At 39.8% G+C, this 140,406-nt stretch overlaps 1 protein-coding gene across 1 annotated transcript; it reads right to left on the bottom strand.

The window, feature by feature from the left end:
- Positions 1 to 27,714: 27,714 nt before the first annotated feature.
- On the bottom strand, positions 27,715 to 80,427 carry snx7 (sorting nexin 7). Its single transcript, XM_034706510.1, is given in 13 exon segments — positions 27,715 to 29,581; positions 58,440 to 58,592; positions 65,974 to 66,060; positions 67,573 to 67,608; positions 67,610 to 67,771; positions 69,440 to 69,495; positions 69,498 to 69,540; positions 69,542 to 69,635; positions 71,659 to 71,738; positions 71,740 to 71,775; positions 72,363 to 72,452; positions 72,454 to 72,558; positions 80,238 to 80,427. Coding segments are annotated over 13 exon segments (1,107 nt in total). The 5' UTR covers positions 80,322 to 80,427; the 3' UTR covers positions 27,715 to 29,500.
- Between the last annotated feature and the right edge of the window lie 59,979 nt (positions 80,428 to 140,406).

Raw genomic sequence — 140,406 nt, 5'->3', positions numbered from 1 at the left:
AATCATGACCCTAATCGTAACCCTAACCCTAATCGTAACCCTAACCCTAATCATAACCCTAATCCTAACCCTAACCCTAACCCTAATCATAACCCTAACCCTAACCCTAACCCCCCTAACCCTAACCCTAATCATAATCATAACCCTAAATCATAACCCTAACCCTAACCCTAATCATAACCCTAACCCTAACCCTAACCCCCCAACCCTAACCCTAATCATAATCATAACCCTAAATCATAACCCTAACCCCCCTAACCCTAACCCTAATCATAATCATAACCCTAATCATAACGCTAACCCTAATCGTAACCCTAACCCTAACCCTAATCATAACCCTAACCCTAACCCTAACCCTAATCATGACCCTTACCCTAATCATAACCCAACCCTAACCCTAACCCTAACTCTAACCTAATCGTAACCCTAACCCTAACCCTAACCCTAATCATGACCCTTACCCTAATCATAACCCTAACCCTAATCATAACCCTAACCCTAATCGTAACCCTAACCCTAATCATAACCCTAACCCTAACCCTAACCCTAACCCTAATCATAACCCTAATCCTAACCCTAACCCTAACCCTAACCCTAACCCTAATCGTAACCCTAACCCTAATCATGACCCTAATCCTAACCCTAATCCTAACCCTAACCCGAATCCTAATCATAACCCTAACCCTAATCCTAACCCTAACCCTAATCCTAACCCTAACCCTAATCCTAACCCTAACCCTAATCATAACCCTAATCCTAACACTAACCCTAACCCTAATCGTAACCCTAACCCTAATCATAACCCTAACCCTAACCCTAATCGTAACGCTAACCCTAACCCTAACCCTAATCTTAACCCTAACGCTAGCCCTAACCCTAACGCTAACCCTAAACCTAACCCTAACCCAAATCATAACCCTAACCCTAATCATAACCCTAATCATGACCCTAACCCTAACCCTAATCATAACCCTAACCCTAACCCTAACCCTCGTAACCCTAACCCTAATCATGACCCTAATCGTAACCCTAACCCTAACCCTAACCCCCCTAACACCTAACCCTAACCCTAACCCTAATCGTAACCCTAACCCTAATCATGACCCTAATCCTAACCCTAACCCTAATCATAACCCTAACGCTAGCCCTAACCCTAACCCTAACCCCCCTAACACCTAAACCTAACCCTAACCCTAATCGTAACCCTAACCCTAATCATAACCCTAATCCTAACCCTAACCCTAAACCTAACCCTAATCGTAACCCTAACCCTAACCCTAACCCCCCTAACACCTAACCCTAACCCTAACCCTAATCGTAACCCTAACCCTAATCATAACCCTAATCCTAACCCTAACCCTAACCCTAACCATACCCTACCCTAACCCCCCTAACCCTAACCCTAATCGTAACCCTAACCCTAATCATAAATCTAACCCTAACCCTAATCCTAACCCTAACCCTAACCCTAACCCTAATCCTAACCCTAACCCTAATCCTAACCCTAACCCTAACCCTACCCTAATCCTAACCCTAACCCTAACCCTAACCCTAATCATAACCCTAATCATAACCCTAACCCTAACCCTAATCATAACCCTAATCCTAACCCTAATCCTAACCCTAACCCTAACCCTAACCCTAATCCTAACCCTAATCATAACCCTAATCCTAACCCTAACCCTAACCCTAATCCTAACCCTAATCATAACCCTAATCATAACCCTAACCCTAACCCTAATCCTAACCCTAACCCTAACCCTAATCCTAATCATAACCCTAATCCTAACCCTAACCCTAACCCTAATCATAACCCTAACCCTAATCATAACCCTAACCCTAACCCTGATCGTAACCTAACCATAACCCTAACCATAACCCTAACCCTAATCATAACCCTAACCCTAATCGTAACCCTAACCCTAACCCTTATCATAATCCTAACCCGAACCCTAATCATAACCCTAACTCTAATCATAACCCTAATCATAACCCTAACCCTAAGGTAAGGGTTAGGATTAGGTTAGGGTTATGATTAGGGTTAGGTTAGGGTCAGGGTAAGGTTTATGAGTAGGGTTAGGGTCTGATTAGGGTTAGGGTTACATAAGGTTAGGGTTATGATTAGGGTTAGGGTTAGGGTTATGTTAGGGTTAGCAATAGGGTTTTAATTAGGGTTAGGATTAGGGTTTTGGTAAGTAATGCAAAAAAGGACAAAATTCTTTTCTGTCGGAGTGAGATGGACAGGAGTGAAAATTGCTCTTCCGTGTCACCCTCTAGTGAACAGGTAGGCTAGCCCATGTCTCTTCACTTCAGGGACAGTCAAGAGGGGAGAAGAAAATATTTTTATTTCATGTTTTCCTGCCAAAACGGTGTATTGAAGCTTTGAATTACAACAAAATTACAGGTATGAACAAGTGCCCTGTCATGTTCAACCCGACTTTGTACCAATTTAAGCTGAAAAATCATTGTTTTCACACAAAGTAAAAGTTTCTGGACATTGGTGTCAAACGGGTCCCTTTAAGAATGAAGAATAGTGTTCGTGCTGAGGGCATTCAACATTAACTTTCAAAGCAGTTCATAGCAGTGATTGTCACAGGATTTCCCTCAACAACATGCTTGAGATTGTTTCATGTTCATAGTCTGCTATGTGCCTTTCATGCAGCTTTGACATCAAAGGATATTGAAGCCTTTTAGTAGCTGAGCTCTGTGTTTTCCCCATACTACAGTATACTAGACTGTTTCCCTGGGAATACACACAGTCTAACGTCAGTACTGTCTTCAAAATACCAAAGGAAACACAAAGGAACTGATATTAAATATAGAACAGAAAACAGACACTGAGAGAAACTATGTTCTCTACATGAACTGATCAACATTCATGACAATCTCAAACACTAGATCTTCAGACAGTGAATACAATTCAAGTCAAGCAACACTACTAATCAGAGAATATTTTATAGAGTAACTGAAACAAGAGTGAGTGACACAGGTGGTAAGAGTGAAAACACTAAAGCCTGAAGGAGCATGTATTTAGCCACTTTTTAAATACCTAAAAATCCAACTGTTATACCAGTATATATTTTGATATCACCATCAAAAAAGTTACGCATGGTGAACTTCTCTAGTACAAGAAATGAGGTATTAAAGGTTTCTTTCTTTTGAGCAGAAAGAACTTGATGGCACACTTTTGACATGTATTGTATATTAACGTTTACACATATACTTTCAATTAAAGTATCTTGGAGCAATTTTTAAACTTAAGATTAATCATTTTTTGAAGATATGAATGTCTTACTGTGAACCAAAATATTAAAGTAAACACTTAGTATTTACAAAAAAAATCATGGCAAATATTTCTGCTACTATATTTAATGTTTCTTATGTTGTTTAAGGCCTCACCAAAAGCTTATTTAGGCCACTCTTTCACAATAACATTGGGGTTTTCAAAGTAAATGTGTTAATGGCAATTCCTTTAACTCTGCAATTTCTTTTGAGGCGTGATTAAAGTATACACAGTTTGTGATTTTGGGAGGACAAGAATAAACACCTCCTTTATTATATAGAGATTCAGTACACACAGAAGGAAATACTTAAAGCATTTCTATTTTTTAATTGTGATGATTATGGCTTCCTGTTAATGAAAACCCCAAATTCAGTAGCTCATAAGATTAGAATATTGTGGAAAAAGTTCAATATTGTAAACTAATATTGTCACACTCTAATCAGCTAATTAACTGGAAACACCCTGCAAATGTTTCCTGTGTGTTTAAATGGTCTCTTAGTCAGATTCACAAAGAGGGTAAGCCACAAAAGTTAATTGCTAAAGAAGCTGGCTGTTCACAGAGTGCTGAATCCAAGCATATTACTAAGAAAGTTGAGTGGATGGAAAAAGTGTGGTAGAAAAAGATGTACAAGTAACAGACTTGAGAGGATTGTCAAGCAAAACCCATTCAAGAATTTGGGGGGACTCCATAAGGAGTCAACTGAGGCCTAGAGTCAGCGCATCAAAAGCCACCATGCACAGATGTATCTATGAATAAATTTTGCTTCAACTGTTGCAGTCCTCATGTCAAGTCACTCCTGAATTAGAGACAACATCAGAAGCGTCTACCTTGGCTAAGGAGGAAAAGAACAGGACTATGCTCAGTGGTCCAAGTCCTCTTTTCAGTTGAAGTATTAAACTTAAGACTTACCTTTATAATCTAGCTTTTAATTTGGAGTAGTTTATTTTAGCCCTGGACTGCATTATTATTTTTATTATTATTTTAATCATTATTATTTTAATCATTGTTTAACATTTATTTATCTTATTTATAAAATTATTTATTTATTTATAAAATGTAATTATTATTTGTTTTTGTGTTCATCTGATCTTGTTAACTCTATCTTATTTTAACTTTTCTTTCCACTCTTACTTAATTTATTAATTTTACTGTGTTGATTTTTCTTATTTTAGCATTTTATTTATAATCATGCCTTTTATAATTTTACCATTGCTGTTGTTTTCTGTCTCTCTGTTATTCTGTGAATCACTTTGGGCTGCATGTTTTTATGTATGAAAGGTGCTATATAAATAAAGTTGAGTTGAGTTGATAAAGTACATTTAGTATTTCATTTTTAAATCAATGACCCAGAGTCTGGAGGAAGAGTGAGGAGGCACAGAATCCAAGTTGCTTGAAGTCCAGTGTAAAGGTTCCACAGTCAGGGATGGTTTGGGGTGCCATGTCATCTGCTGGTGTTGGTCCACTGTGTTTTCTGAAGTCCAGAGTCAACACAGCTGTTTACCAGGAAATTTTTTTGAGCACTTCATGCTTCCTGTTGCTGACTAGCGTTATGGAAATGCTGTTTTCATTTTCCAGCAGTACTTGGTACCTGCCCACACTGCCAAAAAGTACCAAAAGCTGGTTAATGACCATGTGCTTGATTGGCCAGCAAACGTGCTGGACCTGAACCCCATAGAGAGTCTGTGGGGTACTGTCAAGTGGAAGATGAGAGACACCAGATACACTAATGTAGACGAGCTGAAGGCCGCTATCAAAGTAACCTGGGCTTCCATAACACCTCAGCAATATTAACTATGATGCTTGCTATCATAACTCACAACTAGCAAGTAGCTCGTAAGGAAAATAACTCATTGAGGGATACAATGGGACACAATGATTTACTGGTCTACTGTCCCACCACTGTTTTGCATTGTAAAAATTCCTCCTCGCTGTCTAAATGTTTACTTTGTTATTTGAACCACACTTTGTTTGTCCCTGCCACATGTTTGTAAACATTTGTTTTTAAAGGTGCTATATAAATAAAGTTATTATTATTAGTAGTATTATTATTATTACTTGTTTTAGCTCGATGAAGCCAAAGCCCTTGTAAAATGTATACCCTGCCTATATTTTTCCAATTCAAGTGAGTGTCCAATAATGCAATAACTATTTATTGACATGTTTAAAGCCTTACTGATGCTTTACTTACCGCGCCAGCACAACACTGATGAACACACTTCCCTTAGCATTGATGTGTATGACAGCTGTGAGTGCATTTGTGTATGTGTGTGTGTGGCTGCTGCAAACATGTTTTTTTCTTCTAACATAAGGAGTAAACCAATACAGGGAAGCTGTGTGTGTGTGTGTGTGTGTGTGTGTGTGTGTGTGTGTGTGTGTGTGTGTGTGTGTGTGTGTGTGTGTGTGTGTGTGTGTGCGTGTGCGTGTGTGTGTCTTTTTTAGGGAGTTTAAGGGAGTCATTCACAAGTGTCACTGCTACCAATTGAACAACCTGTCCTTATAAACTGAGGGGTTGCTGAAACCTTTGATAAACTAAATCAGGTGACCTTGTGATATTTTTTTCAGTTATGATAAAACAATATTCCCACATTTCTTTTAGTGTTTGATTATGGGTACTTTTGTAATGTATGGTCTCACAGCTTCCTGAGAGCCATCAGCTGATGCATTTTGCCGACCCAGATTCACAAGTGGCAGGAAATTGTGAGAGTGAATGCAAGAGTGTTAGAAAGAAAGTTAGGGGATCTATTGTGTCGAGTGGTGACACTTTTTTTCTTCCCGCAGCCTCTCTGCTGCTTTGATAGTTGATCCTTAGGGTTCTTTAGAGTACCACTGGGCTATTTTTTCATCCTCCTCCTCATGTGCATGCAAACTGATATCTGGGGACTTCTCAGTGGAGTGACTGGCTGCTGCTTGCTGGCACTGACAGTAGGCCTGAGCTCAGTAAAGCCTCTGAAGCAGAGAAATGGAAGCCCATGCTTGGACGTGACTTGTCTCAGCTGGGGGGTGGGGGTACACATTAAATTGCTCCCAGCAGGGGTTGATGGAGGACAAAATTGGAATGCAGCCAGGACATTGTAGCAGCTGCAGCGTGGCTAGCACACTACCATAATCCTTAATTCCAAACATCCATATTTGATATTTGTGATCCTGTCTCATCCAGCGCTGTGTGTGAAATTCATTATCATCATGTATGAGGAGATCAGATGACGGGAGAGAAAGCCAGGGAGAAAGGGAAATCATGCATTCATATGGGAAGTGTGAAATGAATGACTTTAATCTGGTCCTGCTACTTATCTGTGGGTGTGAGCGTGGATTGCTGCAGATGAAATAACTTCATTTCCAATAGTAGTGAAGATTAAATGGATTTATTTACTTGGAAAAATGCTGTCATTATGAAGCAAATGACTTGGAGAGTAAACCATGACATACATAACCAGAGGGACACACTGTCCCTGTGTGCTTTCACTTATAGCAGAAGCTTTCATAGTATATCCACTGTAACCGGCCAACTGCTGAAGTAGCGGGATGTAAGAGTGTCACTATGTTTGATATTTTATATTCAAAATATTTACCGAGATAGTTTTACCAGTAAAAAGCCGTAAATTACCAAACTTTTAACAGCAGTAGAACCACGCACAGAGGTCTTCAGGAAAGGGAATAAAACTGTCATGTTCCTAAGATCAAGCCACGCCTGAACTAGAAACAACGTCAGAAGCATCTCACCTGAGCAAAGGATGAAGCATGCTTCATATAGGAGCCTCTGCTATCAATGTATAAGCATTTTGAGTGTTTATACATTATGTCCTATAAAACATACCACAATGGCACGAGAGTGGAGTAAAACAGAAGTTGCTACTGCCATGTATTTATCACATAGATATCAGCTAGCAACACTTAATAGGGTGTGCAGAGACACCATTATATAGATCCTCTCAACCTAAAGTTACCTGTACCTGTACTTGGACAGAAACTTGAAGTGGGTGTGACTTATGTCAGAGGTGTGTTCTTTGTTGTTTTCTTTCTTCTTCAACTATCATAGGAAAGGATGAGAACAGATGCAATCAGATTACAAATGAACACCAGATTAAGGTAGTGATGGAAATTCTGGCAGTATAATAAAATTGATTTACTATTGGCATATGTTCAACTATGAAACACATTTCTCCCTCGTCATACAGCAATTGAATCTTTTTCTTGCTTATTCAATTTTAGCAATTTAAGTTTTTTGATCTGCCTGCAAATGTTAGCTCCTCCTATCTTTTGCCTCTCTTCTCTTTGATTAGTGATAAAGTTTAAACCAAACTATGACACAGTTTTTAAGTAGAGTAAATTAGTGAAAACAGTTAAAACCATAGACTGTATAAATAATGGACGTAGTATCCGTGACGTCACCCATCTGTTTCTGAAGAGCTGTTTTGAGGCCAATCGTCGTCGGCAGCCATAATGTTGCTGTCGACGATTGTGACGTAAAGGGGCGGGCTTTGAGCTTCCTAGCCAACAGCTACAGTGTTCGCACCTGTCAATCAAGTCAGCTGTGCCTCTCATTGGAAGACTCGTAATCTCAAAATCTTCGAAATTACTGCGTTAGAAAAAAAAATCACTCCCCTACAGTGTGTGCCGATCGAGAAATGAGCTATCCAGACTACACTTGTCTTTTGTACCAGGCTGTAAACATGTTTATTTCTGCTGTAAAGATCATCTTCTTTGAATTGGTGTGTATGTGGTTTCCGGTACTTCCAGAGCCAGCCTCAAGAGGAAACTCGATGAACTGCAGTTTTTAGCACTTCTGTATTGGACTCATATTTTTAGACCGGAGGTTGCCGCTTGGTTAAAACCTAAAATTTCGAAGCTTAATTATGAATTTGCTTGGGCTTTAAATAGATCCACCTTTTAGACACAAGGCCAAACTATCAATGTCTCTCTTCTCCCTCAATGTGAGACAGTGATAGGTAGCTACACTGCTATTGTGCAGCCCGCTGCCTGTGTGGAGAGAGACAAAGTCCATCATATCTGACCTATAACTTAAATAATGTGGAATAAATGAAACAACCTTCTACAGGGGCTTTATTAAATGGAGGACATTAACAAATCGTGCTAAAAAGAGTTTTTTAATTTTACCCTAATGTATGTTGTGAAGGCTGTATGGTGAGTGGTTAGTGCTGTTGCTTCACAGCGTTCCTGGGTTGAATCCCCTTACTTGCCTATTCTCCCCGTACATGCATGGGTTCTCTCCAGGTACTCCAGTTTCCTCCCAAAGCCCCAAAACATTCATGTTAGGTTAATTGGTCACCCTAAATTTGTTTGTAAGTGTGTGATATTGGTTGTTTGTCTCTCCATGTTTGCCTGTAGACAGGCTGGTGATCTGTACAGGGTGAAGCCCTCCTCTGGGAAAATGAATCCACAGCCTCAGTGAATGAATCGAGGGGGGGAAGGGCAAAGGAAGATGACTGGAGCCGCAGAGCCTCAGGTGGCATTTGCTGCATCAATGAAGCACATAACATCAAATTTGACTGTCTTTTTTTTACATTTCTGAATAAAAATGAGCATTTTTGAATATGAAATATATACTTGTTCATCTCATTAACTGAGTTCCTGAATTAATATTTGGTATCGGTACATGGAATCTGATGTTGGCTGGTGCTGTGTTGGTCGTATTGTCGCACTGTAGTCATAATTTGTCACATTTCCAGCATCTGTTAAGATTTCAAGTTTTTAAAATGTGAATTATGCATTTGTTAAACTCACCATGTTTGTTTTCTGATTTGAAACATCACGTTTAATATAACTACGTTTGACAGGTGACTACAGTTTAAATTTAATTCAAATCATACAATGGTAGCCCTGTGAAGAGTCTTATAAAAATGGCTGTTCAGGTAACTGTTCGCATCAGCAGAAGAATGTCTTTGTGTGATTTGTCTCCTCCTCTCCTGCTGCCTCACCATATTTCTCAGTTAGATAAGCATACATATAGGCTGGGGCTCCTGAGAGTCACAGCTCTACATCACAGACAGGTCTATAAACATCAGCACTGAGTCTACCTTGACCCAGACCCTGATGGATGACTGTGCTCAGCCTCCTGTCAGACACTGTGGGCGCTTCAGACTCCCAGCCTGAGGTGTGTTACTGTAAAAAGAAAAGCATTTACACCATCTACAGTTCGAGAGACAAGCAAGTGAAAATGTGTTCATTTTTTAAAGCCACATGAGTGTTCAGTCAATAGGGAGTTTTACTTGTATAGAAACAACAAGGTTATTCTATCTTATCTCTTTTACAGTACACTTGATACCCGTGGAAGTACTTCCAAGTAATATCCCCCTTAGATTTCTCACAGCATTTCAGCAGTTATTTTCTGTTTGTAATTTACTCTGCTAATTCACCCACTTCCCCTAAGCCTCTCTTATGTTCTTCTTTTTTTAACCTAGTGTGCTACATCTGCAAGAATTCCTTTAACAGCCTCTAAAGACCCCAAGGCATTTTACTTTTAGGAGTGAGTAAAAAAAAAGCAACCGCATAGAGATAATAGCAATTTCTAGGTTATTAGCAACAGCAATTGCTTGTTTATTTCACAGAGGCAATATAGCTAACAACTGAACACTTATCACACAGGCAGCCTCTTAACTTACTGTAACCCAAACCACATCAGTGGTATACAGATTACCAAACTAAACAATGGTGCATTTCTTAATCTACCATTTCCAATAACAGTCCTGATTTATCGGGACAACAAATCAAGCTGAGGAGCCCTCACTGTACCTGCTGTAAATGCCCTGGAGATTCAGCTTTATTTTGACTGCCATGTTTCTATGAAACAGCTTGGGTGCCAAAAGGAAGACGAATGCTGGCACAGGATTAGAAATCTCTACAAACTCGAACCATCTGGTGTTTCTAATTTCAAAAATCCTGGCTCACAGGGAGATGCCCTGATCAGTCAAATAATTTTGTTGCTCTTTTTTCTCCCCTTGTTTTTAGTTTTGGTGCTCCACCGACCATGATGCTACAAAACAGTAACCAGCCAATTAACTATGATGTGACAAAAATGTATCCAAAAAATATTATAAACTACACAATATACCAAAAAATGATACATCTATTTTAAAACATTTGTGAAAATCACCATACAGTGTGTATTTGGACACAAATTTCTCAATCATTTCATTGAGCTTAAGCAAAGAACGCAACAGAGAAAATATATTAAGTGTCATTAAGATTTTTTTTTTCCTATTTCATATGCAGTCCAGCTACAAGATTCTAAATTTTTTTTGAAACATGAAGACTTGGCCTAAATTTTCTAAATATGAAGCATTTATACCCCAGATACCATTAATTGTTTTTATTTTATTGTCAGCTTATTAAACACCTCTTGGGACTAGAGGCACATGACAGGGGTTGATGAAAACAAATGAATGGAAGAACCCAAAATGCAGACTAAAATAAAAGTTAAATACACAAAAACATGAGTTAAACGAAAATATACGTCAATCAAAATACAGAAGAAAATCCACAGGAGAAACACTGGAGTACTCACAGGTAAGACTTACAATTGACTGACAACCAAGGAAGGAAACACAGAGACTAAATACACATTAGGTAATCTAACACAAGTGACGAGACACAGGTGAAACTAATCAGGGTGCAATCAAAAATGGAGGGAAACACAAGGGCAGGAAGTAAAACTAAACCAGACACACAAGGGGCAAGAACTACAAAATAAAACAGGAAACACAATAGACTTGACTAAGAAACACAAGTGAAAATACACAAAGGAGACATAGAACACTAATAAACAACAAGGAGGATACAAGGATAACCAACATAGAGGATAAATACAAGGAAACAAGAGATGAAACACAAGGCAAAAGACAACAAATGAACACAGGAAATAACCAAGATACCAAACAAGGAGAAACAAAAACAACTCATGACAACCACAAAATGTCGCTGCAGGGGCCGCTAATCGCAAATGTGGATTAATGGCAGTTAATGTATATTTTCAACTCCAGTCAAAGTTAGACGAAAGGTCAAATGGTCATCAAATAATGCACCTCATGGAGACCATGATCAGTCTAAATAAGGTTCATCAAAATCTGGCCAGTAGTTGGAACACATATCCCCAAGTTTAAAAAAAGGACTGTCAGATATAATGTTGGTAGAACATTTTGTCCATTTGATTCTTCTGACATCAACAAAATTAACCCAGACATAGCAGCAGCTGTGTCTGTCACACAGCAGGCTGCTCAGCAAGTGCAGGGCGCTGTTGTCTTGCCTGTCCTCCCCACTAACATAATGGAAGGTCTCTGAATCTATTACCATCATTTAGCCCCGTGGCAGCATTCACACCCGTTGTACAAATACACAATGTCCTGCAGGGGCTGGACATGGACCAAAACACATGTGAACACAGAGAAAAAATAAGGACAGCCTGTTTTTCTAATATTCTTTTATACACTTCAGATGTTAACACCTGGTAAAGTTAATATTTTTAAACATGCACAATATAGCTATATCATTACAATCACACTTGCAGAAGAACAAAACATCTCAGCGCTGTTCTTCTCAGCAGAATTCTTTCATCACATGAATTTGCATATGACTTTGTGGGGTTCCTCTTCACTGTAAGGGGTAATCATATTTATATTTCTGTCTCTTCTATCTTTACCTCCGCATCCTTCCGTCTAGCACACACCAGCAGTGCTGTGTTCTTCCCTTTCACCAGAGCCAAGGCGGCTCTCTCACATCCCTGCCACAGTGTGCATGAATGAAAGGCTGCCAGGCTGAATGGGAGTTTGATTACTTACTGCCGTGTCAGTAATCTACCTCCTGAGACACTCAGGCTCCTACCAGATTTGCAGCTTTCATCCCCTTTTCTCCCTAAGAATGAGAAGAGAGAGAATGAGGCAGAGAGGGATAGTGGGAGGATTGACAGGTATGTAGGGAATTGGGGTTTAGAAGTGTGCATTCCCATTACTATAGGCTAGGTCCCCTTCACTGTCAATTATACTGAAAGAAGCGTCTACAGGGGCTCAGGCTTAATGTAACAGGTGGAAATGACTGACAATCAACCCTGTGGGAATGCTTTTAATGAGGCAAATGTTATGTCGTTCCTGTCAGATGATGAGAGCAAGATTGTGTTGCCATACATAGAGAATGAAGTATTTTTATCAAAAGCCTCTCTTTTCAGACGACGCAGACAAGTGTTGACAATACATTCAGTGGCATTAACTGAAGACACTTACACAGCCAGCAAAGTCTTTTTAAAGCTTCTATTGTTCATTTCTGTCAGTGAATTAAATGAAAACAAGCCTTGAATAAACATGAATCGTGCACAGGGAATTTCCGAGGAATATGACTTGATTTTCGTTGTTGAGGATTGTCCCATGGTTGAGGATAAACATGCTTTATGACAGTTTAAGTGGGCTAACAACATGGGGAATTTGTCGCCTTTTATTGAAATGTTAAATCAATCTCTATAGCTTTGGTTAACCTAGTGTCAAAATAAAAAAAAAGAAAGTAAAAAATAATTCTTCAACACTTAAAAAAAAAGAAAAATCCTTGGCTTTTATTCATAGAGTGAGATGAGAAAAGATATTGTTCTTGAGTTTGTTTGCTATGTATGGTTGTGTGAGGTTGTGGTTAGCCTTGTGTGGCCTGGAGAAAAAAAACCCCAACACATTTTCTTTGATGGGAAATACTCCTAACTACACTTCCAGGGCTCACCAGTGATTCCTCTTAACAGAAAGACGAACAGGAATGCCCTAGAGTTAAAAATAGTTTTGCATATAGTCGCAAGATGTGCTCTGAAACCACAAGCAGCAGTACCTTTATAGATTGCAGGGCTGTCGCGGTAACCAGTATTGACGATAGCAGCCTTTTTAAAATGACGAAATGTTAACATTGTGCTAAAAACAAGAATACAGCAATACTGTGTTACTAATTGGCTCATAGTAAGGGGTGGTAGTAGTTATTTATGCTGGAGGACAGATGAAGAAGAAGCATCAGGAAGACTCTAGTACTACAGTGTGTGGCTTCTACCTCAGCGCAAATCATGTCGGATGTACAGATGAAAGCGAGGTTAAAAAAAAGGGATGTTTATGGACACTCCAGAGTGCAGGAAATGCAGGATAACAGTAACTGCAAAAAGGGAGACAATGAACATTGGACAGAGAAAAAAGCTAAAGTCAATTTTACCCCAATTACTTACTTTAATTCTTCCTGTCCCATCAAAGTTACTAACCATAGACCTTTCTGGAGTCCTTGAGCTCCCTCGTCTTGTAGGTTCCTCTGAATTACTGCCATAAACGGCCTGCAGCTGTGGACGCTCTAGACTCCAGCTGCTACAGACATGCCAGACTCCAGTGGCAACAACTTCTACTGTCCACCTCATCACTATCACCTCTCTCTCTCTCTCTCTCTCTCGCTCTCTCTCTCTCTCTCTCTCTCTCTCTCTCTCTCTCTCTCTCTCTCTCTCTCTCTCTCTCTCTTAATCTCCTCTATCCCTCTTTCTAACCCAATTGGTCGAGGCAGATGGCTGTCTAACATGAGTCTTGGTCTGCTTGAGGTTTCTGCCTGTTAAAAGTATGTTTGTCCTTGCCACTGTGACTAGCTAAATACTGCAAAGTGCTCTACTCATTTTGTATTAACGCTCGGGTTGGTAATCAGATTTAGATACACTTTTTGTCATACTGGTTAAAATGATCTTTATGTCCTGATGGCAATCAATACATGATGTGTTCCTAAAAAAGAGTGAAAAAAACTGCTATCTACAGCCAGAGTAAACCTGGGAAAACACCAACCAATCACCGTTTTTTGGGTCCCCAAATTTTGAACCAATCAAATCCCGCCCAGCCGTTCTGCCCTTCTCCTGCGCGTACATTTCCCCGGCGTGCACTCCTCTGAGTCCCCGTCTCCTGCCTCTACTTCCCCTGACTCTATTTACTGCCCCTCTCGCTCGTCCTCGGGCCTGTCCCCTCTGACCTGATGAGGTGCTTTGCTCAGGACTGTAGTCCGGATCAGAGTCTAAAAAGCTCTCATCAACAAGCAGAATAATTAATGACGTTCAGTAAGTCCTATAGAAAATATATATTTATTGTAGCGTCCGTCCAGACGCTGTAGTGATGACGAGCCGATTGGTGAACACGTTGAGCTTTAATAACCGGTCACTGTCGGCCGTGATCACGCCAACCATCAAAACAACAATCAATGTTTGAATGAATGAAGAACTTCTCCTCTCCTCTCTCCCACTCGCACACTCTACACCTCTCCTGATGCCTTCACTGACCGTCAACACTGTAGGAATTAAGAACATCTACACTGAACACGTTTAACAAACAGTAGAGCTGTTACAGTATTATATGTGTTATAACTTTTCTCCTGATATCATGTCACTGGTACAACTGGATAATACTAGCATAATAGTTGTGAGTACTAACAGCATCCATGTTTGTTTGTGTTTTTAACTTTCACTATGATAATGTTTTGGTGAGGACCGATTTGAATCAGTCACGATCATATGGTCGAGAATCCGCGGCGCTCGTGCATGTGAGCGGGGGGGCGTCGTTTTGGAGGAGCTCCGAGGGAGGAGGGGAGGGGTTAGACGGAGTCATGAGGAAAAGCTACATTCAAATTCATGCTGGTTTTTCGAGACTACCAACCCTAGCTTTAAGGTGAGATAAGACTGAGTCTTATCCTGTCTTGATGTTGGGTCTTTGTTAATAATTTAACATAGATTATGGTCTAGATCTTCTATGTTTGTAAAAGTGTGTTGTGATTTGGGGCTATACAAATAAACATTGATTGATGATTGATTATTAGTGTATTTTCTTTTATTTCTCTTACCCTTCTTTGGACCAATCACATCTCTAAAACAAAGACTTGAGATTGGCACATTGCTTTGAATGAACTGCTCTATCTTCATGAAAAAATGTGATCCTTTCTGAGGGATGTGTATTTTATTTTAAGTGTGGTAGGTGTACTTTGCTGCAGTTATTTAGCTTTTCTTATACATCTGAATTATAGCTGCTCAAACCGAGCTGTATGTTGTCCAAAATTATCATGTAGAGGAATGACAAATTTGCCTCTCTAGTGCTCAGATTCTCATTAGAGCCTTTTAGCCCCCATAGCGCCATGGCTGACAAGTCACTGCACAGTAATCCTGCTGCAAATTGATCTAAATGAAAGTTAGCAATAATAAACACGCAGTTTACACATGCTTATGAGTCTTTTATAAGGCTGAGATGTCAGAGAAGGGGTTCCCACAGAGCAAAGAAAGAGGAAAATAAAAAGTGAATGTAGGATTTTGTCTGAATTACACCACAGCTCAAGCCAAGAACTGAAGGTTCATTGCAAGTAACTGATGGGACAGACTCCACACAGCAAATTCCACTATCACATAAACAGTGTTCATCATGAACAGGGTCAGAGCAGGCTGATGAAATCAAAACAAGACAATAACATGGTGAAGCAGTGGTGCCTGTGCAGCACAAGGAGTGGGCTGGGGTCATTAACTTGTATTATGTCACATTGACTGTGAGTCTGCATCACTGCCAGCCTTGGGGCTCACTGCGTGGGACGCAGTGCTCACATGATGTCAGAAATAGAAAGAGCAGGCCGGGCCATGAATGTTCACTGGATGAGATATTGCAGGAAAATGTGGTGATTCATTTTTAAGAACAGATTCTGAAGTTCAGAGAAGGACAACATGGCGACGCAGGGATTATATAATGTTCCTTCCATTAATTCCATCGTCCCTGAGGGCAGCTGTATTGAGTTCAGTGCTTATGCATAATGATAATTATTAAACTAATCACATTTAGTTTGATTTATCGAAAGAGCTATTCTTCAGATTTATTACACAGTGATGGAACGAGATCAGACGATGAACATATGAACATGAAAGAGACTTACAAGATGAATTGACTCTGTTAGAGCCTCCATCTTTCTCGGTTTGTTGTATTTTGTTACTGTTGTAGAAAAAATCTGTTAAGGCATAAAATGATAGTAACAGTTATTTTGTATTTAAAAAATGTATTGAGATATTGCAGTGAATCGTGTTGGCTAGTTAAAAAGAAAGTGAATGTAATATATGTTACTAATAACTGGAAAACATATTTTTAATTGTTATGTCTAAATACAGGATGTTAAGCAAGTAATTTTTTAAATTGTGATTAATTACATCATTGTAAATTAATCAAACATTTTTGTGATTGGGTCGGGGGTATGGGGTCCTTTTTTGTATTTCTGTAAGTACAGCACTTTGTGTTTGAAAATAATAGACTATCTTTATTGTCATTGTAACTGGTAACAAATTTAAGTGCAATTTAAATTTAAGTGTCCCCCCCCCCCACACACACACACATACATCTACATTCAACAGTTATTGCACAATTCCCTTTGGGCAAGATATCAAGGTATGGATGAATTAATGTTTTAGCAGCATTCAGTACATTGATGGCTGTGGGGTAGAAACTGTTTTTCAGTCTGTTTGTCCTTTTTTTCATGCATCTGTATCTTCTGCCTGATGGCAGCAGTTCAAACAGATTGAGAAAGCTCTGAGCCACTGCCACTACATGTGCCGCCATCTTGAAAGCCATCACTCCCAAGTTTCCCATCACTCCCAAGATACAATATTATTGTATGAAAAGTGCTTTACAAATTAAGTCTGATTGATTGATGATTATAGTGTCTCACCTCACATGAAGAAAATAAGGCCACGCTGGAAAGTTTGTAATAAAGAAGCCTGGAAAACTTTGGCGAGGTGGAAGGGATAGTATTTGTACTCAGTTGAAGACTCAGTTCACATCAACAATAAATAAAAGAAAAACCTTGGTCTTGTGGAGAGAAGCAGCTAGCAGGACTTTGAAGCTGAACTTGTCATTGAAGACCCGTTTCTTTATCCATTTCTGCACAGGATGAGGAGGATTTACCTTTTGCTCTTTTATGGAGCTATGTTGCACCAAATGCAGACTTGAAGAGCAATGCACAAGTGGACGCACAAGGCACAGAGTATCATCTGCTCAGAAGAGAGGGCTGGCCCTAATAAAGACACGAAGAATGAGAAGTCAGAACCTTCAGAAAACAGAAAAAGAGCAGAAGACCACAGCTTAGATAAAGCTTTTGTACATGAAAGGAGGCATAGCTACGTAGCTTCAAACACCAGCAACCATCCAGCACTTACTGACTGGCTGCACAAACAGATTTACACAAGAAAAATATGCTCTGAGACATATCTAAATCTGTCTGCAACTAGCAGCAGTGCTGAAAGAAAGCAAAGAGGATACCTCTCTCTCCTAGAACTTATGCACACCATGGATTTTGGCACCAGGGATTCCAGCTGCCACATTTGAGCCCCTGCTTGGTGATGCCTTATCAAGAAAACACCAACAAAGGAGGATGACCACCTGATGACCAATGAATCCACTTAAGGGACAACAGCTTCTTCCAGTATGGGATGCAATACGTAATGGTACACTCCACTGGCTATGCCACCAGGAGCAAACCGAGGTTCAGTGTCTTCCAAAGGAAACTTAGTCTGGACTGCTGGGGTAGGGAAAAACAAGTCATTTGAGCTCACAAAGAGCTCAAGAAGGAATTTGTGATTCAGATCATAGTAAGTGGTGAGGTAAACAGAGCCTCATGTCATGAAAAATGACTATGAGTTAGCAACACGATGAAACAGTCTAATTTGTATAAGGAGGTTGGCACATACTTGGGATCATAAGTTGACATATTAGCATTAGCATGAGTGTCAAATCTCTGCTTTCTCTCTTTTATGAAAAAATACATTGAAACTTACAATTTAGCATGCTAACCCACATTACCAAATGCTTCTTTGAGAGTTAGAAATTAGCTGAGGGACCAAAACCAATTTGACTTTGAGTACAGGACTCCTTTACTTTTATATTGACATACTTGGTTCACTTGTCCAGACACTTGCTTAGTCTACAGAGAAGTTGACAGCTTTCACTGACCCAAATAAATTGTACTAAACTTCAACAATTTCACTTTATTTCCCAAAACAAATGTACAAGTTTTGGTTGATATCTTCCAGGTATACTGTCTGCTTCGAATGAAGTTAAAATTCCCAGCTTTTTGTTTCCTCTCTACTGAAGGTTTATTGTGCAGCGTTGTCTCAGTAAACATGCAAGAAGCATTCTGTACTGAGAGCAGTGAAACTTTAGTAGATACATGCTTCACTTGATTAAACCAGAGCCTCACATTAACCTCAGATAAGCCTTTGAACATATCTTTGCATAAAAACAAGGACTGAGGATTTTATCCCTGAGAGCATTAAGAGATATTTAATTAACAAAAAGGAATTAGGAGGATTACAGCAAGCAAATTCTGTGTCAGTGTTTATACAGGCACCTGTCTTTTGTTTAAAACAAACTTGAAACATTATTATGTCCCTATAAGTGTCATGTTTATTCATAACAAATTTAAGCAGCTACTTTTTAAAAATGTAATCTAAAAAGAAGTTTAAATGAGTCTGCATGCTCCTGAATATTCCCTCTCTCGCTCTTTAGTGCCACTAGTACTGAGTTAGCTGAGTAATGAGACACACAAACAACAACAAGCAGCTGGCACATGACACAAAACAACAGTCTTAGATAATGAACCAAAACTTACTCAAACAAGAATGCTGGTGACATTGGGGATAAAGTAGGGACACCATTGGCAGGGTTCAGTTCAGGAAGGAAACTTTAACAAAAGTAATGTTGCTTGAATTATCTCCAGTAGGTATCCCTAGTTATTCCATCGGGACTAAAAAGGCAGATCTGGCTTGTAAATTGGCCTTGGTTGAGGGTGAATTATGCTCATTGTCTGACTTTATACTGTCTATTTAGTCTACATGATTTGTAGCTTCTGAAAAGCTTAATTTCAGAACTGCCTCTTTAAGCCCTCCCCCCAAGGACCCACTTTCTTACCCTGGGCCAGCTCTGAAGACTCCTCCACTGTTGTCATTTTGTACTGACTGATGAATGAATCTGACAATGTGACAAAATGTGGTTGATAAAATGTAAGCTACTGCTATTAGCAAAAAAGTTACAAATTCTATTTAAATTACGAAAAGTGGTTTGATAGATGGGGATAAGACAACACTTTTTTTCATTTGCACATTTAAATGACTGAAAGAGAGGTGCATTGAATTATTACTGGGATATGCGTATATGGCTCTTTTAGTCATCACTTCGTCAGTGGGTGTAGGGCATGACAGAAAAGCTTGGGACCAACTGCACTAGAGTCATCTATAACAACATCTTTTGAACACTTAACATGATTATATATTAAAATGTAGTTTTGTAGACATCATTCTTTTTGATACAACATCCATACTTGTCTAAAAAGGATCATCTTTATTCATAGAAATAAGAACAGCATCTCTGGGAAGACTGAAATAAACTTAACAAAATAAAACACACTCCATATGCTTTGTTCTTATTGGCAGAAGACAGAGAAAGAAGTAGGGCATGTATGGTTAAATACATTAATAATGGGAGTGTGTGTCGTGAATTTACACACACAGCTTACCATGCCTGCAGGGCCTCAAGAGGCCCCTCACTGCTGCCATTTTGAATTGACTCAATCCCACTGAGCATGTCATATAGTACCAGCTTTCTTGGCTTTAGTTCATAGAACATTAATTCTCTGCCAGGCCATTATTGTAGCCATGAATAGCTTTTCCTTATGTAGTGAATAATGAATCCTCTCTCCACCAAAGATGATGCCGCTCCAAACATGCTGCCCAAAGACTACAAGACACGAAGCAAGGCAGAGGCGTACTAGCCGTGTTGTAAGTTAAAACAGAACCAGCATTTTAATGAAGACGATACATTATTCAGCTTTTGGTCCAATGAGGGAGTGTCCTACAGAGTGCAGTAACAACTGTTTAAACGTGTAAGCCATTAGAGAGGCCAGATGCTCTGTTATTTGGTGATTTCATTTTTTGTTATTTTGTGGGCTTAATTATGGAGATTGAACAACATGTAATGTAATGCTTGCAGTAAAAGTTGTAATGAAATGAGCTGTTGTGGAATGTTTTAATACTGCAATAATTGCAACAAATGAGTCCTCGTACTACGATTACAGCTGGAAATCTACGGGTCACCACATGCAAGTCTAGAACCTGTTTAAGTGTTCAATTAAAATGAACCACAGGAAGTCACAAGTGGGACTGGGTTACAGCCTTCACACAAGTCTAACAAAAAGCAAGACCTATCTGGAATGGTAAATGGACTTGTACTTATGGCGCATTTCCTTTTTCCCACTACTCAGAGCACTTTTACATGACTCATCACATTCACCCAAATTCATAATCCTGGTTTATACTGCTATGTTGACTCTACACTGTAGTGGCCAATGTAGACGTAAGCCCTATATACTTGTGCATCATTGCATTCACTTCTGTTTGCTTGTCCACAGGTAGCTATGGTGACTCTGAGCATGTCATGTTGATTTCGAGCTGATAAATATTTCAGTTGATTATACAGCAATTATTACAAGAAGGATAGAGAGGAGACATTGGAGATGGAATATATGGCCCATGTACGGTCAATGTGCAGCGATTCCAGATATTTTGTGAATTCAGGAAATGCGATGCTGTCCAGTGGACCAAAGCATAGTTGGAGGTGGTGCATGTCAGGCTATGTGCATATAGGCTTCTGCCTTGGAACAGATCTAAGCCGACTGTAGGCTACAGTTTCGATTCACTATTGTAGTGACTATCCAGCATTAGCTCATTTGGGGTTTAGTGTTTTGCTCAAGGACATCATGGCATGTGACAATCCTTCGCCATGGAACGCTAACTGCCATGGAATCACTGGAACTTAAAAAAAACAGCTGTATACTTAAATAAAATAGTCTTTCAATCAAGGTTTTTTTCCAACATGCTGTATCTTAAGTTTGTAGCCTGGTAATAAGTGGGATAATGTATGATTAGCAGGTGGTTATGGGAAATAGAATCCTGACAGGGTGAGACAAAATCCAGACCCAAACATTAACCCTTACGAGAACAATGAACTGAGTAGTGACTGAGAGTGGTGGAATCAGCCATCTCTCAATCAAAGACTTGGTGGTTCAGTCACAGTTTCCAAACTCCACATGTCAAAGTGTCCTTGGGCAACATGCTGAACCCCATTTGCTCCCGAGTGGCGGCACCAGAGTGATGTGAATGTGTGTGAATGGGACCAGTTTGAGCACTCTACATAACCTCTGCCATCAGTGTGTGAATGGGAGAATGTGATATGAAGTCTAAAAGTGCTTTGAGTAGTTGAGAGACTCGAAGTATGTTATGCACAAGTACGGTCCATTTTTGTGTTCCGTGGTGTCCTTGATGAGGAGAATTCTCAAACAGGAACCAAATCTGTGAAAACCTGAACCCCCATCAAGAAACATTTGTCAGTCAGGTTTTCTGGATGCAGCATCATTATCACATTATCACAAATTATATATCAGTTCTCATACATTATGAAGTAATCTAGTCCTTACACTTCAGCTGGGTTTCGCTCATTGCAGTGACTTACAGTATTATGTAATCCTACGCAGTGTAGAGCCATTAGGCAGCTTCAAAGGTGTACCATCTTGACACTGTGTTGCATCAGGTGGCAGCATGAGAAGTGAAGATACTCCTCTTATTACACACTCCTCCTTACAGAGGAATCATGTTTCATAGATAAAATGCACGTGTATAACTGTAGAATATCAGGCATTTTACCAGATGATGTAACGATTCACTGAATATCACACAACACAATGAATAAACCCCAACCCTGTACTCAGATGATTTTACTGTGGGCATATCTTGCCCCCTGCCAGTATTTCAAAATAAAAGCACTTTTAGATTGCCTACAGGAATACTGATGTCAGAGTTACACCCACGTACTGGTTTAAGGGAATATGAAAGTGTGTTAAAATGATACATGCTGATGAATAAATGTTACAGATCAGAAATAAATGAACTGTTTTATACTCATTAATTCATAAATTATCATACATTAACCTATCTTTCTCCCTCTCTTTCTCTTCCTGTTCCAGTTATCAGCCAATTATGGGCGTTAGCTCGTTCAAATACCCAACCAGATTTAGTCTCAACTCCCACGTACCAATCATTGTGCTGCTGCCAAAAACTGAAATCTGTTCTCCTCTGTTCCACTCATCCACTCTAGTCAAATCCAACTCATCTCATCACTGTCCAACTCCATCTCCTCAGCTCATCTTGAATCCCTCAATCACTATACAAAGGAGGTAGCTTATAAAGTTCCCGGCCTTGCTACCTTTTCAAATAGGCTACATTAAGACGTCACAATGAAGTCTGTTATGTACGGCTCCTCAGGATTCCCTCTCTCTCCTGTCTCTCTGGCCAAACCTCCCTCTGCTGGCTGTGCACCTGGGTGCTATTAGAGCTCAGGTAGGATGGAGGTAATAAAAGAGTGGCTGAGTGAGCTGGGCGATCTCTGACACTGAACGGCACATGCAGGAGGAAGGGTTTGGGCTGTTTTCCCTTTGTCTCTTTTTGTTGTCCCAAGCAGGTTTTTGGTTGTCTCAAACATGTCTAGTTTGTTGGAGTTTATGTTCGTTTGTTGTGTTAGTTTGGGCAGGAGATTTCTGGTGGTTTTATTTTTCCTTTCTACTTGAAATAAAGCTTGGGGATCAATTGACATTTTTGTGTGGCATCCCTTTTTTTATGTTGCCGTCGCCACTTTGAGCCTTTGTATCATTGTTGCTTGGGCGACCGTAACAGAGTCTTATAGCTTAAAGCTGGGGTTGGTAATCAGATTTAGATACACTTTTTGCCATACTGGTTAAAATGATCTTTATGTCCTGATGGCAATCAATACATAATGTGTTCCTAAAAAAGAGTGGGAAAAAAAATGCTATCTACAGCCGGAGTAAACCTGGGAAAACACCAACCAATCTCCGTTTTTTGGCTCCCCAAATTTTAAACCAATCAAATCCCGTCCAGCCGTTCTGCCCTCCTCCTGCGCGTACATTTCCCCGGCGTGCACTCCTCCGAGTCCCCGTCTCCTGCCTCTACTTCCCCTGACTCTATTTACTGCCCCTCTCGCTCGTCCTCGGGCCTGTCCCCTCTGACCTGATGAGGTGCTTTGCTCAGGACTGTAGTCCGGATCAGAGTTTAAAAAGCTCTCACCAACAAGCAGAATAATTAATGACGTTCAGTAAGTCCTACAGAAAATATATATTTATTGTAGCGTCCGTCCGGACGCTGTAGTGATGACGAGCCGATTCGTGAACACGTTGAGCTTTAATAACCGGTCACTGTCGGCCGTGATCACGCCAACCAACAAAGCAACAATCAATGTTTGAATGAATGAAGAACTTCTCCTCTTGTCTCTCCTCTCTCCCACTCGCACACTCTACACCTCTCCTGATGCCTTCACTGACCGTCAACACTGTAGGAATTAAGAGCATCTACACTGAACACGTTTAACAAACAGTAGAGCTGTTACAGTATTATATGTGTTAGAACTTTTCTCCTGATATCGTGTCACCGGTACAACTGGATAATGCTAGAATGATAGTTGTGAGTACTAACAGCAGCCATGATTGTTTGTGTTTTTAACTTTCACTATGATAATGTTTTGGTGAGGACCGGTTTTGAATCAGTCATGATCATATGGTCGAGAATCAGCGGCGCTCGTGCATGTGAGCGGGGGGGCGTCGTTTTGGAGGAGCTCCGAGGGAGGAGGGGAGGGGTTAGACGGAGTCATGAGTAAATGCTACATTCAAATTCATGCTGGTTTTCCAAGACTACCAACCCTAGCTTTAAGACTTGGTACATTTTTTCCAAATTTGTCAAATATATATTATTTGTTCATAATGAAGTCACTCCTGATTGAAATATAAATGTAAGAGTAAGATGTGTTTTGTTAGTTTCACTTAAAAAAAGTAGCTGGAATGGACGGTGGTGGTCAAAGCTACAAGGACTTTTCTTGAAAATCTTAGATGCAGGCATTCAACTTGAAGATGTCCCAGGAATAAAATAAATAGAGGCAAGGCTTTTAAATCTGAAAATGTTATAGAGTTTAAAAAAGGGGTGGGTGGGAGGGGTCTATGAGTCAAAAAGACTTACCTTTTTAGTCTTGCTTGTAAAGGTGCAGTGTGTAGAAATCAAGCGGCAACCTCCGGTCTCAAACTAAGAGGCCCATGTGGAAGTGTTATAAACTGTAATTCATCGAGAATCCGCTTGATGCTGGCTTCAGAAACACCGAAAACAACATAGACATGAATGGGTTTACAGCCTGGTTCAAAAAACGTCTTGGCTCTATATAGCTAATTTCTCTATCGGCACACACTGTATTGGGGGTGAATTTTTTTCTAACATGATGGTTTAGAAGATATTAAGATTACGAGTTTTTGCCCAAATAAGGACATGACTGACTTGACTCCCGGTCGGGAACACATAGCTGTTGGCTAGGAAGCTCAAACTCCGCCTCTTTACGTCACACTCTGCCTGGTTGAGTTCCGCATTTCCAATATGGCTGCCGCCGCCGATTGGCTTCAAAACAGCGCTCAGGAACAGATGGGTGACGTCACGGATACTACGTTCATATATAATACAGTCTATGGTAGAAATAGGACTATCAGCGACATCTAGTGGTCCGATTCTAGAATGAACCCCTCTGTTCCCAACTCTTTGCGTCACCGACGGTGGCCGTGGAGGACCATAGCTCTCCCGAAAATGGCAATTAGTTATCCAACATCCTGTTAACATCACACAAAAGACTAAACTATTAGTCTTAAACTATTAGGACATCCTTAGGTCTCAGACTGAGGCATCAGACCTCAGATGAAAAAGCATCATGTCTCTGTAAAACCTGTCATGTGTCGGTCTTCAGATGAAACGGCCGCAGTCCAAACTGCTTCTGGCGGTTCGTGATGGCAGGGGACCCGCGTCATATTTAAAAATACATACTTATTATAAGTTTATAAAAAAAGAACTACAGTTTTACATAGGTGATTATACACAGATTGTAACATAGTTCTAAATATTATATCCATTTTTCCACCAAATCTAACTTCTACAAAATGCATCTTAAACTGAGTCTTATTCTATCTGTTCATTATTCAACTTTGCTATTTATTTATTAATTTATTATGGATTATCTAAATATTTAGGTAGTTATTAATTTGATTTTATCATCTTATTCCAGTGAGTTTTATGAATTACCTCTCAGCATTTCATATTTTATTCAGTTTTACTTTGCTGTTTTTAATTTTAGTGTGGCATCTTAGTTTATTTTACTGGTTTAATCTTTTGGTGTTTTATCATCTTATAAGTTTATTTTATTTTGGTGATTTTGAATTACATTCTTGATTTTTAATCATCTTATTTCACCTTCAGTGTTTCCTAATTAAAATGTCATGATAGCATTTCCTCAGTTTGTCAGCAACTTCTTTTTTCTTTCTTTTTTTAACCTTGTATATGGATTGAGGTGTGGGATTGTGGTGGGTGGGGTGTCTTTTTTTTGTGTGTTTTTAATTCATTCTATTTTATTACTACCATTGTTATTTTTATGTACTGCTTTTTGTGTTACAATATTCCTGTATGAAAAGTGCTTTACAAATAAAGTCTGACTGCTTAAAAAGAAAAGGGTTTGGTATGTCACATTTTCCAACAACCATAGCACAAAGGCACTGATTGGTGCTTTGGGTCTTTTAATGTGATTAATTGATATGAAACATATATAGGATATCACTGGGCTACATTTCAATACACGTCAAAGAGAAGCTTTACAAGCGTTTAAACATGGAAACATGTTGTAATGTTCTAATAACGCCTCCCTCCATGAAGCGCTCAGTGAACAGATAGCACAGCACTTCTAAGCACCCTAACATCCATGCAGAGCTCTGCTGTGCGTACATGTAAAACACATGTTCTCTCCTTCCCCCTCTCCACATCTGCTGTGCCCTCGCTTTTATTCCCCTCAGCACTTGAAAAAATGTGCTTGCGGAGGGCCTAATTTTAAAGGCGCTGCTTTATTTAAAGGACCTGCTTTAATATTTAATGTGATTAAGTGTGTAGGATAACCTACTTAGTGCTAACATGTACAGATGCACAGTTGCTCTCACCATGCAGGCAGAGAGGAATAGACAATGTGTTTTTTTTTTCTTGCTCACTGCAAAGCTGTAGAAGTCTTTCAGACTGAATCAATGTTGCAGGCTGTAGTGTCACAGGCAGTCACATATTCTTAACACATCCAGTAAAACTGACTTGCTACAAGGGTTTAGCAGAAGGCCATACCAAGCATTTTAGAAATAATGAGGTCTCCAAACACCCTTTGAACATTCTGTTGCTGGTTACCTCAGCAGACGAGGTTCTGGTTTTTGGTGTTGGATGTTTTTCCATTAGGATTTTCAGAAAAATATTTTGGCCTGGTTTCATGAAACATCATGGAAGGATGACGGATAGTAGTTTGGAAATCTGCATATCATAGAAGATTACTGAGGTTTTGATGCTAATTTCATTACAGTATTATTTCATTAAGTATGGTTCTCCAAAATATGTTAGTAGAAGGATAGTAGTCTGAGAGCCATCTCTTTAGAGTAGCCTGGTTCTGTGATTTATTTGAGTCAGCAACATCCTATACTGTGAATCATGTAAATGGTAAATGGATGTGTTTATACAGAGTTTATATAGCACTTATGGCTGCTTTGTAAAGCCCATCATTTTTTGACCAATCCCATTCTCACACAAATGGCACAACACTTGGATAAGTTTTGGAGTTAAGCGTCTTGCCTAAGGTAGGGATGTTTCGTTCATTTATTAAAAATCAAAGTCTTCTTCAAAGACCTTACAGTCACTACTTAGGAAAAAGGAACTGCTGCGGGATTACTTTCGTAACCTAGCAACAGTAAACACAGGTGAGAAGCGCTCTGAAATTGAGGTCTTGGGCGCTCCAAGTGCAAAAAACAGTGACAATGGACACGGCACCTAAGTCTGACATCATTGAACCTGGAGCTTCATCAATCTGAGAAACTCCTTTGCTGCTGAAACCAGATAGCATGAACCCTGAGTTTGTGTGTACAGCAAACTTCAAGCAGAATGACTTGTTTCTGAAGCTTAAACCATTTTAAAGACAAGCAAGATTTTTCTAGTGTGACCCTGGAGCGCTGATTATTATGTGTGCTACAGAAACCGCATGTTTCGATCAATATGCTGTAAATACAGAAAACAAAACTGAAACTGTGTTGACTGTGGTGCTTTAGCCCTGAAAACTTGCAGAACTTTGTAAGATGCCATAACTCTGTAAAATACACTTTATGCTTGCAGTGGATGAACAGAGAACAAAAAGCACTTTCTTCAAGCTGATGTTTGTGAGTCACTGAGTCCAAGCCGAACCTTAAACAATTCTCTTTTCACATCAATTCTGCTTTTTGAGCCTACACAGCCTACACAGCCTACACACTGACAACAAAGCAGTTAAGTGTGAGATCCATCTTTATTGTTATGTCAAAATCTCAAAATGAGTTTATTCAGACTTTCTTTTTAAATAGTCAAAACTGATAAAAGCAACGATGAGAGAAAAGGTTACATCAGTATAAAAGATTATTAAGAATTCTGTTACAAAGACATTACAGATGTAAACTTGAAATCTCCATTGGCAAAAAAAATAACAGACAAAATTCTTAAGGCATTTAAGGTCTTTCTGCACACTGAGAGGAGATCAATAGTGTTGTGTGTTATTCATTTCATTGGATGTAGTCATCTTAGTGTGATACTGAATGCATTTCTTAGGATTCTTTTTAATGAAAGGTTCTTTTTTCTTTTTTTGGTGAACAGTCAGAGTAAATCGGTCAAGGCCAGTGATAAAATAAGAACATTCTTGACACACAAGACCTGACAAGGCTTTCAGTCACAAGTTTGCAAATTCATGATTGAATCTAGTCATTAACAGCGCTGACATGAAATGTATCTCTATGCTACCATGGCTTTATGAGGAAGTGTACTGCTGCCATCACAGCCCCAGACTGGATTCATTTGTTATATATTCCTGTTCCTATGTTGTTCTTTCCAAGTTCACTGAAACAATATGAATTCCTTTCTCCTCTCTCTTTGTTTGTTGGCTATCGTCAAGAAATATGTTGTAAAGTTGTGAAAAGAATAAAGGCAAAAAATCAAAGACGCTAGAATTTCTAGGTGTCGTCTAAGCTGGTTGTTTTTGCTTTCCCCATACTACAACACTTTAAATAGGACATGTGGGAAGCTGCTATTCCTTTATTTCCATCTGTGTTAGGCTTATATTTTGTTTCAAGACATCTTTGACTATAGCCTTTCACAAAGAAGGTCTTTGAACTTTTTTGTGGTCACAGGAAGGAAAAGGATGGCAACGAAGAAACCAACGACCATCAATTGCTTTTTTAGAACTTCCAATCAAATATCAATGGAAAAAGCCTGTAAGCGAGAGCCAAGATTATTATTCTTAACTATTATTCACCAAGTATAAGAATGACCTTTCAGTATTTCGCCATAGAGGCATTTCCCTGGACCTGTGTCAGTACCTGAGCTCCAAGGAAGCATTTGGTTGAGGTTTAAGGGGGAAAAAATAGTGGTTATGTCTGAAATGGTGTTGTTTTTGGTAAATGTTGGGATTATAGTGTCATGGTTTAAACTCAAAGAAGTCGTCTACTTTTTCTGAACACTGTGTCCATTTTTCCAAAATCCAGTCAGAACAAATAACACTAACAGATAATGTGTCCTGACTGGTTGAAAACCAAGTCACGATGACTAACCCTGAAATACATTGGCATTCCTTTCATTCACACTGGCTGCCTCACTGAATGGAAAGCCAACAGGTACCTTCAGATTTGTTGTCTTGGTTACGATACTGTAGGTCCACAGCATTTTGAAAAATGCAGCAAAAAAGACTAAATGTTATCCAAGAACCATGGAGAGAGAAAAATCACAAGGAGTCCCTGTATAATTTTTGGCAATGCACACAGCGGCATGAAAACAATGATATGTGGGCATTTGGATCACAGGGTGGGTTTTAGTGAAGCAAAGTCATCGCTGGAATGTTATTCATTACTTTGGCCAGACAAAAAGAAGAAAGAGTGAGAAATACAGCAAAAAATAGCATGTTGTTTTGCACATGATGCATATTTGCATTTATTTGAAGTCTATATTTGGCTGTGTTGAAAAGACAAAAGGGGGTGTACTTTATGTTAGGAAAGAGGAGGCATCTCCATGTTGCAATCATCTCCACCCTTCAAGCAGCATCCTCCATATCTCTCTCTTCCTTTGGCTCTGGTCTCTGAGAAAGAAGAAATGACTCCCACACAGCCAGGCACTGAAAGAGAACAGCATAATCGTCATTATTGTTACAGAGTTTTGCATTGAAGTTTGAATCCTCTGTATGTTTCAGATAGTGATTCTTGTTTGTAAAAAAGTGTCTGACAAAGTGGTTCTGATAACATGTCAATGGGATGAAACCTGCTAACCATCTCTCTACATAGCTAATTTAGCCCTCAACATATCCTTCAACTATTTCTGTTTGAAGCATTGTGGGATTTTGGAGGGGAGAAACAGCAGCCAAGTCTAAAACTCCCAATCCCACTTCATAATTCAAAGCTTCTTCTTTCTTCTTTTCTCATTTTACAAAATAAGACCATTCAAATGAAGTGCTTGTACTTTAATGACTCATTACACTGCAACATTTTACCCCACTTGGAACAGTCAAAAACACTTCAACAGTCTTTACACCCACGTTTCATTTTGGCTTTTTAACAGAATTAAAGGTCGATTTTGGTGACAAAACACTCAAAACATGTCCAGTCGGGCTTTATGTTTTGGGAGTAACACGTGCTATAAGATTGGTTAGAATCAGAGCTAGTTGTTTTGTTTGTATCAAAGCTGTGGATTGTGGATTTAATGTCACAAAGATATATGGTCAGCTATCAAGTGCCCCAGCAATCAGTCTGAAAAGATGTTTACAGAGGGGATATTGGCACAACCTTCCTCCTCTGAACCAGTCATGATATAAGATCCTCACTGCTCTGCCACAAAAAATATCATTTACTTTTGTTATACTTATATAAGGTGGTAAGAAAAGCCTTTACAAATCTCAGTTTCAATAGTCTGAATTCAAGCAGCACGCAACAGGATAATGATGGGTTCTCCTGGTACAAGTGCTGCAGCAGAAAGGGTTCTAAAGACAGAGCAAAAGTACCAGAGAGGCGTGATGTTTTCAATTTCTTCAAAAGAAGACAGCCGACAGACAAACTCAGAATATTACATTTTCATTTCAGTGTTTGAGAAGTTTGTGTTCGATTACTGCAGTTGACTTTTGTGAACAGAAAGTATTAGTTGGTGTAAAAAGCAAGCGGCAACCTTCGGTCTTAAAATATCAAGCCCATGCAGAAGTGCTAAAAACTGCAGCTCTAGAGTGTCCACTTGAGGCTGGCTGCAGAAACACCAGAAACCACATACACACCAATTAAAAAAGACGATCTTTAGAGCAATAATAAACATGTTTACAGCCTGGTTCAAAAAACGGTTTAGATCTAGCTAGTTTCTCTATCAGCACACACTGTACAGGCGGGGAATTTTTTTATGACTCTGTATTTTCGAAGATATTAAACTGATGAGTTTTGCCTGAATAAGGACATGGCTGACTTGATTGACAGGTGGGCACCCTAGAGTTATTTTCGAAAAGGCTAAAGGCCCGCCTCTTTACCTAAAACTAGCTTGGACAAAGTTTGGCTGTGTTCAGCATTTCCAATATGGCACCCGCTGACAATTGGCTTCAAAACAGCACTCAGGAACAGATGGGTGACGTCACGGATACTACATACATTTTTTATACAGTCTATGGTAAAAAGGTATTTCCTTAATTCAACCCCAAATCCAAAAAAGTATGGACGCTTTGTAAAATGTTGATAAGCACCAAACAAAACACTGAAAGAGTTGTGTAATGCTGTGTAACAAAAACACCTGTGTGAACATCTCCCAACTAATGAGGTGAATTAGGTAGCTGACTTGGTTTTAAAAAGGCATTCCAGAGAGGCTGAGTATCTCAGAAGTAAAGATGGGAAGAGATTCAACCCGTTTGTGCGAGACTGCATGAGCAAATAGTTAAACAATTTCAAAATAATGTTCCCCAGTGTGAAATTGGGAAAAGAAATGGTGATTTCATCAACTACAGTACTTAATATCATTACAAGATCCAGAGAATCATAAAACAATACTGGGTAGCTGTGATCTTTGGGCCCAACAGTCATGACTTTGTAGTGGAAGTCCCCGCATGAGCTCAAAATTACTTCCGAAAAACACTGGTTGTGAACAATTTTAAAACTGCACCATGCAAAAAGGAAACTGTATGCTAATATGATCATGAAGCGCTGACTACTTCTTTAAGCCCAAGCCTATTTCAGATGGACTGAGGTGAAGTGGAAAACCATCCTGTGGTCTGACGAATCAAAACTTGACACTCTTTTTGGAAGTGTTTGCATCACCAGTAAACTTTGATGTTGACTTTGCTCGTATTAATTCAGTTGCGTTTTTTGAGCATGTGCATGAGATCACATTTTTAGATAAAGGATGAGAAAACAGCTGGTATATTCTTACATAAATTACAGTAATCATGGTTGTTTTTTTCCTTCATGTTTTTTTCTATGCCACTGTTCCACTTTTAACACCGCAGTCCTCAAAAGCACCTTCAGATTAGAGCATTCTCTCAGAACTTTCCCAAATGTCTATCCCAGCACTTCCCTCCACTTCCTCTTTTGATCTCTCTCTTCTTTCTCTTTCTAACTCTCTTGCCATCTCATCAGTGAAGGCACATTATTGCACTGACAGAGGCACTGAGAGAGTCCCATTTTGTGTGTGAGAGTGTGTGAGTGCGTGTGTATGTGTGTTGCAAAGCCTTTCACGAAGCAAATCACACTTTTATGGCATAAAAGCAGTTATCCAGATAGCAGGAGAGGCAGGAAACCATGCAACCAGAAAGTGAAAATGACAAGCACACACTAACAGGCACCGACACCCTCAAAAGCCAATCCGTGAACTCAGGTTCCACTCTGTCAGCACACATCAATACAGCACAGGCAGTTTTTCGTAACGTAATAGCAGTTTGTTTAGAGGTGGCAATAAGTCAGAGCGTCAGCCTTTCCACTCTCAATTTAACAGCCACTTTTTCTAGACAGCACCCACAACACCTCAGGAGCACTGTGGACGAGCATGCTGGACTGTTTTGTCATAGAAATGATTTTTAGGAGGCTGAAATGTCATTGGTCAAGTTATACCTTGAAAGAGAGAAAATACTAGACTGAAAGGAGGAAGTTATTGCTACTTCAAGGTCCTGTGAGGAACTTTTTGTGGCCCTTTGGTAAATGTAACACTATGAATATCTACTGTGGAGAAATGGCTGTTTCTTCAGCAGTCTTGTCTGACGCCCACTCCCTCACAAGGCTGCGGGAGTAGGTGACACCTCTTCCCTCACAGGCATTAAAAATAGAAAAACAGAGGTTGTCAGTCTTGTTGTTAATGATCTTGTTTGCTTAGAGGCATCACTGTGAATTTTAGTCTTCATCATAACCAGTCAAAAACTCCTCACAGAAACTTTTAAACTTTTAGACACTAATGGGGGGTCGCGAGATGACTTCAGGAATATATTTTTTCTTTTTAAGTAGTCCAGAAGTGCATATATTACCCATTATTGAAAAAATATTGACAAAAATAGAAGTTTGGTTGAAATAAACCTTTTTTTCATTAGTTTTCTGACTTTCTTTGTTGCCGTATGACTCCTGAGGTTAAACAGTTAATTCACAAAAGCATGGGAAACACAGCATCGTGCATTTAGTCAAATTTTTCTGCAGACCAGCTAAATGAAGTGAAGCAACATTTAATCACTTTGGAGGACAGTTGGGGTAGCGGGTCTTTGGCACCTATATTTTGGGGTCACGAACTGAAAAGTTTGGGAACCTCTGTGCTAGTGGATATGTTGGACAGTGGGAGCTGACATTGAAGGGGGTCGCTCCGACACACCAGAGCTAACTGTTTAGCCTCTTTAAGGTGCTGTGGGCCTAGCTAAATGAAACATCAGTGAAGGGAGGTACCAACTTGATAACCCCAGTGATGTGCTGGCTCTCCCTGTCCATCTGTACCATCTATCTTGGGCTTTTGGAGGACATGGGGAACCATGTTGTTGGCTACTAAACTTATCACTAGAGGGTGTAGTGGGGTGGGTTTTTTCACTGAGTGCTCATCCATTCTTAAAGCTTGTGTTTAGTTTAGAAAATAACAAATTAAGAATATTTTCGGTGAAGATTGAGATGGCTTGCATGACTCTTCCTATTTGCGTGTTGTAACTAGCTTTTCTGATGCCACCTTAGAGACAGCAGTAACAGGCATCAAAAAATATCTGCAGAGACTGGATCAATGTTTACGCTAATGGTCTTGTTTGCCTTTTTAGCTCATAGAGAGGCACCAGAGTTAATTTCTGTCTGTTACAGAACTTAAAACTTCAGATAAGCTTGGGTTAATCCACTTGTCTTGCCTTAAAGCTAAATAGGCTAGAAAATGGTATTACAATGTTATTACAGTGTAATAAAGTGGTAAAGTGCACTACTCTGTGCCATGTCATACAAATTATTTTTAGGAGGCTGAAATGTCATTGGTCAAGTTACACCTTGAAAGAGCTAAATAATACACAGAAAGGAGACATGAGGAAGTTATTGCTACTTAAAGGTCCTGCGAGGAACTTTTTGTTTGTGCTGTTTTTTGTCGCCCTTTCTGATAGATATCAGAATTAATTTGTCGGTTACAGAACTAAAAACTTCAGATAAGCTTGGTTTAATGAACTTGTCTTCACTTAAAGCTAAATACGCTAAAACCTGTTATTCCAGTGTTATTCCAGTGTAATAAAGTGGTTAAGTGCACTACTCTACGCAATGGGGGCCAATAATCAATCACAGCTTCTAATTTAAACAACATTGATGGCACCAGGAAGGATGTTGGAAACCACAAACTTGAAAGGTTTGTATGAAAATGTATAAAAATTGTCACAATATTATATTTTAATTTCAGTGTGTCTTGTTCTGCCTCAGTCAGGTTAAATGACGAGGCCTAACACAGCCCACTTAGACTTTTTAGAGATATCAAAAAGGGTTTGAAATATCCCTCTTTTAAAGTTTTCTAAAACAAGTTCATCTACAAACATTACATTCCATCATTTGCATGTGATACTCAAAGACAAGAACATCCAGAGGTTATTTTAGATAACACTGCTCTTTTTTCTTCTTTTGCTGTGTTTGATGAATTTAAGTACCAATAGTTGTCTTTGCAGTATAATTTAAAAGAGCCTGTGGCTCCAGAGGCAGATATAACACTAAGCGTGTTTCTAACAAACGGATTCAGATGCTTCAGTGGAACACTAAATCTGTACAAGGAGCCAGGATTTCACAGGCTGTCGACTCAGCACAGCCTTTTTTAAAGAACACTACAGACAAAGCTTTAGAGACAAGGAAATTGTAGCACATTAATCTGACGACAAAAGAAAGGGCTGAGAGAAAAGAAAAGCAGATTGATTCCTCTATAGTATACACACAGAGGAAATTCATGATGCTGCTTTGAAGCTTCTGATGGGGTGGAGTCTTTTGGATATCAAAGTTCACTTTACAGACAGTCAAATAAAAAAAATACAGTTTCTGCCTTCTCATCTTGTTTCACTGCAGTAATCTTTAATCTTTCTATTACTTATTCTTATGTTGAAGGTAGTCAAACTTTTTCAGTGAAAATCTTTCATCTTTATTCTGAAGGCTCATTCCACACTCAGGGGCGTTCAGATGAATTAAGGTTGGCTGTTAACTTTAGGGCTAGCTTGTTTAGCTAATCTGCTCAATATTCAATGCAAATATCAAGCATGTTTGACCAGAGGGGATTTTCCCCCCAGAGAGAGTTGAGCTGCTTGAAAACAGCGGGATGTCAACCTTCTCACAGCAGGTGAAGGTGAGGCGCTGCCAGATAAAGTTGAACTATGTTTCCCTCGAGTAACATAAATAAATGTCTGTGAACAAACACCAGGAATACAAACCTGAGGTTAACAGAACATTACCCAAGCTGTCCCTCATGGTTTGTAGACACGCTCACTGCTGCTTCATCCTTCACCTGCGGTACGTGTGGTTGTGTGAACTCAGTTTTTCGGTGTTGTGGGGAATTACTAAAGACATCAGAGTTACACTTATTACTGGGTTTAGGTTATTCGGGCAAACTTGCTCTGGTTTTTCTTCCAATTAAATACTCTTTTGCTCTCTCTCATAATGTCTCTGTATTTGTAGATACCTTAAAGAAGTACGGCAGTACTGAAACTGGATTTTGAATAATTGGAGTTATCCTTCAAGGCAGTATCAGAAGCAAATATTTTAGTTTTAACTCATTATAGAGACCAACATTAATGCATAATGACATCAAATAAAATGGTGGTACATAAAAATGTGTAGAAAGAAACAACATAAAATAAAATACATGCATATTTCTATTAACAAAACAGACAACTTATTCAGACACACACACACAGAGACACACACACACACAAAACAAAACATTACTCAAACAAGGGCTAAAACACTAATTAGGGCTTATTCCAGGGTTTATGAGCAGAGCAGAGGCCTGATTAGCTGACAGCTATCCTCCAGGCTTCACTGATGCTGAACACGTAAACACAGATAATCAGGAAAAACACACACAGATGCCAAGAGAACTTCCTGCAACCTTTTAACACACATACACACAAACACAAAGTGTGGTAGAGTCTCCAAATCAAAAAACAGATGAGGTGCTTCTTATTTAGGTAGTTCACCTCTGCTTCAAGAATGGCTTCTTATGTAGATATTGAGCTATTTCATCCTAACAGCACTGTGACCACTTTGAAGTGTTAGTTTGTGTAGCAGCATGTGAAGCGACTAACTCTTCAGTTTCAAGTGTTTCCACCTCTTCTGCGTGGTCCAGTGGAGGGCGGGATGAACTAACAGCAATTGTGGTCTTTTTTGGGCTGCGTCCAATCACCACTCATTTCCCCCTCCATCAACTGCCGTGACTTTGTGTGCCTTTGTAGTCTTAATACAAAAATAACCACGCTTTTAAATAACCTCTGCGTCAAGGCTTTACAGTATGATTACTCACTTCATTGTTTAAATGAAAAGCAGTTGTGCAAATTATATACTACATTTTGATTCTGTATAAATGGTTCATCCAAAATGAGGAGAAAATTAAACAACTTTTTGCCCTCAATCCCTCAAGAAACCTGGTTCCTGTAATCAAAGCAAGACAGCGGAAACCCTGATGTTCTAAGATTTGTTTTTCAGCTTCTCTACAGGCGGCAAACCCTGGTCTTAAAATATGAAGCCTATAGGGAAATGCTAAAAACTGCAGTTGATCGAGCATCCGCTTGAGGCTGGCTGCAGAAACACCAGAGACCACATACACACCAATTCAAAAAAGACAATCCTTGCAGCATAAATAAACATGTTACAGCCTAGTTAATAAAAACAGTTTAGGGCTGAGAAGCTAATTTATCTGTTGGCACATACTGTACCGGGGATACATTTTTTATGACTTGGTATTTTCGAAGATATTAAAGTTCTGAGTTTTGCCCAAATAAGGAAGTGGCTGATTTGATTGACAGGTATAGCATGCTGTAGCTGTTAGCGAAAAAGCTAAAGGTCCGCCTCTTTACCTCACACCAGCTCGGATGAAGTTAGGTTGTGTTCAGCATTTCCAATATGGCACCTGCTGATTATTGGCTTCAAAACAAGGCTTCAGGAACGGGTGACGTCACCGAATGATTTTTTTATACAGTCTATGCTTCTCTGTCATTTCTTTGACACTTCCATTTCCATGATTATTGCACCTTCAAGAAAAATACTGCCATCAGCTAAAATGATTGATTAGCAGGATTAGTGCTCACCTTGGCACTTACGAACAAAAACTGGGTGTACGATCATTTACACGCAAAGATCGGCATCTATCAATCTGTACGTAGGCCGAGGGTAAGCTCAAATTCCACACCAGGACTGCGTACGTAAGTTTTCAAGTTATCATGGCACACAGTGCAGCAAAGTTTCACAAACTGCATTTTTGGACGGAGGAACAGACATTCATAGATTAATATTTAGTTTGTTAAATTAGACATGACACCTTAAATGTATTTAACATTTCACCCTACCACAATTAGGAAAATTCTAAATGAAAAATACGTACATTATCATCACTGATTGCAGCTCATTCTGGCTACTGGAGTTAGGATACATCAAACTGTATTTCCTGCCTTTCTGTGCAAGAGGCAGCAAGAGGATACAAACTGCTTACAATAATAGATTTTTGAATTTAATTTAGCTGCCAATGATTTTCTGGAGTACCACAATTGTGTTATTTATGCATCAGGGAATTTTCCATCTCTTTCTGACAGCTTCATGTCAATATGTATATATATATATGGGAACAGCTATTGGCACCTCCAGTCCAAAATAGCATCAATTCCCCTCAACAGCTTGTCAAATCCCATGAAGACAGTAAGACTAATCTGAAATATTTATCGACCTTAAGATAAGCAACATCAAATTATTTATACCACTGTCTTTCTCAAGCAGAGTCCCAGTTGCTATGAGGTAACCATGGCAATGCTGATTAGACTGCATTTGCCATCTAAAGCAGGACACTCAGCTCATCACAAACAGTCATAATAGTCTCATTTATGACTGCTGGATCTGAAGAGCCCAGGCTTCCTCATGTTTGGAGAGCTTACAATAGAAGAACTGCATGTGCCATTTGACACAAATGACATGTTTAAGTAATATTCAGCAGATTATTCAATCTCATTAATGATTCCATACTCAAATTCTTGTATTCAAATCATGGTGAGTCTGCTTGGTATAAGATTAAGTCTGAATTTGATGCATGACTACAAGCGTGATGTGGCTTGTGTTCCTCATCCATATGGGCTGGGTTTTGAACCTTTGACTTAATGTGCTGTGTTAAGCTACAAAAGCAAAATCCCAAAAAACTGTGTTTGTCTGCAAGGCCAGATTCATGATTTCAAAACATGTAAATTTCAAACACAGTGGGTTGAAAATTTCCCCGGGAGGCATGTCTGTTCATTGTAGTGTTCAGTCATTTGGGTTGAATGATTCTGACATTAATGTCAGTCTGTCACATATCTCCTGCCTTGCTACCATAAGACAATATGAGGAATGTGCAGGAGGAGCAGCTGTGATGAAAACTGTATGTCGATGTGCTAATAGAACTGCAAATATTGGCATCCACATTCAGCTACTCCCACACAGGACTGTTACTGGAGCTTGTTTTAGACTTAATATGCTGTGGTACATGTGTTTCTACCAGCCAGTGTACATTGAGTCATTACTCCTGACAGTACAGATGTAACCTGCCAAAGAGGGAGTGGGAGTTTTGTCACATCCATGCATGAAATGAGTGTAATCATGTCTTCAGTATGTGACATACGGCTATGAATCTGTCTATTAAAGCTTGCTGTAGGGACCCTTCAGCGATGGCCATGTTGTTGAAGTCCTTGATGTCGTTAAGCACAGAATCAATGTTTCTAAAGAGAAACTCACAAGTGGCAACTGAAAAGAATCAAATCGCCTTTTTTTCTTTTTTTTCCACAAGCCCACTTAGTGGCAAAGAGGAAACAATCTGGAATAATTAATATGGATCCACCTTCCTCTTTCCTGTCTCTCTGATGAGCACTGATGTGTTCGTACGCTCCAGGAGCACCAGAGAAGCAACAGTTTATGTACATCCATTCCAAAAGTTGACATTTATCATTCATGTAATGACTTGTTCAGCCTTTTTGTATATGTGTTCGTACAAAGCGGAAACTTTCAGCCGAGAAAATCGAAGCCAATACAGAAGTGTTAAACCGCAGTTTCTCGAAGTGTCCGCTTGAGTCTGGCTCCGGAAGTACTGGAAACCACACACACACAAATTCAAAAAGAGCTGATCTTTAAAGCAGAAATAAAAACGTTTACAGCCTGGTACAAAGAATGAGTGTAGTCTGGATAGGAGGCTCAAAGCCCGCCTCTTTACCTTGCACAGGCGTGGACAAAGTCTGGTTGAGTTCAGCAATTCCAATATGGCTCCTGCCAACAATCGGCTTTTGAAACAGCGCTTCAGAAACAGATGGGTGACATCATGGACACTACGTCTATTAATTATACAGCCTATGCTCCAGCAGCACCAGAAAAGCTCCAGTTTTCTATATCCATTCCAAAAGTTGACATTTGTCATCTAATGCATTGTTAAAGACTTGTTCAACCTTTTTGTAAATGTGTTTTTTTACTATCCTGTAGGGAGATAAGATGATGGATACCACTGGATAAAATTGTTTTTTTTTTCATATGAAGGTAAGAAGTACCACGCCGAATTGTGTTCCAACTTCTCACTGTCAAGGAAATGTTTTCAAAATGTCGCCTGATAAAGATGATATTGAACAAAGAAGAGCAGCAAATCCTCACACGGACAAGCTGAAACAGTCTTAAATGTTAACCTGTTTCATTTCTGTAAAGGTTAGTTCATGAACCATCATTTTATACAAATGTATTCTCTCCTCTGTTAGATTCAATATGCCCAGCTCGTAGCATCCTGTCTTTCACATGATGACTCACCTCCTCCCTCCTCAGTCTAACCTAAAGCATTTGCAAGTCACTTTAATTCACCACTCATCCTTTCCCTTATGGGTGCTTCCCAAATGGATGACCCTGTCAAGACAGCAATGTCTCTCCTGATCTCTGTCATGGCTGATATTCATATTGTCCTCTCTTTGAACCTATTGACTCTGAGTTTCCCAATGACCTGTTGAACTCTCCTTTATCATCCTCATTACTGATAAAATGTCGAGCTCTGTGTAGAAGGCTCCTCACCATGGACCGCTGTAGGTGGAGGTTAGAAGTCATTTTGGTGTTGGTTTGTGTGAGTATGTTCTCTGTGGTCTTCAGGTCTTAATGAAGGTTTAGGTGATACTGTTGATACTGGAGCTATGAAGGTTGTACAACATGTACTGGCACTAGAAGTCAGACTGGATTAAGGTTGATCAAAAGCAGACTTTCAAAATGTCATGATGTTACAGTAGCTAGTTGTACTATGTGGGTGTTTGCTGACCAGGGTGATTCAGTTGTGTGTCCTGGTACATTGTTGAATTCCTCTGTTAGAGTCAATTAAAGACTCATCTATCTAATCTGGCTTTTATGTAGTTTTTTTTTTTATAACTTCATAAAATGTATCATTTTAATGTCACTTTATATCGACTTTAATATTATATCGTTAACTCTTCAATTTAGTTTTCCAACTACTCATTTAATTGCTTTTTTAAGTGATGTTTTATCTTCTATTTACTTATTTCTTAATAGGGCTGTCAAAATTGCTCCAAAATGACGTTTGAATATTCCCTCAAAAAAAAATCCATAGGTTTGAACCATTCGAATATCTATATGTGCGCATTATGTCAGTAATGGGGCTGCATGGTGGTGCAGTGGGTAGCGCTGTTGCCTCACAGCTAGAAGGGTCGTGGTTCAAATCCCGGGCCCGGCAGGTGCCTTTCTGTGTGGAGTTTGCATGTTCTCCCCGTGCATGCGTGGGTTCTCTCCGGTACTCCGGCTTCCTCCCACAGTCGAAAAACATGCTCACCAGGTTGATTGATCACTCTAAATTGCCCGTAGGTGTGAGTGTGTGCGTGAATGGTTGTCTGTCTCTCGGTGTTGGCCCTGTGATAGGTTGGCGACCTGTCCAGGGTGTACCCTGCCTTCCGGCCGTAGCCAGCTGGGATAGGCTCCAGCCCCCCGTGACCCCTAACGGGATAAACGGTCAAGATAATGGATGGATGGATGTCAGTAACAGGTCGACGAGCTAATACAAGGAGACATAGGTATTTTTATTTCAGATTTAACATGCCTAAAACATACCTACATGTTACAAAACAAGTAAATGACCTAATGGCCTACACCGCAACACTTTTAAGATCGTAGTGAGTGACAGACGAATACGTGAAACTTCCAACTCTCTACTCGCTTCATTTGCTTCTCTGCGAAAGATGAAAAAAACTGATCGTCAGCTTATTATTTGTGCCGCAATAGCCAATCACCATGGAGATCCTCTGTTGATGTATGAGCAAACGGACCAACAGGGGTTAATTCAGCTGGTAAATATAGGACAAATTGATCATATCTGAGTGTTCCCTGATCTCTGTGACAGTAGGGTTTGGTACCGTTTCAATCTTAGCGATTCCGTTTCAACTGCGTTTTTATGAACATGAGACCACAGCACATCGAAGTCAGAGCAGTCTCTACAATTAACACAATGTTGAAGTGTCATAATAGACATGCTTCCTCTGTGTCGGTACCATTTGTAGCAATCATAGTCCCTTTAGCCAAACTCTGGATCGTTTGTTACTGTCCACCATTATCCTCTACTTTGTTGACATGTTGGGTCAAATGTGACGTAATTTTACGCAGAGACAGCAGGTCCTAGCAGATGAGAAAAACTTTCTGTGGACTGCAAAATTCTTACTGAGGTTAAATCCTGACAGATTTATGTTGCTGTTAGGAACTGAAAAGCGGGACCGAAAAGCACGCTCCTTATTGAATCCACAAATCTGAGAAATTTGGAGCCGGTTCCAAAATAGAACCGGTTTTCAGAACCCAAGCCTATGTGACACTACCTATGCTTCTAGGGAACAGGAATAAAGATGAACTCACTTTCAGTAAAGTGAGTGAGGAGACCGGATAATCTGGTAAATTGTGAAAACCTTTGTCGGTCACTTGATTCCAGCTATTGGTTGTACTCGCAAGTTAGCACTACCCAATTAGCATAACTGGCTTCACTATTCAATGTAGTCAAGGTCAGCCTTGTTTGCAACAACAAACTGGAGTGGCGTTTGAAGGGAACACCTCCCATCTCACAAGAATTGCGTGATTGAACTCACGAATCAATACAAAACAATGGGAATAAAACCGAGGCCCTGCTCATCGGCTCCAAATCCACCCTCACCAGATCTCAACACACCCCAGCCCCACCCATCATCATCGACGGATTCCCTGTACCCTTCTCCCCTCAAGTGAAGAGCCTCGGCGTCATTCTGGACAGCACTCTCTCATTCGCACCACACATTCAAAACATCACCCGGACTGCATTCTTCCACCTCCGCAATAATCTCCAGCCTCGCCACTCACTGTCCCAATCTAGCACCGAAATCCTGGTTCATTCATTTGTCACTTCCCGAATCGATTACTGTAACGCCCTCCTCACCGGACTCCCCACCAAACTGATCAACAGACTGCAAATCATTCAGAACTCGGCCGCCCGGATCATCACCCGCACCAAATCATCTGACCACATCACTCCTGTTCTCATCCAACTTCACTGGCTCCCTGTCCAACACCGCATCCACTACAAAAACCTTCTCCTCACCAACAAAGCTCTTCACAACCTGGCCCCCACTTACCTCCGCGACCTCCTTCATGAATACACTCCCTCCCGCTCCCTCCGCTCAACGTCTGCTGGACTATTAACAATTCCAGCATCACGCCTCATTACCATGGGTGCCCAATAGGGGTGCAACGGATCAAAAAACTCACGGTTTTGAGTCACGGATCGGATCATTTTTCGGATTAGCAAAAAAAAAAAAAAAAGAAGACAAGACAAATATAACTTTGTCCTCCATTTATTTTGTAAAACACTTTGCCCATTAAATAAAAACAAGATTCAACTCAAAATGTACAGCTTGTGCAAAGCACCATATCTGGGGACCCAGTCCTGCCTCATTCACTGTATTTCATGGCATGGCAAGTGAAGGACCAGAGGAACTTCAAAAGTTTCACTCATTCTTCTTTCATTTGCTGATTTTCACCGTCCACTTTTCTTTGAGCTGCAAACTGTGAACACACCGTTTTCGTGCATTCTAGGGTCCAACAGCTGGCAAAGTGCCAATATGCGAACCGCTCCAGAAACGAAAGTGAAAGTTAAAAATTGCACTCGCAGCAGTGGACTCTAAGTGACCCAGGAACAGCCTGTCTGCGTATCTGACATGGAGACAAGTCCCGGTAAACACGCAGTGACCCGACCAAAACACAGAGTGAAGGAATAACAGTTCGGGGGCCATAAATAGGCGGCCGGATGCGGCCCGCGTATTGACGGCCTCTGGTCTAGTGGGTGCGCAACAGAGTTTCATAACGTGGCTTAATCACATTCAGCATTCACTGTATTTCACAGGGAAACCAAAATGCTCCCATACATGTGACTTACAAGATGCAGGAGGTTTTTCAAGTTCCTCTGCTCCTTCACTTGCCATGACTACCGCTGCGCTTGACGAGTGAGTGTGGATTGAACATGCGGTCATCACGTGAACACGCGCAACTTTTTTCATCAACCGATCCGCGGACCACGTCCGTGCCGAACCGTGGAGAGGCATCCGTACGGATCACGGATCAACGGTGATCCGTTGCACCACTAGTGCCCGAGCCTTCAGCTGCTCAGCACCCAGACTCTGGAACTCCCTCCCTCCACACATAAGACAGTCGGACTCCATAACATCATTCAAATCCCAACTCAAAACTCACCTGTTCAAACCGGCATATTCACTCTAACTGGACTCTCTGCACTTCACTAGCTTTTAGTTTTTATTTATTACTTTTTGTTTGTTTGTTTGTTTTTATGATGTTTTAATGATGTATGCGTTTAGGATCTGTAAGGTGACCTTGGGTGATCTGAAAGGCGCCCAAAATAAAATGTATTATTATTATTATTAATAAAACATTCTGGCGTTCGGATACGTACGAATTAAGCAAGCAAGTAATATTATTTGCGTATGGCGTAAACAACATTAGAACTCATATTTCAGTTCTATGTGAACATACATTACATGCCAAAATACTTTTAGCAGTGGGGACAGGTATGTGTCCTAGGCAGCCAGGGACAATTAACTTCTTATTCAAACTACATGATGGAAGACTGAGCACCTGGATGTGGGTGAGAGATGAGAGTTCTTCATGGTCTATAATAATCCAGAGCAGTGAGGAAACAGACAATTCATGGAGCAGACAAGTGTATATAACACAGATCTATGTGTGTGTTTGTCACTTTGAATGCAGACTTGAGTTAACAGCGTTGTCAACACACTTCACTGATAGACCACACAACTGTCAGGTAACATTAGGCGTCACGACAAAAAAAGTTTTTATATCATGGAGACACGCTTTCCCCCCACACTCCCCTTGTTCTCACTCCTACACACGAGAAGTCTCCTTCTATCAAACTCTCTCACTCTTTTTCTCTCTCTGACAGTGAGGCTACTTTAGATTTTTTATTTTAATCGGCTGATCTTTTTTGATTAGATAGATAAATAGATGGATCAAAATGTTGCACATAAGCATTAGCTACAATTGGGGTGATTGTATAGATGAAATCAGGGCTGGTGATATGTCGAAGTCCTGTGGTACTGAGCCGAGTTTTTCAATAACTACAAAAACTTATGAACGAATGCTTGTGCAAGGTAAGGTAAGGTAAGGTAAGGTAAGGTAAGAGTTGTCCTACTATCCACTTCTCATCTGTACTCCCTTGCTTGCTCCTCTGTCAGTCTGTGTTAATGCTGCATGCATGTCATTTGGGAATAACTGTCAGAAGGACTTGACGGTTAAAGTGATGCCTTGGTGGTGTGGTTCTGTCGCTGATAGAAGTCTTAACCCCACGTTGCGGAACTTCCTTACTGATTGAAGCACCGCTACAGAATTTTACTATATTGTAATGACTTCACTATTTCGTCAACAAGGAAAGCCTAGACATTATATGTTATCTATATCATTCTCTCCTCACACTCATCATCCATTCTTCTTCCTTGTCGTCTTCATGCCTCCCACTCTTGTCACATTGCTCTTTTACCTCTATCTCCCCAGCTACCTCTGCTCACCCCCCATCTCTCCACTTCCTAGTTTTGCCCTGCACCCCCACCAAGGTGATATAAAGCCCTCCCAGGTGCTGGTGTCTTATTAGATTCTTATAGGCCGTCTCTCTCTGAGCTCCACTCCAATAAATCATTCACAGGCCCCATGGCTGCACTTGCCCACATCTGCACCTGAATAACAATATCAACACAAAGCAAAGAGTGGTCTCCTATTTTGAATTACCCCCAGTGGGATGCTATTGTTTTCTTTGTGTGTTACAGAGGGTCCTGAGCATACATTAGGAGAAGTCACTGTGAAGAAACCATGTTGGTGTTATCTGTACAGTATCATTAACTCGGTTTATATGATACAAGCCATATTTGAACTGGAGGAACATTCTTAATTGAAATAGGTGATAGATACTACAAATCATGTTCCTTGGTACTGATCTGTACCAACTTTATCAGTAGCTCAATTCTAAATATTTTGATTGTAACTGATCAGGTACCTTTGAGCTTTCAGGGGTGAAGTCACACACTACTTCATAAACTAAACTAATAACCGCAACTGACTTACTTCCATGTAACCATTGTGTCTTGAATTAACATTTGTTCTGTTGAGACGCTATATCAATAAAATTTGATTGATCAATTATTCCTAACAATGTACAAAGTTATGTTTTATCCATTTCGGTATCCTTCTGACAGCAACTAAAAAAAACAACATCCTTTTCTAAGAAAAATTCAGTAGAGGCTAGCTAGCTAGCTGGTTATTGAGTAGTCTTCTTCTGTTGCTGCTTCTTTTTTTTGTTTTACGTATGTTGAATGCAAACCAGCATAAAGAATCACTGCTGCCCCAACTGTGAACCAATTAGTTGCGTTTTATCCATTTTGCCAGCCCGGGGACAGCAACTTAAAAAAACCCCCAAAACTCCCTAACTGGATAGTAAGAATGTTTTTTTTGGATGCGGTTAGAGGACCTTGCTTTCAACTATCTGCTCCTCTGACATGATTTGCACTACAGTGAAAGCCACACACTTGGGTAAAGGCTAGCTAGCTGGTTACTGGAAGTCTTCTTCTGCTGCTTCTTGTTTGTCTTTCCTCTTTTTTATGTTGAATAGCAACATAAATAGCATAAAGAGCCACTGCTGCCCCAACTATGAACCAATTCATTGCTTATTTTAAGGCCAATATCAATAGTTCATTTTTTCAAAAAGACAGTTTTCGTCAATACCAGAATAGTGTAACAGCCCTAGTTTCCACTAAATTAACTGCAGGTCTAAACTTTAGCCCCATTATTTATTTGCCTTTATATATTGAACTAAATGTGGTTCACAGCCACTGTTGCATCTCAAACACTCAGTATTATTTTGCAGGCTGCATAAGTTGGCCATCATAACACATCACACAGCATCTCTGCTTCACACCTCGTCCCCCTAGACTCTATGACACATGAATTACTGTCAGTGATGGATGAAGTACCTGAAAGCCATACTTGAGTAAATTATTCAGCCATCAATACGGAGCCAGTATGTGACTTTGGTGAATTGGGAAAGTTGGCTGTTCTGAAATGAATTGGGTAACAGTATTAAAGATGCAGTGTGTTGCAATTAGCGCCATTTAGCATTTATAATTTAACACACACATTACAACCAGTGCCTGCCCAACATAGAGGTACATGACATAAAGTCACAACGTCTTAATGGTTTAACATGCATCTGGGCTAGGTGTAACTTATAAATACAATATCTGTTCTGCTAAAAATCATATTTTTAATTTATTTTATGCCATTGTTACGATGCTCCACCAATCCATTGGTTTGACATGTCTTAGTAGATCTAGGGAGGCCTTGGGACCTCTCCAGAGGAGTTTGAGATTTTTATCCTGAAGAAATTTCCAGTATATTCAATGATTTGCTGAAATGATGTCATAGCCCCCTCTAAGCAATTCATCTTCAAGCTGATTAAGAGGACTGGACCTGAAAGAAAAAGAGCTGGTCATGATGGACTCAGATCAAGTCTTCTCAATAAATGTTTGCATGTAAAAAGAGAGCAATTTAACATTTGAAGGAGAGGTTTCCATGCAACAGACAGGTTTCCCCTACAAATTGAGTGGGCCAAAGTCATCCCAGAATTTAAATCTAAAGATGTATCAGTCTTTTCAAACTACAGACCATTTATATTCTTCAATGTCATGCTTAAGTACTTGTACAACTAGTGTATAACAACAGACTAACAGAGTATTAATTGAACATAACATTCTCTACTTCCATAAATATAGATTTAGAAAAAGGAACAAAAAAGCAACACCCTACTGTGATGGCTCTGGTCCAACTGATGGATCATTTTTCTAGGTCACTGACAATAACGAATTAACTATTGGAGTCTTCATTGACCTGTGTAAAGCGTTTGACACCATTAATAACAGTATTCTGATGAAAACAAAAAACAAAACCTGAGCTCTGTAGTATCAGAGGGGTTGTACTCTAGTGACTCAGAAGCTAGGAATGAATACTTTGGGGTCTAACTATGGTAAGATAAATGTATAGTACCTCAAGGATCAACCCTTAGTCCCTTACTGTTTCTTATTTATGTTAATAATTAAAATCTAATCTTTAAAACATGTATTTTTGTATCCTCTTTGCTGACGATACTTATGTATGTCTGTGTATATAATTTACTGTACATTATAGAGTCAATTGTCGGATTACCCTAAAAAAATCTGTTTTCAGTTAGGCTAGAGTTAATACATTTTGGTATCTGAACTTAGCCATGTCATGGTAGTTGCCCTCTCCTGGCTATGACCCCCTACCATTGCCCCCCGAAACCAATACCCATGTCCTGATGTGACCTTGGATATGCTCCAGCATCCTATGACCTAAAGGCAGTTATAGATTTCAGCATCAAATCTTTAAAAATGTTTTATCTTGTTTCAAAATCTCTGAATTATCCAGTTAAATAATTTAGAATAACTTCTCTCAATCCATTTTTGGGGACATGTTTTAGACTACAATGTACATTAAAAATGTGAGGTACACAATTACAGAGAGAGAAGATTTTCTTCACAAGTGTTCTGTTTTTCATCAACATATGTTAGGATGTTAGGATCCTGAAGAGAGCGACGCTTAGGGGGAAGTACATCCATCTGGCTATTGCACATCTTCTTCCATCCCCTATACAAGTCAAACTGAGTATAAGTGGATAAAAAAACAAACAACGGGAATTGTAACTCTCTATATGCAAAACTTCTGCATAAATTCTGAAACACTGGGTATTATTCAGATGGAATAAATTCTCAGAGGACTGTCAAGTGTGTCAAAAACCAGCAGGTATTTGGGGCTGTAATTAATACTTGGAGAAGGGGGTGGAAAATCACACACCACATGTGCTCTGGATGGGATTGGAATCACTGAATATGCAATATTAAATCATCTTACCAACGGAACAGAACTAAATCTTGGCCAAATAGGGCTGGAAACTTGAACTCACAAGAGGCATCCTCAAGAAGGATGGGGCATAGCTTTTTTTCTTTCTTTTTCTTTTTTTCTTTAATGGATTGATACCACAGTAAAGGATTCTCTCATTAGAGATAGCCAGCCTCCCATCAAAGAAAAGTCTATTTAATGTGTTAATCTGGTTTAACCCTGCTTTGGGCAAGGTATGAAATCATCCTCCATGGAAGGATTTTATGCTTCAAGAGAATATTTTTGCATTGCAACAAGAGCTTTGCTGAGCAGGCATGCTTTATTTTAGCAATGACCTGATTTATACAAACTCACACTAGAGATGTTCTCAGGCCAAAGCTGATGGTTTGGTTTGTATTACTGCGGTATAAACTACAGTCAGTGTTTTATCAGTGAGATTGGCCTTTTTAAAATTTGTTTTTTGCACTCATGTTAAGTTAACTCGCCGAATGACTTAATAAAGATATACTTGGTGATTTTGCAGTGTAAGTAATTTTTGATTTTTTTGGTAATATTCAGTAGCGTACTCAGGTTGTTTGAGGGGCAAGGGTCCTCCATCAGAACATTTTAAAATCTGACACTTAATTTGCTGCATTCTGGTTGAAACACAAAACTATTTATTTATATCAATATTATTGATATTACATCATTAACATAACATAATATACCACAATTAACTACAAGGGCATCCAGAGGCCACTTTTCTTTACATTGAACTCCCTGGAGTGATATCAGGAGGGCACTTTTGAGGGGCAACCAAAGGGAACTTTTTTATGTTCTGCACATTCAAAGGGCATCCAGAGGGCACTTTTTTTTTTTAGCATTTTTATACATTTTTATACATTTTAGGGCCTGTCAGAGGGCACTGCTTTTAACATTCCATACATTTGGGGCATCCAGAGGGCACTTTTTTTATTTGATACATTTGGGGGGCATCCAGGGGGCAATTTCTTACATTTTACACATTTGAGGGGTATTCAGAGGGCACTTTTTTGCCTTTTTTGGGTCTGCCAGAGGGCACTTTATCTGCTTTTTCCACTGGAAGGACACCTGAGTTTTGTTTGGACATGAGGGCATCAGGGGGGGAGATTGCTCGATCAATTGGAGATGCATCTGTTTTGATTCCCAAACTGTAGGAAGTTAACAAATGCATCTCCTGTATACAGTAGGTGAACCATATATGTGTTTGATTGACAGCTATGTAAGAAAGAGCTGGAGGGACTATCTTGATATATATTGAGTTTTTAATCGGTGAACAAGTTTTTGCGAGCAACGATGTATTACTCTCAATGACGCTGTTCAGTGGAGTACAAAACAGCTGTGCGGTGAGATTGGATTGGTTCTACTGCACATTAAATGACTATTCGCATCACTTCAACATTTCTCAACTTCTTCATGTTATGCCAGAGAGCGCCTTTACAGTCTTGAGTCACAAAGTGGTGACAAGGTGTTTCCATTTACACTGTACGGTTTCCCCCTGCGCTCTTAAGTATCTGAGTCAAAGTGCATGAAATTGAGTTTAGGGCCAAACAGTGTAAACAGACCGTTGTTGATATTTCTATTACACATGCAGGTGATTTTTAAGCTGGTCAATGTGCTACAGCTGAGTGGAGAATAAAGTATCTAACCTGCAAGCTCAAGTCAGTATGAGCAGTCCAGTTTAACCAAATGGAAGTTAGTTTTAGGGTATGTTAAAGAAGCTAAAGTGCTGGACAGTACAAATATCTTAAGGAGCGGATGATAGAGCCGAGGCTGAAGCAGGGTAAGGACATAACTTTCCTGTGAGTGTTGAAAAGTTATCACTTACAACGGAATTATTGTAACAAACTTTCCATCTTTTCTTACAGAGCCAGCACTTCTCTTAGACAGGCTCCTGCCGAGTAATAAATGTTGAGACCCCAGTACTAACAAGACAAGTGAGGGGCCGAACAGTGTGAAGTAAATTTAGTGACTCAGCAGTACAGACACCCAATCATTTCAGAGCCATAGAACATTCATTGCACGCATCGCAAGGCACTATTGATCTGTTTGCCTCTAACCTAGCCCTCAGACACGGTGTTGTTTTGTTTGCAGTTCACCTCTGAGGCCGTAAAAAGGGAAAAACAAAGTAGCTGATGGGTTTTATCTGCAATCAATTTAGACTGTACTTTTTTCTTAAAAGGCTGGATTGATAAGCAGTCTCAGCGTGTTGGCAGGAACAATAAGAGTGACGATAGGCTCAGAAAGACAAAAGGCTTGTTTCCAAGAAGCTGTCAGCTGAGAATTATTGAGCGCTAAATTTACTACTCACCTACTTACACACACACACACACACACACACACACACACACACACACACACACACACACACACACACACACACACACACACACACACACACACACACACACGCACACTTAAAGCTACTCGGAGTGACAAAAGAGCAAAGAAATTTTAAACCAAATACACTAAACCAATATAAAGGGCTATGAAGAGCTCAACCAACCTTTAGTTCATCATACAACAAGCATGATCTCCTAAAATTCAAACCTTTAAAAAACATTTTAGCTTAGTTTGATAATGTGGCACACTGACTTTGGAACTGTTCATTATACAGACCACCCAGTATGACTGTGCTCCCTTTTTTCGGAAAGGAAGAGAAACTGTGAAAAAATTGTATTCAAATATCTGATTCTGATTGGTTAAAACCCCTTGACAACGGTTATTAACTTTCACTAACATTAGCAACACCAGAGACAAGCAGCTCACACACGTCATGTCAAATCAATCAACGGAAAAGCGTTCCGGCACACTTTGCTTCTGCTTGTTGACACCAAAGACCATAATGTGAGGCAAAACCGTTAGCTACCGTTAGCATCATATTAGTCAACAATGCGGCAAAACCATAAGTGTTGGTTAGCATGTTAATCTGGCAGTCCAGAAAACACAGATATTAACATATTGGACCGTCCAGCAATCCAAGCAACGGCATCAGAGCAGGTTGCTAAATAGAAACTTAAACCATGAGCGGTAGTGATGATAGCAGCAGGGTTCAAAGTTGTGACATTTGCCTTGATTATTTTTAGAGGTGTGTGAACCACAGAGCTCAGAGAAGAAGGAGAGCTGAATGAGGATAAAAGATAACATTTATAATCTCCAGGAGACTCGTTCATCTTGGACTAAACCATCAGTGGAAGTGTTTAACATAATGTGAACAATAACAAATACATTTTAGAACAATAGAATAATGTTTTAATCCTGTTTTTTGCCAACGTGTTTGGTTCTTAAGTTAGTAGCTGGATAATAAGCGGGATAATGCATGGTTTGCAGGTGGTTATGGGAAATAGAATCCTGACAGGGTGAGACAAGACTCTGATGCGTAGCCAAGGGGTCTTAAGACATATGTGAATGTCAAACATAAATGTCTTAATGAGTTAAAACTAAGGTTCCCAGCAATTTTGTGGTACAGTGCTTTTGAAATACTACTTTTGTTTTTCATGTTTCTTATTGTTTCTGTAATATTTATGTTTGCAAATAAGGGGGGGACCCTTTCTGCAGAATTAATACACAACGTTGTGTTCTAAACTTCTCAGTGCACAAATTAGGAACCTTTTAGATTCATTAATATTTCATTTCTGAAACAAGCAAAGTAAGGTAAGAGCTAAATTTATGTGAGGTTCAGCTCATAAATATGCAAAAGTGGCCTAATTTCCCTGTTGTGTGCGTCCAGGGCTGTATCCATAGATCAGAAACAATGCATTCTTTGAGAGTTCAGTTTCTTAATAAATTCACTTGCTGTATAAAGATAGCGTTTCACATTTCGAGACAAATAGCTCTTTGAGTTCTTCCATACACACCCATTTCAAATGCACACTCAGACAAATGCACACTAGTACTCAGTCTTTGTATTGCATTTGCGTGCCGGAGGCCAGTGTGCTGGGTGCTGGGTGATGAGTGTTGTCGTCAGAGCTGCTGCAGGGGGAGGCCAGGCGAGATGGCCTGCCCCTGCAGAGAGAGACACTGGAGAGAGATCCCAATTATGCCAAGGACACATACACACACACATTCACACACACAGACATAAAAAAGACCCCATTGTTACAGTGCCTGATAAAAAAATAATATGGCCCAAATACTGAGATCTTCTGATATGTTGTCTGCAGAGAGTCTGAGTCAAGACAGCCTGACTGGAAGAACATTCTTTGTGCCAACTCCAGAGAATCTGTAGTTTTCCAACCACTGTATCTAGTAGTTAGGAATGATGTGATCACAATATTATCCTATCGTGAGATTTTGACAATCCACAGTATGATATTTATTCTCAGGAATTCAGGACACGACATCCTGGTACATTCCTAGCCCTCCAACACACTGAGACAGAAACTGGTTTATCCCAAATACACCTGGACACAAACAGAGCAATGTTTACCACACCAGGAATCATGTGACCCCAACTACCCACATGCGACCGAAGACCTGAACGACTCTCAGGAACAAGGTCAACGACTCTGCTAATGACCCCACGTGACTACCATAAGTAACCAACGACTGTTAGAGGTTTATATTTTCTATATTGATAGAAAATGTAATTCCCCCTAAATATATCCCCCTAGATAGCGACATTGTGGATCTTATGGTACTGTTATTTCTTGTACCTACAACATTTCCATTTTAAATCTTGTAGTCAAAAACATCCAAAAGGAAGAAAGTTGGTGTTAAGGATATGACCCCCATTCAGCTGTCAAGGCATCATTGGGGTCCAGCTATGATGTTAACCCTCCAGGTGCAGGATTGGGCTTAGGTCAGCCTCAATGCAGGCCAGTCAAAATCTTCCAGATCAAACTGGGAAACATTGTTACTCTGTGGTGGTCTGAAGTCTAGTGAGGGGGCAGAACAACAACCCACAAGACCCTTTTTGCTTTGTGTCGGGATTCTGCTCACTGTGTTGGAGTTCTTCTGCTATAACAACCTGATCACTATACATAATACCACTTATTACATGGCTCTGGTTGAAAATAGTTGATTAAACTCAAAACTTGGGTTGGCTGATAGAAACAGTTCTTTGTAGCCTCCTTAAAATGGTATATTATGTTCTGCCCCTGAACCCAACTCGGAAGACTCATCTCAGACTCATCTCAGTGCTGTATAGCATGGTGGCAGACCTAAAGCAGGACACTACAGACATTCTTAAAAGATCATGGGAGGAAGACTTGTCTTTATCTGAAGACACTTGGGGCTCTATACTTAAGCGTGTTAACACAACTTCTCTATGTGCTCGCCATTGCTTAATCCAGTTTAAAGTGGTACACAGAGCTCATATCTCTAAAGCTAAACTGTCTCGTTTCTATCCCAACATCGACCGGTACTGTGACAAATGCAAGAATGCAGAAGCATCACTGGTTCATATGTACTGGCAATGCCCAAGTCTTAATAAATACTGGACAGAGGTATTTCATACTATATCCAAGATAATCAACGTTGAATTGAAACCCAATCCTCTTATTGCTGTGTTTGGGGTCACTGGAGGAGTGGTACAGTTATCGGCACAAAACAGCGGACTCTGGCCTTTGCTTCCCTCCTGGCCAGGCGTGCCGTGCTGCTCAGATGGAGAGATGCTACCCCGCCCACGCATGCACAATGGTTGGCAGATATTATGGCTTGCTTAAAGCTTGAGAAAATAAGATTCTCACTCCAACATACAAATGCACAGTTTATTGAAATTTGGGGACCCTTTCTGGACTCTGTACACAAACCTTTAAAACCATGATTCAGATGCAGCTTCATCATCTCTCTCTTTCTGATGTAGAATTAGGTCTTTAATGGGACTGGGAAAAGTATTTCACGATACCACTGGCAGTGACAGGGTAGGGATTGTTTTATAATGGTTGTTGTTGTTGTTTCTGTTTGTTTATTGTTTCTTTTTTTTTGTTTTTTTGTTTTTTTGTTTACCTTTATATTTTCTCTAACCTAAAAAGCAAAAAAGTAACACAAGTTGTTGTTGTCCATGCCTCATTTACTTACCATGTGCAGTTACTGGTTCGTACCCTTTGCATATGTCTCTCACTTTTCCCATGTAGACGTTACTGCTAACTGCGTTTGGTGTTTATTTATAACATCCTCTAATATCATTGGCTGATCAACACTGCACTTAATGTACACCCTGTCTCAATAAAAAGATTTTGATTAAAAAAAATTGTATATTATTATTATTACAATAGGTGTTATTACCTAAAATTTATGTCACATAAGGGAACATATCTCAGCCGGCACAAAATGTGTTTTAAAGACACAGATGTTCACTGGTGCAAAATGGGAAAATGAGGTAAAGGCCCTGTTTTGGGGGAAGTAGCCTGCCCTGTTTCAAGTTGTGAGTACACTGTAATTGTGACTTTCCTGGGTCTAAGCAATAAAGAATATTCAGAGTGTTTTTCAAATTTCCTGATTTAAACATTATATTTTTTTTAAGTCTGATTATTTGTGATCTGACACCATTGTTAGTCGTCATGCACACCAGGTGCACTTCTGTCAAGCCCCAGGCAGACAGTGCTTCTTCCAGGCAGTTTGCTATTATTTCAGCATAGTGCTCGTTGGGGGAAAACTAGGTCTGGAGACATCTGCTGTGCTGATTTCACTAATGACCAAAATAAAACAAATAAGGCCTTTAGTATTTTAGTAGAGGGCTACTTTTAGAGGTCAATTTTTGAACTATTGTTATTACTCATGAACAGCAAAGTTGATTTTTGTTATTTTAGTTTATTTGTTGAAGGCTGGTAAGTGCCTCCATTGCAAAAAAGTCTGATTTAGCTGCAAATAAACTTTGACTTTTATTTTGAAAGGGGGATGCTGGAAAGTCTGAGTTTTATTTGGTTTACCAAAAGGAATCTTCAGTTGAAACATCAACAAGCACCCAGACCTGATGTAAAGGAGACCATGCAAATTCAAAGTCAAATCAAGTCAAGGCATTCCAGCAGATAACCCAAGACACACAGAAAGAGATGCAAGCGAGCACACCCACTCAACATTACTGTTATTTGCTGACATTGAACTCGGTGAGAGCACACTTTTACCTAATTGCTTCCAACAATTGACTTTCATTGTGAACACGGACACCTTCTCCGCCACGAGAAGGAGGCAGTGCCTTTGGTTAGTGAGCGTGACGGGCCACCTGACTGCTCATAAGTGTCAGAGCAGTACCAGCTCAATATACTGTATGTTGTTGTTTGTAACAAATCACTCTGTTGGCTTCTTTTATTTACCCACCACCTTGGCTGCTAGGTTAAACAAATTCAACAAACAGTTCAAGAAAACAAGCATTTAGTGGGTGGCGGATGCTAATTTCCAACCCAGCAGGTGTTGGGTGAAGTCTATCTCCCTCATGCGTGCACTAAAACCAAAACCTTGGTGTTTACCCAGGTAATGATGGTGTTGCAAAATCCATGCCGTGGCTGGATGTGACATTAGCGATGGAACTGAAACTAATATACCGCCCACCCCTTGCTGTTATTAATCCCATTGAACTGAGTTAAACTACTAACAGTGAAGTAAAACAAGGGTGAATGGGTCTGCAGGAATAAGCACTGCTGATTTAGTCTCTGCCAGACTTTATTGCTATAGTATGCAGCTCTGATAACAGACTGTTCTTCATAGCAGTGTGTGTTGAGAAATAGCTAGCAGTCCATTGCTATGAAATGTTATGGAATGACCATCAGACTCAAGTACTTAACACAGCTGTTTGATAAAACAGTGTTTTCCTTTGTCTTCAGAATGATCCCTCAGATTCAACTCGGTCGAGGCAGATGGCTGTCTAGTATGAGTCTGGTTCTGCTCGAGGTTTCTGCCTGTCAAAAGGAAGTTTGTCCTTGCCGCTGTAACTCTGCTTATGGTGGAAAAAGATTAAATAAGACTGAGTCTTATCTTGTCTTGATGCTGGGTCTTTATAATTTAACATAGAGTACAGTCTAGACCTGCTTTGTTTGCAAAGGCATCTTGAGATAACATTTGTTGTGATTTGGAGCTATATACATAAATAAAGATTGATTGATTGATTCAAAAAGACAAATCAAGACAGATCTGATATTAACTTGGAGATAGGCGATTTGGAAAAAGATGTTTTCACAATAAAACTTTTTCGGTCAATACCGATAATGATCACGACATCAAATTATTATTTCATTTAAATTTAAAAGGCAGATTTTTGCCTTTAAATGGTTTGTTGGCTTGTGTCTGGGATTTCGTACTCTGATAGGCCACTTGAATCCCTTAATTTTTTATAGTGATAACAGGAAGCAGGTCTTTTGTGTAAGATGAGATTTTAGTGAAGTTCTTGTTTGTAGATTCTAATTTTTCTTTAATGTTGGGTGGCAACTAGCGTTGAAAGCACATTAGCGCCTCCTCCATTTCCAGTGGTTGGCGGTGTTTTTACAGGTTTAAATATATCATTTTTTATCGTACATTTGTTATATTTATATTGAGAAAAATTATATCACCATATTTATCAATATCGAATTATCACCCAGCCCTAATTATATTGTAAAAGTATCTGACATCAGATTTTTCAAAATGATCTTAAAAAAGAGCCAACTAAAAGTATAAAAATTCAGAAAGTTAGCATTGAAGGTAAAATATTTCTGTGCTTTAGTTTAATATAAAAACAAATGTATAAACATAAGACCTCAGTGGATATCAGCCTTCACAACTATAGGAGTCTACCAATTTAGCTGTCAAGTGGAAACAAATTAACCAACCAGTCAAAACATCTCTAGCTTGCCTTGTTTCATGTCATGTCCCACTATAACAGGCTTTCTTTCATGTCCATTTGTATTATGTCACTATTAAATAAAATAAATGTCATCCCCTCAGATCTTCTTTTCAAAAGACACTTGGCTGATTAGCATTTTTAAAATCATAATAAGACTTTTAAAGGCCTTTAACTGTTGAAGAACCAACATCAGCTTTCCCAGGAGCTCATCAGAGCCCTTCAAGGCCAGTTGTTTGAGGAGTAAGACATCTGTGGTGCGGCTACCCTCTGCTGGCAGACTTCCAGTTCCACAGATCAAAAAGCAAAATGGAATCACATCTCGTGCTTAGAGTCCCAAGTGAACCACAAAACCTATAAAAGACTCAATGATTACTACCATAACAGCTTTATCGTCTTATTCTCCCTCTGTTGTGATGCTTTTTTTTCCGAGAGCCGTTATTGTTCTGCTTCAACATTTAATTTTGTTGCTTCCTCTGCCTGCTCGTTAATCTAGATATAGGAGTTTCTCCACCATATTACAACCCCCTCTCCCCCACCTCTCTCTCTCTTGCTTGCTTTATGTTTCCCATATCTTCCTTTTTTTCTCTCCTACTTCACAGATGTCTCCATCCTCTTCTCCCAGATGCAATCTGTGTTATTGGAAGTGAGTTTCTAGCCATTCCCTGCTAATGAAATCACACAGGTCGAGAAAGAAATCAAGCAAAATGTTAAGTTTGACCCTGGCGTTAAAGAAGTCCATGTATTAAGAACAACAGAGAGAAGTTAAGAGATTTGAATTCAACGCTTCTACAAAAGCAAACCAGACCATCTGCAAGAACATTGACTATTATTGCAAATGTCTGCACGCTGCCACAGGGTCAGATTCTATCCAAGTGATTCACATCATGCAGAAGAAAACATCCTATGCTTACATTTTCCTCTGCAGGGTTTCACAGTGAGCAGTACACTGGTGTAGAGAAAGTCAGAAGAGTTTTCTTCTACCCGTCAAAAAAGATAAAAGGTTCACGATCTGCAGTCTCACAGTTTGACTCCATCTACAGCTTCTGCTTGAATCTTGAGCTCACCTTCTCGTAGTACTCCACGTTCTTCTCAGCAGTGCATATAAATGCTGATTTGAGGTCAGTTCTCATGTTGTCTTGCCAGCGGGACCAGTCTCCCTTCAAGGCGTTGTTGGCCTGTTCTACCCGGTCTGCAAGGCCATCCACCTCCTCCTGCAACTGCAAGTCAAACACACAAAACACAGGGTGAAGCTTCCACATAAACATCAAAGTATCACGAATACAGCCTTTGTTTAACAAGACTACTATGATTCATGAATCTTGTTTTACAGTTCAAATGATTCAGGTTTGTCCCAATTCATGTTCCAGTTAAAGGAGAGTTTCGCCAACTTGACACATTTAATTGATTTTCAGATGTTGGGTACTGCGACTACAAATGTGGAAATTGTTGTATTAAGATGTTAGTATCTCCAGAAGATGATGTCACCTGAGTCTCTGTCTGTTCGGGCTGAAACTACTACATAAATGTGAAAATGTAAGAAAAGCCTGGGTTTGTGAGGAAACTTTCCTTCAAGGCCAGCATCTATTTCGGTTAACACTAGCATAACACAGTTACTCTAGTCATACTGCAATAGGCTGAGTTGCATTTTGGGAAGTAAGCCTTGGAAAGAAAAGCTACATGGACATTACTGACTTAATGTGCTTTTGGACCAGGACCTTTTGGGTTCCATGAACTTTTCTCTTCAAGGAACTAAATGGTTCCTGTGGCCCACTGTTGTTGGGTCCAAAGGCTGTGTTTTCACTGCAGCCTTTCAGCCAGATGCTGTAGATTATTATTAAATACTTAAAGTAAATTAAGGTTCATTCCCAATGATTGACTTTCCCAACTGTAACACTGGGAGCTGACTGAGAAGCATATGTGCAAAATTAAGAGAATTAAATCAAGTGGCACTTGATTTGACACTGTGAATATTTCACCAATCAGAAACGTTTAGTATTGCAGACCCATCCCCTCAAAGTTCATGGACCTTTGGAAAATGTTCCCCCTACCAGGGACTTTTTATAAATTAACTACCTCAGAACTAAATGAAGATCTTGGTTTCTGCCGTTTGAGTTCTTCAAAAGTTCCCTAGTTCCTGGGGAAAGTTTCTGCTGTGGAAAAGCACCTTTAATATCTTGCTTGAATTGACAGCATGCACAATACACACAGTCTTTTGTTTTTCTCGTGGCATCACCCATGCAGTCATGAATGATCAGGCACTTTTATTCACTTTACATTTTTGTATTGTTTGTGGTTTGTTTTCTTGTTGAATTGTGTCGGCTTATAAAAAAGAAGCTCTTCTAAAACAGGGTTAACAAACTATCTTTGGCTCCAGATGCTGTTGTGTGTGGCACTGGTCCACATACGCATAAAATATTCAACATTTGCTCTCACTCCCTTGTCTTGGTTTATTTGTCAAAGTAAGCAATGCTTTCCGAGCACAAGGCTGACTTCAGCAAATTCGTAAAAGCTTAATGTAAGTAAGATTAAAAATGGGAAAAAGTGAATGAATAGATAAAGGTGGGAATGATTAAAATACACAAAATGAAAGCAGAACACATGAAACATTCTCACATGAAGGGATCACAGGATTTATCAATGATGAGGTTTCATAGGACCCTTTAACATCACTGTTGTGATCAATACCCATCAGCCCATCAGTGGCGCAGGGTGTGGACAGAGGTGAATTACTGCTCAGTCACTCTTTAAAGATGAAGGCCTCCTTCCTTTACTTTTTTACTCTAACTTGATTTTATCCTCGTGGCCAAATATTAAAATCACGTGTGAGTGTCGTGAATCAGCTTGAATCAATGAGAAAGACACTATCACGCTGAGCCGGTGCAACGCAAAAGGTTATTTTGAGGAGTGCAGAACAGCAGGCAGCCAAAAGATGATTCCTCAGATTATCCCATTCATGTGTAAAATTGCAGCAGTCAACAGAAAACAGACAGTGGGGATAAAAAGATTGGCTCAGAGATGACAAAAGATTTTAACTATAATAAATTGAACCAATTATCCCAAAATCCAATATCAGAGCTTTAAAATAGATTGAACATGACATCGACATGCTGACCGATGCTGAGCCATAATGCCTTGATTTTCCCATACAGATCCTCTGCACTGTAACAGACATTAAAATATATATATATAGGGAACTATATTTAGGAATAAAATCATTCATGGAAAATTCATCTAAAAACTTCAATTTAACACAAACTGTGATTTCTCAGTGTTTTAATGCACACAAGGGGCGAAATCGTATCTCAATTGAATCTATATGCAGGATGAAACTGAATGCATTCAACTTTAAGGGTGAACAAAATATCAACACAACAATATTACATCAACCTAACCGGTGTGATACAATTAAACATACCCTGGACAAGAAGTTGATAAATGTGATACCTACTTTCAAAACAAGACAGAAAGAAAAAAGAAAAAAGATAGTAAGAAAAGCAAAGAAGAGAGAAAAATATCGAAAATAAGAGAAAGACAGAAAGAAAGAAAAGAAAGACAGAAAAAAGGAAAAGAAAGACAGAGAATAAAAAGAGCAAGAAAGAAAGATAATAAATACAGAGACAGAAAGAAGAGCAAGAAATAAAGAGAAAATAAATACAGAAAAAGAAAGACAGAAAGACTGAAAAGCAAGAAAGAAAGAAAAGGAAGACAAAACTGACAAAGAGAAAGAAAGACAGAAAGAAAGAAAGAAAGAAAGAAAGAAAGAAAGAAAGAAAGAAAGAAAGAAAGAAAGAAAGAAAGAAAGAAAGACACCTGTGATGGATGGACTTAATGAGCCAGAGTCCTACCTGAGTACTGTCCATGTCATTGTCAACAAGTAGGAGTAGTAAATACATTTTTTCTAGCTAGAAACTCACTGAACAAGCCTGATTCACAAGACTTACACCAGGCAAGTCCAAAGTACGGCCCGGGGGCCAATTGCGGCCCGAGGTCCATTTATTTATGGCCCCAAGCTTCCATCTTAAATTGTGTTATTTATAGCAAAGAAATGAATCACCTTCTGAATCATCTGTACATTTGCAGTTTCATTCAAGCACACAAACAAAACTAAAATCAATCCAGAAACGTCTCAAAAAGCTTCATATGGACTCCCTGTGTAAAGCCAAAGCTCTGGGAATTCTGCAAAACGGCAATAAAGAAGAAACACAAGAACTCTTAAAGCTGACAGGTTTTCAAATGAATGTTTTCATCATGATGTGAAAATGATGAACACTAAAAGTACAGAAGACACAAAAGAGGACACAAGACAAGATCAAAATTATGAAATTGTACAGAAAATGCAACATTTGGTGGATAAAAAATCTTCAGAACTCAGGAAAAATAATGATTTAGTTCTTAATATGTTGTCTGCTGGTCAGAAAAGTCTTAAAAACAACATGAAAAAGAAGTGTGATGAAATCCAGATTGTGATCCTGCCATAGGAAAATAATGATACAATACTTTTTCCCACATTGCCCGACCCTTAAAAACATTTTCCCCCAGAAGAAGATACATTTTGCTAATCTTTACATGGTACTTCCTAGTTACTGATTTATTGAGAAAACATTTAAAATAATTGATATTAAATAGATATTTCATATATAACTTTTAGGATTCCTAAGTCTCAGTAGGAGTCACTGGCCCTGAGGTATTCTGACAACATCATATGTGGCCCTCTTTGAAAAAAGTTTGGACACCACTGACTTACACCAATGCTTGCATGGCAAGAGTCTCACAGAGGAATAGAAGCCTAAATGAAAACGACACAGATGTACTGTACCAAACCAGTTCTGTTTATTTATGTATTTATTTATTTATTTATTAGCTACAGCTCCTGATTTCCTACTGGACAGGCTGACGGCCATAACAACATAAGGTGAATACGCTAATCAGGTGTAAAAAACGTTGTGGCTTTAAAAGGAATTTGGGTTAACTGATCATGAATCATTGTGTTAACTTTGACAGCTCTAATTGTTACGTGATCATCTTGCAATACGTTTATTATTGCAATATCACTGTATCATATTATCCTTATTGTGGACCATGTAATGCAGGTCACATTGTATCATATCATACCGTATCATATGGTATCGTTTTGCATCTGGCGTAAAGCATTGCATCGCATCGTACCGTATCCGATCGTATCTGGCGCATTGTAACATATCCTGTCGAATCTGGGTATTGTATCGCATAGTATCATATCATATCCTGTTGTATCTGGCGTTTCGCATCGTATCTGGCGTATCATATCACAACTCATCGTACCGTATCGCACCATATCCTATCGTATCTGCCGTATCGTATAGCATCACATGGCATCGAATCGTGAGGCACCTGGCAATTCACTGTCTGTTTACAGCAACTACAACTACAACAAAAAAGTATCAAAAAAAGTTAGCAGTCCTTATGAGTCTAAACGCATATTAAATCACTTTTGCACACACTTTTCGGTAACTGCACTTGAGCAGAATTAGAGAATGGAGCAGGGGAGGAACAAATAAGTGTACTTCATGTTCCATTGAACAATGTCATGGTTCATAAGTCAGTGGCCTCTAAACCATTAAACAAGCATTAGACCATTACAACAGAATTACTCGATACACTGAACAAACACCTAGTGCATCGAGCAGCCTTCATCTCAGCCACTAATTAGTTAGTCCTGCACTAAAGTAGTGTTCCTGTCAGACATATCAAGAGTATTCAGAATAAACAAGAGCTAAATTAACCAGAGACTGTATGATGAACCCAAAGCTCATATGATGTAACCTCTCATCAGAGTGCAGATAATCAGATATTTTCATGCAGCTGTATTCACTGAGCCTGAGCAGGGATTAGCCGTCTGACATTTAAACTGACACTGGCATTTACTCAAGTTCAATAAACACAGCATGCTTAACACAGGCTTATCCACAGCATGTACAAACTGTGGGGATCTCAGTGGCCGGCTTGTTACTGCAGTGATATTGATCCGGTCAACTTGTAAAGGCTATGGCTGAATGGCATCAAACATCTGTATGTGTGGACTAGGACTTTCATAAGAACTGAGGAAAGCTTCAGCTATGAAGCAGCGTGTCAATAATAAAAACTGGAAAGTACGGTAGTAGAGAATGACTGGATTTAGTAGGCAAAAACTACTTCTTTCATAAACACAAAATAGACTTTTCATATTTGTAGTGTTGAAAGAGCATTTAATAGCATACAAAAATGTTATTTTGTTAAATGTTAAAAAATATTCATTTAAATGTAATAGAAGAATCTATACCTACCTAAACATACAGTACTATTCTTTCTTGAAAGACACTACATGTAATGTTAAGATAACTCTAAATAGTGATGGCATTTATATACTTAGTGCCTCACTGTGCTGCACAATAAGAGCAACACTGCCCTCTCCTGGCTGCATTCAGTAATTGAAGCACAAACAGGAAAATCCTCTTGAAAGGTGGACTGATATAGAAAGCTTTGTGCATTTCTCCCAATTAATATGAAATAAATGCTTACTCTAAAAAGTATTGAAATTATACAGTTGTGGATTTGGTATCAGGGACAAGAATTTTTAATTTCTTCTAATTTTTTCTTCTTCTAATTCTTTTCCTCAACTGACTGCTCATGATTTTCAGTTTGCAGTCTGTTCTCACAGTAAAACTGTAACTTCTTTCAAGGAGCTGATAACAACAGGTCACATGTTTTTTTGTGTTCTTTACAGCTCCGTCATGGAATGTGACTTATAGGTATGACAGAGGGGATGCCACAAACTCATCAGGTGCTTTGTCAATGCTTTACAAAAGCTGACTTTTATAACATTCAGGCAGCTCTTCGTTGAGAAAACAAACTGATTCACATATCTGCAGATCAGGACTGTAAATTTGTGATCGGTTATAAACATGTCAAAATACAATTTCTCTTTTCCCCATGTACAGATCTGTTTTTATAGAGCTGTTTTTATAGAGCTGTTTTTATAGAGCTGTTTTCTCTCAGAACAGAACAGAAATAAGTGAGGGCAGATTTAACAGATGGGTTAACAATTTTATAATATAATAATAAAACAATTTCATGTAATCATGACCATCTGTAGTAGCCTCATATGGGATTGAGTAAAGGCTCTTAAAAGCTTCTTGAATCCATCATTTTTGACAGTGCTAACAGGAAGCAGGTCTTTTGAGTAAGAGGAGATTTTTTGTGAAGTTTTAGTTTGTAGATTCTTATTTTTTCTGATAATTTGCATAATTTGATTTAAATTTACAACAATAATATATCAAATTGTGTACTGTGTATCAGTTTGGCAGAGAATTGTTTTGAGTAGTGCACCCTTTTAAGGTTACCAAGGGTTACGGGCGGAGTGATATTGTTTCCCACAGTGCAGTGAAAGCATTGCAGTTATTCAGTGTTCAGTTGTACTACGGTTGCTGTGGACATTAAACGTGTTCTACATGCACAGCATATAACTTTTGTTATATTTACATTGAAACAAATTCAATCATATAACTATCATTATCAATTTATCGCCCAGCCCTAGAAAAAGTCCTGAACTAGCTTGCAGACATCCCTCTATTAATAATGTTAATGGTGATACCACTTCAATTAACCCAACTATAACATAAGTAAGTTAAAACAAGACCTATTTTTACCCAGTGACAAAGGTGGCTGTCATAGAACCTTAAATGACAACTTCTTAAGAATTAATATTTTCCCACATCACAATAAATTAACAAATTCTAAAAGGGCTTCTCAAGATGAAAACCTACATAAAGCTGTGTATTCAGCTTTCATTCAGCAGGCTTGTGGGCGAACAGTTTCTATGACAAAATTCCAGTTGAAAACAGTAACAAATGCATCTGTTTGACATTTCGTTCTCATTAGTGCAGATCTATGGAGGAACCTGACTGATATGCATTGGAAGCAGGAGTACTGAAATAAAACTGCTCCATTCACACACACTGCTAATTACAACATGAATACAATACACGTCTGACGGGGAAAAAACTCCATCCTCCTTTTTAATTAAAACCTCACAGATGATTTTGATATCAGCGAGGTGAGAAGAATACACACCTGTGAATCCACATACACACAAACATACATTCACAACAGTACACTGATGCACAGCTCAAGTTAACAGTCTAAAAATAGCCATGTCCTTTCCTTTCCTAACTTCCCGTCTTGGTCCTTTGTCGCTTGACATTTTGAAGCGAGTCGTCATCTAAAGAGGATATGGGAATTTTCATTACGCCGCGATTAGCTGCTGGGCTTACAGTGTGAAATACGTAATATTGACAGCTATTATTCCCACTGAGCTGGGGAATGATTTCTACCCAACAAGCCTGGGTATCAAGATAATCCTCCCAGGAAGCCCTTTTTTTTCCTCCCCAATATGAGCTGCGGGTGGCCCTGTGGGAGAGGCCCCACTCCATGCTTCGCTTTATTACACCTAATCTCTGGGAAGATGACTGCAGGACAGACAAACACAACGATTGGCTCAGAGGGAGGCAGGATGGAAAGAGAAGATGTGTGTGTGTCGGATTTTCTGTCAGTGTGTGTGTGTGGATGATAACTCCCACTTACTGCTTCTTGGTCAACTTTTCGGGATGCCAGGGCTTCGTTCTTGGCTTCGTAGTCAGCCTGAATGTTGTCTCTCCGTCTCATCACAGCCTATGCCAGACAAACATACAGAGCTCTTTTTAATAAAGCTTGCTCAAAGTTAGTGTGTTCAGCACACACTTGTAAAAGCATTGTGTAATAACTTTTATCAGTGTGAAGAGGAATCAGTTCAAGACATCTGATCCAGCATTCTCATCCTTGAAGGACATCTGTTTAGGGAAATTTCCAGAACAATTTCAGTGACCCAAATTAGTGTGTTGATATTAGAGCCTAAATTGACCCTGACTGCAACTGTAATGTTTGAATTATGCTGAATATACTCAATACATTTTTTTAAGATTTTAAAGCAAGAGAGACAAAGTAAATATCATCGAGGACAGTGAGGTCACAATAATATGTTATTCTGTCTTCATCAGGAATCGTCTGATTGAATACATTTAAAGCTCCAGTGAAGAATTTTAAGTGATTATCCAACAGACTGAAATTAACAGTGAAGCATCTTTATGACTCCTCAAAGCAGACAAGACCATAAGCAAAAAGACTGACTATTTATATCGGCTAATTTAAATGCCACTAACCAGGGTGAGGGGGTAGGTGTCAGACTAGATGATTTACAACATGCACTTATTTTTCCACTGAGTGAATGATACATTTGACTGCTAAAGAAAGCAAGATTATTTGTCTCAAAATAAAACCTACTGACCATACAGGTGTGCAAAGAGATAACATGTACAACTTTGTCCACCGGAAGCCAGACTTGTCACGAACAAAACGTTCCTCAGAGGAGCTTTAAATGTAAATCAGACAGGCAGACAGTAAATATTCAGCACTTTAAACAATCAAAGAAAATGCTCAATGAATTAGTTGGATATGCTAAAAAATGTTGTAATAGTATCAAGTAGGGCTGGGTGATATAACGCTAACGATAATTATCGTGATATTATTTTTCTCAGCATAAATATCACAAATGTGCAATAAAGCGTGACACTGAAGAAAACTCAAAAATCTACCGCTCAAAGCAGAGTGAAAATATGCTCGACAAGAAAAGGTCACTAAACTTCATTAGTTAACATATTTTGGCTATTTACTAGACTACTAAATCCCATATACAAGTTAACAATCCGTCTGGTTTCTAAACTTCCACTCAGGAGAAAATATGAAAGAATGATTTGATATTTATTGTGAAAAGTATCGATATTGATTGATATGAAAAATGTTACCGTGATAAAAACTTTGCCAGCACTAGTATCAAGTCACTACTCTTCACTGAGTGCGTCACTGCTGCTGCAGTCTTAAAGGATAAACACAAATAAACCTCATTGGCAGGCATTGATTTTTCTACTCTCCATAGGATTCATTTGAAACTCTACACTTTATTGACTGCTGTAATAGCAAATCATATAATTGGTCCTTCTCAAATAACACCTTAAACTTATTATGAATAGGGTTAAAGTGTATAAACCGGCTTTCTGGAACAAGCCCAATTCAAACATATGGACCAACAGAAGAGTCTATTTTAGTGAGGGGGAGGAGTTCAGAGGTGAGCAGTCTGGTCTGGCTCACCTTCACGGTCTCAGCACAGAGAACATACTCGTGCAGGGGCGGGAACAAGGGCGTCAGACATATGGTTGATGTGCTCTTCTGTGTCCTTACTACACCGCTCCACACAGCTGGCAACACCCTTCAGCGGCTCTGCCAGCTCCTCCTCTGACTCCGCCCACTGGGTGTAAGTGGGGGTGTACTGTTTCAGTTCATCCAGATACTCTGAAAAAAAAAAAAAGGACACATTTCAATGCTAGCCAGCTAGAGTGTTTCTGCTTTGATACCAACAATGCTCCACAGACACTGGGATTTCAGGTGCAGATTTACATGCATTATAGTAGTAGCAGCTAATGTAGCCTAGAGCAGGGGTTCCCAAAGGTTTTAGCCTATGCCCCCAATAAAAGTGCCAGAGACTGGAGACCCCCATTGTCCTGAGGTGGTTAAAGGTTACACACAGCTGAACGCAAGAAATAACAGCCAATGCAAATCAAGCGTGCCGGATACGGCCCTGGTGGTGAGGCTTTCAGCAGTGTGACTGCCCCCTGGTGGCTGGCTGCAGTATAGGTAAAAAAATCCGTCTGCCCCATTCATTTAAATGGGGGAGCAGTCAAACTTTAAAAATAAATACACGTTGTACGAATGTTTCTCACATCCGTATGCTGTGGCGATAAGTTGTTAGTATTTGACTGTTTTGTGTCCAAGGCCTCTTTTTCCTGAAAGTTTCTTTTTCGTTAGTTATTAGAGTTTAAAAACGGGGTTTTACTTCCGGGTTTCCTTTGATTCACAGCCGCCGTAGAACGAAACTTCAAAGGACACACAGCTTCTTGTGACGTTACGCTGTAGGGCGGAGCTTATTACAAAGGCTTCACAGGCTCTGGCTGCACAATGGCTGCGCCCAGGAGAGGGATTTTTTTGGCTTCAGAACTGTACAACGGGAAGAGGCGGAGCAACGCTGTCCATTTTGATTTACAGTCTATGATGCAAATACTACATCTTTCTTTGGAATTGAATAAAGACTAGAAGCAGCATCATTTCCTCAGGGGCCATGTGGCAACAAAGCAAAGAAGAAAATTATTCTCGCTTTTTTCTTCTTTTTCTTTCTTCTTGGGTTCCACTGGCCTAGAGCCTTTAAGTTAGAATACCCTCCAAACCTCAAGATCTGTTTCATTTTCATTTTTTTGGGGGGAATTTTTGCTTTTAATGGATAGGACAGCTAAAGAGAAACAATTTTGTCTATGACACAAAAAAACATGAAGAAGTGAAAATTTTTTCTATGACACAAAAAACATAAAAAGTGAAAAAAATATTCTATGACACAAAAAAAACATGAAAAAGTGAAAATGTTGACTGAAACTAAAACGAAAAAAAGGTGCACAAAAAATTCCTATATGAAAAAGTGAAATTTGGCTTCCAAGCCGAAAATATAGTAAGAAAGTGAAATGTGGCGAGCAGAGAGTGGGGGAAGACATCAGCAAATGAGCCAAGAGCAGGACTCGACATTATTAAGGAAAATGTTCATATATCACAGTGCTTCCTCTAGAGTGAAGTAGGCTTTATTCATTCGTTTTACATATGAAGTAATGTGAGGCGTTCTAAAAGATTTTATGGTGCTCCCCAAAGCCCTTCAGAAGTCAGAGTTTGAACCAGCTGCAAGCAAGACTGAAAATCTTCTGAGCCAGATGAACAAGGAATAACAGCACTAGAGACCATAAAGTGGTGGAAGAACAGTGATGTTTTCCAAATAAGTGGTGCCTTATCTGCCTTATCTAAACAATGTCCAAAAAACACTCCCCATTAAAAAAATTACTTCACTTCACTTTTACTGCACTGTACAGTATTATGAGCCTTTACAGATAGTTATTCCTTGTACATAACTTCCTCTTCATACCTCTCTGTTTCTTTGATGATCCCTCTGTGTGACTTTATCCACTGAGCAGATCTGTTACTGAAGTCCTCCACATACTCCTGCATCTGTGTGAACTCGTCTGGCCCGGCTCCTCAGGCCTCGTACAGAGTTGGCCATCGCCTTCACCGGCTCCCCCATCCTGCTCAGAAAACCGGACCCTGTTTCCTGTGAGCCGTAACTCCTGATGGAGTCACACAGCGGGGCTTTCATTAAGGTGTGCCCCAAGATTTGCATGTGTGTTTTTGTGTTTGTATGAGAGAAGGAAATACCTGTTGCTGAGAGGAATGACTTGAAGTGCTGGCTGGGAGACAGTATGGGATCTCAGAAGATCTTGTATGAGGAAGCGGTCCAGAGGCTTTCCTCACTGGTCTCAATGAAGTCTCATTGAAGCGCTCCACCATGCTTTTCATCACAAAACTTCTCTGGCAGCGGCTGAGGGAAACAGCAGACGGGGAAAAAGATGTAAGAGAAGAAATACATCGCCAGAGCAAACACAGTATGAGCCAGGAGATCAGGGTCAGGTCACAAGAAACAATAGCTAAACTAAACACCACAAAAGGTAAAAAAGAAATGTGTACTTCCGAACTACACAGCCAAGCACACCCATTTCTTGTTTATTTCTCTTAAAGGTACAGTGCGTTGTACTCAGCAGTATTAGGGGAAAGACTTGGTAGAAATTTAATATAATAATCATAGTAGGTTTTAATTAGTTTTAATTAAGCTTAGTGTGAGCCTTATGTATCTACAGTAGGAGTGGTTTCTCCTTCTGTGAGGACGCCATCATTCACCCACATGTTTTACAGAAGCAAGAACATACAAACTATAACCTGCATTGTTTGTTTACATAGTGAGTATTTGCCCAAATGCACCAGCTAGATGACGAAGAAGTGAGTGGTTGATAGGTACAAAATAATTTGTGTTGACGAGGATTTATTGATGGTCAAATTTTTTACCAATCATTAGGAGCTTCTAGCTGAAAATATTGAGCTTTTAAATGTCAACTAAAACATATCTGCGCGGCTTTACTTTACTTTATTACTTAATTATTTATATACATATCTTAATGATTTTATTGTTTCATTAGTTTTAATTTACTCGTCTTTATTGATTATCTTCTCAGAGTTATTGTAATTGCTACTGCCTTTATTTCACTTTTATCCTTAACATTGTTTTATCTATTTTAACTATTTATAGTCTTATTAATATTTTGATGCTTTAACAAAGTAAGTAAATATATTTTATTGCTGTATATTGCCATTTTAATTTTTAATGTGAAGTATGCTTTGCCTTATTTTTTTATGTTTTTTTCCTTAGTTTTCAATCACTGAAAGCACTCTGAATGGCATTGATTCGTGTTAAAGGTGCTGTAGAATTAAAGTTGATTGACTGATTGATTGATTGTACTAGAAGGCCCTGTCGCTTCACCAATTGAGGGGTGAGCAAGGGAGGTGCCAATTGGCCCGCGTGACTTTGCAAAGTGAAAAGGTTACAGAGAGGCCATGAACTGCAATATTTCCAATAACAGTGCCTAATATTTCAAATTGGAGGTCCTAAAGCTGTTTCTAACCACATTAAGTAACAGAATAAGAAGAATACTAACCGCATTAAATTGCAAAAGAAGAAGAAAACATTAGCGGCCGTCTCTGGGATATACGTGTGTTGTGAAGTGAGATTAAAAAACATAGAAAATTGCAGAGACTTGCTGTAAATGTATCCTGGTTCTGGTTACTGTGACTGGCCATGCAACTCAATTAGGAATAGTTGATTAATTGTAATAGATACCAGTGACTATGAATAGTAATTTGGCTTGAAATGCCCATTCGTAGTACTTTTAATTTTAAGCAATTAGTTCCTGGTTACTGTGAAGTCAGCTTGTGTTTGGGTAATATCTGATCATATCAGGAAAATAACACCTAAAATATTAATCAAGGGTTCAATGGAGAGGGACTGTCAAGAAGATATGCCATGTCACTAGTTTAGGGTCTTTGTGTGGATTTTATTTTTTTAAAAAGGGAGTAAAAAAAAGACCAAAACAAGTGAATCCTCAATTTTAAAAAAAGTGCTTCTTGAATCAAAAACTCCACGAGTACGTTGTAAAACTGCTAGCAGCATCCATTGAGAACGTGTGATGTGGGGTAAACCAGTTCAGACAGCTTGGTTTCCAGTATGAATGTGTCAAACAGATGATGCGTGTTGTATACATACATGGGACAATGAGTGTCGGGTGGTTTTCTTCCAGCCTGCTTCGGAGCCACAGGAAGTCCTGGTAGCGCCGATTTACCCTCGTACTCACTGGAGTCAAACTCACTCCGCGTGGTCTGGAGAGGACATGTTACCAATCAGTACCGATGAAATGAGAGGCTTTATTCATGGTAACACTTAAATCAGGGTGTGTTTAAATGATACACAGATGTGAACTCATACCCTGTCATGTTTTTTTAAACATATTTTTAAACACTCAGAAGTCATCAGAAATAGCACTATCTCATCTTGAGCTATTAATAAATCTGTTAATTCTCCTATTAATGATGAGAAAAAGGACTATAAAATACTAAAACCGTGTGCATCAGAACCAGACTTCAGTAAACATCCTAATGCATTGTGAAGGCCTCCGCTGCACTGTCAGCAAAGTTTTCATCACACTGGATAGTAGCACAGGGAGTTAGGCCAGATCTGGTAAAAGAGTTTAGCCAGCTCTAGAGTTGATGTGGAGGGAAGCTCTGACCCTTTTCTATGAATTTTCCATCCCCCCTTCTTCCCATTTTCATCACAGTTAGATTGCACTTGGGTCTATTGACTCCTTTGCAGTTATTAGATATGTTTCATATCATGCTACTTGGTTATATGAAACAATATGCTAGTTTTAGTCTGTTGATGTCACAGGAATGTACGTAAGACCTCCCACCTTGGTAACCACTCTGTACATGATGAAGGTTTCAATGGCAGTGACATGGCTCTCTGGGTTATCAACTGTGATGAAGATGTCTTTGGTTTGGGGCATCCTGCTCCTCCTCACTCCCCTCATCCTCCTCTAATCTGTACTGGTTGACCATGGAGCTGGGAGAGTTGGGCATGGGACTCTCATCTGCCAGGGACGTATTCTGAAACAATGAAAAAACAGCAGTCGGACATATTTTTTATGTTAGGGGCAAAGGTTCCAGAGAGATCATATCATCGGCTATTCCAATGTCCTCCATTGCAGTTCTATGCTCACACACGGATGCATGTGTTGTGGTTTATGATGCACAGACTGACTTATATGACGCAGACTACCAGGCTAAAGACTAGGTCTACATTTCAAAGTTTCCTGCGAGTCCTCAGTGTTTTGTGAGTGTGTGTTTCTTGCATGTTAGATTGCATGGTGCACTGCCAAAGATAGCAAACACCGAGTCTTACACAAGTAGAGTTACACTACCGTCTAATCCAGCTTCATTAGATTACCATTTTTTATTTTTTTTATTTAACCTTTATTTAACCAGATAAGTCCCATTGAGATCAAGACCTCATTTTCAAGGGCGACCTGGCCAAGAGGTCAGCAGCACACGTCAGAATAAATGGCACAACTCAACAACATGGAACATATATGCAGACAGTATGTAGAAGCAAACAATATTAATTTAAAAGTGCAACTTATTTTCAAGTAAAGTGCAGTTTGTGAATATAAAACAGCATTTAAAAACACAGGCACTGCTCTGGGGTCTTTCTTAATTAAGATAGACTTAAAGGTGTCCAGAGAGATGAGATCCGACAGATTCAAGTCCTTCTGGAGTTTATTCCAAGCAGTAGGAGCAGCAAAACTGAACGCTCTCTTACTGAACTCTGTCCGAACACGGGGAACACATCCGCATTTGAATTATATCGCTTAAAATCTTACTAGAAAGTGATGTACATGCAGGAAGTAGGCAACCAGACATTTATCATTATTAAATAAACAGGCACATGCCAGGTGCTGTTACAGAAACAAAGTGGAGTAATTGACTTATGCTAGCTTGATAAGCTAGCTGTTCCTTAGCAAGTGTGCACTAAACCTGAGTTGTTGTTTACCTTTTTGAACCATTGTGATTTTTGAATTACACAAAAATGTCTGAGTCTGAGGAGAGAATTTACTTATAATGTATTGTGGCTGCTAAATGTACCAATAATTACGCATCATTTGCCCACTTGAAAAGGTGAACATTTGCCTCAGACGCGAAAAAAACATGAAAAGTGAAAAGTGTTCTACTGAAGCGAAAAAAACTGAAAGAGTGAAAATTTTGTCTGTGACGTGAAAAAACATGAATAAGTTAAAATTTTCTTCACGAGCAAAAACAAATGAAAACATGGACATTTTTCTACCAGAGCGAAATTGACATGAAAAGTGAACAATTGGCTTGAGACGTGAAAAAACACAAAGAGGTGAAAATTTTGCTAGGGGATGCAAAAAAAACAAGAAAAAGTGAAAACATTTCTTGTGAAGCAAAAAAAACATGAAAAGGGGAAATTTGCCAGAGACACGAAAAAATAAAGCTATCTGTTGTTTCTTGACATCTACACTGATTTCCCAGCACATTCAAAATACCTGATATAGCCTCACAAAACTAGAGGTCTGATTGAGAGTGTTTAATGAGTCAGTTTAAAAGGATACATTACACACACATGTATATTTCATCATTTACTAAAGTTGTAATTCTAAGCACACGACATGCTGACATTATACCATATTGCTTGCATGTAAAGATTTGCCTCACATTGCGAAACTGAGCATCTGTTACCAGTTTAGGAGACTATGACTGGCCTGACTTCCAGGAGTTGGGATTTTGAACAGTGATACATCCAGTTTATCTGTACTACAAACTCTGGGAGCCATCTGGCCCCGGTGGGCGCAGTTTCAATTTGAAAACCTATACAGATGGTGTGTGGGGTAAGAACTGATTGAGGCTAAAATGCTTTGGAAAAAACAAAATGGAATGGATTAATACCCAATTAGACCATCCCCTTTCTTACACAGACTTTACTTAGTAAAGAAGATTGAAACTTTTGCTGTTCACCAACCAAGAAAAATTTACAGCAGTCAGCTGGCTACAGGTATTTTCAATTTCTTAGAGAATCTGTGTTTTTTTAAAGTCATATTTGAGAGTGGTTATTTTTAATGATTTCTGACTGAAGTCCTACTCATTATGATATATTTGTCATGCACCTAAATGCAACATCACTGTGACTCATTCAACAGCTTTTTCCACAGTGAACCAAGTAGAGGGATCCAGTTTATTCAGCTCAACTGCAGTGAACCATAACAGTGCTGCCTGCAGCTCTCTGTGATGGAACAACAGCTGAGAAACTGCTGAGGTCAGCTGCAGACCCAGAGTCCCGCCTCCACCCCCCCTTACCACTGCTGCTCCACACTACAAAACAAAGATGAGGAACTTCTCTCGGAGACAGTCTGGTTTTCATCTGAGCTCTCACTCTGTGTCTTTTTCTAGTGTGTTAATGGAGACATGGCAGGATGTGGGGTTATGGTAACAGCCTTCTGCAAAACTTTTAAGACTACCTAAGAAAGTGTATCCACAGATCAGCAGTTAACAGGAAAAACAGCTTTGGATCATGTCAGTAGCAGCTATGTTGCTCCAATAACGGTGTGTATGTGTTTCAGTTGAAGAGGTGGCTAAGCTACATGGCTACATTTGTCATAATCCTCAATTTCAAACTTTTTTTATCTCCACTTTCTGACAGTGTCCTCACTGTAAGTTCCATTGCATTGATTTCTATTGGAGTGTCAACTATCTGAGGTCAGGTATCAGATTAACCAATGAGGAACTTGCTTATACAGTAAGTGCAGCACTGGTAAACTTAAATTAAGTCAATATCCACTGCATTTACAACAAATGGCCACTTGTTATTGGCCATCGCTTATAGGTTTGCAGATCGCAAGCAGCCTGTTTTTCATAGAAGTATGCTAATGCAAATATTGACTGACTGTGTCTCTGTCCGTTGTAAAAAAGGAAGTATTGTTTCAACCTGATGGGGAAGTAGGGTCTGGTTGGCTTGGTGTTCAAACCATCAAGTCAACCACAACCAAGAAGTTTAGTTTTCCCTAGAATGACTGAACATTAGACACACACACAACAACAACAACCATTTGATATATTTCCTCTACCTCCTTATTTTCTACTTCTTTTGTTTTCATCTACTGGATCTGGCCAAACCATGACCTACAATGAAGCGAGAGTCAGGCTGCAGTTTTCGGGATGGTTGAAAGAACATCACACGCTCACTCTTCATCCCTGAATCACTCACATTGTAAAGTGAGAAGAGGGCTGATCTCAGACCTGCTGTTTTCCTTTGGAAGTGGCAACTTCCAGTCTTAAAATGTCAAGCCCATTTGGAAGTGCTAAAAACTGCAGGTCATCGAGTGTCCGTTTGAGGCTGGCTGCAGTAATACCAGAAACTACAAAGCCATTCAAAAAAGAAGATCTTTGCAGTAATAACAAACATGTTTACAGCCTGGTTAAAAAATAAGCGTAGTCTGGAGAGCTCATTTCTCAATCGGCACACACTGTACGGGGTGTGTTTTTTTTCATTACTCTGCAATTTTCAAAGACATTAGAATTACAAGCTTTCCATTATGAGAGGCACAGCTGACTTGACTCACAGGCAGGACCACTGTATCTGTTGGCTAGGCGGCTCAAAGCCCACCTCTTCACCTCACGCTAGCTCAACAGAAGTTAGGTTTACTTCAGCATTTCCAATATGGTTCCCGCCGACGATTGGCTTCAAAACAGATGTGTGACGTCACGGATACTACGTCCATTATACAGTCTATGGTAACCTCTGGTCTTAAAATATGAAGCCCATGCGGAAGTGTTATAAACTGTAATTCATCGAGAGTCCGCTTAAGGCTGGCTGCAGAAACACCGGAAACCACATACACACCAATTCAAAAGAGCCGATCTTTGCAGCATAAATAAACATGTTTACAGCCTGGTTCAAAAAACGGTTTAGGTCTGAATAGTGAATTTCTCTATCGACACAAACTGTACGGGGGCGAATTTCTTTAAAACTCTGAAATGAACTTACGAGTTTTACTCAAAGTCATGGCTGACTTGATTGACAGGCAGGCACTCTGTAGCTGTAGCCACATAACTACAACTGTAGTTTAAAATACAGCTTTTCAACATTCCTGACACTTAGGCCTGGTTACAGGTAAACATTAGCCTACATGGCAACCAGGCCTGCAACACACTTATGGGTTTTACCAAACTCATTAAGAGCCACAATAAATGTCAATTAACTGCACTTACTTGCACTTTTCCAATCTTCCAACCACTGGAAAGGCATTACACTTCCTGTTTTCATGACTCCATCCATGCACTGATGGCAAGAGACTCGCCTAGCTGACTGTAAGTATTTAACTAATCACATTCACAGACATTTATTGATGGCAAGGTCTTATGGAAAATGTGTGGCTTAAAACGTCGCCAAGGGAAATTTAACATGTGGACTGTAGGGCTCAGGGATGGAACAGCAAACTGACTTCTTTAACAAAAAAAAAAACAGCAATATTATGTGCAGCCAAATTCTTAAATGCTGACTAAGAGCTCAAAAGACGAGATAAGAACACGTGAGGTTCACTCTGTTTTTCCCTGACAAGAAAGGGTACGTTATTATAATCTCACTGACTGACCCAAAGTAAAAACTTTGACATTAACAACCAGGTAAGAGTATTACATAACCAAAGAAATATAAAAACAAAGCCTTTAGCTCGTGTTTGGTGCAGATTGTTTGTTGTTGAGTCGAGTAACAGAGGGCAGAAATTCCACTGTTTCCTTGTTAGTGCTTTTTCTTCATGTTGCCTTCAAAGACCTCTTCAGGGTTTGTTTGCTGAATCTCCTGACATCCGTTCTCAAACTGTTAGCACAATAGCATCCACACCTCCATGACAGTGAAAACTACATAAGCTGCACCAAAGCATAAACCTTAGTACTGGGCTGTGTAGTGTAAAACATTACATTCTAAAGGCGTGCCTCTTTCTATAGCCTATCATCTAATGCTTGTACCTGCAGCCTGGCTTTCAAATAAGTAAATGATTCAACGTGTAGTTCTATTGCTGAAAATGTATTTGAGATGTCCCTTTGTTCATACCAAGCCCAGCACAAACACAGAGTGAGCGAAAGTACTTCATAAAGCTAGTTTACTCTGATCCTTTAACCTTTAATGGGAATATCACATTTAAAACTACAACATACTCTATTGTTTACATTTACAGTGAAAGGAATAATCTTGGTACTATCCAGAGGTGTCCAGTAACAAAGTACAAATACTTTGTTAGCTTATATTAGAAGAAATTTTGGTTATCTATACTTTACAGGAGTAATTCTTTTCAGCCGACTTTTTACTTCTACTCCTTACATTTTCACGCAATTATCTGTACTTTCTACTCCTTACATTTTTAAAAATAGAGTCATTACTCCTATTTAATTTTGGCTTGTTTTCATTCCGGCTTGTCCTCTTTAAAAAAAAAACACCTTTATGTACATTTACATTCCAATAAAGGCTATCGATAACATGCCTGTGAAGTTTGACTTTTTGCACCATAACAATACTTATAGGCAACTAGTCATCATGTCTAGCGGTCCATGAAACATGTTAGTGCTCAGTAGTACACATATGTGGTTTTGTAATGTATTTGCATTGTATGAAAATGCTTTCATTTTCAATGGGCATAAATGCGGCTGAAACAGGTGCAACCCAAATATTTCAACATTAACATATTAATATAACATTATAGTCATTATGGCCTTCAGAAAATGTTTTTTGGGAGGTGGGGTAGTGCACTATAGGCCCCTGTGGCACAGCCTAAGCTTTTGCCCTTATAGTTTCCTTATAATTAATTTTACTTCTATCTTTCTTGATCTTAGATTTTAAAATATTTTATGTTTCCATGCTTATGTTTGTTTAATGTCATATTTTAAATTGGATATTTTCTGACAAGGTATGGCGTTATGGAATTAACCTGATTTTGGATCTACAATTAAATGTTGGGCATACGGGCACCCTGCGCGGGTGTCAAGCGGTCTGAGCCAGCTTCGGGCTGCGACTCCACACAGAAAAGACTCAATTTGTGAGTTTAAATCCTTGGGAAGAAGTTCTGAGATGAATCGAATAATTAAAGGTTCATTTCGGTTAAGACAGAGATCAGTTGTGATTCTGTGTCCGGCGGGACAGTAAGACTCTACAAGTTACGGACTTCAGAGCAGTGTAGGGGAATGATTATTTACAATAATCCCTCCTAATTTAAATAAATAAAAGACCCAACACTCTTTACTATGTACGTTAAGTTACATAAGTACAGAGAGAGAGAGAGAGAGAGAGAGAGAGAGAGAGAGAGAGAGAGACAGAGAGACAGAGAGAGAGAGAGACAGAGAGACAGAGAGAGTAGATCGGACATAATTGGCAGCATATAAAATGTAAATATTTGAAGTGTTTGCTGTTTGTTTTTGTTGATTGTTTCTGTTCTGGTTTTTGTTTTTAACTCTGTAAGGCACTTTGAATTGCTCTTTGTATGAATGGTGCTTTATAAATAAACTTGCCTTGCCTCATGGCATTTTTTCCCCTTACATTACTTTTACTTTTATACTTTAAGTAGTTTTGAAACCAGTTTTACACTTTTACTTGAGTAAAAAAAGCTTGGGTTGATACTTCTACAGAAGTCTTTTTAAACCCTAGTATCTATACTTCTACCTGAGTAATGAATGTGAATACTTTTCACACCTCTGGTACTATCCAGGAGTTAGTCAGAGCTACAGACAACTTGGATATTGTACTTCAAAAGCACAGTTCAAACTACAATATGAGGAAAGTGTTTCACCTTGTATTTAGAAACTATATGACTATCAAAACTAACTGCAAAGCTTTGGCAGCCCATGCTGTTTCTGTTATGAAGATTAATGTCTCAAAGCAGCTTACCTGGAACCTGTCCATCATAAATAGAGAACTGAGTTAACCATGTTTTATGCACTTTTTTAGAATAATGACCAATGCTTTTGTCCATATATTGGAATTTTTCCCCTTACATTACTTTTACACTTTAAGTAGTTTTGAAACCAGTTTTACACTTTAACTTGAGTAAAAAGCTGGGGTTGATACTTCAACTTCTACAGAAGTCTTTTTAAACCCTGGTATCTAAACATCTACCTGAGTCATGAATGTGAATACTTTTGACACCTGTGGTACTATCCAGGAGTTAGTCAGAGCCACAGAGGTAAACTTTTGTAGGTAGATGTAGAAAACGATGACACCAAACTGCTTATAAAAATATGACAATATAACTTAATTTTAGTTTTAATAAACATAATCAAAAATATTAGTGAAGGTTTAAGGGACCTATATGATATTTAAAGGCCATATTTTAATTCGGCTTCACTGTATCGACCAGAGATACTGATTCATTGTGTCTTCTTGTTAGTTGTTTTGCAGCCTTTAATGTATTTAATGTAGGTACACAGAGTCACTCTTTCCATAAAAGTCCCTTAATACAGATAGGACAGTCGGGTCCTAAGGTCAACCCATCAGCTGATCAAGGAAATTCGGTGTGCTTCCCTCTCGCCGTGACAGTCAGTGGGACACCGCAGACTGTCACAAGATTCCGTTCAGTCTGTGGGTAACCTTTTAACCCACTTTTCTTCAACAGGAGAGTTAAAGATAGTTTGTACTAGGCTACCTGTGGCAGATACACGTAGCAAAACAAGCAGGCTTTATACAGTTTGAAGCTTTCACCGTGTTTACAAGCGTGTTTCTTTTTTACCTTGCTGAATACCTCCAGGTCTTCGTCCTCGTCCAGGTCCAACATGTGTTCTGAGAAGTCTGCAGGGACCGTCTGTCCACTCATCTCTCTGTCACTCTTTTTAAATGAACTAAGTTCATTAGATAGACCTGAGGTAAACTTCCACCACAACTTCAGAGCAGCAGGAAGGTATCGCCAGCGTGAATGAGCACTTCCGGTCAGCTTTCAAAATAAAAGCTGGGCGTCTTCAGTCATTTCGAGACGCACAAATTATTATTTTGCTAGGATCCTACAACAACCTGATATCAAATCAATGCTTTTAAGGTGTGAATAAAGACATGTTGTATGTACATGACATAAAAAGTATTAACTTTTATCGTAGGCACAATGTAAAATTTTAAAGACTTTATCCAGCTTTGATAAATCATAGACTGCATAGGTGTTTCTAGCCCATTTATGGGGTGCTGAAGCACCTCTAAAGTGAATCCCAGCCCCCTAAAATTTGAGAGATTTTTAATTTATTGTTTTACTGTATGTCCTTTTTAACAAACTAGAAAAGTTTCGAAACCATACAGTACTTGGTTGAAATGTAATATTTTAACAACAAAAATGCAGCAACTCCACCGTGTTTTACATGTAGTGCATTGCATTTCAAATGAAAGTCCAAAAAATAACTCCAATATCAATTTTTGGTATTTTTGGTACTCACTATACGGGCTAGTTTACTCCAGAAACATACATACTGTTTATGTATATGCTGAGGAGCTGATGTATCATAATGAGTTATCTTTCCCCAGAAATTACCAGAAATTAGGGTTACCATATGTTTCTTTTATGATTCCAATCCATTCCTGTGGCTCAGAATTTAAATAACTGTGGCTCAGAATTTAAATAACCTTTATCAGATTTGAGGGTTAAGTCACAGACTTTCCCAAAAAGTGTTATACTTTTCTTTCACAAATGTGGGAATGAAATTAGGTTAAAATGTAAAAAACAATTAAATTTATCTTGCCCAGCTCAGCACCCCCAAACATTCAATCCTAGAATCGCCCCTGATAGACTGTATAAATGGATGTATTATCCGTGATGTCACCAATCTGTTTCTGAAGCGCTGTTTTGAGGCCAGTCGGTGGCGGCAGCCATATTGCTGCTGTCGAACATTTGTGAGGTAAAGAGGCGGACTTTGAGCCTCCTCACCAACAGCTACAGTATTCCCGCCTGTCAATCAAGTCAGCTGTGCCTCTCATTGGAAGACTCGTAATCTCAATATCTTCGATATTTCCGCATTAGAAAAAAAAATCACCCCATACACTGTGTGCCGATCGAGTAATGAGCTATCCAGACTACACTCTTCTTTTGTACCAGGCTGTAAACATGTTTATTTCTGCTGTAAAGATCAGCTTTTTTAATTGGTGTGTATGTGGTTTCCGGCACTTCTGGGACCAGCCTCAAGCGGATCCTCAATGAACTGCAGTTTTTAGCACTACCGCATTGGACTCATATTTTTAGACTGGAGGTTGCCCCTTGGGATGAATACATCTGTGTTAGTTTGCATAATTTAAACACACATTCAGTGAGGCAAATACGCAATCAAGCAAATATTTAAACACAACTTACAACTTTATGGTGTGTGAGTCTGAAAGATATGTGCAAAGAAAAGTTTTTTTAAATGTACAGAATGTGTCAGATGATTATTTTTAACTTCAAGATTCATGATATTATCATAACAACTATTGTGCATTCTCTTAGGAGCATTTGTTGCAACTGCTTGAATTACTTTGATACATTTCTCATCTTTTGCAAGGCTTAAATAAATTAAGCTTTTTGTGGCGGAACCTCAATGCCTTTCCGGTGAAATGCTGGAGATATTTACTCTTGACATAGCTGAGATCTTGAGAGCGCAGATGCGGAAGGGTTAGAGCAGAAAGAAATCACTCCCTTCAGTTTTCACTGAAATGACTTGGAGAAGTTCCCCATTCCCAAGACCCGGGCCAATTCAAATAAAATCCTGTATGAGGTGTTGTGATGTGACATCGCCCTCAAGGGAATAATATACAACCACAAAAGTAAAAGAAAGGGCTGTTACATTTAAGAAAGTGGTGCAGGCTACATATCTGCCCTCGAGGAAAACAGCAGACCTTGAGGTGTTTTGCTGCAGTTGATGACTTTGTAAGCAGCATTATAAGCTGTCCCAGTGCACTGCTTCAAAAACAGACCACAGTCATGTGACTAAACGACACAATTGACAAAGTTGGCCCATGTCAAAAATGTGGTTTATTTGATATGTGCACATTGAAAAAAGCATTAACTTTATATACAATCACTTCTCATTGTTCAGGTTCATACGGTGGCCCAGAAGGGCAAAACCCATGACTATTTCACAAAATGGAAAGGGTAGGGACAATACTTATTATTTCTGATTGGACATAAACCTGACAACTAAACGGCATTTCCTGTTTCTATTACAACTACTCAGCTGTGTCCCTGCAAAAATTTTAAACTGAGTTGGAAGAAATGGAGTAGGAAATGGAAATAATAAAGGAATGTTTCGACAAAGGGTACACGTGTAATTCAGCCTAATACTCCTATGGTGTAGCCTACATATTAGGACATCATCAGGTCTGGGAGTCAGGTGTGAGACCTCAGATGAAAAAGCATCAGGTATCTGAGCATAAAAACAATAATAGAAGGAAAAAATGCAGTGGGGCATTAGGGCCATTTAAATTAAAAAAATGGAGCTGGAGGAGAAGATCCCCACCAGGATTCAAACCCAGGATTGAAGGCAGCAGCCCTGTCCACCACACCCCAGAGCTCCTCTCTTTCAGTCTGTTCATTTCACCATTTTGTTGAAGTAGTTTAAAGGCACAGTGCAACCACTTTGTGATGGAAGTGTTTCCTCTTCATCTCACATTGTAAGCCCATATTGGGATTTGAACCCAGAACCATCAGTTTGAAAGGTAGCAGGCCTATCCCAAACACCACAGGACTGCTCCGATGAGCTCTCTTTTGTAGGTCTTTTCATTCAACAACTTGAATATTGTACTTCAAAAGCACAGTTCAAACTACAGTATAAGGAAAGTGTTTCACCTTATATTTAGAAACTATATGACTATCAAAACTAACTGCAAAGCTTTTGTAGCCCATGTTGTCTCTGTTATGAAGGTTAATGTCTCAAAGCAGCTTACCTGGAACCTGTCCATCATATGTAGATAACTGAGTTAACTGTGTTTTTTGTTGATGATTAGAATTGTTATTATTTCTTTTTTGCACTTTTTTTGAATAATGACCAAGTCAATTCACCAAGAACCTTATGTAATCTTTGTATCAAATTCAAATTGTTCACTCACTTGGATTTATAGAAAACAATATAAGTTGTCAGTGCTTTAGTTCTTCAGAGGACGACAAGTCAAAAGAGCAAACTGCACAGACTCTGTGTCAATGGGCATTATAGTGACTCAAACTTGAAATCAAACAATGGCATGATACTGCCCAATATGGAAAATTATGCATTCATTCTTAATAGATATTAGTCTGACCCCACAACTGACAGCAGCGCAAATGCACAAAAGTCTGAATGTGTGTGTCAGGTGTTGAAAAGTTCATCTCAAGCACCCAAAGGTGCCGAAACACAAGGATCACTCTGGGAGCAATTCTGAGTCAAGGTTTTTTTGCTAGCTGCTTCAGCTCACCTCTGAAAGCTCATTTCATGCTCAGCCAGCACACTGCACCTGGAACAACATAATATATTCAAGCGTATTTGTCAGAGCAAGACTTCCTATCACCTTCAGCCTTGTCAACACATGGCTGCACAGTCAAACTTACTGTCGCCTCGAGGACTCAAATAACTGTCAGAACACAAAGGGGAGAGTGCATGCTAACACAAGGGAGCTGTGTACAGATGGAACAGTGATTTGCATAATGTGATCATAATCTTTACTTACTGTAGTGTAGCTGGCCAGCAGGCAGGGCTGACAGAAAGCCTCTGCTCCACCAGCAGAGGACAGACCAAAAGATGTCACTGTTGCACAAGCAGTGCTGTGTGTCATGCTTTAGTCTGTGAAGGATGTGTGCATCCTGGACACTGAGCTTCCCTCTCTGTGTGCATCACCACAGCTGCAGCCTCAAATGTTTGCAATTCCTCCACCCCACAGCAAACACTCTCCTTAGGAATACATTTTTTTATTCTTACATATAGTTTTAGAATAAGGATAGCGTGTCCAAGTTAAAGTAGGCAGAGATTCATCCCTGCCCCAATTGTTCCTGCTTCAAGATGTGCTTTTTAAGCCTTGTAATCCAGTTTTTATTACTTTTTTCTATACTCTGTAAATATACACACAGTGAAGCAAGATAAGATTGTTAATGTTATGACTGTGTCTAATCTTGACCTTGTAGTATCAAAGTTATACAACAGTATCGTCCATAAGAGAATCAATTAAAAAAAGGGTGCAATAAAAGATAAATGTATTTTTCTAAGAAATTATATACCAACACATTTCAACACATCTCTTCCATCAGCATGCACATGCTGATAAAGAATGACTAATTAAGTTACCAAAAACTTAAACTAACAGCAATTGAAGTCACCAAAAAATGTACATACATTATCTTTATTTGTTGCACTTTTTTCACATTTTTATACAGTTATATTATTCAATATATATATATACGTATAGATAAATGCACAAAGTGTGGTATACATAATTTGCTATACAAGCTGAATATTATACATTTAATGAAATATTGTGGTCTCATTGTAACACCATGTACATCATTATAGCCTTGGGCTATGTACACGTGTGTTGGTAACCCCAATGTATTCCTTTCTGTGGTGAGAGTATTAATTTAACAATCTGAAAATAGAAAGATGGAGTAAACCAATGGATGAGGGGATACTGTTATGCAAGTTGTGACTGAGAAAATAATATAATTTTAAGAAAGGAATGAATACATTAGTTTCCTACCAGTGTTAGGTAAACATATACTTGACTATCAAAGGATTGGAAGAATGCACAAGTAAAACGTCTCAGAATGAGTTATAATGTTTCCATTAGAGTGAAAGAAATATGGTAACATTATTTTCTTTGTCTAGAGCTGTGAGTCAATTTTTAAAAATTGACAAAAGCTTCTGCCAATGCATTATTTAACATTAGAGGCATAGGCTAAACATCTTTCTTTTTGCTGACATTTTATTTTTCCTTTTTAACATAGAGACTATAAACAAAGGCTCTTGTGTAGGAATGTGTTGGTAAAGAAATGGCACCCCCCATGGTGAAAATATTTGTAGCTTGTTTCCTAAATGGTCACTGGGTCATCACTGGAATGGCTTTGTACAGTGTCTGCAGCATTAAGTATCTGGTTAGCTGAGTAGGCTAAGTCTACGCTAATTTTCACATTGATATTAAAATTTGGCATTGTCATTCCAACTTCCAAATTTTAACCGTGAGAGTGGAGCATGTTAACATCACCACTGGCTCATCACCCATACAAATAGGTAAAAGATTTTAAGAAATCTATGGGACTCAAGTGTGACGTTTGCATGGTTGTTTGTGCTGGCTGACAAGTAACATTCCATTTGGACAGTTTTCTTGGTATTCACATGATGAAGAGCCATGACACATGTTGACATGTTCCAGACTTAATTCAGCTTAACAATGGAAGAGCAGATGGCATGACCCCTGGATAATTTTCAGCGTCCTTTTTGCATCAGAGACCTTGATCCTTGATCAAGGAAGATGTTGCCATGACATGTTGAGGCTTACAAAAATATCATACATGAAAACAGGACTGGAAGAAGAATCCTTGGTTATTTGATTCATGCATGAGGGGAAAATTTCGAACCAGAGTCTCCACTTGTATCGACTGATCCCAATAAAGAAAGCTGTTTATGATCAAGTCGTGACGCATCAACTAAACAGACTGTCAAATTGTGCATTTTCTCTGGAATCAATGATGTTTTACTCCCAGCTCACTGTGTCGATGTGTCATCACGTTGCTCGCTCAAACATCACCAATTACTCCTAATGGACACAAGATAATCAATACTTATTGATCCATTCTCTGCTCTACAGTAACAATTACTGCGTGTCTTCCACTGGCTTCGGTCAGATTGTTCAGTCTGCACTCAGCGCACGTACACACTCACATATGCACACACACAGCGCCGCACATAATTATCTATTCAAACACTCCACGGGATATTTTTTCTGTATTTTCTCTAAATGCACAGTGCCAATAGCATTACAAACAATGTGTCGTTCCACTTTTGGCATTTTGCAATTCAAAACGATGCGAGTGCTGCCTGAGCAGAATACTGAGGAGCAGAGAGAGGCGTTCCAGCCAGAAGCATTAACATACAGGAAACCATTATCACATCTGGCCTTTGCAGCCAACAGGAAGACTCCTGAATCAGTGTGTGTGTGCGTGTGTTTGCATGCATGTTTTAGTTTAATTGCATAGGTCTGCCCTATGTGTCTTTGTTAATTGTGTTCAATGTATTCCTCTACATGGTTGGTAGGATGCATATGTGCGTCTCATAGTGGTACATATGAATGAAGCAGATGCAATACATGCTTGTATTTTATGTGTGTAGCTGTGCAAATTAAATGTGTGCTTGTGTGTGTGTGCGTTTGTGTGTCTCCCCGTCCCCCCCTTTCAGATTAGAGGCCTCTGTAATGGTTCTACAAAGGTCAGGGTTTTTCTGTGGTTGGGATGTAGCGGCAGACTGTGTTTAAAGGTCACCACACCACACCATTGCATTATCTCCCTGCCATTTCATACCAGTTTGTCTGTCTGATTGATTTTTAAAAATAAAGCTTCACCTCCTCCATGGCTCAGTGTGGCTGTTTTTTTTCTTTCACTGTGAAAGCAAGGAGAATGGAGGGGGGAGTAGTGGATACGGTGTGTTTTTAAAGAGTTGTGAGTGTTAGACCGGAAGAGAGACGTCTAGTTTTCTTGCCTCTGATGGTGATGATGATGAGAGCTCGCTGCTGTACGGGTCGCTGGATTCTGTCTGGTTGCACTGTGATGCTGTGGTCTACCTCTGAGCAGGTGTGGAAATCAAACGTCACATTGGTCAGTGCTCTGGCTTTAACATGGGAGTGTGAAGAGAGTATTTCTGCTGGTGCTGTCTGGTGTTGGCTGCCCTGCAGCCCAGAGAGGGAGAGGCCTATTGGCACATTAGACAGTTTTTAGACATTTAATAAGTTGATTAAAAAAGAAAATTATGCAAGTGCTAGACCCACTGGGGGGTTGGTTAGTTAGACAGTTTCATGGCATTCTTGTCTGAGGTATGGTTTATTCTAGTTAGTTACAGAATAAGCTTTATTTAATGTATTTTCATTACAAACATTCTGAAGTGATGGATAGATAGATAGATAGATAGATAGATAGATAGATATAGATAGATAGATAGATAGATGATAGATAGATAGATAGATAGATAGATAGATAGATAGATAGATAGATAGATAGATAGATATAGATAGATAGATGATGATGGATGGATGTATGGATGATCGAATGGATGGATGGTTGGTTGCTTGGATGGATGTATGATCAAATGGATGGATGGAGGGTTGGTCAATTGGATAGATGGATGATTGTATGAATGGATGAATGGATAATAGTTGGATGGTTAGGTGGATGGTTATGGATGGATGGATGGATGGATGGATGGATGGATGGATGGATGGATGGATGGATGGATGGATGGATGGATGGATGGATGGAGATGGATGGATGGATGAATGGATAATGGTTGGATGGTTAGATGGATGGATGGATGATGGATGGATGGATGGATGGATGGATGGATGGATGGATATGGATGGATGGATGGATGGATGGATGGATGAAAGATGGATGGAAAGATGGATGGAAAGATGGACGGATGGATTGATGGGTGGAGAGATGGACGGATGGATTGATGGGTGTTGGTTGGTTGGTTGGTAAGATGGATGGACGATGGATGGATTGATGAACATACAACTTTGTAATACATTTTAATAAAGGACAAACGAGTGTAGTCTTGCTGTGGAGTGAAGTGTCCCGAAAGCAAACCATACAAATTACATATTCTAATATTCTTGATCATGATCTTTGGTAGGTTAGGACCAGGAGGATTCTTTTAATAGAGCTTGAAACATGAACTCTGTTTCATCTTGGATCCCAATTCAGTGATTTGTTCATTGCCTACAAGCATCACTGTATCCAAGGGATACAAGCTTGGTCTATATAAAATCATTCTATTAAAAAATACAATTATGATCAAGGGACAGGTACAACACTAATGAATGTTTCCTATTGTCAAGTTTTATAACCTTCAACTGAACAATGGAAAAGTAGTTCAAATTTGATACAGATAAGTCTTCTACTTCAAATTAGGTAAATAAATATAACCAGTGAAGATATATCTGTACACACACTGTACAAAATCATTGTGGGTGTCTTTGTACTTACAATCTCAGAGACTTAACATTAATACTTAGAGTTTCATATAAAATCAAACACTCATCTGGGGACTTACAAGCCTGATCTGACTTGTTTCCCTGGTGATGGGCTTTATGGCTGCATTGTTACCTTGGATACAATGTAGCCTCGTATTAAATATAGAATATACATCATGAAAGTGTGAAAACAACTAACAAAGTTCAACTCTTTATTACAAGGTGTATTTTTTGATTAAGTGACATTTTAATGAAGAAATGATGTATTTCATCTAACTTTTAAGAGGCTCATATTACTTTTCACATTAGAAAACCCATGACATGCTGTTATGACATGAAGTAGCACTATAAGTATCTTGTACAATAGAAAATCATTAAATTTTCTCAATTTTCATAAGTTAAAACATTAATTATGTTGTTTACGCTTGGACAGAATCTGTCTCTCTTAAGTGTTTTTATGCTTTCCACATTCTAAGTACTGATAATACCTCCATATTTTACATAAGTAACTACATTCAGGCTTTTGTTTGGAGTATTCTTGATGGACAATCATGCTACTTATTTTAAAAGTTAGAAATTGTGGTACTTCTCCGATCACTTGTTGAGCCTTTCTTATGTGACAGGATTTCCCCAAAAAAATATCCTCATGTACTGTATCAGTGTAACCTTGTTAAAGCAGATTCCACAGTTCTCCACTCATCAGATAACTGCCATAGTATCAGGATCCATGCACAGCCACCAGCAGCATAATAATCAGATCAGCCAATCCCCAGGCCTCCTTCAACAATGGCTTCGTAGATCACTGCTGTCAAACTGCTTTTACACACTGTCACGGCCATTACCCTGCACAGGCCTGAGTGGCTTCTTGCTAAGACAGAAGGAGGAGAAATCAAAGCAAATGGAAAACATCCACTGTGACTGTTTGCCCTGTACCACATCCAAAATGACTAAAGTAGAAAAGCATTACTCACAATTATGGCACAACTCTTGTGTTTGTCAGTTTCCAATGTTTTTCCTCCCCCCACCTCCTCCCCCTCTATCCTCTCTGTCTAATGCTGAATGAATTGCTCTTGTTCAGGAAATTGCTGCTAACAGTGGCAGGCAGCTCCAAACATGTTCCACTTAAAGAGAGGAGCGAGACAGACAAGAGAGATATTAAATGGGGGAACTTGGCCACCTGGATGAATGCAGGGACTGAACAATTAAAAATCAATTTACCGTCAAAAAGCTTTGCCTTCTAATTAGGACCGCATGCAGGCCAGAGGGGCTTTTCTGTTGAAGGGCACCGCTTTTTTTCCCTCGCACATTGTTTCATATTTGTGTTAATGTTTTTTCCCCCTAACTACCCCATTGTTTTTCATCTTCTGCTTACATGCCCACATAATGATAATGCAGTGGTAAATAGTGTATTATTCAGATACAGCCCAGTACAATGGAACTAAATGTATCTGCCAAAATGAAGAGATGTCTATTTTCATTTTCAGCAGGTGTGCAGTGTTAGGACCAGTCTTTATACTGATGGAGATGACAATTTGGCATACAGCATGGAACTGTACTGTACCAACAAATATAAATGTTGCAGAAAAACAAACCAGTTTGTTTTGTGTGATCTGAAAACACTTGATAAAGCACCTTAATTCTGTGTGACAGTAACTGAGGATCTGTCTCTTTGCCTGACAGTTCCCATGCTTATATGGTGGATAAGTTGTTGATCCTCTCACAGTGATGGAGTGCTTTGTTTTGACTGGTTTAACCAATGTACTGCATATTCTAAAGGGATGTTGCTTTTCTTTAACACATGCAACTCAAGAGGAATTCACATGAATTCACATTTTAAGAGACACCATGCTCTAGATATGTACTTTATTCTTAGACATTCTTCATACAGGAAAATAAGGCCTTAATTCTAGATTTTGTTAATGTGTAAGTTTTGAATGACTATATGTGAAACAGTACAGCAACAAACATAAATGTCCTTTTTTTATGACACCCCAGTTCAAAAAACGTGTGATTGCTGTGGAAAATAGATATTTTTTTGCTGGTTTGGAAATCATTTAAACCCTGAAATTAACTGAAAATAGTAAAACAACAACAACAACAACAACAACAACAACAACAACAACAACAACATATCCCTATTAGCATGGAAAACGTTTGTTTTTCAAATACATGCTTATTTTAGGTTGATTCCAGCAACACGTTTCATAAAAGTTGCGACAGAGGCATGTTAACCACTGTGTTGCATTGCCTCTCCTTCTTTTAACAATACTAAATTTTTTCTACTATTCTTGCATGGTATAGATTTCAGCTGCAACACTTTGGGGTTACCTTTTCTACACATTTATTTATGTATCCGTTTTATTGCACCAAATGTTTTTAAAAGGTTACCAGTTAGGACTGCCGGCACCCTATCTCTTCTACTACAAAGTCATGCTGTTGTAATAGGCAGTTGCTTTAAAACCGGTTTACATTATTTAGCATCAGTGGTGAATTCAAAGATATGTAAGCTACTCATGTACCATTATAGATGCTGACCTTTGACCAGTGCGCAGATATAAAGTTGGGTGGACTTTTTTACAGCAGAGGATGCAGAGTCCATCATTTCTGAAAAGAATGTCGGATTTTGATTTGTCAGACCACAGGACAGTTTTTCACTTTGCCTCAGTCCATCCTAAATGGGCTCAGGGCCAGACAAGTTGCCTGCTTTGATGCATTATAAACTATTTTCCCAAAAAGTTGTTTTTGGGAGGGATTTTGAGTTCATGCAGTGAGTTCCACTACAGAGTCATCTCTGTTTTTAATACAGTCTATCTGAAAACCCAACGATCGAACTGCCTTATCGGTTTTGGCCTTGTCCTTTTGTAGATGCTTCATGATTATCTGGCTCGTTTAATGTAATTATTTACTGAAGATGATGAAATCCCCCAAATTTCTGAAATTCTGCACTAAAAAACATTATTATGAAATTGTTGAGCTATTTGCTCATTCAGCCTCTTGCAGAGTAGTGAACCTCTCCCCCCTTTAATAATGACAGATTCCTCTATAGAATGCCATTTTAATACTCAGTCATGTTACTAACCTGTTGCAAAGTGACTTTTCTGAAATTTGCTGCCTGCATCAGCACTGCACTACATCCTGCATCACCTCAGCTCCCCAGGGACCTGCAAGGATCCTGTTTGTGGACTTCAGCTTGGCATTCAACACCAAACGCCCCTGAAATCCTCAACCAAGAACTGACCCAACAGTCAGACCTCACAGTGCCAGCCTCCACCTGTCAGTTGACCACAGTTTCTTGACTGACAGGAGCAGCAGGTGAAACTGGGGAACATCACATCCAGCACCTGGACAATCAGCACTGGCAGTCCCCAGGGGTGTGTTCACGCACCACTGCTCTTCTCCTATGTCCTCGATGCACCCCCTACACCAATGACTGCCTTTCAAGGTACCCGTCTGTCAAACTCCTGAAGTTTGGAACAGCTGGTCCTTCGGTGTGGTCAGAACCATCAGGACCTAAACCTACTCAATACGATGGAGATGACAGTGGACACACCCAACCCCCTCACAATCCTAAACAGTGTTGTGTTTACTGTGGACTCATTCCGGTTCCTGCACTCCCAGGACATGAACAACAGTAGAAAAAATAGGCATGCAACATCACCGCAGACCCCTCACACTGACACATTCTGTTTAAACCCCTCCCCTCTGGTAGACCATACAGGTCACCGTATGGCGACATAACCAGACACAAATAAAGTGTCTTCCCCGGGGCTGTTGCTCGGATGAACTCCTGATAGTCACAGAGCTTTAGACCAAACGCTGAGCTATAACCTTTGAAACAAAAAAATCACTGGGACCGTAAATAACTCATCTTTATAACCTTATTGATTATTATAGTTTATTAATCCTATATCACACATTCTAATCATGTCTAACATCCTTTCAACTTACAAGCATCTATGCACAGTCACCCATCTCTTATATTATTAAATATGGGTATATTTTTATCATACGCTGCCTGTTGTATAGAAGTAAAATGTTAAATGTTTAGCCTTAGCTTGAACATACAGTGGTAGAGCAATATTTTGTATTTAAAGGTGCAGTGGGTAGTATTCAGTCGCATTTAGCAGAACAGACTTGATAGAAATACAATATAACTTTATTAAGTATGTTCCAGTTAGTGTATAACTACCTGAATATATAGATTATTTTATTTTAGTTAACTTAGAATGAGCTTTTAATATCGACATAGGAGCTGGATCCCTTCACAGAGGTGGCCATCTTGCACAGAAATGTTGCTACAGTGTCCTTGAACGGACAAACAAGTAACATATGCATTTTTTACATGTAGGTACATTTGTAGGTTTAATGAAATACTAATTGCAGCATAGCACTATCCATAAACATCCATATGTAAATGTCAGCACAATTTACAAAAATGGTACGAATTGTTGTGGGATTTAAGGCTGTTTTTTTGTTTATAAATAGGTTATTTCTAAATGTATTTGTGAGCAGGTAACAGAGTCCAATATACTTGTACATCCTACAAAGGCCAATGGATAGCCAAATATTCAAACATATATCACCTATTTGATTGAAACTGAATGATACATTGTAAATGAAAGGGAATTTATTAAGACTAAAATGGACTCTGATTACTCTTATTATGGATTGTCTTAATCTGGATTATATTAACCTAAGATTTCAGAGTAGAGGTCCCAATCATTCCAAAATGTCAGCCAAAATTATAAAGACTTGAATCATTACATCACATTCATAGAGAAACTGCACAAATTAAAAATAATAACAATGCATGTCATTTTGTCTGCTCTTCATAGTTTACCTTCTCCATCTTTCTTAATAAATATCATCTCCTGTTATCACAATGACACACCAAATGGTTAAAAGTTGTCTGCTTGGGTTCCTCAGTTACCAGACTTATTCACACACTGACCTGAGACCTGTAACAGTACTATGGGACCCTACCAGACCTAGCTGTCTTTGGTCCTGGATCAAGCCTTGGGTATTTGTGACTCGGATGAGCAATAAAGGTCTCTTGTTAGGAGTTTTCTCCGAAACTTTGAGCCAAAGCAGATTCTGATTCTGAAAATTGGTATACTTTTTGGAGGCCTGTTGTGATATGTTACATAGGCCTAAAGTCCCAGACACTAAAATGTCTCTTCAATTCAAGTATCAGTTGTCCATTATCCATCAATCCAGATTTCCAGATTTCCAGATAGTGATGTAATTCAAATACCACAGGCTCCCCACAGACCTTTTTTTCTGGCACTAACATCATGTCAACTCCTCTCTGTTATCCCTTATTTGATCCATCTCAATGCTGGCAAACTTTTCCTTTTATAAGACATACACAGTTCCCAGAGGGTGAATCCTAATCTTTCTGATGATCCAACACTTTTCATCTGGCACCATTATTAGAGCAAGACTTTGGTACAGCTTTAGAGTAGCACAAATATGAGGTGATTGTTCAGTCTTTCAAATTGTGACGTGAAGATTGCATTCTGAATGCTGCAGTGTTAAAAATCTATATGCTGTATGATTCCTTTTATTAATTTCACATATAACACATATATAGTACAGCCGCTTCGCCAGTGTTTCTTTTTCACAGTTCTGCTACTCTGCCCACCACAATGACTCTGAGAAACAGCCGAGCAGACAGAAGTCTATCCATCAGACAACAGAGAGACTTTCTGGGCTGCCAGTGAAGCCGCCTACTCACTGCATTCAGAATGTAGTGGGGGCACAGAATAGATTTGCACATATTGAAATAATTTGTTGCCCAGGGATCTTTCTCTGTTAACCAGAGGTCAGTTTTTTACAGTTTAATGCTAATATTGTATTTGATTGAAAATTTGAAAGAGACCCACTATCTACCACTTGTTTAAAGCAGATGATATTGTTTCAAATGTATCTTTATACAGTTCTAACATCCCTGCATGTCCACAGATTCCTGAGGCTAACTCATTTGTGAGTACAGAAATGAGGTCAAACTCCTGAATCCTCGCTCACTGCAAATTGAGTAGGCATCTTCCAAATGTTCAATCTGTGCAGTGTCAAAATCTGTGTTTCCTCAGAATATGTTCACTTTTACTGCTGAAGTCTTACCAGGTCTTGCATAAATAGCCTCACAGAAGCCAATGTTATAATGTACACTTTGAGTTATGCACAAGCGGCAACCTCCGGTCTAAAAATATGAGTCCAATGCGGAAGTGTTAGAAGCTGCAGTTCATCGAGGATCCGCTTGAGGCTGGCTCCGGAAGTACCGGAAGTCACATACACATGAATGGGGAAAAGATCTTTGCAGCATTCATAAACATGTTTACAGCCTGGTACAAAAGATGAGTGTAGTCTGAATAGCTAATTTCTCGACGTCCTCTCACTGTGAGGGGGGTGAATTTTTTTCTAATTCGGTAATTTAGAAGATATTGAGATTACTAGTCTTCCAATGAGAGGCACAGCTGCCTGCAGGAACACTGCAGCTGTTGGCTAGGAGGCTCAAAGCCCGCCTCTTTACGTCACACTGGCTCGACAGAAGCAATATGGCTGCCGCAGCCAATTGGTCTCAAAACAGCTCTTCAGAAACAGATGGGTGACGACACGGATCCTACGTCCATATTTTTTACAGTCTATGGTTATGAATTACTCTGTTAGTGACATAATTGAGTCAGGCTACTAACTTCTCTACATCTTCCCTTTAGCATAACTATAAATATATCTGTCCATTTTATAATATCTTATCTATTGAGTCCATAATGATAAATGTAAAAATCACAGGCCACCTGGTGAGCATTTCCATTGAAAATAAACGATTATGGCAGCCATGAAGAGACATTTAAAATGGTTTCAAACCATTACAAGACTAACATACATGTATTTCATTTATTTTTTTCCTCTTCTAAAGGAATCTTTAAAATGGCTACCTTTGCGATGTCTCTGAACCAACGTGTTAACATCACACACACAGTATTAAGTATGCAATATGTGAACAAGAGCGAAATCTGCAGTATGCCATAACTACCTGAATGTCAGTGATTTGGGAAAATTTCTCAGTATGCAGCGGACCAGTCTCCCTCACCTATTGCTTCCCACAATGCACAGCACTAATGGGCCACATCTTCTTTTTTGAATCAAAAGTGAATGCTGAAGAAACAGTTTTGCTATCAGTTTGGCCGTTGTTTACTTCCGCTTTCAGAAACTGGAAATCCAGCAACACCTGACCCGGCATACTGCAAAACAGAGCCAACAGAACAGTCATACCAGATACTACGGGCGGCTGTGGCTCAGTGGGTAGAGTCGGTCGTCTATCAATCGGAAGGTTGGTGGTTCGATCCCAGCTCTGGCAGTCACATGCCGAAGTGTCCTTGAGCAAGACACTGAACCCTGAATTGCTCCCTCTGTTGTTCAGAGGTGTGTGAATGTGTGCGAATGAGATTAGCTAACACCGATAGTCCCTTACTGTAGCAGCCTCTACCATCAGTGAGTGAATGGGTATGAATGGGTGATGGTCCCTTACTGTAGCAGCCTCTACCATCAGTGAGTGAATGGGTATGAATGGGTGAATGTGACAAGTAGTGTAATAGCGCCTTGAGTAGTCAGAAAGACTAGAAAAGCGCTATATAAGTACAATTCCATTTACCATTTACTACATACCACCTCCAAACACAGTACTCATTTATAGGTAGTATGTAGCAGGTGGTTTCAAAAACAGCCGTAGTCAAGGAAGCGTTTTGGGAGTTCAGATAGACTGACAGTTCCCTAATGCTTTTTTTGTTTGTTTTTTCATCGATACCTACTAGGAGCCCAAAGATGACTGGATCCAGAAAGTGTAAATGTACACTAAAATATATTATTTTCAAATATCTTAAATGTGCACTAATTAAGACACAGTTGGGAAGTATAAAAAAAGCCCTGGTTTGACAAGGAGATTCCAACAAAAGTAAAGACATCTGTCCACTTTCTTACATTTAGCCATTCTTAATATGCTGTTAAATTTAATCCAGTTTGGATGGCGAGCCTTGATGATAGGGAGTAAGTACCAACAGCTCTCAGAGAGTTGCCCTATAACCTGTGAAATCTAATCAAGTCCAAGACACTCTTTGGCAGAATTGGACCAAAGAGCATTACAAATCAGTCAGTGATGAATAAGACCATGAGAATACAAAGAGAGAAAGACCTGATACAGTTTTGAAGTGATAAAGACTTAAGAAAAGAAGACTCTCTTGCTTGCTGAATGCACATTCAGCTGCTAAGCCATCTCTGGGGCTACATGGATTATTATCCCAGGAGGTCACAATCTCCGCTCTTCTGTTTGTCACTGGGTATGCAAAAATTGTGGATAGGTACCACTTTGTAAGTCCTCAGAGCCACTTACAAAACCATTTTGACTCTATAACACCATCTTCTTTGTATTTGTACGAGAAATTTGCTCGGTTTATGTCCACAGTAAATCGGAGCACAGCAAAAACGGTGTGAGCTGACTGTTAAAATGTAAAAACATTCCTCCCATTTCAATGAACGTCTGTACCAAATTTCATCAGGAAAACTGAGCTGCAATCACAATTTGAGGAGACACGGCGATGCTGTAGTGCTGTTGCCATTATCTTGCATCAGCTATTGCAGTGGCTTTGGGTGTATTTAAATATGGCTGCTGCTATTGTAACGGCTAATAGCCATTGCTATAGCTACATATACGGCTATTGTCACGGCTATAAAATGAGCTGTGGCTGTGATTATGACTAGCTGGTTGCTCCATAACCATAAACACATGCAGCAGTTCCCATATCTAGTGCAATGCCATAGTTTAGTCAAGGCTATATTCCAGCAGTTACATGGACACAAATGTTGGGAGGAGATTGTCACAGAAGGGATTACATCTCAGTAATGGTCTTCGCATGCAACAGAAATATGTAGATGTTCCATTAGCTCACCAATTCCGATGTATTGGTTACCACTGAATGTGGATTGCTTGTGGAGGTCTGCGTTGATTCAAGGGTCTGGTCTCATCACTCAAGTGTGAGGTAAAAGGTTATTTCAGAGGTTAGATGACCATAAAGCCTGAAGGCTGAGGATGTGCTGACAGTGGCAGGGAGGGAAACCCCCTCACCAATCCTGAGTAGAGAGGGTCAGAATCAGGATCAGAAACAGTTTATTAATTCTGGGGAGAAACTCAGTTGTCACAGGTGGGCTAAAAAAAAATACAGAAGTAAGAATAAATATTAATAGAAATAGGACAAAAATATATATGTTTTTTTAAAGAGATAAACAATTATGACAATATATAAATTAAGCTATAGTTACAATAATAATGCACTTATTTTATAGTGCCTTTAAAAACAAAGTGCTTTCACAAACAAAGAATGGCAGGATTCGAATGACAAAATAAAACGCAACAGGTTAAAAAAATAAAGTGGTGAGACAGTAGACCAATATATAATTTTTTTAGGTTTTCAAATAAATAAATAATAATAAAAGGCATTAAAGGACAATAAAAATGTTTTAAGAGGAAGACGACATCACATCAGAGAAAATAGAAAAGGACGGATTAAGAGCATTAAAGTAATTAATTAAAAAAATTATAAACAATAAAAATCAAATAGAATTAGAAATAATTAATAGTTGTATAAAAAATAAAATAAAATAAATAAGAAGCGGTTAAAAAGAAGTAGTCACATGAAAGACAGTCTTTAAAAGTGAGTCTTAAGAAGAGATTAAAAAGATGTCACCGGCTCTACAAGCCTGATCTCCTATGTGCAAAGTGCACAGTGTTTAACTAGAAGTTATGCATCAAAAGTATTGTGTTGCACAAAACAATTAATTGTCGGTATTTCAAAAACAGCTTCTTTCAAAATTTGAGATGTGTTTGGAGTAACTGTCCTCTCTTTTCTCTCCACAGATGTGAACCCGAGTGGGCTGGTGTTTCTCCTTGGCTAGGGTAATGTAGATTTAGTGCAGCGGTCTACCACCAGAAGTCCAGAGTACCCAGAAGATACTGGTCAACGTGCACAGTCACCATAGCAAGATGATATCTTACAAATCAAACAGTTTGGCCGGACAAAGAGACCAGAGTATGACATAAGTGAGCTGAACAATGCAGGTCCTTTAAGCTCTTGGTGTTATTGTGGTGTGTGAGTTGTCCAGACTGAGACTCATTATGACTGAAGGCAGCAGAGATGATTCATACAGCGACCTTCAACTACAGAGCTGCTGTGAAAACACTCAATGAGAAAACACAAAGTTTGTCTTCATCCAGAATATGGGAGACCCGTAAACCTCAGAGGAGGGATTAATAAAGTAAAATAATAGTTTGGGGATTAGGAGTGTTTGCACTGCTGTTTCTTTAATGAGACTCAGACAATCCACAAGTCCTCTATTAGCTGTGGACTTGAAAGCTTCCACAGCCTGTCCACTTGTCCACCTGCTACCTGCCTATCCATCAGTGCTTCTTCATATTAATATGTTCTCTATTTCATTCATCAGCTTTCTCCATCCTTCTCTCTCCCTCCAAATGTTTCTATTTTGTTATTATTCCATTATTCAGGGCTGTTTTTATTGTAACAGATTCTAAGTGCATACTATGTTTCATTTTCTTATTTTCAATGTTCCAGTTATCTCAGCCTTGGACTCTTTCATTCATTTTTAATTGGTTTGTTTTCTTCTATCCCAACATTTCTTTGTATCTTCACTCTGTTTTTTTTTTTTTTGTTTTTTACTTTGCCCCATCTAAAATGTTTTATTGTTGCTATATTCTCCTGCTAAAACTTATATCCTGCTTTGAGAGCTGAGTTTTGAAGAACAATACACCTTCTACATCAAAACTATAATTAGTTGCATTAGTGATTGAAGGGTCTGAATAAAACAAATCCTCCTTTCACCAGGGATTGCACCACTTACCTGTAAAGCCAGTGTACCCTTCATTTCTGAGGCCAGCTGCTACTCACGACTACAGTGCCAGGGGGATGATAGATGAAAAGACACAGTGATCGGTTATATACATGTATATATATATACATATTGCATCAAATCCCATTGTGTTGGATCAGATTGTATTAAAGCTAGGGTTGGTATTCACGGAAAACTAGCATGAGTTTGAATGTAGCATTTCCTCAGGGCTCCGTCTAACCCCCCCCCCCCTCCCCTCAGAGCTCCTCCAAAACGTCCCGTGAACATATGATGGTGGCTGATTCAAAACCGGTCCTCACCAAAACATTATCATAGTGAAAGTTAAAAAACACAAACAAACATGACTGCTGTTAGTACTCACAACTGTCATGCTAGCATTATCCAGTTGTACTGGTGACACAATATCAGGAGAAAAGTTATAATACATATAATACTGTAACAGCTCTACTGTTTGTTAAACATGTTCAGTGTAGATGTTCTTAATTTCTACAGTGTTGACAGTCAGTGAAGGCATCAGGAGAGGGGCTCGAGCGGAGAGAGGAGAGACAAGCAAGAGAAGTTTATCATTCATTCAAACATTGATTGTTGCTTTGTTGGTTAGCGTGATCACGGCCGACAGTGACCGCTTAGTAAAGCTCAACATGTTCACGAATCAGCTCGTCATCCCTACAGAGTCCGGACGGGCTTGTCAGAGCCCCCGTGGGAGAGCTTTTTAGACTCTGATCCGGACTACAGTCCTGAGCAAAGCACCTCATCAGGTCAGAGGGGACAGGCCCGAGGTCGAGAGGGCCAGTAAATAGAGGCAGGGGAAGCAGAGGCAGGAGACGGTGAGTGAACACCGGGGAAATGTACGTGCAGAAGGCGGGCAGAACGACAGGACGGGATTTGATTTGTTTAAAAAATTGGACCCTAAAGGCGGTGATTGGTTGGTGTTTTCCCAGGTTGACTCCGGCTGTAGATAGCAGCTTTTTTCACTCTTTTTTAAGAACACATTATGTATTGATGCCATCGGGACACAAAGATCATTTTAACCAGTATAACGAAAAGTGTATCTAAATCTAACTACCAACCCCAGCTTTAAATTGCACTGAATTGTGTTTTGGATGTAATTCATATTATATCACATTGCTGCAGAAGTATCTTTAACGTACCTGATAGTTGACTATGAATGAGATGCTCAACCATACAGGATGTTGCAGCTCACTTCATTAGGTCAACAGGTCATCTTATCAATTACTATTTTCAACCAACCTGCGTGTCTCTTGTTCAGAATCCCCTCTGGAAATAATTAACAACTGTGAGAATTATTCATCCCCACAATTCACCGTCACCTCTCTCCATCACAGGTCCTAATAACAGAGTTCTGCATGAACGCATCGAGTGTTGGCTGATAAGACTTGGCACAGTGTGACTCAATGCAGCCAGACAAATTTCTCTTCCACCTGTCAAATGAACAGACGGCATCAATAAAGATGGTGGGTTCAAATGAATTTGATTAGTTACTGTATTAAAAATATTGCCATTCATATCTCAAAAACATGTTTCTTTCTTTTATTTTGAATCATCCAAACTCCTATTTTATTCCTCTTCTCTGATGTTTCAGTTCTATTTCTCACTCGCCATCCAACCTTCCATCTTTACTTTCCCTTCTTCCTATGCTTCCTCATATTCCACTCTGCCTAGATTCATATGTCTGTATTTTTTCTGTGTGATTTCCTTCAAACTGCTTCTTGTTTTTTGATTGCCCTGTCAACTGTGTAATTTCTCTGTCCTTTGCACTTCATTTCCCACAACCCCCTGATACTTTTGATTCCCCGATGTAGTGTTGCACAGAAAACACCACAAGCTGTACTGGAAATAGCCATTATGTGAATGTAGACAGTGGGAATTCTTTCAGCACACACACACACACACACCACACACACACACACACACACACACACACACACACAAATTAGTTATGTTTAGGGGGGCTGGTTAATAATTCAGTGAGACAAAGTGCTGCAGCCTTTTGCCAGCCCTGTTTAATTTCCATAATGTGTCAGAGGACAGAAACATTAAAACACACACAAATAAAAACATTACAGAAGAATAATATAGTCCTTACATAGTACATGTATTTTAACTCATGGTAATCCAGACCAGTGTTTTCCTTAGTGACTGTACCTCATACTGTAAGTGTCCCCTGTGTCTGATTACCTTGGGTGTATTTAGTCTCTGGGTTTTGTCCCTTCTGTGTCAGTTTGTTGGGTTTTCCCAGTGCTTTCTCCTGTGTCTTCCCTCAGTCATCTCTGGTGTTTCTCTGGTGTGGATGTTGCATATGACTTTTGTGTATTTTCCTCAGTTGGATTTTGTGTTTTTCGGATTTTTGGACTCTTGAAAGAACGTTTTTTTAGTTGTATCCTTTTGGTCTTTGGTTTAATACATTTTTCGTGTGCAAGTGGGTCCTCCTTTTTTGTTTTATCATGACACGAGACAGTAGTGACCTGCGTCACTGTTGTTGACGAAGTTGACATTCAAAGTTCCACTCCCATTTTATTTAGTTTGGCCAGTGGCTGAGAAGTGACACTGATGAGTGCAGCAGTCTTCCAAACAGTAGAAACTATTTTCAACTAACTGTATTTTTGCTCTGAGTGCGCATCATGTAACACCATAGACTGTATAAATAATGGACGTCGTATCCGTGACTGTTACCCCTCTGTTCTTGAGCGCTGTTTTGAAGCCAATTGTGGATGGGAGCCATATTGGTAATGCCTGAACTCAACCAAACTTTGTGTGAGGTAAAGAGGCAGAGTTTGAGCCTCCCAGCCAACAAGCTAGTGTTCCCGCCCATCAGTCAAGTCAGTCATGTGCTTATTTGGACAAAACTCGTAATCTTAATCTCCTCTGAACCGTCACATTAGAAAAAAATTCACCCACCGTACAGTGTGTGCCAAAGAGAAATTTGCTATGTAGACCCAAGCTGTTGGTCTGCAAAGGTTGTCTTTTTTGAATTGGTGTCTATGGGTTTCTGTGTTTCTGCAGCCAGCCCCAAGTGGATGCTCAGATGAACTGCAGTTTATAACACTTCCCCATGGGCTTCATATTTTGAGACCGGAGGTGGCTGCTTGTGTAACACCGATGAAAGGACATGAGACATAGTGCACCATGGGTAATGTATTTTATGTTCTAATATGAGTTGCTAAGAGAAAGTGGAATATAGTGAGGAGAGGAAAGAGTACTGGCAGCCGATAAGAAGTCCCAGTACGCAGTAGTGGTAAGAAGTGCCGGTACTCTGAATTGGAGCAAACCAGCCCACCTAAAGCGCTGCTCAAAACATACTATATAATGTGACACAATACTTCTGCTGAATGAACATGCTATTTGGACACAGCCTGTGTATGCATGTATGAATATGTCTCTCTACGCTCACTCCTTCAACAATCATCATACTATTGTGTGCACATTTATGCCTGTATGCTCGAGAATAATTTGTGGTGTGATTCACAACTGACAAATAAAAAAGATAAAAACTGTTTTTTAAAATATGTAAAAGACAGGTGAAGTGAAATGACATACAGTTTATCTTGAGGACGGGGCTTAAAGTGAGTGATAAACCGGGGTAAACAGATGTACTCCTGGTTATGGTTTGACAAAAATTGCCATGTTTGTAAGAGGACTTATCTTTTGAAACATCTACCTTCTGTGTGCACTTTTTGTTAGCTCCGTTTCGACTCCACACTCTAAAAAGCTGCTATGAAGCTTTTTTTTTCAAGTTCTATTCATTGTAAATCCAATATGGCATGAATGCAGCATAAGTGGACCCTGCTGCTTTTCATCTGCTCACATTAGCGTGTCGTCTTTAGTTTCAAGGCTCATTGATTGCCAAACATCAAAGTCTGGGCTCAAACACTTAGCCAAAAGCCACTGTGATGCTACCTGCCCAGACTCACTGCATCACAGGACGCTGGCGGCAGAGTGAAGCACTCATCAAACAACAGGGGAAGCCTTCAGACATCATTAAGACTGGAGTGCTGTACACCGTGCGGACATGTCAACACAGTTGTTTGGCTGTTCATGCGCTGTACGAACATGTGTTACAGTGGCCTGTTCATAGTGACTCTTCTGTGTGAGAAAGTTGCATGTGAGTGGGGTCATTTATATGCGAATGCTTGTATGAAAGAATATGATCGATTAATCACAGGTGAGACTATTAACTTTCGTAGTTTGTTTGTGTATGTTTAAGGATGTGAATGATATTTCTTTTTTGGAGGGGCAAATGGAAAAGTAGGTGGAATTAAAATAAATTGACACGTTAAGCATTGCTGCAGGCTCAGGGAGATGTTAGCTATGTGATGCTAATTTTGAAATTCAGGTTTACTATTAAAGAAAACAGCTGATTGCCGTTAAAAGATGACAAAATGAACGCTTGATGGGCTGAAAAGGTCACAAGTTGTGTGTAAATAACATATTGAACACTAATGTCAGAAAATATGCATTATTAGGTAGATAGAGGACATTTTGGCTTAGAAATGAAGCTATTGAAACAGCAGAAGGGCACAACTGTAAATATAACCAACACAAAAGTGCAAATTGATGCAATAATACTCTTGTATTGAAAAAATAAATGCAATTAACACCTTTTCCTCCCTCAGATCTGAGTCCCCTATTAATAGACTTTGGTTTTATTCCTCAAATTGTATGTCTCAAACCTGTTGATTATGAAAAAGAAAAGAAAAGAAGAAAATAATTTTAAAGAAATAAGTCAGATTAAAGGATACTGAAAAACCTTCTGTTTACTGGTTGTTTTAAAGCATGCCTCTAATGTGTGGTAAGCCAGTCAATCCACCTGCCACCTCCTCCATCCGTGGACCCAATTTCCCCGTTGCTTCAGTCATAATTGCTTCAGCGGATAGAGATCTTTGTCACAGAGGCCTCAGATGACTCATCACTAATTGGCTTTCAACCATCATGATGTTAGTAAGTGCAATCTGAGCTCATTCTGCATCTACAGTGACAGTGGTTTTCCTCACAACAGCATTTCACTGAACAACTTGTTCAACAGTATGAAGAGGTATCACACAGTTATGAAGCCATCCAAATACATTTAATCCTGTCTCTTGTATTTAAAAACGGCTACTCAATTCCTCTATGTAAAAAGGGCCGACCTTAATCCTTATGGGGGGGGGGGACTACAAGCAGTCAAAATGTTGTAACCTTTATGATAAAAAGACAAGAAAGACTATTAAGTCATAGATGGAATGCTTTGACTGAATGTCCTCTTCTCCTCTGTTGCAAAGTCTCACAAACTCTGTTCCTCTTCTGCAATTACTGACACCCTCTCTGCTGTGCAGTAGAGAAGAATGAAGCAGAGACAATGGAACAAGGTTAAGGATGAAGACAACCCCTGGCTGGTCGTCTATCAGGGTCTCTGGCTGGCTCTTTGGTGATTGTTCCGGTTGAGGGTCTGCTGCTGCTCTGGGTTTGAGTTTGTGTTTGTTCCTGAGTGATACAGGAAGCCAGTGTAGTAATTGTAGGATGGCTGTGATGTGTATGTGATGTTTTTCAGGATCTTAGCTGTGCTGGGTGGGATGGCTGCAGGGGAGGTAGGGTCGGGTTTCATGCACAGTGGCGTGTCGTCAGCATAGCAAGAAACCAAGAAACTCCATGCTGGCTGATGATGGTGCAGAGAGGGAGCACGTTGAAAAGGAAGAGGGTGTGGCCGAGGACTGATCCTTGAGGGACCCAACAGGTGACAGGGTGGGTCCTGGATTTTGTGTTACCTATGGCAATGTACTCTGCTCTTCCTGTGAGGTATGATTCAACCACCTCAGGGCAGAGGTGCCAATGGTACTTTGCAGGCGATGGATGCAGGAGGATGTGGTGGTTGACCATTTTTAATGCTGCTGTTGGCTGCTTACTTATCCTCTTAGACATGTCATCAACAGGTTGTTGGTGACTATGATCAGATCTGTTTCAGTGCTGTGGGCAGACCGGAAACTAGACTGGAATTTTTAATAGAGGCTGTTAAGTTGTAAATAATCATTTAAAGAAACTGCTTTTTTCATTACTTTGGAAAGGTATGGGAGGTTTGAGATGGCAAAGACTCCTGGGTCTAGCGTTGAATTTTTGATAAGGGGTCTGACGACAGCAGTTTTTAAGGCAGATGGTACATGCCTGGCCTGAAGGGAATGGTTATGATTGTGGTGATTAACGTACGTTATGGCAAAGAGGTTACCTACTTGAGCAGGGATGTGGGAAGAGGGTCCAGGGCACAGATGGTGGGTTCCATCTCATGAATGATGCAATCAACTTCTTGTTGCGTGATGTTTGTGATTTGGCAGAAGGACTGGGGGGTCTCTGGCTGCAGCTGACATGGGGGTCTGGTGGAGTGGAGGTGTTTGTGAGAGAGTGTCGGGATGGTCTATACTTTTGTTTTGAAGAAAGCAACGAGATTATGCACTGCTTATCAGTAGTGTTCGAGTGTTGAGGGGTTTGGGGTTTGGAGAGGTGAGGAATGGGGGAGAAAAGCTTTCTTAAGTTGCCCTGGTTACTGTTACTGACTGTGGAGAAGTATTACAATCTGGCATCCCTTAGGGCTCAACATTCACTCCTTTAACACTTCTGCTTTTGTAATATCTTAAGTTAAACAATCTAGCCTGCAAAAAGTCATAAGAAAACATTCTTCATGTGACCACCATATCTGATTCTCTTGATTCAAATAAATATGCCATGAACGCAAAATACAGGTGGGGGGTTCCCTATCCGTCCACATACTGTATCGAGTTGGGGATGAGAAAGTGTTGGATAAGCTGCAACCTGACTAGATGAAGTGCTTCATAATAGTTTCTTGTGAATGTCTAGAACAACACGGACTATCAGCAGTATTTAAATTGGTTTAAATATCATATCAATGTGTAAAACTCAAAAAAATACACCTCTTTCTGTAGGTCTGTGTTTGAGAATGCTTTGTTAATGTTAGGTGGATGCACTTTCTGCATAACAGCAATTGCCTGTTCAATCATATACATTTTTTTTTAATTAGTGGTTTCAGTCTACTAGCCACAGGGGTGATCATCAGGTAATGAAAGGATGATGACCTCCCTTTCTTCCTCTCCTCCTCCCCCTCTCGCTGGGGATCACACCTCTGATAAGACAATATCTGACCTTTCCTTGGCTTCTCTTTTATATCTACTCCGCTTCTTCTCTGAATACTATTTGGCATTCTCCCCCAACCCCCCCCCCCCCCCCTTTCCCCTCCTCCACAAAATTTGCCACTCCATCTCTTTGCCTCCACTCTTTAAATCTCTTGCTCCCTCCCTCTCTTCTCCTTTACTCTTTTCCATTCAGTGTCCTTCTCCAGCTCCTCTTCTCCCTCTTTACTACAAGCATCATCTAAACTCTCTCCCACTTTTCGCTCTCTCTCCTCCTCTTTCAGTCTCTCCCTTTGTCTCCCTCCTTCATTTCTCCTCCCAGTGTCCCATCAGGCCAAGCCAACCTAATTAGGAGTGTTGTGCCTGTTAGAGGGCTCAAACACCACTCCTGTTTATTGCAATTAGCACAGCCATTAACAGACACTCCACAACACCGGGGGGCGCCGTGCTCTGCATTATTTATACAGTGAAGAGGGGGGAAGGGAAGGGGGGGAGATGCAGCAGGATATAGCTTCTGACCGGTCTACTGGCTTCTGTCTATCTATCTATCTATCTATCTATCTATCTATCTATCTATCTATCTATCTATCTATCTATCTATCTATCTATCTATCTATCTATCTATCTATCTATCTATCTATCATTTCTTCTTCCTCTCTTTCCCCAATATCTTCCTTTCACTCCTTCACCACCACTTCCCTGCCAGTACAATAATGTTCGCATGGCTTTTGCAGAGTTCTGATTTTTTTTTCTTCCCAAATAGATGGACAGAAAATCTTGTCACTCAGTCTGTAGTGCAATTTAGGTGGATGTTGTGCTACTTTTGTCGTTTAACTAACTAGTTTAGTGAGTAAGTCTTAAGCAAGTCAAATACTAGTGCAACTCGCAGTACGTAGAGTAGGACATAAGAAATCTGTTCACAAAAGTCTTTTTTTTAAATGAAGAACATTTATCACCTGGAAAGCTCAGAAAACTCATATTCATAGTTTTCAGTCACGTGACCAGGGCAGAAGCCTGGAGGGCAAAAAAGAGCATCGTAAAATGATGGCTTCCAGTCATGAAGATGTGTAAAACCGTCCCTCCCAAAAGTTCATTGCCAAGCCTTGACACTTAATATAACCATCTCCTCAACTTACAGTACCTAAGACCACTTTATCACCAGACTGTCAGCATAAAAGTGTCTGGTTGTGAAAACCGCAACGTTAGGACTAAGCTAACAGTAGCTGATTTGCTAGCGGTGTCAACAAGTTACCGCTGGAGTTGTTCACATTGGTCCAAACACCCACCGACCGTGTCAGAAGGAGTACTACGTTGATATAACATACAATAATTCAAATATTCTTTGTTTACTTCAACTTGCCATTAATAAATGTTCACCCAAAGTCGTGTGGCCTTTTGTTTGTTGTCATTGTTTTGTTCCCTTTCCAGGGACAGTGGAGGGTCTAATATAATTAAACCACATCTCTTCCTCTCAGGTTTTTATTTCTCAGATGGGAATGTTAAGAAGCAAAAACCAGGCTTGTCTCCTCGTCAGCTTCAGCATATAATTGAAAAACAACCACCCAGCATTTAAAAAAGGTTTTTATACACCCAGTTGGCAGCAAAGTCTGGTCATTTCCCTGTAGCCCGTAGCAGTTGGAAGCCTTTTTTTTGCCCTCCAGGGGGGCTGTTCCATAAGTGTGTGACGTCATGTGAAAATTAAGAACTGGCTGCAGCTCTGAAAACGTGGAAGCACACGCTGAACTATGATTTTTTTTGGCTAAAGACTCTGCATAATGTTATTTTATAGCTACTAGAGTCAGTATTCAGGAGCTGCTAGCTGCATTACCTGAATTTCTAGCAGCACTGGCCATACCGAGTGCATAGTGGCTGCTGTTAATCAAAATTCTGCTGACGTTAAGACTCTTGGTACCTCTCGGAACCTTCCGGAATGTGTGCAGTTGCTCACAGTATACTACGCTCACATTCTTCTTCATGAGTTGCAAATTGGGCAACTGCTTTTAGGTATGTTTAATGTTAAACGGATGATGCAACTCAACTTATAGGTTGGCCTTTTGCTGGGTTTGCATGTATTCGTAGACTCCCAGGACCCTCAGAAGTTAGCAGTTTCATATAGTAAATACATGAATAAAAGTTCTCCACAGGAACTGTGTTCAAATATTGAAATTGATTAATTTTGATAGAAATATTTAAATCATTTTTTTCATTGATTCTGAGCTAACTTTGGTTAAAGCTATTCTTTAATTCTTTCAAACATTAAATACCATGGCAAATAAATCGAATATGAATATTGAGCATGACAGGTTTTAATGATACTGTTATATAAGAAAGGTATATGGACAAAGACTCATAAAACGGTTTCTTCTTATTTCTCAAAACTCATGAGCCCTTTTTTTAAAGCGACAACAACAGATAATGACGTCTGTCTAAGGTTTGTGGTGCTGACAATGCTTGAATGATAATGATGGATGGTTGGTTGAACGGGTAGATGGATGGGAGGTCTATATTATTTTGGAAGTGAAAAGTGCATTTGGTCCACTTCTTGATAGTAGCCATGGTTGGCCTAGGCACCCAGCAGATAAAGTGGGGTCTGGCACTCAACTGGAATGCTTAAGTGTGGCAGGATGAGATGGAAGGAGGTTTATCAGTCAACTCTGACGGGCTCTGAGTTCCACTTCACTGTCCTCTATGAGCTCGGAGGGCAATGGAGCATCCAGAAGGACTGAAAGATCCACAGAAACTCCAGGGATGGAATGAAATGGTGATTCGTGGAGAGCAGCAGGCCTTAGCGTTTGGCCCTCTTGAATCACATTCAAAACTCCCCTTTGCTCACACATAGAAGTACTTTTTCAAGACAAAAGGAAGGCCTAGGAACTTGAATGTGACTGATAGATTAAAAAATCCCAGTGAAGACAACATCCTGTCCCCTGGAATTAACTGAGAAGCCAAAAATAGATTTGAAACGCAATAGTTATAATCGTTGTTTTTGGGGGACACAGGCACATTCAAACACACAAACTACCTGAAAATACTAACCTATGTTTTTTTAATTTTTGTGAACTAGACAACAAACCTGTTAATGTTGCATTTGTGAAAGTATTAAATCTCAGTAGGACACCTGTATTAATTATTCATGCCGCCCAGTTGTGAAATTAAGCATTTGGTTCCTTTTTGCAAATAAATGAAGCATTATGGGGATGTGTTGGCAATACCTGATAAAACATTATGTTGGAAAGTTACAAATTCATTCTCAGGACATTCTCACAAAAGTAAAACGCAGCAAAAGGCTCTTTATTTAAAAAAATGAAACATTTTCAGGAGGTTTTCCTCTCAAGAAAAAACCTTAGACTGTCCTAAACATGGATGCAGTCTCTGTGACATCTCCCATTGGTTTTAATTACAGAGTTTTGAAGCCTATTGGTGGCGGTTGCCATATTGGAAATGCTGACCCAACTCTGGTCAGCAAACCAAGAGGCGAAGAGGTGCAGCTGTTAAGGCTGATTTATAATTCTGCATCGCCCCTACGCAGCAGTGGCTGGCGCGGACATAAGCACCACATACATGTGCTTCGATGTGTCTGTGCCGTGCAGCTGTTTTACTCCGAAACGCTTGAGGGCAGAGTGGTCTCTCTGATAGCCGGTCGCCTGCTTCCGGCCCCACTACGATCTCAGTTTACTTTTCCACAGCAATTCAGAGTGTGTTATTTTAATCTACAGCTGATAGATGTTGCTGTTTATCATACAGACATGATAACAGGGAGAATAGAGAGGAGGAGATGAAATATACGGCCGATGTGCAGCCGATGAACGGGGATCCCAGAAGTCCTGTAAATGCGGGTAAATACCAGCCGCCGAGCGGACCAATCACAGGGCTTGTGGTCCACATTAATTCTACGGGTAGTTACATTTTGGAGGAGGTTCCCGTCAGCTACATGTGTAGGCCTCTGCGTAGGTACGGGAGCTATGCCGACCTACAGGGTAGGCTATGCCGTCAATTCGAAGCAGAAGTATAAATCAGGCTTTAGCTTCCTGGCTAATTGCCACAGTGTACCCACCCGTCAGTCCAGCTTAACAGTACATTTGTATAGCACACTGTACATAGTTCGAAATTAGTTATTAAGACCAATATTTTTTTTTGTGCCAAACTGTAAACAAATTTATTTTTGCTGTAAAGATCAGTCTTTTAGAATTGGTGTGTTTCTGGGGACAGCCCCAAGTGGAAACTAAAGGAACTGCAGTTTTTGGCACTTCCATGTTTGCTTCATATTTTAAGACCATAGGCTGCCACTTGGAACAAACAACCTGTCGACTTTATACACAACCAAGAAGAGAAGACTCTAGAAGAGAGCTGTGCTGAGGTAAATAATATATTTGGTATTGACTTGCTCTTGTCAAAATGTTCATACAATTGTAGCTGAAGGAAAAAGCAAAAACTGAAAATCATAAATGTCAAAATTAAATGGAAAACCTATCCTGGTGTGATGTAATGTTAGTCGGTGTAATTTTATGCGACCTAGACCTGGAATAACTCTGGTGAATTATGTTATAGCTAGAACATTAGGGTCACCCAGTTGTTTTAATACATCTGTGGTTTTCATCCTGACAGTCCACAGTCATCATGTCATACTTCTTTAAAGTAATGAAATCAAATAACTGAGATGTTCATTATGAAATATGTTCATTTAGGAACGCTAAAAAATAAGAAACCCCTGAGTTAATACCTGGTGGTAGTTATCACTATTCTGCTCAGATGACAGAAACCATTTTTACGAACCATTTTCTACTCTCCATAAGAGCCACCCACCCCCACCCATTTTCCTCCCCCCACCTGTCTCTCTCTCCCCCTTACTCAGAGCGTGGGTGGCGGAGAAGGAGGAGGAAGTAGCCACCTGGCCAAGCATGCAGAGATCCACATTAGCCTCCTGCTGTGCAAACACGCTCCTGCATCCAACACCGTTTTAATTGTCATGGAAATCAGGTGCATTTGTGTGTGTATGTATGTGTGTGTGTGTGTATCTGAGTATGCGTGTTTATATTATGTGTGTATGTGAGCATATTTGGTGCTGTGTGTGTCTGAGCAACAGCTTCTAGGTGTGTCAATTTGTGTGTAAATGTGTGTATACACCTGTCCAGTTCTGAGCTGTATACAATTGGCATATGGTATGTTAGTTTTTATGGTAATGATGTGCATACATTAATGTTGGTTTGCTGTTCTTCAGTAGGTGTGTGTATTAAAAAGTGTCTTTCTTGTTGTTCCACACAGGCTAAGACTGCATGAAATGTTTTTAAAGGAATATCAATTCTAAATTGGGGCCTGTTGGCCTAGCGGGGTAAGCAAGCACTGAGGCTGTTGTCCTCATCACAGCTGCTATTGGTTTGACTTCCGGTCATGACCTTTTACTGCATCTCAGCCCCACTCTCTCCCGCAATTTCAATATGATTTCATTGTTATTGAAATGTAGAAACCAAAGACCGTTGAGTGTGCAGGATCAACAATGTGTCAATGCAAGTGCTCAATGCCAGATACGCAGTGATTTTAACATAAATTGTTACCACCATAAAAAAAAAAAAAAAAAAACTCTCTTATCTTCGTGGCAGATCAAGACTTTTATAGGGGTGGCAAGGTATTGTTAAGATCAAATACTGGAGATGGTATGTTGCTTTTCAATGTGTTTTGATAATGTTTTGGCTTTTCAATGTGAGAGCAAGTGTTTGCCAGCAGGAAAACAAGTGTTGGACCCAGAAATGGGCTACATGTCACAAGTGACGTCACACTTCACCTCCATACTTCAATATTAGTGATGAATCTGACAAGGAAACTAGCCAATCATGGTTTAGGATTTCAGGGTAACCACTGGGCTGACCAATCAGATTTCAGGGGTGGTCATAGCCATAAATAGGCTTGTTTTATTCAACAAAGGGAGTGAGGAAATCATGAAGAGCAATTATCAACAACATGTAATTTATCATGCTCATGGTCCTATAAATAATGTGAGGCAGTTGAGGTTAGGGAGGCAAATACATCATACATGAGTTGACTGACACCAACTCCATAGTATTCCATCTTTAGGTAAAAGCCAGTGGTGGCCCACTACACCAGCATGGTGTCCTCAAAGCTCTCTGTCCTCTGGCTTCCTAGTTTAAACATCATAATAAGTGGAGGCATCCTGCAGCCTCACTGCATGCATCACACACATCAAACCTGGACTTTCCACATCAGACTGCCCACTCTGTACACCCCGCTATATGTAACATCACACACACAAACCTGAACACGCTAACACCTAGTCACAGGCAATCAGACCGGCCTCTCGTTGCAACTGGTGCTTCCTTGTTAGAAATTAGAGTGTGGACAGCAGGCTAATGATCAATAGGCAGGCCCACTGGAGGGCCACCACTGGGGCTCATTAGAAGCTACATGTGGCCATAAGTCACACACATACACACAGACACACACATGCACACACATCTCCAGAGAGACTTGCTAATCAAACACTGCACCGACGCACACGTTCCTCCCACAGCAACCTAAAGACAGCGGGGAAAGAAGGAGAAGGCAGAGGCATTTACCAATCTGCATTTCTGCATAGAAACAGCAGGAGACAGTAAACACTGTCAATGCTACACTACTGATTAAAGTTCACACAGTGGGCACGAACGTCTGTCGACAGGGCGAGGTTGTTATATATCAGAGAATTACATTAAACATGTATAAAAGGTCATACGTGCAGCAGAAGGGAAACCACATTTCTATAGACCTGAATGGAAAACCAGTTTATTTTTAGCTTCAGGCTTTCGACTTCGTGTTTTCACCTGAAATCACCAATAAGAGGAGACACTAGCTGAAATCATCTTAGTCTTTTTCACATTCTAAGTTATTCTTTCACTGCTTTGTTGATTTCACAATAAATGGTGTCATTCTTGGATTTAAAATCTATTTAGCAGCTTTGCAACAACTCAGCTGTCATCATGGACCTATTATGTTATAGGTTTCCTTATAGCTGTGGTAACACTACAAGCAGAAAAGTGTAAGTACCAGCAATCACACACAAAAAAAAACACAGCTGGTTCAAAATGAAAAACTATTTAATCATGAGGATAAAGTGCAAAAATAAAGTGTTCTGAGAGGTCATTGAATAAGAAAATTGTATAACAGTCATCTAGATCTTACCACTACTCAAGCAAACCTTTATACATGTTTATAAAATACAAATAAAGAAAAAGTTAGATTATTTTAAACTTCAGGAAATACTGAAAACCGACTGTGAAATGGGATGCATTCTACATAAAACCCCAATAAGTGCATTTCACTGCAAAAGCTAAATGAGCAAAATAGATATATTGCATGAATATCAATTAAATTAAAACATTACCAACAACAGCAAGGTATTTTCTAATCCCTGCATACAAAACAAGCAAAAGCAAAAATGTTCATTTAAATTTCAGACACAGAATAGCGCTCAATTAAATCCTTCCAACTTTATGAATTTATTCAACTTTTTTTTTGCTTTTTGATGTCTAGAATCTTGGTGTACTTTAAGTTATTTTGTTCCTTTCTTAGGACAGATGAAAACATGGTTGTCAATGAAGAAACAAAAATCCTCATCTGTGAAATTGTCCATGACATAAACACACAAATAATTGAGAAAGTACACGCTGTCAGTATATCACACCAAACCTCTGCAGGACTGTTAGAAAGCTTTCAGTATACACTTACTCTGAATGTACTTATATACTATACTGCATGGTACAGTGTAGTCCCCCAAGCATCAGCTATCAACTCATGTCCCTGTCTCTGCTATCTCTTTACGTACACAGTGAGACACACACACACACACACACACACACACACACACACACACACACACACGCACACACACACGCACACACACACACACATGCACGTACTAGCACACACACACACCCACAAGAGATCCCTTTTTAGGCAGGACTGGGGATTAGAGTTGCCCTTTGTGGATCTGACATTCACCAATTGGACTTAATTAGCAGTGCTGAGCCTGCCGCTGACCTTTTGTCATGCTAGCTGTCATTGAAAACCTTTCTGTTGACTTGAATGGGGAATGCTATTTGTTAATGTAATCAGAGACCAACCGGCTCAGGCTGGTGCATATAGTCCAGCATTGTCTTCTCACTGTTTACATCAAGCTTTGCTGCAAGGAGAAGATCACTGAGGGAGCCAGTGTTAGCTTTTTATATGACATTCTGAAGCAGTCATTTGGTAGCATTCACTTCTACAGGTGCTACAACAATCTGCTAACGTTATCAGCTGGTTTCTCAACACAGTGTAGTCATCATAACAATCTGGATGCCTTTGGGGCTCTGCTGAGGTGTTTTCTGGTCTGAGCTGATTTAAGGAGTGCGGCAGGGATTGTCGGACATCTGATGAAGATTCTCTATTTTTACGGTCATGACAGACAACTTACAAAAACACTTTTCAAATACATAATTTAAAGAAAAAACTGACCCCGACTCTTAAAGTATGAAAACACTGTGGATAAGCCAACACAATCTACAACTCTTAATTTATCCTCCTCTCCATCCTCTCTCACTCTCTCTCAGTTACACACATGTGCACACACAAAACAAAGAGAGATTCCTATAAAAACAAGAAAGAAAGAAATGTTGACTCAATGTTCTTTCCACTTAAATGCAATTCTTCCCCTCCCTCTTGAGCTGCCATTTCTATTACTATTGAATTATTTTGCTTGTGTGGACAATTGCTAAACGCATCAGCCCGGCCTCCTCCGCAGAATCAATTCTGCATGCTTACCAGCTGGAATTTTTCAATTTACACGCCCTGAAAAACAATCCCAAATCACTAATCACTGCAGCATTGTTCACACTGTTTGGCCGGCTGCTGTGCTCTTTGTGTTTTTCCAGTCGCAGGTTGGCATAACATTGAGGTGGGCAAGTATGTGAGGGTGTTTGTGTCACTGGAGCTGCCCGTGAGTGCGTGTGAGTGTGTGAATTTGCAGTGGATGGGGATTAATTGGGCTGACAGCAATGCTTTCTGGATAATGTCCTTCATATGCAAAGGAAATGGCACTGTTGACAAGAGCTTGTGTATTGCAAATATCCGGTCTGAATTTAATTTGAGCTCTAATAATCAGGGCCATTATGGCAGCACACTGGAAAAGATTGAGATGGATATGGCTGTCTCTTTGCTGTGGACCTGCAGGCTGAAATAACATGTTATGGGCTGCAGCTGAAAGCATGCACGCCTGTGGATGGGACTGGAGGGATCTTCCAGTATCCAGACCTGACCTGATGATTGGACTGATCTGCTCATACTGATTAAAGCTGCGGACCAAGCATCAAGCAGGATATTTATCACAATCATATGGTTTGACTTAGCTAGAGTAAATACTTGTGATCTGAGATGTGATTGGTACCACTTTAAACTGTCTGGACACAGGTATGTCCAAGATGTATGACTTGGGTGTCTGTAGTTCCGGCTTAAAACAATTGATTCTTATAACGGATCATAGTTTAGGCACAGAGGTGACAAATCCAATTCTGGGCGTGGCCAATACTTCAGAGACCACTCACAGGGAACACCCCTGTGTCTGGAATTAAGTGCTGAATAGGCATAACTCTCCAAGGCCTGATTTATGAAAATTGACATTCATTACGTTACGTTCATCCGCTAATATCAGCTACAGGAAAAATCCCACAGTACATTGGTCAAGAAAGAAAAAAATACACAGCAAAATTATCCCTTCACAATGTTGCCAAAGTCCATGATCACACAAACACCCTAACAGCGGCTTAGTCTCAAGCAAATACAGACAAGTGAGCATTATTTAACGGCTGCAAAATGATTGCAATCGCACTGTGATCCCATTGTAGTCAATGCTCATATTTACAGAGGGAGTGCCATGGAGCATGGCCCCGCTCTGAGTCTATTTTGGACGGAGCCCGCGCCCAGCATGCACATGCAGAAAATGGTCGACCGGCCGGGAATCGAAACCAGCGACCCCTGCGATGAGGAGGGGGCGCTTAGACCGCTAGGCCACCAGCGCCCCATACTCATCAATTGTTGATGCAATTCTTAACAGCTACAAAACAGACTCATATCTGGGAATCAATGTTGACCACAACTCGACTTTAAGATGATAACTGTGAGAAGGTAACAGGACAACAAAGTAGAGCAGAATTACACATAAAAATGATCTAAGCCAAAAAACAAAACTATATAGTTATGCAGCTTACTCAGTGATGATAACAGCATTAACATAACAGAATACTATCCAAATGACCAGAAATTCAACCACAGAAAGCCTCTGTTACCTGTTGTTTGTACGTTGTTCTCTCTATAGAACAGAGCAAACCTGGTGGCACACAAGCTTGATGTATAAATTGTGGGTTAGTGCGCCATGGGTAATGTATTTCAGGTGATATTATGAATCACCGAGAGAAAGTGTCATATGGAGAAGACAGGACAAGGTACTGGCAACTAGTAGGTAATCTCGGTACGCCTTTAGAAGTGGGGATACTGTGTACCAGAGCATACCAAAGCACTGTTTTTAAGCCTCAGCCTTTAAAAGGCATTTGAAACTGCAAATACTCTTGAGCCAACTAAGATAAGTCACTGATAACAAGCACTCACAGCAGGGTAGATTTCACTTCAACCAATTATGACACATTTTGTAACACTAGCTCTGACCACAACTGTTGGTTTTTGTTGTTCTCAGATGCAGATTAATTTGAGGAAACTCAAAGATCATGGCTGTTGATAGTCTTGGCTATTCAGCACTAATTATTTGACAGATGACTTAAAGCTTTGGGTATTTTCCTATTGCCCTGTAAGGAAATGAAATAAACCAGTCTTAACTTTCTGTTATGCTCAGGTTGAAAAAACAACAACAAAGAATATGATGTTCAATTACAAGACTCTCAAATTAGATGAATGATCTGCGGACTCATTTTAAAAGCAAGTCAAGGAATATGGGGAAACAGAAGGATGTGTTGTTGTGATTTAGCAGGACCAAAAAATTAGTACCACAGAGGAGGGATTGCTCATACAGCTGACTGAGGCGTCCCCAGTTTGAGTCAAACTGATCAGTTTTCGCTACAACCTCTGAGAGCCAACAACCTCACCGCTGAAGAATTGTTGTTTTGTAGTGCTGCTGCAATGTCACATTGACTTAACCCTTATTCGGCAAATTACTTCAAGTTTCATTAGAAACAGTGTCTGCGGAGGCTTTCCAGAAGACCCACAGCACATCACATTAGCCAACGAGGTCTGAAGCACTGCAGCAGTTAAAATATTCTGCATACAAGGCCAGCAGGGGTGCCACAGGCCTCTATGGGGCACACGATCAGGAGAAAGTGTCCTTCTTTGTATATAGTTATAGACTTTTGTGAGTGTATTTAAAATTGAATTGTTTCTAAATTTGCAGCCTGTCTTTCTTAATGGATATCATGTTTGGGCTGTTGTATCATTTTAACATTTGCCTGCCTCCTTCTCTCCCTTTTACTACAACCCCCATCAGTTCCAAGGACTACATCTAGGGGATATCTATGTAACATCTCCTGTATAACAACACAATGGCACCTAAATGCCAAATACCCTTCATATTATGAACAATTTGTCAAAAAATGATTTTACTCTAAAGCCTCATTGCAAATAACCTTTTTCTGTCATTGAAATCAGTTCGTTCACACACACACACACACACACACACACACACGCACTTACACACGGGTTATACTTTTATACCAGGCAAGGGTCAGAGCAATACGCGCTATGCGAGCCCTTGAACACTTGAACGTGATCTCTTTTTTAGACCTGTGCCATTTTCCATCTGCTTCTTGTAAAAATCTCTCGGTTCTGTACAATCAGGCTGTGGGTTGATTGATCGCTCCGCCCTACACACACTGTTGTAATGTTGTTAAGGATCTAGTATATCCAATCAGTCGGCCATTTCCCATCCTTTCCATTCCATTCAAGGATTTGTCTTGTTAATGTTACAAGGCAGCTAGTTGAACCAAGAGTATGAGCTATGACACACACACACACACACACACACACACACACACACACACACACACACACACACACACACACACACACACACACACATCGCACACACACACGCACACACACACTCAGACACACACATGCTGCTCCTTTACTACAAATAAAATAAACTTAAATCATCATTGATTGTTTACCTTGCCCTACAGCTTTAAATGGTTTACACATTTAAGAACTTCGGTTTATGTCTGGCAGAGAGAAATATAATCACTCACTGCCTACAGACTGGTTTTAAAAGCACACTGTGAAAAAAACAGCATAATGCCAAGCAAATACTTGTATTGCCAAGAAAGCGTATCCCCCACCAGACATTCCAAAGAGTCAGTCATTTGGTGCATTCAAATTCATGGATAGTTTTTCTAAGTGTCTTAATAATGTCAAATGAAACACATCCATGTTAACCTAACATGAATTAAGTAATTACTTGAAAGTAAATGACAATGTTAAGACTGTAAATCTGCAATGTCATGGTGAAGGGACTGTAAGGCGGTAATGCTGTGTAAACCATTAATCCATTAGACTGGACTCCATAGAGGAGGTGGGTGACAGGAGGATGTTAGCCAAGCTGACATCCATCATGGACAATCCCTCTCACCCCCTGCATGAGACTGTGGGGTCCCTGAGCAGCTCCTTCAGCAGCAGACTGAGACTCCCACCCTGCAGGATGGAGTGCTACCGCAGGTCCTTCATCCCATCTGAAATCAGACTGTTTAACACCAGCACTGCAACGTCCCGTTAATCATCTGTTCTCATCTTTCATTCTTGGCACAGTCACAAATAACTGTTGTATCCATCTGAATCACACTGTTCTTCATACTGTGTATGTTTGTTTAAATAACCTGGTGCAATTTTATCAGTATTTATCAGATTGAAGTGTACATAGTGTGCATACATCTGTAATAGTTCCCATATTTTATTCTATCGTATTTTATTCTATTTTATTTTATTTTATTTTATTTTATTTTATTTTATTTTATTTTACTCTACTCTATTCTATTCTATTCTATTCTATTTTACCTTTATCATTGCTATTATTATTGTTATTATATTTTTTAACTATGTTGGTACATTGTTGTATTCCCCTGTCCCGTGTTGTAAGCTGCTGTAACAAAAGAATTTCCCCTAATGGGGGACCAATAAAGTATATCTTATCTTACTAACTATACTACCCGCCCTCTCTCCTCGGCTATATCCCCACATAGACAGACATTTTTAAATCTTTTTTTTAACTCCATTTAAAACAAGTCCTGTCCACACCAGAAGCATTAAGGAATATGTATTAGTCACAATGATAATGCAGAAATGGTTATAAATGCCCAAATAGCATGCCAGGCCAGTAGGTGGTGATAATGTGTTATATAAGGAATAATGTATGGTTAGCAGGTAGTTATGGGAAATAGAATCCAAACAGGGTATGACAAGACTCCAACGCGAAGCCATCCATTTAACATTTAACTGTCCTCATTCAACTCTCCTTTTCTCTTAGCTCTGCGTTTCACACACCTTTAAAAATTAACAAGGTAAATGTCGCAAATTTAAACACTGCTGCTATCATTTCCAACGCTCATGAGTTAGTTAAGTTCATTTGTAGCTACTGGTAACTCAAAGTTGCTGTCACCAGTTTCGCTTGTTGCAATGAATGCTGGACAGGATCCAATATGCAAATATCCATGTTGGTTAGCCTGACGAATTAGCGGGCTAAACAAACTGGCATTTTAGCCAAATTGTTTTGATGCAAATGGAAACAAACAGTTTCACCGCACTGTACGGTCTACGATTTGACATGATGTGTGGTCAGTTTTCCTCTGGTGTTGCTCGTATTAGTGAAAGTTAACGACCATTGTTAGGGAGTTGTAAGGGGGTATTGACCAATTTGAATCAAGTGTCTCACTCAACCGGAAGATCAGTAAGAACGCCGGGTAATAAGTGTGTATGGAATGGTGAATTTTAAACTATTGGTCATAACATATTAATTTGCCTCCATGTCACGGTATAATAATGAATGGTGGATTGCTTGTAAACATGCAATTAAGCCTGACAGATATATAAGCAAATCAGTCACCTGCCATCTTGGATTAATGCATGTGAATACATACAATCAACAATTGCCATGCTCTAGTTGAGGTGGAGGTTATAACCTCCATTTAAGCTGTCTCCAGGAATACAGACAAAATACAGGTTTCTAAAAAATCTCCATCTTGGACAGACTCCATTTCCAGTGACCTTAAACTCCATATGCTTGTGGGTAAAACCAAAATGCAGTGAAAATACAATGTTTTAAGAAATATCCACATATGTGTGAAAAAGGGATCAGATGGTTGCATAGGGCTGGAGTCAATCCCAACTGACACTAGGACAGAGGCATGGTACAACCAGAACAGGACAGCCAATCAGGTCTGATTCATTGAAATTGTCAAGCATTCACACTCACACCTGTGGGCTATTAAGAGTCACCAATCAACCCTAACTCACTGGAGAAAAGACTCCTGGAGAACATACACACAGGCAAGGCAAGAACGTTCAAACTCCACAGAACCTTTTGTTGTGGCATGCTTGTCACTACACACCAACATGGAGCTCAAGACTTGATGCTGTGTACAGCTGAAATAAACACTAGAGTAGATTCAACCACAAGCCAACCAAATGCCCACATAGATTAAAGTCTAAAACATCACACATTCAGCTTCTGTGGGGTCTACAGCCACTAATTTCCTGACCTCATTATCCATGCAATGATATGAGTGGTCAGGGATGCTATACCAATGAGGCACTTAGCTGATTGACTGCCTGAGTATTATCTAACGGGGGAGGGTGCAAACTATTGCAGATAGATGCAGAGGCGGAAAAATGCCCAAACAAAAATGGCGAGCACTCCAGAAAAACCTGCACCATTATCAAGCCAAACTTCTGTAATAAACTGTCAATACTATCACTGCTGTGGCAACACTTATCAATAGCACATCTGCTGATGAGGGTGAGTGTCGAAGCAAGCTTTGTACTGACTTTCGTGAGTGAGTCCAAGGTGAGGTGGTGGTGGTGAAGTCAAATTTTATTGGTTGATGTTGAAACATACGGAAATGAATCCAAAGAAGTCCATGACTGTTACATCTAAGCATGAAAGAGAAAGTTGGAGAAACTGAGGGGGTGGTGCCAATGGTGTGCCCTGTTCAGCGGACATCAGTCACCTTAGCTGACCCAGAATTAACCCAACAGTAACCTCTGTGACTTCTTCCATGTCTCTTGTTTACATTATGCTAATCTAGTTGCATAAAGCCTGAGTTCTCTGTTGTTTGCCCTTTGGAGGTATCCTCCAGTAAGGTGCGTGTGCATGATCAAGTATATTTACAATTAAGTTCATGACACAACCACACGCTTGCTTGGACCTAGCTTTGACTCCTTTTTAAGCCATCACTGTTCATTCACTTTTTTTTTCCACCTCTTATAAAAATCTTAGTTCCCCTGCTTCCCTGAGTGTTATTCAGCACAGATCAAGCTGGGTATGGCTAATTTGCCCAAGTAAAGTAAAGGCTTTGGTACAATGTATTGGCCTGTGCCTTTAGAGCCAATAAAAAATATTTTTTGGGGACTTAACCAATTTGGCATTTAGAGAAAATTGCTTCAAAGAATTTGTAAATGTGCAGCTCCAAATGTTTCCAAAAAAATAGGATTGATCATTGTGACCAGGAGGGCTTAGTCAATATAGCTTCATGAGGGCTAGTGGCACTGCTTTTGGACTGAAAAGGTAGTTTTAAGGAGCTTAAAATGACTTTTCTTTCCCTCCCACTGAGTTCATGAAGAAAAAGACCACTCATTCAGACTTAACATGACAGTAAACCTCTCTAGTGTGACTCAGGATGGTACACTACGGTTAATGAACAGTCTGATCACGGCCTTTGCATTTACACCTGGCATTTCTCCTCTGTGTGATCTGATCTCATTTCTCCAGCGCTCTATGCAAAGCGGGTGAGTAGGTGAAAATGTGGCATTATCAACAAAAACAAACATGGCAGGTGCAGTTTCACTAGGCGAGCTACTGCACGGCCTGAATTTACTTTTCATTTCAGGCATTAAGTGTGGCATTTCATTCAGAGAAGGCAACAGTGTTGAACAGCTCCACAGCTACAATGAAGACATTTTATATAAAGATACAAAACGATCATTATTAAAAAAAAATGTGGGGTCACTCTAGGTATGTTCAGTGTTATATAGAAACATAGACTATTTACTGATAACTGTGTAATGGTTCTTGATTGAAGTGCATCATGCTATCTCCAAGAACTGCCCTGCAAACCTTACACTCCATACAGCCCTGATGTCCAGGGTCATCAGTTATTGCACATTTCTCCATAATAAATATATTTATGTATTATATGCAACTATAAAGAAGTGGAAGTTGGTTTGGTATTAGGGCTCCATGCATAATGTGACCACACAGCTTTGCCCAGCTCCAGATTTGTAACTTTTAAGGGTCATCTGAAGGCGGGGTTCAGGTCTCATGTCTAACTATTCAACCATCAATGTGCGTAAGTAACATACATACATACATACATACATACATACATACATACATACATACATACATACATACATACATGCATACATGCATACATACATACATATATACATACACACATCTATGTAAGCTAATATTATATGCATAAACACATCCATATATGCCACCTCTGTGCAATCGACCTATGTGCAATTACACCAGCACAATAAATTACCAGGCGTAGGTCAAATGTGCAATTTATACCAGCACCTTTACAATTATGTGCAATACACTAGCACTTTAGCACTTAAACACTCTGGTACATTGGCTCTCGCTTTATGCTCTTTAAACTCTCTATACACTGTAACTCTAAATGTCACTTATTATTTATCCATTGTACTATGTTGAGGGAACATTACAACACCTTACAGAGAAGCAGATGGGGGAAAAATCTGATGTGCGACATTGTTGTGAATTTTATAGAAGTCCTTCTCAAATTTGCAATTCAGGTACTACTAGGAAGGTACTAATGCAATCATCTCAGGGGACCCCAACGAGTCAGCAAGTCCATTCTTGACTGGATCTTTAAAGCCATCATATTGCCAGACAATCTGGGCCACATAAAGGTACAGATAAAGGTCTCAGACCAGTATTTCCCAGCAATTGGACTAATTAAGTGTACATACATCCATGGACAGATATGATGACATTCAAGGAGTTGTATCTACCATACAAGTCAAACGTTTGGACACACATTCAATGGTTTTTAATGTATGTTAATCATTTCCGAAACTAAAAGTCGTAAACAAACCAAAATATGTTTTATGAGTTAGTTCCTTTAGAGTACCCCCTTTTTGCCTTGATGACAGCTTTGCAAACTCTTGGCATTCTCTCAGTCTGCTTCATGAGGCAGTCTCTTGGAATGGTTTTGAATTAACAGTTGAGCCTTGTCAATAGTTAATTTTTGGAATTACTTGCCATCTTAATGTGTTTGAGACCATCATTTGTGTTGTTCGGAGGTAGGGTCAGTACACTATGGATCGCCCTATTTGACTACTGTTGTTGTCCATATTATGGCGAAACCATATATTCCAGTGGACAGTTTGAGTCTTCTGACAAATGTTTTCCCACGGTAATTACTGAATCAACAATTTTCAACCTCTGGCCTGTTGACTCCAGGCCTGGCTCTTCTCATCATGACGGTTTGTTGTTGTAGTTCAGTCAAATACGATCTGGCAATAGTAATAGTGTTTTATTTTTACATCAACTGGATGTTTTAGTTTTGATTCGGTGCTTGACTTCCTGTCCCACTCTATCTTGATTGCGTCATGCTACAGCATCTGGGAAAAAATAGAAGTCTTATGTATCAGCTGCCGTGTTTGAAATGGAGTCGGGACGCAACAGATCAGAGCCAGTGGAATTGAACACTTAGCAAAGTATAACTTGAATTTTAAGTGTAATTTTTGATTGGTTCGTTTGACTGAATCTGAATCACTATGCAATTGTACAAAAACATCAATGCAAAGGCAACCCAAGCCAACCAATCTGGGGTGGGAACTTCGTCATAACTCCACAGCAATTGCTTGCCAGGTGACTAGATTGATTAACCAGATTTGGGCCCTTTAACATGCAGCAGATGTGCTTGGTCTAATTCAACCAATACTTCACCCAACATAGAGACACCATAGGTTCCCCACATGTTCTTGTAACAGCAAACTCTATTGTTTTATTTTGTGTGAGATAAAGCTAACTCTGACTCAAAGTTTTTAAACAGAACAAGGGTTTTCTCTTTGACCTGAAAATCCCAAAGGGATAACTTTTCCACCCCTAAAGAGTCTTGATACCACAAGACAGCAGTGTTATTTGTTCAAGTAACTAAGAAAAAAAAAACACCCAACCCAGAGGATTTAAGAGGCTGAGTCCCTGTTTTGTTACACCCCCCAACCATATCAAGGACCTGTCAAAAAATTAGTTCCACCTCACTTCACTCACCCTCCTCCTCTTCCTCCCACCAGCCCACCCTACGCCCACCTCCTTCCCCTGCTCTATGAGATAGCCAATCACTCACAGATAAACACTACTAATATTTTCTAGTAAGTAATGAGGGGCCAATAGAGTTCCCCTACACCACAGACAAGAAGTAGAGAGAGAGAGAGAGAGAGAGAGAGAGAGAGAGAGATGGTGGTAGAGAAAGAAAGAAAGAAAGAGGAGAAGAGTGGAAGGAGTATGGGGGAGGGGGATGGGGGGTGACAAGAACCTTGACAGTTAATTATCTGGAGAATATGGCAATCAGAGCAGCAATGAGTGTTTCTGAGCGCCTCTCTGTTATTTGGTCCTTGGGGACGTGTCGTCGAATTCATTCGACAGACAATCTGTTGAAGGCTGAAGGCCTCTCAGCTCCTCTTTGCTCAGCTGTGTCCATTGCCAAACCATCCCACTTTCTCTGATTATTCACCTTGACAAAAAAATTCCCTCCTGTTGCCTGGAGTCACGCTTATCATCCGACCATGTTATATTAGTGTAAAGGTTTGTTAAGATGTGGGTCAGAGGAGTTCCCCGTTTTTGGTTTGCACCAACTCCTGAACTTAGTGTCTCACTCATTAGCTTTAGCTTTCATTGTTTTGATATGTTCTCAAGTTTGGTCTTATCTGGGTCTTGCTGTTACAAGTAGCATACAGCAGATTTTTGGAGTTTCTCTTTGGTGCTTATACCCAATCAAACCCACTGTTTCAAAGTGTGTTTTGTTTTGTTTTGTTTTGTTCTATTTTAATGGTTTCCTCCAAAGTGGGGTTGCATGAGGCACTTGTCAATAGTAAGTGGGGCTGCCAGTTAGCAGGAACCCATTGACACCAGAAAAGCCCAATTGTTTTTTGCATACAAGTCACACACTGAAAAATGTTCCAAGTAGACTTCCACTGACATTAGTGTTTGGGTCTGAGTTTCCTCTATTTAGTTACATTTCATATGCTGACCAGCATCCCCCAGCATTGCACAGATTGCAATGCTGGGGGATGCCTTAATTATGGTTATGAAAGTCCGTGTTACTTTAAGTTTGAATGTTGATCTAACAAAGTTTTAATCATAACCTTTTGTTTAACCACCTAGTAAGCTGGTAAAGTAAACACCTAGCCACTTTCTTTCCCTCTGATCAAGAAAGGTTTCTTCATCTAACATGATTAATTCAGGTTCATTTACCCATCATCATTTAATGAAGAAACATTGCTTTTTGTAAGCATAAATATAGGTTATTTTCATCTGATTAGTGTATTTTCATTGAGGACAGCATTACATTGACTGAATAGAGCCAGCTGATGGTGCTATGGTCCTGAAGATGTCGGCAGCAATAAAAAAAGTCACCCGACTTAAACCCATGAATGACAAGTACCTCATACAACCTACCTTAAAAAACAACAATTATCCCTTTAATCCACTGATAGACAGAAGACCCCAGACGGTGCTTGAAATAATAAACAGACCAGTGTCATACTGTACAGCACAGTTGTAAAAATCGTATTCCTACAACATGTTCAGCCTTCTTTAAAATGATTCTTTAGAGGTGCACTGAGGACTGTAAACCCCAGGAAAGCTGCAGGCCCGGACGGTGTACCTGGGAAGGTACTCAAAGCCTGTGCGGATCAGCTGACCGGGGTTTTCACCTATATCTTCAACTTTTCCCTGTCACAGTCCATCATTCCCTCCTGCCTGAAATCTGCCACCATAATTCCCGTCCCCAAGAAATCAGCCATCGACAGTCTGAATGATTACAGGCCTGTCGCACTTACGCCTGTGATCATGAAGTGCTTTGAGAGGCTGACGGCAAACCACATCAAGGACACACTTCCCGCCACACTGGACCCCCACCAGTTCGCCTACAGAGCAAACTGCTCTACTGAGGACGCCATTGTTGCAGCTCTTCACACTGCACTGAGCCACCTGGAATAGCAGGGGAATTATGTTAGGATGCTCTTTGTTGACTACAGCTCTGCCTTCAATACAATAATCCCGGACATTTTAACTGGCAAGCTCTCCCACCTCGGTCTCTCCCCTTCCATCTGCTGTTGGATTAAGGACTTCCTGTCTGACCGCCCTCAAACTATCAGACTCGGCCCCCACCTCTCCCCCACCATCACAACACTCAACACTGGCTCCATGCAAGGATGTGTACTGAGTCCCCTCCTGTACTCTCTGTATACATACGACTGCACACCAACCCATCTCTCCAACTCCATCATCAAATTCGCTGATGATACAACCATGGTCGGGCTCATCTCAGGCAGAGATGAGTCAGCCTACAGAGATGAAGTTGGAAAACTTTCGGCGTGGTGTTCTGTGAACAACCTCTCACTGAACACCACAAAAACAAAAGAACTCATCATGGACTTCCGAAAACGCAGCATGGACCCAGCTCCACTGATCATCAATGGGGACTGCGTTGAAAGGGTCCACTCCTTCAAATTCCTGGGCGTCCACATCACAGACAACGTCTCCTGGTCTGCTAACACCACGGCGGTGGTAAAGAAGGCCCAGCAGCGACTCCACTTCCTGAGGGTGCTCAGGAGAAACAATCTGGAGGAGAAGCTGTTTGTGGCCTTCTACAGAGTCACCGTGGAGAGCATTCTGGGGTACTGCATCATGGTGTTGCTGGTTGCACGGTAGCAGAAAGGAGAGCTCTGCAGAGAGTGATCAGCACAGCACAGAAGATCACTGGCTGCTCTCTGCTCTCCCTGGACAACATTACCAGCTCTCGCTACCTCAGCAGGGCTACAAACATTGTTAAGGACTCGTCCCACCCCGGTCACCACATAATCAACCTGTTTCCCTCAGGACGGCGCTACAGTTTCTCACAGATCCAGGACCAATAGACTCAGAGACAGCTTTTTCCCTAGAGCCATCAACGCTCTGAACACTCACCATAAAACACACTGACTACACTCTTCCTTCCGTGCAATACAATCAATGTGAAATATTCTGCCCCCCCTCCCCACCCAACGTGCAATACTCACTGTAAATACTCTATAACTTGATACTATTTATTTTTACAGTCATTTATTTAAAAAAAAAAAGGTTTTATTAACAGAACACTGTTGCTCTTGCTGCTATTGTTGTTTTATGTACATATGTATGCATGCACCAACGGAGCTGCGCACCTAATTTCATTGTATGCAAGTCACGCAATGACAATAAAGGCATTCTATTCTATTCTATTCTAGTATTTTAAGACATTGATGTGCTTTTGTTAAGGTACATCCAGATACAATTTTTGCCTTTCTCTGATGTCAAGTAAGTGTAATCTTTTTTCTTGTTTTGTCCCATTAATATCCTGCATAATGTTGCATTAGTCATACAGTGCAGGCAGGCTGCATAGATAATTAGGCAGCTCTGATTCAGTTTAAAAAGTGCCTGCTGCTTGCTGCAGGCCTGGCTGCCTCTCCCAAGGATCGCCCCCGGTCACAGCCCTTCATTTGCTTTTTGGTTTACAGCCATTACACACAAACACATACACACGCTGGCAACTCTACTAATGACTGACCCTGACCCAACAAACAATGCGAGAGCTGAGGGTCATTTGAGGGAAGAGAAGGAGAGGTACTGTGGAATGCAGGACCTACGGCAGCTGGTAGAGGTCAATCTTCTTGGTCAATATATGGACAGTTTGGACACAAATAAGCACTGAACAATCCCCGGCTGTCCGCCCACTCTCTGAAGCTCATCTACCTTCAGGCTGTAAATACTAGTGGTTGCACAGTAAATCTCCTCTGGATGCATTTGCAAGAGGGAGGTCCGAAACATACATTACATAAGAATGTGAGCGCAAATTCCAATTCTCAGCAATGATTTCAGCCCCCACATAACACTTTCAAAACTTCTGGTCGAGTTTCAGATATATCTACTGGTGAAATCCACCTGACAGGTGTCATGAAAAAAACCGGGAGAAAACAAGTCAGTTGGAGATTTATTCTGGGGCTGACTATCAATTGTTGATGAACATTGTGTAGTGAACTGAACCAGTTATGTTACATTATGTAAATGAGAGTGACTAGGCAGAATGGGACGGAGTAACACTATACATTGGCTTCATTCATCCAACCACCATTAGAAATGATTGGTTCAATTGCCTTGGTGATATAAAAACTTTAGTACAAGCTTTCTCCATCTACTGAAATAACCTGACTCAGTTACACTTAGTAGTGCAGTCACAGGTTGCTAATTCTGTTTCCTTTGTACAGGTCTGTTAGCTCTCTCCTTAACATTTAGTAATCTAGACAGTACATCATTGCCAATGAAGACTTTTACTCGAGAAGGAAAAAAACGGCTCTCAGAGCTAGCTCAGAGCTCAGTTGTTAATGGGCCACTTTCTCCTGCTCAGGGTAAAACAGATTTAGATTAAATTTTAATGACCCGTTGGGAAGTTTGGCTGTTGTAGCAGCACAAAAATAATGTGTACCTTCCATGAGCTCATAGAGCTGGAGAGGAAATGTCCTTTGTACTCTGCCGGCCATAGCTGTGCTATCTGAAAGACTGTTTTCAGCCATAGGATGTCAAAATAAATGCCCTCTTCATTTGCATTTTTCACTGGACTTAATGTATCAATCCTCTCCCTTGTGGTTCTCTTCCTTCACTTTAAAGCTGCCCATGTAAAGAAGAAAAAAGGGTTCTGGTCCCTTCACATTAATGTGATTTAAAATTCTAAAAAAGAAAGTTCTTACAACCAAACATTTCTCAGTATTCATAAAGCTGCACAGTTTCTAAGTGGCTATCAACTCTAGACTCCTTTATTGTAGAACTAACCTGGCTTTCTTCCTAATCCCCTAGCTGTGTTAAATGCTTGATTCAAATTGGTCAAAATGCCTTGACAACAGTTATTAACTCTGAATAGCAAAGGTGTGATTCTAGGGACAACCTAGAGTTACGGGACATCTAGTGTTCTCTTCATGATTTCACCACTTCCTGTTGACAATCTGACAAAAACATTACTTTCTGATAGCATTACTAGACGACATGGAGGACATTCTTAATATTACTCTCAATTTATTTGGAGCACTTAACGTAAGAATAGTTGTTGCAAGTTATCAGCAGAGGAAAAAAAGACAAGGAGTGGGAATAGAGTGTAGAAATTAGAAAGGGATGTTAAAATGCAAGAGAGAGGAATCAAAGACGTGGGCAAACTTGGGAACGGACACAAAGCAACCAAAAAACAACAACACAGTATACTGAGCTTTGGCAGTGTTCCAGGACTGGGTGAGTGAAGAGAAAATGCCATAGTAAAGTTTCAGGGATGAGGACCTTGTACTAGTGCTGCTGTTATTTTCTGCAAAATGCTAATGTTGAGACTTTAACCTGAATGAAAGTGTTAGGTTTAATAATAAATTGACCTGTCGGTTGGTTGATGAGAATACCATTGCCATAAAAATGCTGCCAACAGTAGAAACTGAGGTACTTTTTAAAAGCTGTGTAAATAAATACATTTTAAAACAATCCAATCATCCTGAGATCAGTATTTAGTGTCAACTTGCTTTGTACCGGGGTCTTCTCTCACACTGGAGGGATTCTATATCACATAACCACCGACTAACATTACATTATCCCTTACCTAATTCATGGACTTTGAAGCACCTTTACATTGCTAAGTTAATAAAGAAAGTTCATTTTTTCAAAGGAATGATAAATGTATTTTTGTTGAATCAGTATCCATCACAGAAATGAATGTGTTAATTTAGGAAACAAAAACTGAAGTGGAAATTGTAAACGTATCAATCATAGGTAGGGTTTTCAATCAGATTTAAAAAAAAATAAAATGATTATCTTATACTGCACTTAGAGACATAAACATACTATACTGATGTTTTGAATTATTCCATGGCTTGATTCTGATTTGTTATAAAACAGCAGCCACGTTCTAGTATTTCATGATAACAGACAATTGTGACGAAGAGCAAAACGTTGCTCTTTCAATCAGATTTTTTTATAAAAAATTATGAAATCTGGCTCATCCTATACATAGAGACATAAACATACTATAGTTATGTTTTTAATTATTCCATCGCTGGATTCTGATTTGTTATAAAACAGCAGCCACAGTCTGTTATTTCTTGATAGCACACCATTGTTACAAAGAACAGGTCATCTCTCGTGATGCGGCACTGATCCCAGACTCTGGTTGACGAAGTGGAATAATAACAGCTATAAGAGCCTGCGTTGCCCATTTTAAGAATGATCTGTTTTGATGACAGTAATAACAGCAAAGTTAGTTCCTATGGCTATAGAGTTAACCATTCCTATGGAAACTGCTAAAACTGCAATTGTAATATAAAGAAATATTATATTTTTGAACCAATTAAATTGATTTTTCAGTATAGCTGTGAAATTAGCTGAATAATGAACTCCTTCAGGCTAACACAAGACCTCCCTGCTTTACGTTGGGGTCCTGCTCATCCTGTTGGGGTTCCAATCTGCTGTAATAACTATCACTATCCCTTGCTTCTTTCATATCATATGTGTCAGATTCATGAATTTTGATCCTACAAAGCCCCCCCCCCCCCCCCCCCACAACCTTGTGTTGTCATTAAGCTGCCACAGACACCACCCTGCCTCCATCCTCTCTTCATCCCTGTCCTCTCAGGCTCAACACATGATAACCTCCTCCTTCATCCTGCTGACCTCCTGAACCACAAGTAGCATCAGAAACCCAGGTGGGGTTCTAGTTATGCAAAGCTCCATGAATCAAGACCAGAGGTCACCAATTGACAACCCACAGTGGAGCAGCTCTGCCTCAGCGTGGAGGCTGTGGCTTGTTAGTGTAACATCTGAGCTCCTTAGTATTACAGGACGGACCACTGTTACTTATTAACGGGATGTCTGCAGAGGCTCAGCTTACCACTGATGCTGGATACAGACAAGATAATACCAATACTAACACTGCTGTTTGATATGTCTCCATCAAATATACTTCATATAAATGTGTGCCAAAATAAGAGCATGTGCAGGATCTTAATGTATGCATTAATACATTTGTAAATTTGTATCATCATCACTTAACTTTTTCATAGATAACAAATAAAGCTCTGACCAAGCAATGTGATTGGACAAGAGGCATTCCATTAGTGCTGATAAAGGCATCATTGGTGTATCAATCAATCTCAGGTGTTGTAAATACCTTAAGGTTACATTACAGTAGATAGCCTTTGTCAAGATAATCATTCACCATATGTACTGTATATATATGCAGATGACAACTAGTACGCAAAGTAGACACAACCAGTGGGAACCAGTTGGGTGATAACAACAATTGACCCACTCTTCCATTGTATTGCTGTGATACACTTCTGCCTTCTTTCCATTTTTCACCATACAATAGAAGGCTATATCAGCCTTGTCTTGCCTGTTATTACACCCCACTGCACAGCAGGAGATAATCATGGTTGAACATGTAGATTACTGTTTATCTGGTAAGTAACGTGTCCCTTTTGCAGTCCAGGCGGGGACGGGCTGACATTATGACGTCACATGCAAAAGGTCAATACAAAATATCAGCAGGCTGTGTTTATCTTCAGTGCTTGGCCTGTAGCTTCTTGAATACATGCTAGTATTCAGTATTACTCACTCTCGTGTTTCTCTTTGGTCTCCCTCTCAAGTCCATACATAAACTTCATCACATCACTCCTGTCCTTCAACAGCTTCACTGGCTACCGGTCTAATACCGGATTGATTTTTTAGATTCTGCTCCTTACCTTTAAGGCCATCTATAACCTCGCTCCCCCATACCTCTCTGGACTTCTGCATATCAACACACCCACCCACACTCTCAGGTCTTCTTCTTCCATTCAACTCAAAACACCACCCGCTTGCTTGACCACCATGGGGTCTAGAGCCTTCAGCCACTTGTCCCCCTGCTGCTAAAACTCCCTCTCACCAGACATTCATAACATTGTCTCTCTGTCTCCTTTCAAATCCTGTCTCGAAAGACTTCTTTTCCAAATCGCATGTCCACTGTAATGACAGGAATCCTTTTTTACTACTACTACTACTACTACTACTACTACTACTACTACTACTAATAATAATAATAATAATAATAATAATAATAATAATAATAATAATAGTAATAATATTAGTAATAGTAAAAATACTTATTCTCATTGTTATTTTTTTAATTGGTATCTACACTGTATCTTCTTTTGTTAATTTATTATTATTATTATAATTATTATTATTATAATTATTATTATTATTATTATTATTATTATTATTATTATTATTATTATTATAATAATTACATATTATTAATGTATTATTTATCTTTTTTTACCATTGTTTAATTTTTTCAAATTCATTTCATGTTTGTTATTACCTTTTTTATACTCCACCTTGTTAGGTGACATGAGGTGCTTTGAAAGGCTCCTTTAAATAAACTGTATTATTAGTACTTTTAACTGTGTGAAGCTACTTCAGTTATGGCTTGGAATGATTATTGAGTTATTTCTTGAAAATCATACATTACATTTTTTGGATGAAAATAAAAAAATATTTGTACCAACATAAATTATATAGGTAAAATAATGTTTTTAAATGTATAAACCTAATGCAGATTAAATACAAAAACTCTTATGTTACTAGTTTGTCCATTCTGAGTGCCCGTCCAGAATGCACTAGTTGGAAGAAGAAGAATAAGGAGACAGTGGTTGTTGTTGTTGTGTGCGAAAAAACATATACCTTGATTGACATTATCTGGTGGGTCAAACACAGGAGATTCTTGTCCTTGAAGGCCACCGTCCCTTCACCGATGAGAGTGGTGAGCATGGGAGTGCTTCAGTCTAGAATCTGAGTGCTAAATATCACTAATATTCCTGTTTCTGCATTCCATTTGTGATTTTTGTCTCATAAGACGGTGATACTTACAATTTAGCTGGATGTCCTGTACTGTTTCTGGCCAGCTGATCAGCCCAGATCCTGATGTTGTGACTGGAAGGGTTGGAAGAAAACAGACCAGTTGCTGTAGATGTAGAGACAGTGTACATAGAAGAAATGTCAGGATAAGCAGTTTTATTGACTGGATGATAGACAGCTGTAATCCTGTTCTGTGCATTCTTGTTTTGGATCAATGTACAGAAATGAATACAAAAGAACAAATACAACAGATACATAGATATAGATACAAAACTGGGTCTAAATGATAACTTATTACTTGTGACTTTTGATCTCTCTTTTCATAAATTATGAGGAAATTATCAGAACTCAAATTAAATCAGAGAGCTGTTTTAAATATTTTGAACACCTTCAGTGCCAGTTACCATTTTTCTGAAATGATAGTGGAATTAAAACATAACCTGTAGCTGTGTGAAAGGCTAATCTCACTTATTTCATTGTTTTAATTGAAGTAACAATCAACTAGATCTGCAGATGTAACACAATGGTAAACTACAGTCAGGGCCCAGGACAGCTCTGATTTACTCAATATGTTTTATGCAAAGGAAGATATGAAGAGAAAGGTAAAAGGTTACAAAAACAAGAATGAATCTGGGACATCACAGGTAGCCAGAGAGTAGAAGCTAAGCGCAGCAGCAGAACAAACAGCAGTGCAGGATAATGGGAGCAATAGCTCTTGAATGTTAATACTGAGCTTTGATTTCTCAATAAATTACACAAATCTGAAGTTATTTTGGCTACAACCATGACATCCGGACCCCAATTAAACTCAAAATATTCTTGAAGTGCTTTACAATCACATTTCTGTAATAAAGGACTCGTGCCTTGTTTTTCTGGAAGTCACTTTTAGCAGCACAAAATTGGTTTGTTGAACATGGTAGCAGCTTACAACCTTCCTTCATGCTGCCTTTGTGAACTGCTTCATGGGATTAATTGGCTGTTAATAGTTTATGGATTTTTCTTTTTTCCTTTCACTGTCTCTCTCTGTTACGGTAGTGTCTCGTACGTGTTGCCGTGCAGATATTTGGCCTTGTAGCGCTTCAAACCCAATTCAACGCCTTTTGTGAGGCAGGCTGCTTTGAAAAGACGAGACCTTCCTGCTGAAGAAAAGCTGTCCACGGCCTCATTGCACCTACCTCTCTCTCTCTCTCTCTCTCTCTCTCTCTCTCTCTCTCTCTCTCTCCCTCTCTCTCTCCCTCTCTCTCTCTCTCTCTCTTCCAGAATCTCTCTCAGAATCTATCAATGCAATTGGATTTTCAGTCCAATCTAATTTTTAGGCATGAATGTTGGATGAATGCTGTTGCCAAAACATCTCAACACAGAAAAATCAAAACTCAGCGAGTGTCAATTTGTATGTTTGTAATGGATATTAGCTGAATGCTGATGTGTTTAAATAAATAGTGAATATTTTATGCCTTTTTTTTTTTTTAGCTGAACAAATGTTTCTTTAAATGAAGAAGAATGCAAATTTCCCCTCATGAGTATCCAGAAAACCCTTCCTGATCTGTTCTAGAACCTTTAATTAAAAATATATGCTGCCGTTTCTTTAATTTATATGTTGTGCGTACTTATGTTCACATATTTTTGACTGCAAAAATAAATATGTCATGTCTTTGTACCATGCAAATAATGACAAGATGAAAGCCTCCTTTATGATGTGTTGTTAAAAAAGGGACATATGTACGTCTTTAAACTTTGCAGTCCCCACACTGACAGACATCCTCTGTATTCCGACTGCGCTCCATCTTCTCCTATTCCCTGCACACACTCCCACTGATCAATGATGTGTAGTTAAACATAGTGCCTTTGTCTCCCCTCTATCTTTTTGTATTCCTCTTGCTGTTTTACCTCTAAAAGCACCTGCTGTGGCTGAACAATGAGCCAACAGCATCGGCTGTCGTACCTCCAGCAGCCACTAGGGGGCACTACACCGCCATGAAACAGAGGCCACTCTCTCAGCTCAGCTCCTTTGTCTTCTATACATTAAGGAACCGTCTCCATCCAAGATAAAAACAGTGTATGATTATTTTACTTCCCCAGTCGCCCTCAAAGGCGGCGACGATCGCTGTGGAATCCTTGAGAGATTTTTAATTTCCTGTGACTGGAGATTCACGCGTGTCAGAGGCAGAAGCAGAAATGTAAATGTAATTGCTCTGTTGTTCCATTGAAATGAAGATGCTGCTGAAATGAATCGTTTGTGTGGCTCCTTTTTTTTGTCTGCTGTGGTTGACTTTCCTCACAATATGAAAAAGGAAAAAAGAAGGGTTGATATGAGGACAGAAAAGACTCAAATAGAATCATTATCACAGACAAACCAGTTGTATCGATTGGATCCCCAATTTATCAGCCGACGGTGAAAGAGATTTCCGGCGTGCAGCGTGGCTTTGCAGGCTTGTGGCCTTTCAGTGTAGCTAATGTAAAGAAAACAGAACATGAAAGCTTTCATGATGTTTGTGAGCATTTCACGTCCATTTGTGCTTTGAGAGAGAAAGGCACGCTATCACTTATCTTTCCTTGCATTTCTCGGCGTGTCTCTGTGTGTATGTAAGCGTTTCACTATGTCCTTTTTTTCCTCTTGGACACCTACAGGGAATCTTATTTTATCTGACCATTATCCGTGGTTAAAAACAGAACCTCATTCTTTCTTCTCAGCTAATTCTAAGCTGTGCTAATTGAAAATGTCAGCTTCAAAAGTCAAGGCCTGTTGCAGGGAGTTAAGAGACCAGTTGGCATTAAGAAGACCTTAAATCAGCCCTGAGGAAATTGGTTTCATTTTTCCTCCTGCTTATAATCCACAGTTTTTTTTTTTCCTCTTTCCCATCTCCCTTCTTTCCCTCCTTATCTGTTTGCATTTTTTTGTTTTGTTTCAGGGATATGTACAGGCGGCAGCAAAGGTTCAGAACAATATGATTCCTGCTTTTCATTAAAAAATGCCCCTGGTCTAGACGTCATGATGATCCTCAGCCTTAGATTCATTTTGATTTACGATAACACCACATGTACTGTCTTTAAGTAACAAGTTTGATACTAAATGAAAGATATACTGCCTTTTTTAAGTCACTTTTTTTAGTTGTATCACCTTTGAAAGTTAGTTGTAAATTAAATCTGAACATTCCTAATCACTTTGAAATTCTAATACGTTACAGAAATAAAGGCATTTGCTGTGTTTTGGGTTTCCTGTAAAATAACTTCACAAATCAAATTTTTTTTTTTTTCTTTAGGTATCAGAGATCGTAAAATGCTCACATTTAAAACTCAGGCCACACAATGGCTTGTATCGATCCAACTTTCTATCAGAGGCCAACTCAAGAGAGGATAGTGAGCCACCTTTCCTTGTCTCCTTTTGTTTTCAGCAAAGATGAATAAAATTAAATGTTGAAACACACGCATGCACTGCCCCTGTGTTCCTGTGTACCACTCTCCTGACGTGTGAGTGTGTGTGTGTGTGTGTACATAGAAGCTCTTGTCAGCTGTGAGTGCTGATCACAGTCAACGATGTAGCGTTCATGTTGAGTCAATGCATATGATTTCCAGCGACACTCTTTTTTCGGCTCTTGTCATCGTTGTGTGTTTTCATCAGCCCCGAGGGGCAACTCATTTTACTATCTCCCTACCCCCCACCCTCTAATTTATCATCATCATCACCATCATCATCATCATCACCATCATCACCATCATCACCATCATCATCATCATCAACATCATCAACATCATCATCTTTTTGGGAGTATTTCGGATCCAGAAAGCTGGTCTGAGGGAGTGTTCGTTGAGGTGTTGGCTGAGGGCCGTGAAGCACACAGCACATCAATTAATGCACAATTACTAGGTGCCAGGGTGGGTGTGTGTGTGTGTGTGTGTGTGTGTGTGTGTGTGTGTGTGTGTGTGTGTGCGCGTGTGAGTGAGAAAGAGGGGGAGAGAGAGAAGACAATATGTATGTGCTGTGTGTGCATGTGTGTGTGTGAGTGTGTGTGAGTGTGTGTGTGTGCGAGTGTGCGTGTGTGCATGTGCTAAGCTCAAATCTAATTATTCGTTGGCTCTCCTCGGAGCAGGGACAGAGTCCGTTAGACAGACTGCTGCTGGATGAAGGTTTTCATTGCTGCAATACCCCCCCTCACTGTTTCTTTACATCTCTCTCTTTATTTCCTCCTGTCTGCTCTCTCTCTCTTTCTCTCATCCTTCCCCGCATTCTGCCTCACCCCACCTTTCTCTCCCTCTCTGCCTTTCTCCTCCTCCTTCGTCTATCCTCCCGCCCCCTGTCCATCTCTACCTCCATATCCCTCTCTCTCCCCTCTATCACTCTCTCGCAGATGCCACATCATACCACACGCTCTCCCTTTTTCTCTCTCTTCCTCTCTCTCTCTCTCTCTCTCTCTCTCTCTCTCTCTCTCTCTCTCTCTCTTTCTCTCTCTCTCTTCCTTCCGTCTGCTCTCTGCTCTCTCATTCGCTGTGCCGGCTCACCGCCGGCTGTCAGTTCATTTGCCGCGGCAGAGCAACAACTGGCTTCTTTCAGAGCTGGGAGCTGAGAGAGGAAGGCGAGAGCTGCGGGATGAGTGGAAAAAGAAAAAAGTGAAGGAGGACAAGAAGGAAAGGAAAAGGAGAAAAAGAGGAGGAGGAGATCTTTTGTTAAGCATCCTTCCCTCCCCTCTTCTCTCTTTGGCAGCAGCAGCATCAGCACCGCTGCCTCCATCAGCACCGCCGCTCTCACTGCTGGATCCTCCGTCTCCTGCCGGGATCTGCCTCCTCCTTCTCCTCAGGGAGCTCTTCCTGGAACTGGGAGGGGGAGGGAGATCAGCACCTCCCAGCTTGCCGTGGACCCTCGGCAAGGCATCGGGGGAGAGAAGGAAGGAAGGAGGAGCAGGGGATTTTAGAAGAGGCCGACAGGAGTGTAGAGGAGAGGCAACACCCTGGTTTATAGGAGAGAGGAGAAGAGAAGAGAAAAGAGGGTAAGAGGCCAGCAGAGTGGACCTGTTGTCGCAGTTTCACCCTGTTATTTTGATTTTTCAACTCTTTTCTCCCTTCGTGGAAATTTTCTGAAGCAATTTTTGACTTTTTTTTTTTTTTGCTCTCTCTCATCAGAGGAGATTTTTATTTCTATATTTTAAATCTTCTCATTCTGAATGTGCAGCATTTGTCTCTGAACGGTTGTTAATTTGTTTGACTCTGTTTTATTCCTTTTCTCTCCCATACGCTGTGTCCACTACTGCCATATTCATAGGACCACTGGGTCAATAAAGCAGAACAATAAGGATGTGGATGTCAGTGTGTGAAAGTAGGGTCCCAGAAGTTAAGAGGAGAAGGGGAGGAAGAAGTGTGATTCTTCTTTGTGAAGGAAAATTAAATAAGGAGTAAAAAAAAAAAAAAAGAGGAAACTTTTCACTTGAGAAGGCGTTTCATTCACTACTTCCATCCTCCTTCATGTGTTTTTCTCTTATTGTCGTGACGACCTGTGGTACTCTGTGTTTGATTTGTTAAAATTGTAAGTATGTGAAGTTTGAATGAAAGGAAAGGGAAGAGGAGAGTCTCAGTGTTTGATTTTAGCTGTTGCCCCTGCTGTCAGAGTAATCTGATGAGTCTCCAGGGTGCTTCCACTGAACAATCAATGATACTTTGGCTAGCCGACCTCTGTGTGTGTGCGTGTGTGCATGCATGCATGCGAGTGCGTGTGTGTGTGTGTGTGTGTGTGTGTGTGTGTGTGTGTGATGATCTCTGGCAGGAGCCCTCAGGTTCTCTTTTCCCTCCCTCATACAGATGGCCTGGGTTGGGCCAGGCTAGCCGTGGATTTGTGTATGCGAGTGTGCAAATGTGTGTGTGTGTGTGTGTGTTTGGCTGCGGGTGGTAAATCCCAGCTCTCTGCAGCTCGGGGATGGTTGGACGGGTAGATGGGTGGGGGTCTTCCTGGTTTTTGGATGAGGATGTGTGTGTTTGTGTGTCCTGGGCTGAGAGGTCCAGGCCGACTGCTAGAGAGAAGGATGAGAGGGGGGGGGAGAAAAAAAAACTTGTGGATTTGCATCTCATATGCTTTTTTCTTCATCCTTCATCATCTGTTCATTCTTTGTTTTCCTCTCTCTCCTTCTAACCCCTTCTCCTCTGTGGTTTCCTTTCCATTCCTCCTTTGTACCCCTCCACCATGCTCAGAGTTGTTGATTCTGTCTATCAATTTGTCGGGTTCTGCTTCAGGCTCGCTGCAGAGTTTAAATTTTTCATCCAGAAGAATGAGTCTG

This window comes from Notolabrus celidotus, chromosome 17, assembly GCF_009762535.1.
Source record: "Notolabrus celidotus isolate fNotCel1 chromosome 17, fNotCel1.pri, whole genome shotgun sequence".
Taxonomy (NCBI): domain Eukaryota; kingdom Metazoa; phylum Chordata; class Actinopteri; order Labriformes; family Labridae; genus Notolabrus; species Notolabrus celidotus.
Note: the sequence above shows the minus strand (reverse complement) of the source record. Positions and strands in the feature narration are given on the sequence as shown.